General features: G+C 48.0%; 1 protein-coding gene across 1 annotated transcript; it reads left to right on the plus strand.

Annotated features, from left to right (window-relative positions):
* The first annotated feature begins 49,318 nt into the window (after nucleotides 1–49,318).
* Nucleotides 49,319–114,786, plus strand: LOC144170474 (adipokinetic hormone/corazonin-related peptide receptor variant I-like). Its single transcript, XM_077700302.1, has 4 exons — nucleotides 49,319–50,554; nucleotides 79,150–79,317; nucleotides 112,069–112,273; nucleotides 113,194–114,786. Exons 1-4 carry the CDS (start codon nucleotides 50,180–50,182, stop codon nucleotides 113,829–113,831), a joined length of 1,386 nt encoding a protein of 461 aa, XP_077556428.1. The 5' UTR covers nucleotides 49,319–50,179; the 3' UTR covers nucleotides 113,832–114,786.
* Nucleotides 114,787–144,179: the final 29,393 nt, after the last annotated feature.

Below are 144,179 nucleotides of genomic sequence, written 5' to 3' on the forward strand. Positions count from 1 at the left end.
CGCTTGGTACTGTGGTTTGGCAGCGGCAGCTGCGATGGAGATGTCTGCGTAACCGAGCGAGCGGGTGAATCACCGAAGGCAGAAAGAAAACGGAGGAGAAGCGCCTGGCTAAAATGTGAGGAGGAGGGTGGCACGCGATGTTCCAGCGTCAACTCCCAGCGCGCGTCTACGGCTCAGCATGTGTGACTGCACCCCCCCTCCCCCTTACACTGTCGCCATGCGTCACCGCCGGGGAGCTCCCCCTTCACACTTTCCCCAGCGCTGCTCCTGCGTTTGTCGCTCATCCAAACTAGAGGTACAAACACAACTTGCAACAACATGCTCGGTGGCGGCGACGCTCTGCGAGATAATGGCAGAGTAGCGCGCGGCGCCGTGCGTTCACTGATCACGACATCACTTCCTGACACGCAGCAGCTATGCGCCTGGTCCGAGAAGACTGCAGTTCGCGCTGCGCACACATTTGCATTAGGGAATATAGTAATTGTCAGCTACTTTTTAACGAGAAATTGTTACTTTACTGGGCTGGCGAAAGCGCGCACCAGGCCGGCGTTCACCGAACGCGCACCCACCCGGATATTGTCCGCAAGCAAGTGTCCACAGCTGCTAACCCTTTGCTAACGCGTTCCATGGTGTTCCACGCGTTTGATAGCGTGCGTACATCCGAAAGAATAAAACCCCCCCAAACCTCGGCGCGTTTTGTTCGTTTGCATGGGTCATAAAATATGAACAGGAAGGAGCACTTCGCGAGCACTGTTTCATTAAATGTATCAAACGATAAAAAAAAAAACCAGGGCGAACCACTCGACGCGTGGTCAATTTCTATTGGCTTACGGCGCACAGCACGAGTACAAAAGAAAAACGAGCATGCGACGTTCTAATAGGCACGCTCAAAACATTTGCCAGCTCTTCAAACGACTTATTATTGAAATAATGGTAAAATTGTTGAAATAAGGGTCTTGGACCAGTTTTCCACGGAAATATTAGCGTTGTTCTTAACTACCAGCTTGTTCTCCTGAATAGTAGGCACAACCTTTCCTGCTTTACTTTACGCTTTACTTCCTCTTTTCTCAGCTTTCAAACAGCCTGTTTTATTTTCCACTTATATAATACCATAGTATTCTTTGAGTTTTTTTTGGCACTGTGTTCGAATATACGACCACCAAAACGTTTCAATCCAAACAAAGGATGAAACTAAGGCGAGCGCATGGTATTATGGCGGCCCATGACGACACAGACGGCCCTGCTGTGAGTCGTATAGACACTAGCGCCAGATTCCTCTCTAGTTTTTTTCATTTTATTTATTCATACTGTCAGCATACAGCCAAGACAGGAGTTTACATCATGAAACAAGAAGAGTTACATCAAGCAATCAGATTTACAGGCAAAAGGGAAATGAAGAAGAGAAGCGCTTGAAGAAAATCTGAGAATAAGCACGCAATGAAACCACATCAGAAGAGCAGGCATGTGGGCATTGACTGGTTCGTGAATAATAACAAAGGAAACGAATACAATATTATTTACCAAGGTGCAGCAAGATTCTTAACGCAGCTTCAAAGTTTTTCACGTCACTGAGATTAACTACATCATTAGGTAGCGAGTTCCATTCGTCAATCACTTTGACGAAAAATGAATATTTTAAACAGTCGCTTCTATATTTCAGCGGCTTGATATGTTTCGTGTGTTTAGTGCGCGCAGGGGAAGTTTCCCACGTGATGTACTTGGTAATATCGAGCCTATAGTGACTATGCAATATTTGGAAAAAGAATTTCAGCCGGTTAATGCTCATTCTGTGGTGAACAGTCATCATTCCCGCCCTTTCCCGGAGTTGTGATATCGATTGCGTTCGACGATAACAGATAAACACGATCCTTAGAGCTTTATTCTAAATGCTTTCGCATTTCTTCATATTTTTTTCTGTGCACGGGTACCAGACGGGACTGGCGTAGTCAACTAGGGGCATTATGGTAGTTTTGTACGCTAGAAGCTTCACTTCTGTCGTCGCATCGTGCAGATTTCTTCGCAGCGCCCACAGTTTCTTTCGGGCTCTATCACAGATGTAGTCAGCGTGTGCTGTCCTGTTTAAAGTACGGGTAATATAAAGACCAAGATATTTGTACACTGGGACTTCCTTCAACGGCGTGTTATCAATTTGGTAGCAGAACTGAAACGGGGCCTTCTTCCGAGTCATGCGCATAAAAACGGTTTTTTCAGTATCGATGCTCATTTGCCACGTTTTGCACCAGGAACTGACGGATTTGAGGTAGTTGTCAAGTCTTGTTTGATCGTCTCGGGATTTTATTCTGGCGTAGATTATGGTGTCATCGGCATAGTGCTTCATAATTATATCAGGTGTGGATAGAGAACTCATGTCGCTAATATACAGGGAGAATAACAGGGGGCCTATCACGGATCCCTGAGGAACACCAGACCGCACATCTAGTTCAGTACGTGGGGAACCATTTAAAAAAACAAACTGTTTCCTCTGTGATAAATAAGACTCAATCGATTGTATTATCTGATCGTTTTGTAAAAGTATGCGAAGCTTAAATAATAATTTCTGGTGGGATATCTGGTCAAACGCTTTTCTGAAATCAACAAAAATAATGTCTACCTGGTCCTTCTCGTAAATGCACCGAGCGAGGTCATGCACGACATCGGTTAAAATAGTGACAGTAGAATAGCCTCGACGGAAACCATGTTGGTTGGGGCCCAAGAAATTGTTACTTTCTACGAACAGCGTCAAATGTTTAGTTAGCACGTGTTCTAGTGTCTTACAGCAAGTGCTGATAAGAGATATAGGTCTGTAGTTTGTAGGATCGTCCTTGGGGCCTTGTTTAAGAACAGGTTTCACTCTCGCACACTTCCAATCGGATGGTATTGTCCCGGTTAGGAGGGATTTGGTGAATATTTCAGCCAAATAGTACGAGCACCACTCAGCATACCTTTTAAGGAACATATTAGAAATACAGTCCGGCCCTGTAGCTTTTTTACCATCTAATTTAAGAAGCAGGTCAAACACTCCTTCTCTGCTAGAGGTTAAGTCCAGTAGACTTGCAGCTAAGGTGCGTCCACAATACTCTACAACTCTACCGTCATCACTCGTAAATATAGACTCAAAATATTCATTAAAAATACACGCCATTTCAAAGCTATCTGTTACTGTGGAATTTTGCATTTTCAAACATGATATCTCCGATTTTTGCTTCGAAATGATATCTCCGATTTTTGCTTCGAGGTACGTTGCCACAACTTTTCTGCTGCCTGTCGAAGAAAGTTTGCCAGTGTTTCGTTCATATAACGCTGCTTCGCTTGCGCAACTTCCTTCCTTAATTCTTTGGAGAGTGCTCTTAAAAGGTCGTGCATATTGGTCCTGTGGCGGTGGGCGCAGTTTGCTCGCAAGCGTTTCAGACGCCGTTTCATATGTCGAATTTTTCGAGAGATCCAAGGGTTATATTGGTTTACTTTTTTCTTGCGCATTGGAATATACTTTTCCATCAGCGTATGTAGCATTGTCTTAAACTTCTCCCATGCATTGTCTATAGACGTAGAGCCTAGGGACACAAAGTGGCTGAACCCTTCGAAGTCTGCATCCAGGAAGTCTAATAGTCCGACATCGTCTGCCCTTAAAAGTCAGGTATAGACAGTCTTCCTTGGGCGAGATTTACGAGATATTTTTGAAATTTTAGCAATGACAAGCATATGATCCGAAATTCCTCCCGAGAGTTCACAACAGAAATTCTGCTCTGACTTGGATTCATTTAGAAATATCAGATCAAGCAGCGATTCACCAGATGAGTGCACGCGGGTGGGCGCGTTAACGATCTGAGTAAGGTTTAAGGAGAACACCAAGTCTAATAGGGCTCGAGATGTTGGAGTTGAACTCTGTCCTTCGCTATAGTTTGCCCAGTCAATTTGTGGCAGATTAAAATCTCCGGCAATAATAAACTTTCTTTTAATAGTGCATATAGTAAGAAACTATATGGCCTCGAACTGCCTAAACGACACACTTTGAACTGACAGCTTTGCTTAAGACTTCGAGACAAATAGTAAATCAGGTGGCGGCTATTATAAAAAGCTACACAAGTTGCGCATTGTTCAGGGGCTAATAATGTGCGTTAATAGGTTTTGAGTGACCCGGGCTCCTTATGCTATGTTCTCGACTTTTCCATATTTTTCTTGAATGTGGGGTGTCGGAAGAGGCCAATAATACACAAATGATCGTAAGCGCTCAAAGGAGTCAGAAAGTATCCAAGTCGCCACACTAAAATTTCAGTCGCCACAAGCCTTCAAAAGTCAGCAGTTTGGCGAGAACGCCAAACCTGACAACTCTGTTTATTGCGTACAGCTGAGAAAACCCAGCAGGCATCCGACAAAGCCAATTTGTTTTCACCAGGTTCCGATCTGGGCTACGGGGCAGTTGCTCAGAAAGATATCCCGACAGTAACTGTGGTTCTCATCGCAAGCATTGACCGTGGACGGCTTCCGTACCTAACTTTGCCACTTGTCCGGCTTGTAAGCCACGCCAACGGAGCTCCTGCAAGCGTGGCGCTGCAGTTATGGTGAAAACGCCGCAGCCGCTGAAAATTTACCGTTGATTAGGGCTCCCTCAGCCGGAAAAACATCCCTGTTGGGGTGTTTATACAAATTCTGGCCTTCCTTCGGAACTTTTACGCGTGCATAGAGGAGCTCCACGTCAAAAGAAATCTCCTCGACGTAAAGTGAAAGTCGACAAAGCTTCCGCATTTTTAAATGAACGAAAATGCTCGAAAATAAAGAATGCCAGTTCAGCAGGCCAGTCCAGCAGGCTAGTCCAGCAGTGTGCTTTGCTTGTGTACGTTGCGTTTGCGTAGTTAGGAAACGGTTCCAGACTTAACCGTGAATTCTCACTACTGGTCGGTATTATAGGTAATGATCGTTATAATCGGCATGATTGGTACGATTGCCACTTTTTATGCGAGCAGTCGCAGACCACACATTGAGCGAAGCGAAGCTGGCGATTTCGGGGATTAAACTAAGCGCCACTTGACGGAGCGCGCCGTCCTTACACGGCAATTTTTTGGCCCACTGGCTCCCACTGTCGCCGGCTGCGATGGGCAGGGCGCTATCTGTAAAGCCGGTCGTGCTAGCAACTGACAAGTTTAATCATGAACACACACACGTATACAGGGTGTCCCAGCTATTATGCACCAAGATTTAAAAAAAGAGCAATGACGTTACTCGAAGAGAACCTAGTGCATAACGTTTGCAGTACTGTGGAGAAAGGGTGCCGAGTTTCAGGAGAAGACCAGAGGCGGTTTCGTTCCACTAAGGCAAGCTCCTTCGCAAGCGCTGCGGCCTTGTGCTTTGCGAAAATATTTCTTACATTTCGTAGCTGTAGGCCTCTGCGAGCTGCCACATCCACTTTCTCATTGCCGAGAATGCCGCATCTCCTGCCTTATATAGACTCCGGACTCAGAATGAGGCTACTAGAGCGGATTCAACGTAAGCTTGAAACTCTTTACCACCGGTTGCGTCTCAACGCAGATCACAACTCTTACCAACATCACCTCGGTCTAACTGCAAATCCCTATTGTGATAATTGTGGATTGCCGGATAGTAGAGCACGTCCTTCTACAGTGTCCGGCATACATCCAGGAAAAAAATCAACTCGCACAAAAGATTGAGTGCCTCAACTACGGATCTATATCTTTGAAAGGTCTCCTTGCTTGAACCGTGGCCCTCTGCCTCATCTCAGAGAAAAGTGGTGGTTGCCTTATTTGACCTTTTACACGAAATCAGTGTTGCAGAGTTAATCTAGAACTTTACTTGTGATATCGTGTGGACTTTTACGTCACCACGTAAAGCTTCATGTTCACTTTTTCTTTTAACCTCTCCTTTTTCTCCCTCGCTTCTGCCCTACTTCTTTTATGGCCTTTACTCCTCTCTCCCAATCCCCGCAGAGTAGCATGGAGGCGGGAACCTGCCTGCAAAGCTCTCTGCTTTCATCTAATAAAGAGCTGTCTCTCTCTCTCTCTCTCTCTCTCTCTCTCTCTCTCTCTCTCTCTCTCTACTGTGGAGAAGCGGACAGTAATATTTTCGTTAATGATGCTTGAATAATTAATTGTAATTAATTATATAACTCAAGAACTACTGTCCTAATCATTACACTGTCAATGAGGCACTTGTAGGTAACCACGACAGGCATCTAACTGCGGTATTTTCAGCGACGAACTGATTGCTCACTGATTTATTCTGACTGATAAAGAAACCCCGCGAAATATGAAAACTACCACGTGACGGTGCTTCCGCCCGCCTTCATCTTCAGAAGGGCAGCTTCAGAAAGCAGGGCTTCCATAAGAGGCAGAGGAGCCGCCTTTTCGAGGGCATCAATACGGGTATGACGCGGCAATCCAGTTATATTGTTCAGAGCGTGGCCCTGTGCAGTACTGCTAATTGCTTCTAAGGGCTGTTTGAGAAGGTATATGTACAGGGGCGCCGTAGAGAAGGCGGCCTACAACCACTGCTCGTGCTAGGGTAATGCAAGCCGCTTGCTAGGTTCCTCCGCACATATATCACATTCTAGAGATTATATGAAGCATTGGCGTACATGTGCCTAGAAGTTGCTTTATCCAACAATGTGATCTGTGAGTGGTTAAAGGGATACCCAGCAGTCTAATTTTGCCGCACATGAACCTAATAGGTGTGCAAGATAGATAGACGATGTGGTGCATATCGAGAGGTATGTTATGCTGCCTGTGCACCTCCAAGAACTCTGTTTTTTCAGGAGCCAGTCATAGCTCCAACGCCCGAATGTTCGGAGTAAGACTGTGAGCAGCTGGCAACTCAGTTGTTGTGATTCCGGAATAAATGCTCATTGAGAAGGCTGGAGGCGCTGTAACAAAGAATTTTCATGAGGTCACTGAAAAGGCCTTGTCGTTAAGCCCCACGCTCTTGAGTTGCTTGGCGATTTAAATTTGTGCTGATAAAAGGGCCCTGCAACACTTTCGATAAGCGCTTTCACTCTTTCCTTCGCGTCTGGAAGCACTGCGAAAGCTACAGTTATCGTCATTACGGAGTGGCACTGCGTGATTTGCTCGTCGCACCAGATACAACTACCGTTTTTGCTTTGTTTTTGTGGCTTTATTTTTAAAGTTGGCATACAAAAGCGTTCATTGCTGGAACTGAAGGAAAACCGGCCAACAGCCGCTACATGGCCTCAGTGACGTAATTCGGGCCTTCGAAGAACGCCAAGACCGTGACAGAGAGGAAAATCTTTTGAGCGAGTTTCCAAGTTATCAGATGGGCATACAGCAGTAATTTTTGGCTGAAGTACTTTGTGACCCCCTAATCTAAGTACTGAATGTGTTGGGTGACTACGTTTTGCAAGCATTTAAGACTTCAAAAAAAGTTGAAAAAAGTGTTGCAGGGTCTCTTCCCTGTAATGCCATCGGTGAAGAATGAAAAGGGCCTTCTTTTAGAGGATTTTTCACTGTAAGAACCCACAAGCCAGAGCTCCTGTTCCACACCATTGTTTCGGAAAGACGTTCTTGGCCGCACCTGGTGTCCGGGAATTTACAGAAGCATTTGGAATCGCTTCGGCTTTGTGATCCGTATTTTATTCCTAACTCCATTGAAGTTGTAGAGTAATTGAGGACCGATGGTGTGGAGGTTTGGGACGCTTTTGGCATTGATGTAGTTGATCTGTGTTACTCTATTCCACATGCTTCTGTGCTACGAAGTGTAAAGGACTGCATAATCCTCTCAGATAATAATGAAGTGACGTTTCGTAATGCCAGTGGTGTCTTGGTCGAAGGTTTTTTGGAGTTGCTTGCACTCTATTTGAAGTCTACTCTGGTGGCTGGGGTAAAAAAGTGTACGCACAGGAAGCAGGAATTTGTATTGGGTCTCGCGTTGCCCCGGTATTTTTCAACATGTTGCTAAGCAAAGTTAAATAGAACTGTTGACAATGAGCTGGTTGTTATGAATCTCAAGTTGTTTAGGTATGTAGAGGACTACTTTGTTTTAGTAACAAACACTCAACGCTACAGTACGCTTCGGTCTTGAGTGCACGTTTGAGGCACCCAAGCAACGTGAAATCCAGTTTTTGGATGTTTCTGGCACCGACAAGTGCTGGATGTACCACCCTAGCTATGAATCGGCCCATTCGAAGCTGGCGAAGAACAGTGTGACCTTTTTATTCCATAAAATGAGCGTTGAACAAATCCTGCGAACATTTTGTAGAACCAAGTGTCTCCGCCCAGGTAGGCGGGACAAGATTAGCCGGGAACACAGATGAAGCGGTTCGCTTGGCTTGTGACAAGAATCGTCGAGAGATTATCAAGACTAGAATCACCACTCGGGGCAGGGAAAAAGGGGTAGGATTTGATGTCGATAAGACAGCGATCCTTCCATATCTACAAAGTATTTCACATCGCCTGAAGAAAGTGGCATTAGGATATGGGGGTGCGCGTCGTGTTTGTAGACCAGAACAAATTGGCCAAGGTTTGCCTAGCGGTGCAGAGTGTAATGAAGCGGAAAAAAAAAGAAACGGGAAGTTGAAGAGCAAAAAAACGGTATAAAATTTATAGTGAAGCAAAGATATCGTATACAGCAGTCCTTTCAAGTGTGGAAAGAAATACATAGGCGAGACTGGTCGCTGTCTTAACGTTCGCCTTCGCGAACATCAGACTCGTTGAAAGGAGTACCATGTTATTATTTACATTGCAAGGAGTACACGGGCCGTCCGGAGTTGCCACACACGCTCATTGATGACAAACACAAACACAACCACGAGGAGTGCACGCGTCGTCTGGAGTTGCGACACTCACTCGTTCTTGACGAGCGCAGAAAGCGGGCCACAAGGGAGATAACTGAAGATTTCCGCATCAAGAAATAAGTAAATACACGCGTCAACCAACTGCCTGTGATGTTATCAGACGCTGAGTTCGCTTTTTGGGAAAATGCTGATGGAGTGCGCACTGTCATTTTTCCTGAGCTTGTACACGTGTGGTGTGATTATATGCCGTGGTTTGTTTTATTCTTTCCCCGTTGTGCTGGTCGGGTCGTAGATCGTAATGTACAGTAATCATATATGTATCTGTGTTCGCGATTGAACTTTTTTGTTGCTAGCACGAGCGGCTTTACAGATAGCGGCCTGCCCATCGCAGCCGGCGACTGTGGGAGCCAGTGGGCAAAAAAAAAATTGCCGTGTAGGGACGACGCGCTCCGTCATGTGGGACTTAGTTTAACCCGAGAATTCGCCAGCTTCGCTTCTCTTGATTTGTGGCCTGCGACTGCTCACATAAAAAGTAGCGTCGTACCAAACAATTCCCATTGTGCCGATCAACACCTCTAATACCAACCACTATCGAGAATTCACGGCAAAGTCTAGAACCGTTTTCTAACTATGCAAACGCCAATGTACACAAGTAAAACACACTGCTGAACTAGCCTGCTGGACTAGCATTCTTTATTTTCAAACATTTTCGTTCATTTAAACATGCGGAAACTTTCTCGACTTTCACTTTCAAGAAGATTTCTTTTGACGTGAAGCTCATCCATGCACGTGCGAAAGTTCACAGGGAAGGTTCGAGTTTGTATTAATGTCCCAACAGGGCCAATCTGCGCGTTGAAGCGCCAGCATTCTTGCTGGAAAACATACTGTTTTTCCAGCGAAGGAATCAGTAATTGAGGGCAGCTTTTTCTGCGGATGCGACGTTTTCCCCATAAATGCAGCTCCAAGTTTGTAGGAGCTCAGTTTGGGTTGCTTACAAGCCCAACAAACGGCAGAGTTGGGCATGGCAGCCGCACCAGGTCAATGGTTGCGCTGAGAACCACAGTTATCTTCGGGATATCTTTTTGAGCCACTGCCCCCGCACCGAAGCAATTAGAACCTGGTGAAAACAAATTGCTTTTACCGTGCGCCTACCGGGCTATCTCAGTTACGCAACAAATGCCGTCGCGTACGATATTTTCCCTGAAAGTACGATGAAAAAATATTGCCGGATCTTTCAGAATATTCTTTCGGGAAAGCGTTTCTTTTGGCTAGGCTTGTTGCCCAGCCACCCGCCTAAGTCGACTAAAACCTACAACCTCGGCATTAGACTCACTGGAGCTACTTTTTCAATAATCGCTATTTATGCTGCTGCTATCCTGCCTCCACAGAAGATGAAGAGCAACCAATAATGCGCGGGAAAGTCATGACGCATGCTCGTTTTTTTTATTTTTTTATACTCGTGTTGTGCATAGTAAGCCAATAGGAATTGACCTCGCGGCGACTGTTTCTCCCTGTTCTTTTTTTTTTCTTTTGGTGCATGATACGAAACAGTGCTCGCGAAGTGCTCCTCCCTGTTCATTTTTTCTGACCCATGCTAACAAGCAAAACGCGCTGAATATTTTTGGGCGTTTTATTCTTTCGGGTTTACGCGTGCATTCTAACGCGTGGAACGCCATGGAACGCGTTAGCAAAGGGTTAGCAGCTGTGGACACTTGCTCGCGGACGATATGCGGGCGGGTGCGCGTTCGGTGGATGGCCTTCGGTGGACGCAGGCCGGGTGCGCGTTTTCGCCACCTTAGTCAACTAACAATTTCGCGTTAAAAAATTATTTGAGCACACCGTCCAATCCAAAAAAGAAAATCCAAAATACGAATCCAAAATACGAATCCAAAAAAGAAAAAAAAAAAACACCCGGGCCATGTACACTAACGTGAAACCGGGGGAGGTTCGAAGCATGCGGTGTATAAGTGTACTGAAAGATTTTATGTGTCTCCCTTGCCACACGGCGTGCCCTGATTGGGCGCCGGCGAAGTGCCGGTGGGAGGAGAAACCGCAGGTTTGCTGAGGCGGACTCGGTTAACCAAGCTACAAGCTAGAAGGCTTCCTGTTCCCCACGGGACCGGACGCCATTAGATCCCCAGCACCTACTCAACTTCCTGTTTGCGACAAGCCTAGCGCAGCGTTTGTAGCCGTCGAGCCATGGACGAGACGAACGCGACATAGACTGTCCCCTCTCTCCTCTTTCTTCCCTCTCTTCCTGTCCTTTGAAACCCGAACTCTCCTTCCCTGGACTGGGTTGTATGAGGTTAGCAACCCGTTGAGTTCAACAATATCCCCAGTTCTTTTATCTTCCCTCGTTTTTTTTAATAAATCCTTACCACCATCACCGGTGGCGCCCTTTTTGTCGTTGAACCGGATTTAAGCAATTTCGATGCCTCATCTGTCCCAGTTTGGGGTAATGGCAGGGTCAACGCGAACGCAGTGCAATGCCCGCGCCTCGCCCTGGGGGCTCGTCGAAAAGAGAATTTATTAAATCTAGTTACAGCTAGGACCCGCTGTAGTTAGCTACTACACGGGTCGGCAAGGCGCAGGATAGATGCAGTGTGCTACAGAGGAAAGAAGTAAAGATCACACAAGTTCACAAAAAAAAGGTCCACCGCACCGAAGGCCCTTTACAATAATGTCCACGGCACAAGGTCCAAACACGAGAGTTCCTGCGTGTGAGTCAACATTAAAGCAACAACAGATCACACACATAAGTTCTACTCTGTACTTATGTCTATGTCCGTATACGAACATATATAAATAGAGGCATGCTCAGCCAGGCTGCCTTAATGCGCCTTGGCCTCTGAACATACAACTTCCTTCCCTAAACAACACGCAAGTGTTACACCTAATTAATAAGGCACGATACACTATTGCACGGTGTTATTAGCGACCTTGATGAAGCGAGTCGACCGACGCTTGAGGAGAGACTCTTCACCCAGCGCCACCAGCTCATGCTGCATGCGCGCCACAACAGGGGATACATGGCTCGCTACGGTCGTGCCTGCAAGGCGGCTGCACCTCGCTGGCGCCCCACAACAAAGGCACCCGCACACAGCAGAAAGCTGACGAATGGATCATAACAACTGGGATTAGCGCTTTAAAGAACAGGACACACGTAAGAGAAAAAGGACAGGACTGGCGCTTCCTGTCAGTGGTGTTAGCGCCAGTGTTAGCGCCAGTCCTGTCCTTTTTCTCTTACGTGTGTCCTGTTCTTTAAAGCGTTAATCCCAGTTGTTATGATCATGAACCAACTAGCCCAGCAACAAGTTTTACTAAGACGAATGGATGTTTCGATTTCGTGTGGGCTCCCAGCCTAAGCTCAAACATTCTGCTGAGTAAAACCCAGAATGTGGCGGCCACACGACACTCAAAAAGAGCATGCTTTAGTCTCAGTGCGTCCGCATTGCGGGCACCGGCAGATCGTATCACACCAAATGCTGCATGGCGGTCACACGTCGGAAGGGCTCGCTCCAGCCACGCAGCCACCCGAAATCACGAACGTCTGCAGGAAGCACCGCTGACGTTAACTGTTGCCAGCGGGCCCCGCGAGACTTCTCTTTTTATCGAACATCCAATTGCCGAATAGTCAATTTCTCGCATATATCAGTCGCAGATGAAGCTCTAATATCTAAACCTGGGTTGTCCGGCTGAAAGCCTCTAAGTGTTTTAGCAACGTACCTATTGAAAGCCGGCGGCTGCACGGCTGTAGGTCTGGTAATGGGCTCATCATAAAACAATAAGCCAGCCGTACCCAAGAAGTAGAGAAGCAGCGCCTGCCTCGAGCACTAATCATCGTCTAGCAGTTCCCACTCACCGTGTAACGCTAGAACACTTGACATCGTGATCAGGAATGGCAGGCTAATGGCCCCCATGCTGCGGGGCAGACGCAGCAGAGCACGCGCAACTGACTCGGTCTTGCCAGCTCAGAAAAAGGACCCGAATTTGGTGGCCAGCCGGCGGGTTATGTCGCGAGGTGGGCGAGCCACCCTCGCAACGTAAAAGAACGCCGCTGAAACGCACGACTTCATGATAAATCCCCTCTCAGAGAGAGACAGCCTGAAAGTTGACGTTATGAGTATGCGTTTGTCAGCCGTGTCTAACAAACCCTTCCACGTCTCACGAGCAACTTCTCCAGAGCCATGGAAGACTACGCCTAGCACCCGGACTTTCCTCACCCACTCTACGTCTCCAGCAAGGTCACTGGAAAGCGACCCAAATTGTAGCGCTCTGCTTTTGCCTTGTTCATCCAGGATCCAGACAGCTCACCATACTAAAAAAAAAGCCGTATAAACGCTGGGTAGCTGTCCAGCGCTCATCCCGGAGAAAAAGGGACACATCGTCCACATATGCAGAGACCTTGATCTGGGCTCGGCCGGGAAGCGGGAAGCCGCGGATGGAAGGGCACGCTGCCACGCGACGCAGAAGGGGGTCCACGCATAGGGCAAAGAGCGAGGGGAACCAGGGACAACCCTGCCTGATCCCGCGCGTAACTGTGAAGCGCTCACTGAGGCAGTCATTAACAAGTAACCAGACGGTCACGTTCGAGTAAGCTAGCCGAAGGCAAGATAAATACTCTGATGGGAAGCCGTAGGGACCTAAGGAACCGCCCATGTACCGCTGCTTCACTCCAACGAAGGCTTTCGCCTGATCGACCGATATGACGCAATCGGAAATGCCGGTTCTCCACGCGAAGTCAAGTAGGCCGCGGGTCACGGTTAAGGATGAAAAAATTGACCGGCCCAGCACGCTACATGTTTGCGCGCTGCTTAGGATGTACGGGAGTATGTGTCTCATTCGGCGGGCTAAAATGGACGCGGCAATCTTATGATCAGTGTTGAGGAGCCTGATTGGCCTGTACGCACCTGGTTCCGAAGGTCTCCCTCCCGGCTTCGTTATCAGGACCCCACGACCTTCGCGAAAGGATTCCGGCCTCTCTCCATGAAGAAGAAAGCCGTTCACCATTGCGAGAAGCGCGCCCCCAACAACGGGAAAAAAAGCCTTGTAGAACCTTGCAGGGATGGCGTCAGGGCCCGGCGCTGATGCGCCGTTTAGGAGCGTCTGACGCAATCATGCAGCTCCTCTGTCGAAACCGCCGCACATAGCCTGCTCGCCATGTCATTGGGTACCTGGGGCAGCGCCCCACAAAAAGTCGCTAGGCGTTCTTTAAAGAATTCATCCCGCAACGTATTCTCTGGGGTGAGGAGGCGAGAACAATATGGCGTGAACAGCTCACAAATGTCGTCTCTCTTAGCGCTTTTTGAGCTGACCGGCAACATAACCTCTGGCACTTGAGCCAATCCTGGTCCGTCAAGCGAGCCTGCTTTGACGTATCGTAACACGGATTTGTCTGAAGCCGGCCGGCCTAAAAACTGGGCACGACTAGCAGCGCGAGAGGACTGCCGTGACAGGTGCTCATATCGCGCTTTCAATACATTGACGTAGTCACGCAGAGGCGAGAACAATATGGCGTGAACAGCTCACAAATGTCGTCGCTCTTAGCGCTTTTTGAGCTGACCGGCAACATAACCTCTGGCACTTGAGCCAATCCTGGTCCGTCAAGCGAGCCTGCTTTGACGTATCGTAACACGGATTTGTCTGAAGCCGGCCGGCCTAAAAACTGGGCACGACTAGCAGCGCGAGAGGACTGCCGTGACAGGTGCTCATATCGCGCTTTCAATACATTGACGTAGTCACGCATCCTTGATGATCAACGAGGCGCCGGCAACAGGAAAGTATGACTTTTCTTGCTTCGACCGACCACACGACCCGGTTAGGGCAAGCCTGTGGGTGTTTGGGTGTAACAAAAATTATAACCCGTGTACAAACAGCTTCTGCTTGTGCTTGACTATTGTTTAAGCGGATAGGGAGCATTATACACTTTTTTTAGTACGCGTTACGTGCTAGCACGAATCGCTTGAAAAGGAGTGTCCCGGTATTTTTGTACCGCGACTACATGAGACGACGACAGGAAACCCCAACAGTCCGAGCCCCTGAGGGGTTTCGCCCCTGAAAAACGGAATAACAACAATGGCAGACCGAACAAACGCGTGTACAGCGGAGAAGTAGGAATCAAATGCAGCGCAAGCCGGTGCAGTGGCGTCGGAAAGAGCTAAAGAAAGCCAAGCAAGCAATAAATTCGCCACGCGAAATCGGTGAGCATGGGCAGGTTTCTATCCATAAAGCCGGTCGTGGTTGCCAGTAGCGCTCCGTACTGTGTGCCTCCTTGCCCAAGTTTTGTTTACGCTTTATCCATGATGAAACAAAAAGGCCGTATTTCACGGAGTACCACTGGATTGAGACTGTTGTAACTTGTGTAGTCAATCCAAACATGTCTGAAGTAGTAGTAGTACAAACTTTATTTGTTGCCAGCAAGGCTAGTTAAGGGGGGAGGGGGGGGGGGAGTTGACCGGAGGCCCGAGCCTGCCGGTGATCAGATTAGCTCTGCTAATGGTGGTTTCCTGGACCGCACGGCCTGAGCTGTGCAACGCCATTGCCCGACGCTCTCCGTCCGTGAAAGGGAGAAGTAGATTTAAGAGGCCTTGTCACCTGCTGTGCCCCTGGTGCTCCTGGGCGTCCATGACACCGAAGGTCTGACACAGAGGCGAGGGATATGAAGAGGGATAGAGAGGGATAGAGAAGGATTAAGACGGCGCCTGCACGGAAGAGTGTGTCTTAATGAGACGCCAGTGGTGGCCTTGAGCCCTTTTCAAGAGAGTTCCGGCAGGTATCAACCGGAAACATTGTGAGTGCAGTGTCAATGTTCTTTTTTTGTACTGTCTTTTTTTATCTTAGAAATTTAAATTAAACGGAGGAGTTCCCGAGCGTAAAAAAAATCGTGCACATTTATCTCTTACCATATGGCCGTCGAGTGACGCCGACCGTCATCTGACCGCAGAATCACCGTAGTTCATATGGCCAATCATAGGGAGGGTATTCTGGATGCGCCCTGAGATCATTCATCCTCTCCTGTTGAGATGCGGAGCCACAACCGCTCCCCTATTTCAGAAAAAGGGTCGTGTGACCTACTCCTCGCCAATTTAACGCGGAGGGCATAATGGGAAATAACGCGCGACTTAGATACACTGACAAGCGCGGGAACGGGAGCAGCCATTGTCTAATGTCCTCTATCGTGTTAGTTTCTATAAGTTATGCTTCATTCTTCATTATCTATATGAATCAAATATCTCGCCTGTTTATTCTAGAAATTTACTAACAAATCATCTGTTGCATATTTTGTTGTCGTGCGAGCCCACGACGATGTTTGCGAGAGATCCCGCTCAAAGTGAGACTAACGGTTGAAACTTTGGAGTGACAGCAGGTCGAGCGGAAGTCGCAGAGATGATCCTTCCAACCGCATTAGATTTCACAAAAGAGCAGAAAATTCGATTACCAAACTAGTTTATAGAGACCAATCAGCCCGTTTCTTCCTGCTTTGTTAGTTTTGCGCCCGGCTGGAGTGTCTGGAGTGTGTAATGCAAGCCTTGAACATACAAATGGCTCGGTCTGAGGCCCTCCCTCCTACCTTCCCTTCCCTTCCCCCGGACTCCACAAAACCCGTCCTTCCGCTCCACCGGCCTGAAATTATTAGTGCCCGTGAAGAGCTGTTTTCCTTCATGCTTAAAAATTTTCCGCCGCCTATATCTAGATGCACTTTTTTTTTAGTCTTTCGTCCCAGTTACGCAACCGAGGATCACGACCAACCTTGGTGAGGCTTAACCTTTTTTTATTTTTATGAACCTCTTATTGCTTCTTCGTTAACATATGAGAGCTTCACCCTATAAAAAAAATCATTGAGTGGCGTCCGCCCAATGCACAGAACGTAGTTTCAGTACCAGCATTATTTTTTCTCTCGGCTTTGCGGCCGGATCTGTGTGCGGATGGCCTATTCGACGAAGGCGACGACTTTACGCGATCCGCCGTGCTACCGTTGCTACCCTGGGTTTCGCAGCGCGTTTTCTTGTTAGTGCAGCATTTTTTTCGTTCGTGACCATTATTGAGCGGCATATTACACTCCGACCGGGCGACGCTGCCCAGCAACGCCTTTTCTTGGCTGCCGTCGATGCATGCCAGTGGCTTGTAACAGCGGCGCAGTAATTTCCCGACGGAACCCGTCCCTGGTAGGCAGGCCTCATATATGCGTGACACGAGTCTTCGAGGTGAGGGTGTATAACAAGGGGCACGCTTAAAAAACAAGGCTTCCCAGTGTTGTCAGTGCTGCCCGGCTTATATTCCATCATCTTTCGTCTTCTCCTTTTCTATCTCCTTTTCTATCTGCCCCTGCTCCCTGAGTCAGTCTTGATTGAGGTGCCCTTATCCCGAGAGACAATTATTGGCTGGGCCTTTTTCCTGTTCTCTCTTTAATTAAAGCAACACTCTGCAACGCTGTTCGTACTACAGCGCCTTGAGAGAATCTGGTCACCTCGCTCCGGTCCAATCCTCATGGGTTACCCGTGCAGGAAGGAAAAAAAAAAGAAAATTTGTGAAACTGCTGTTACACCGGTCACATGACCCACGGCACAATTGCTGATAACTGTGGCTCATCGATCGATATAGCATTTTGAGGTGCGGCGTAGTAGACGAACACACGAGAAACGGAACGAAACAGGACGACGCTGAACTCACAACTAATGCTGTTGAAAACGCAAGACATACATAAGTGCAAAGAACAAACCAACGTGTCCTCATATCGCGACGCCATACTTTGATTAGAAACACGCCCGAAATTGGGCACTGCGTGCAACAATATTTGTGAGTGCAGCGTCGTCCTGCCTTCGTCCTTAATTACGCTGCCCCTCAAAACAGTAAACCGCTACCAACTCGCTAACATGTCGATTCTTTTTCAGCATGCCGACTTGTGGTTTTGGTCGCTTACTTTGTGTCGAGTCCACTCAGGGTGGTCTCCTACTTTCCTGTGTATGCTCATTTGCGTGGAAACACCTCGACGTACCAAGCTGAGGCTCGTGAAAATAAGACAGAGCTCCGTTATTTCAAATGCCTCTAGCTAATATTCACGGCGAGTACCTTTACAGCTTGTGAAAAAATTGTCCACACCGTGAGCAATGTTAGGGAGGATTTACTGTAATTTTCTTTGAAGCTGTCTGTGGCTGCGATCCAGGATGTCGAGCGTCGACCAACAATTTTCAGCGTACGGAAGAAACTCCATAGAGAAATACGAAAAGGTCCTAGGGCCTCCATATTTCGATACTTATACTGCCCCCGGAAACATTTCTTCTTATCAATGCATTTGTGTTCAAAGGTTAAGCTGACTTTAATGGGATGGGCGTAGACTTGGTCTTTGTGAGCTGGCTTTCCCAAATTGTGCGTTGCTCAGTGAAGCGTCGCCATCTACGAAGGAAGTATAGTAACATCCCCACGTCGTACTGCTATCCTCCGCTGCGGTCTCTTTCCGTAGTCGGGTATAGGTGGTATTCATTGAAAAGTTTAGCTGTCAATTTCTTCGCTCGGCAATACCGGAAACGGCTACGGACATGACCGATGCACCACGGACATGGCGCGGTTTGTGCCACTGCGCCCGCATGCCGAAGAAAAAAAAAAACACTGGCGTGCGTCGTCTGCTTCGTTTCAACCCGATTCTCAACGGTGGTGTCAACAGAGATGTACTTAATCGCGCTCCCATTGGACTCGAGGTATTACTTTGCGATTAGTGGGGCAGAGTTCACAACCTCCAACACAAATCGCGTGCTTAGCACGGACAAGTACCGCCATCCCGCGGAGCCCTACGTAACCAGTGACGGCGCACTCACATGATTGCCTGCATGCGTGCCTCGCCAGTGAATACAAGCTATACTCTCCACCACGCGCGACGTCTATCTGCCCCCTGACACTGTGCAATGCCGCGCGCAGCTACCTGTGCGGTACACTAGAGACGTCACAGTGTCTACCCACCAATCGTGAGTGTCCTTTGTCTGTGACACAAAAATAGCGCCACTGTCCATTTAAATCAACACAGCAGATGTATATATTGCCAAACCCCAACATTGCAAATTCCGCCAAGACGCCAGCTTCGCTCGACTCTCTTCTTCGCAGGGTGAAGACGCCATGATTTTTTCTAAACTTCGTTTCTAGAGCAGAAGAACTAATAAACACCCTGAATTGATTATTATGAATCCTTTGCTTTTTCCGCTAATAAATTTATCAATCAAATATGACCACCGTAAAAATTCTTTACGAGTCTACGCGACACATTGTCGCTGAGAATCATATTTCAGGGGTGAGGTTGTGCGACAAAAAAGCTTTTAGTGACGGTGCTATCGCGGTAAGAATCTATGCCTTTTGCTAATACAGATGGCAAAACAATTTTTTATCAAAATAACAAAACGGGATTCAGAATGTAAAATATTTTTCAAGAACGGGTCTGGCCCCATACAAAGCCTGGCAGCTGAGCTGGCATTTTGCGATAAAATATACTTAAAACAGTGAATTACGAAGGCTGTACGCGGAATGTCGCCATTTTTTCACGCCTAATAATTTAATTAAGCAAATACCGTTACAAATGAGTAATTAAAAAACAAAACAGGGAGTTAATATGAAGTAGATATCGCCTACTTGGCGACATTCGTTTACTTAATCGATAGAGAAATAAAGATTTATTGGAGAGTTTAGCTCCAACCCAAACAGGAGCTGGCTACTCCAGGCATTGTAGTATACAAAATGTACAATACTTGTCTTAAGAAACCCCAAGGTTAGAATACGTACATTGAAACAGCAGCGGCTGAAAGATCGCATGCACACTCAGTAACTACTTTGCAGGTATAGTAGACACACACACACACACACACACACACACATATATATATATATATATATATATATATATATATATATATATATATAGCAGAACAGAAAGATACATTGCCAGTGCTATTCGGCTTTTTTCGAAATATTTAATAGGGCCGAATGACGTGTGCTTGTCACGTTTCTTTGATACATTGATAAATAAACGAAAATATAAGTCGAGAAAAAATCCGCCTTTTTTTTCCGGGAGCGGGACTCGAACCCACATCTCCGCATAACCGGTGCGGTGCGTTCGCCATTACGCTATCCCGCAGCGGCCTCTCTCTCGACTTTAAAGCGGGGGTTTATATTTACAAGAGCTCTGAGGCCGGTCAACTAGCGCCGCCCCTCGACTACCGCGGGAGACGTAGAACGTCTTCTTTCCCAGCGGCCGCCACGTAGACCGTGGTGGGAGGTAGGGGTTAGCAATAGGCCTATCCGAACTGCTGAAGCCAGTGCCTCGTAATGCATGTAATACCTGAGCAAGACACCATCAAACACATACTCAAGGGAATAGATGAGGACGCGTTTCAGATGCTTCTGGCGAAAAACCCTCAGAGCGTCCGAGACGTCATCAGCTTGTTGCAGAGTTATGACGAGTTGCGCAGGCAGCGTCGCCTCACTCGTCGCCGCCCTGTGGAGCGTGAGGAGCCGCTCTGTGGGCTGGCACTCGACGAAAACCCGTCGCTACTGAACCGCATCAAGGAGCTTGTTCGTGAAGAGGTGGCTCGGCAGATCTATCTCCTGCCTTGTACATCTCTGCCATCGTCGCCGGTACCAGATCCTTGCTTGTCGTCGCCACTACGTCGAATGATTAGGGAAGAAGTCGCTGAAGTCTTACCGACAACGCCAGCTGTCCCCCAGACGTTGCCTGTAGCGGCGCCTCTATACGCTGAAGTGGCGGCACGGCAGGCTCCGCCCACCGCTTACGTGCCTTTACGCCGCCCGCAGCCGCCGCCTCACCTTCCTCCAGCTTCCTCGGCACCGCTTCACAGCAACCCATGGCGCACGCCCGATAACCGGCCGATTTATTATTACTGTGGAGTTCCTGGTCACGTAGCGCGCTATTGCCGCCGTCGAGTCACGCCGTGCGGAGACGCTTACCGAAGACCAGTCTTTGCTGCTAGCGTGTATACTCCTCCACGTTCGTCCAGCAATGCCGCTGCTGAGCCGCCATATCTCTCGCCTCTTCGCGAAGCACCCGATACCCGTCGGTCGTCCTCCCCTCGTCGCCGTTGCATTTCGCCGCTGCGCCGTCGTCCGAATGCCCAGGAGGAAAACTGATCGCCGCAGTTGCGGAGGCAAGAACTGCGGCGCCGTCGAAATACCAAAGCCCTGGCCTGTCTGTTACGAACGTGATTGAAGTAGTTATCGATGGAATCACCACATACGCCCTTGTAGACACGGGAGCAGCCATCTCTGTTATATCCGACAAACGTTGCCGCAAATTACGAAAAGTGACGCCTCAATATCCGGTTTCCGTCTCCGCACAGCTACGGCGCATCACGTCGAGCCTTCAGCCGTTTGCACAAGCCGTGTCTTTGTGCAAAACGCGATGTATGTAATCGAGTTCGTCGTTCTTTCCTCGTGCTCCCACGACATTATCTTGGGGTGGGACTTCCTGTCGCGTCACCACGCTGTTATTGACTGTGCCCGCGCCGAGATCTCCTTATTTCCGCTGTGTGGAATTGAAGTGCACAAGGTAACCACTACATTCAAGCTGTGCGCCGCAGAAGACTCCACAATCCCTCGAGCCTCTGCAGTTATCGTGCCGGTAATCTGTGATACGCCATTCTTGAAATCGAAAATGGCGCTAGCATGATCTCCATCTGCAATACTTCCTCTTCACCCTTAACCGTGCATCGTGGCGAGTCCCTTGGACGCGTCGAAGCTATTGACGCTCGCCTCATAAACGACTTCCCGGATGCATCCCACGTTCTGTCGCTCAGCTCGCTAAGCTCGCCTCTTCCCCGTGCATCTGATTCGGCCGCCTTCGTTCCCTCCGTAGACGACAACCTCGACCCTGCCTAGCGCAACCACCTGCTTACCCTCCTTCACCGTTTCCGATCTACCTTCGACTGCCAGCAAACTTCCTTGGGCCGCACGCAGACCGTCACACATCGCATTGACACCGGCTCTCATCCACCTTTGAGGCAGCGACCATACCGCGTTTCAGCCAAATAGCGATCCGTGATCGAAACGCACGTTGATGAAATGCTTCAGCGTGGTGTCATAGGCCTTCTAACAGCCCGTGGGCTTCACCGGTCGTTCTTGTTGGCAAGAAAGATGGGTCTGTTCGTTTTTGTGTCGATTATCGACGACTGAACAAGATCACCCGGAAAGACGTTTACCCGTTGCCACGCATCGACGACGCATTAGATTATCTGCAAGGCGCCGAGTTCTTCTCTTCCTTAGACCTCCGCTCGGGTTACTGGCAGGTGCCGATGGCAGACGACGACCGCCCCAAACCGCGTTCGTGACCCCCGACGGGTTATACGAATTCAACGTGATGCCGTTCGGGTTATGTAATGCGCCTGCCACTTTTGAGCGCATGATGGACGACATTCTGCGTGGCCTCAAGTGGAAAACTTGCTTATGCTACTTGGATGACATCGTGGTATTTGCGCCCGATTTTGACACCCACCTCAGTCGCCTGGAACAAGTTCTGCAGTGCCTTACCGACGCTGGGCTACAGCTGAATGTTAAAAAGTGTCATTTTGCTGCCCGCAAACTGACAATTTTAGGTCATGTTGTTTCAAAGGACGGCATTCTTCCCGACCCTGCTAAACTTCGAGCTGTTGCCGCCTTCCCGAAACCGACTACCGTGAAAGCCCTGCGCAGTTTTGTCGGACTCTGCTCCTACTTCCGACGCTTCGTGCCCAACTTTGCGTCCGTCATTGCGCCTCTAACGAAGTTACTGAGCGGAAGTCATGACCTGTCTACCTGGTCACCTGCTTGCGATGAAGCCTTTGTAACCCTACGCCGCTTACTTACGTCACCTCCCATTTTGCGTCATTTTGATCCCTCCGCGCCCACCGAGATCCATACCGACGCCAGCGGCTTAGGTCTGGGAGCTGTGCTTGCGCAAAGGACGGCGGGATTCGACGAGTACGTCGTCGCATACGCGAGCCGCACTCTTACAAAGGCGGAATGTAACTACTCTGTTACAGAGAAAGAGTGTTTGGCCATCGTGTGGGCTATTTCAAAGTTCCGGCCTTACCTTTACGGTCGAACTTTTGATGTAGTCACAGATCACCATGCCCTTTGTTGGCTATCGTCGCTGAAGGATCCCTCCGGTCGCCTTGCACGCTGGTCCCTTCGCCTTCAGGAATATGACATCCGAGTGATATATCGGTCTGGACGCAAGCACAGGGACGCAGATGCTTTCTCTCGCTCACCTTTATCCACTGATTCGTCCGAAATTACGGCCATTGATTGCATACAGGCATCTGAGCCACTTGAGGACATGGCAGGGCAGCAACGCAAGGACCCTTGGATATCTTCCATTTTTGACCTGATTTCGAACCCTACGGAACGTAGTGCCTCGCGGGCACTGCGACGTCAGGCCGCGCATTTTTCCATTCGTGACGAGCTTCTGTATCGCAGGAATTACCTCCCCGAAGGCCGTAAGTGGTTGTTGGTGATCCCTCGCCACCTACGCTCTACATTTGTGCTAACTTCCACACGAATGCGCAATTCGCCCATGCAGGAGTCTTTAAGACGTACCAGCGGTTGCGGCTGCGCTACTTTTGGCGAGGAATGTATTCCTTTGTAACGAAGTTCATCAAATCATGCCGAGAATGCCAACGTCGCAAGTCTCCGCCGCAGTCACAAACCGCCCCGTTACAGCCTTTGCCCTGCCCCGCGCGCCCTTTCGACCGAGTCGGGATAGACTTATACGGCCCTCTGCCCCTGACTGCGGCCGGCAACCGGTGGGTTATCGTCGCCGTGGATCACCTTACGCGATACGCTGAGACCGCTGCCCTACCGGCTGCCACAGCGCGCGAAGTTGCTACCTTCATTTTGCACCATTTCATCCTGCGTCATGGAGCACCACGAGAACTTCTAAGTGACCGGGGCCATGTCTTTTTGTCAGAAGTGGTCGAGGCTCTCCTGAAAGAATGCAACGTCACCCACCGCAGCACTACAGCCTACCATCCCCAGACTAATGGATTGACGGAGAGATTTAACCGCACCCTCGGCGACATGCTCGCTAAGTGCGTGTCTTCGGACCACTCCGATTGGGACGCGATTCTCCCTTTGTGACTTACGCGTACAACACTGCGACGCAGACTACTACAGGGTTCTCGTCGTACTTCCTCCTCTATGGCCGTGAAGCATCCTGCCCTCTCGACACCATTCTACCCTACCGACCCGACGCATCCGAATACACGCCTGTTTCTCAGCTCTGCAGCCACGCTGAGGAGTGCCGTCAGCTTGCTCGCAATTTTACTTCCGAGGACCAATTCCACCAAAAACATCGGCGTGACGGTGACAACCCACAAGTGGTTTTTTCTCCCGGCTCTCTCGTATGGCTTTGGGTACCAGCCACTACCCCTGGACTTTCTAGCAAGCTCCTTTCCAAGTTCCATGGGCCGTACCGCGTACTCGAACGAACCTCCGCCGTTAATTACGTTGTGGAGCCGCTCACACCATCGTCTGATCTACGCTGCCGCGGCCGCGAAACGGTACACGTGCATCGCCTCAAGCCGTACTACGACCCTTCCGTTGTGACGTGCCCTTAGGTCGCCAGGGTGGCTCCCTTCCCGGTGAGGGGTAATTGTAGTGCGAAAGACGAGCAAGTGGCGCGCAGCCACCATGCGAGCACTACCGAGCAACTGATAAGCTACGCGGCCACAACAACCGTCAGCAATGTCATTGTGATTGGCGTACGCCACTCAGGAGATTGACCACTTGAATTGTGCAGATGACGACGAGGCAGCACGGTGAGCCACCACAGCGGCATCGTCATCGGCGTGAAGCTCGTGAAGTGCTCGAGATATACTGCTGGCTGGAACACTTATCCGCTTGCCACTTCTGAGTGCCTCTCCTACTCTCCGCTTCCGCTTTCAAGGCAATAAACCCGCACTACAATATATATATATATATCAGAAATAAGAATTGGCAGTCAAGAAGACCTCGGAAAGCAAAGGGGAGGATGTAGTAGTAGCTCAAGATAAAGAATTTTGAAAATAAGAAAGTGGAGAAAAAATGCCCGCCAGGTGGGATCCGAACCCACGACCTCCAGAATACCGGTCTGGTGCGATAACCCCTTACGCTACCGGCGGGGCTACTTTAGCCTCCACTTTCTGGGGTATTTATGTTCAGGTGTTTTTGTTTCCTGCGCTTGGGATTTTCCAAATTCTTTATCTTGAGCTACTACATCCTCCTCTTTGCTTTGCGAGGTCTTTTTGGCTGCCAATTCTTATTTCTGTCTTATTTTCAACGAGCCCCTCATTTCCTATTCTGATTCGCTACACACACACACACACACACACACACACACACACACACACACACACACACACACACACACACACACACACACACACACACACACACACACACACACACACACACACACACACACACACACACACACACACACACACACACACACACACACACACACACACACACACACACACACACACACACACACACACACACACACACACACACACACACACACACACACACACACACACACATATATATATATATATATTGTAACGTGGCGGCAGATGACACGAACCATGAGGCGACAAAGCGATGTATTTGCACGACTATATACAGGCAGCCATTCCGAGCCAGGGCTCGCTGCGCCCCGCACCCATCTTCTTCCTTGTCGTCATAGTGGTGGGCCATGCCGGCGCGGGTATTTTCCCGTCCCGTGACAATATATATATATATATATATATATATATATATATATATATATATATATATATATATATATATATATTTATATATATGTTTTGTTACAGCAGGGAATATAGTCCAAAAAACCTATACACATCTACACACAAACAATACAAAATGGCCACGATGCGACACAGAGACACAGATACTTTCGCTAATATACATAACACCCTTGTGTGTTTCCACACCCATTTAGAGGAATGATACAACGCGTCCCGTGGAATCAAAGTCAACAGCTGTGCACCATTCGTGACACGAGCGAAAAACTGAAAACAAAGACCCGAAATGAAAGGGAGTAGGGGCTGGGTTTCGAAGGGAAGTTACTAAGTGCTGTCAAAATAAACAAACTATTTTAGAGATACAGAGCCACGGACAGCTAACCTCGAGCTTCCTTGTTTGGCGACGTGGAAAGCGTCCACTATGTTCATTGGTAACTACTCCGGAAGAGCACGTTGTGTCGGCGAAGTTCGGCACATGACCGGAATGGTTGCGGTGGATCGATATGCATGCCCACGTATCCCCTTTCAGAGAGTAGCTGTGCCTTGCCCGATTTATCCAACACCCGTCGGACACCGGCAAACAGCACGCAAACCTCTTTCGGCGTGCGACAAACCAGGAAGCGGGCTTATCTGGGCCAGAGATATTTCAAGTAACTCTGTAACTGGGCATGGGACCCCTTTTGTCGTGACCCTAGCGCGACAGTTTCGTGGGCGCCGAACAAGCAACATCTGATGCAGTGCGTTTGCTCGCGTTCTTTTGACTCACGAGGCACGTGCTGTAAATCAGGAGCAAACACAGCCGGCCGCTCGCATGCGGGTTAGCCACTGACGCTTTGTTAAAGACGTAAATGAAACAACAATGAAGGCCGCCGTAAAGTATTTCCAGAGCTTGACTGTTTTATCGAATATTTGATTAGCAGTGAAACTGTGTTTGCTGGAAGTTATATCGAGCACTTAGGGCCAACAGAGCTCCGGAAACGCTCTGATGAAAGTATTAAAAATTCAATGTGTTGACTCGCTGCCTTGATCAGAAAGAGGGGTTAAAAAGGTCGAAGGGCACCTCTCATGCGGAAGTTGAGTTAGTGGGCAAACACCCAGAGGGTGACCGAGGTCTGCCTGATGTTTCCGGTGTTCCTCAATAGGCTCCAGTTTTGAAAATTACGGACGCTTTGGTTGACGTGATGGCTCGTTTGAACCGGTGTATTCTCACGGAAAATGGTATACACCGATGGTCTTGCGCCCGCGGCACTTATTTTGCCATATTTATACTGGGGATAGTTTACAACGCGTGGATATTACGTACTTCTTACGTACTTTTTACGTACTTTTTATTGCGCAGAAATCGTTTGATTGGTGCAGAATTTTTTATTACAGGAGAAAAGAAAACGAAGAAATGAATTCAAAACTTGGGGCGATTACGCGCTGAAGCTACACCTGGGGCTACATGGCACGCCGTAGTTGGGGGTTACGGAATAATTTAGCCAACCTGTGGATATATAAGGTGCACAGAAATTTCGACACACTCGCGTTTTCGTTTTCCGCTTCGATCAGAAACACGGCCGCAGTGGCCGCACTGTAAAAATGGTTTACACCCTTAAGGGCCATTTTCACCATCCATAACTAACACCCCTCCACCCTAGAATGAATATACCTTTTTAATGGGTGTATAGTATAACTAGCACACTTACCCATTAGCAAAAACACAAGAAAGCACCATTTCGATGGTGTTTTGTCGCTTATAACACCCTTTAAAATGGCGTTTTCTTGTATCCTTGCTTGGGTGTAAGGGTATTAGTTATAGACTATGAAAATTACCCTTAAAGGTGTAAACAATTTTACACTGCCGCGGGGTCGAACCCGCATCTCTGAGCTCAGAAGCGCAACGCCTTGGCCTCTGACTCACGGCATAGGTTTGATAGGGGAAAAATGGGTTGAAGTATAGGGTTAGTGCGGGAAAAATATTCATGAGTAGCTAATTGTTCAAAAAGGAATGAAGCCTATTCATGCAGTTTTCAAGCGTAGTTTCTGTGTTTTATTTTTGTGCGTACCTTGCGACCTTCTGTGGCAGTGGGGGTTCTATTTTTTCATGACAGAGCGAGTTATTTTTTTATTTAATAACTTCGGAGTTCCTCGAAGGTGCCTCTGTTTAAATAAGATAGTTTTTTGGGGGCTGCTTGAACGCGGAAATAATGGTCTGTCTGTCTGTCTGTCTGTCTGTCTGTCTGTCTGTCTGTCTGTCTGTCTGTCTGTCTGTCTGTCTGTCTGTCTGTCTGTCTGTCTGTCTGTCTGTCTGTCTGTCTGTCTGTCTGTCTGTCTGTCTGTCTGTCTGTCTCTTGATTCAGCCACCCGGGCAAAGTTATTATAGAGGTTGAACGATACGTTTATATACCCACAGCCATATCTAAACATCCAAGTCCGGTGGAAATGTTCATAATTGTGAAAATTGTTGAGCAAAAACAAAACATTACGCATATCTGAGGCAGGGCATCAATACATGTGACATTTGCAGGGTTCCTTTATTAAGAATACAGTAGAATCTCGATAAACAGAAATCGATTAAACGGAATTGCCGCTTAAACGGAACAGTTGCCTGGAATTTGGTTGGTTTTGTATTCAGATAACGTAAAAAAACTCTCGGTAATCGGAACTAAAATTTCCGCATCACCGTGTAAACGGAACCAGAAATGGAACTTCTTGTGTAATCCACTGGCATGAGAATCAATTTTTTACGGTTCCGGCTGTTTCATTCTTGTTTTTTTTTTTCTTCCTCCATGCTTTTTTAGCCTTGTTGGCCTCGTAAGCCTCGTCTCGTAAGTGGTTAGCCGTGTTAGCGCAACGAATGACATCGCAGTTCTTAAGTTCCAGTCGTTCGGTCTCGATTCTAGACGCCGAGGCTACAGGGCTCACCCCCTGTCACCTCGTTCGTGCCATCGTTGTGCTATTCGTCCTTCATTACCACGTTGCCGTCTTCTAAATTCAGTGGCTCGTAAGCACTCGCGAAGTTGAGGCCTCTAGCCTCCGTGAAGATGCAGTTGCAAGGACTCAAACAAAAATAATTGACGCATTTTGTAGTGCACAGCGACTCATTGTTGCCAAATCAACTTTCTGAATGTTGTGCCTACGCTTCTTGTAGTTTTCTTGCTTTCTGAAAACTATCAGCTACAGTCACTTTCTAGTGGTTAGAGTTCCATGAAATGCACTTAGAAGTGTGTACGCACATAAATTTGCACCTTAGAACATCTCTCTCAGTGAACGGAACTCCTGTTAAACGGAACTAATTTTTCCGGTCCCTTGAAGTTCCGTTTATCGAGAGTCTACTGTACATGGATGCTTGATTAACGAAAAGTACGCCCAGAAAAATACAAAAGCGGCCGACCGCGGCACAAGCAGTAACGAAAAGTTCCAATAGAGGGAGCGTGGAACGCGCGTGGAGTCCTAACGCAAAGCACAGAGGTATCAATGGCTCAAAAGCGACTATTATGGATATCATTTATGGATATAAAGGGAGCCTACGGCAATGTCGATAGAGAACTTCTCGGGAGCTTTCTAGAGCGGCAGGGATTAGACAAGGACTTTATACAGCTACTGCAGGGAATTTACAATGAGAACGAGGTACAGATTACCCGAAGGGCCTAAAGTGCACCCAACCGGTACTTACTAAAAGAGGTTCAAAGCAGGGAAGAATCGAAGGGCAGCACAAGACGAGGGACAGAAACACAGAAGACAACACGCAGAGCACTCTGTGTGTCGTCTTCTGTGTTTCTGTCCTCGTCTTGTGCTGCGCTTCGATTCTTCGCTCTGTACCAACTCGCCCAAACCAGCACTCTGTTCAAAGCAGGGTGCTGTACATGGCAAGGCTCGAAAGGAAGCTTGAGAACAGTAAAATAGGTTTCAATATATGTAGCCGCAAAGGACAGAAATTGGAACAACATACCCAGGGACTGATATACACCATTTTGCATAAGCAGCCGGGAAAAGAGAAAAATACTCGCGAACCAGGCATCTCGGCGGCCCGTGCGCCTTCCGCTTCCGGCGGACCAGCGTTGCCTGTGCGCGTTGGGCTGTTAACATCGCTTGGCGCGGTGTGCTCCGCTGCGTAGTACAAGAGTGCTTGTCACCGTGTGCTTAGTTATTACAGAACTTTCAACTTTTTTAGCCTATGCTGCGATGCCATTCAAGGCGAAATTGCTTGGGCAGCGCTGTGCGGTGGTGGGTTAAAAAGGGACAGACGACTGATTTTTGTCGAGTATATATTCTCTGTCCCGAATGAAAGGGAATCACTTAAAGCAGCTTAACGAGAAACGGTTTGGCTGATAACGCCCTAGAACTTTTTAAATCGAAAATTTTAGGTCTATGAGCCGTATGTGTGCTCCCAAAAATAATGCTGGAAACCATGACCAACAGTAGCACGACAACATACTTTGTCTGTATGCGAAATGAAAAACGATATTTAAAAACTTGTCCCCAGCTAAAAAAGTGGGTATCGCAGGCTTTCTTATTACTTTATGTGTTTTTTTAATTCAACACTCTATTTTGCACGAAGGCGCCATCTGTGGGGATAGACGATATGTAGAATCTGGCTTCACGTTGTGGAGGTCGGAAGTTCGATTCTCCCCGGCCGCGACCTTTTTTTTTAATCTGCCGTTGGCGTATTTGGAAACTGAAATCAAATATTTTGGCTGAACAAAGGCCCCTGACTCAGGCAGAATCGTCAAAGCTCCTTCACTGGGTCTGTTTACTGAACGCTGCCGTTGATACTGGGCATGGAGGCTCAGTTAGCCACACTGAGAGCAACCCAGTGACGGCGGGCGGCGCGTCTTAAAAATTTTCAAAATAATGTTTAAAAATACATATACAATTTAAACTCATACAAATACTTGTGTTAAAAGGTTTTCAATAAGTAAATAAACGTTTCAGCAGTTACAGTAGCTGCTAGATTTGCAGGTCATGTGACTAGGACACATATTGTAGTGTCAAGTTTGATTGATTGATTGTGGGGTTTAACGCGCCGACGCAACGCAGGCGATGAGGCGCGCCGTAGTGGAGGGCTCCGGATTAATTTTGACCACCTGGGGATCTTTATCGTGCGCCGAAATCTCGTACACACGGGCGTTTTTGCTTTTCGCCTCCACCAGAAAAGCGGCCGCCGCGGCCGGGAATCGAACCCGCGACCTCGTGCTCAGCAGCGCAACGCCTTAGCCACTGAGCCACCGCGGCGGGTTAGTGTCAAGTTTCGACACTACGAACCGCCACCCTTCCGATTTCGGAACATTTGCTGCCAAATTAAAATTATTGCCACTAGTTTGTTTACAAATTGCTTGTGGTTACCGGACTATATAAAACGCTGGCTTTGATATGAGCTAGAGAACATATACGCGACAAAAATCGGTTGTCCGTCCCTTTAAGGAACAACCACAGAAAACTAGAAAAAGTCCCCGACAGCACATAAGCACGACACGGCGCGGCGAAAGTGCAGTCCGGTTTGGACGTGTTTAAAGACGTTAGTCTTTGTTGGGCAACTTAAACGCAGAAATTTTGGTCTGTCTGTCTGTCTGTTTGTCTGTCTGTCTGTCTGTCTGTCTGTCTGTCTGTCTGTCTGTCTGTCTGTCTGTCTGTCTGTCTGTCTGTCTGTCTGTCTGTCTGTCTGTCTGACTCGATTCAGCCTCCCGGCCAAAGGGAAACGAAGGCTGCGCAATAGTCTTATATACTCACAAATCTAAACGTCCAAGTCCGGTGTCAGTGATCATACTTGTCAACATTATTGAACAAGAACAAGAAATTGCGAAAATATAAGGCAGCAAATCAATACATGAGTGATATTTTCAGTTCTCCTGTATTAAAAAAATCATGGATGCCTGTTTTTTTGCGATAGCAAATGAAATACTACATCAACGGCAGAAAACTGTCGCCTGCTGTTGGCAGTGCTACCTCCTGTCGGCATTTAAGTTATCAAACGGCAATAGCAACGAAAGGTTCCACTAGATGGCATCCACGTTCCGCTTCGAACGCTCGTGAAGTAGGGCAACGTGGTTCTAAAACGTTTTAGTAGGGTGCCTCAATTCACGCGCGTCTCCGCCGTACGGCATGCAGCGCTGGAATTGAGACACCCGACTTGGAGCAGTGGAATGAGGTAAATTTAAATTAACTTGAGCAAACCTCTAGCGTGTTATCTTTGGAGGAACGAGATGGGAGAGGAACAGCATGAGAGGTGAGCGGGAAACAGAAGGAAGGCCCTTACTTGGCAGGGGCGCCAGTCGACTATCGTCTTTCGGTGACATTTGCAACTAAAGGACGAGATACGCGGCCATTTTGTCTGCATCACTTCCCAGCGGGCACCGAGTTCATGCATCAATAAACACCGTTGATAATCCGCAAACACTTTGTACCAAGCACCAACTCACGTGTCGGCTTGGCGCACTTCTTGAAAGGAAAGCAGATGGAGCAATGGTCACATGCAAAGCAGTGACAAGGGCGTCAGAACGGAATCATCTTAATTGTTAGACGTAACTTTATCCTTTACGATATAATATCATAATCCCTTCCGGTTTCTTGTAATCAATTTAAAGTAACGCACATTGTTCGGTCATTACAACCAGGTGGTATTAAACAATCCCATTTTCATTTAATTTGAATTTAAAAATCACGGCGCTTCGTTTACTTTCTTTTTTCAGGCAAACTGCTTGCACTGCCAAACGATATGCAAGGATAACTTTCTCCATCGTACATTGTTGGCCGATGGCAGGATAAGCAGGCAGCACAATATGAAAACGCAGCTTGACATACGCGAATGGTTCATTTAGAAAATAGCTCAATCTAGACCGAACGCGTTTAATGGAAAAGGTTGTTATCCTTTGCGTTGTCACGGAATGTAAAGAGCTACAATTACAAAACAACAATTTCTGATCGCTTAAAGCATTCATGGTAGACGCGGGGAGTCCATACAGATCGGCTCCGAACGACAGTGCGCATACGTTGCGCGGAATAAGGCCAATCGGGATCACAACCTTGAAATAGTAGTTTGACTGGTTGTGCGGTTGTGTTGTTTTTCTTCCCAGTGAATTCGTACTCGTCAGCAACCGTCATAAGTCTAGTTCAGAGGGATCATATTGCGATGACAATAGCGTAATAATCGCCTTGTCGAAAGTCCATCCCGAACGCGGGTGAGCGAGACCCACACTCACACTGGGGCTCTTCGATCTACGGTCCTAGACTCACCACGGATAGTCCGCAGTTGGTCCGAGGATTGCCCGAAGCCACAGGGATACATGGGAAAATCGAATGCCGGACTGCTTCTCGGGGAGTCCTCAGTGAGTTCGAGACTGTAAAAAGAAGAGCGTCACTGCGCTCACTCGTCATTGTACTTACGCGTTTCCGTGGACATAACTAATCGATGAACATAACAGGCAAGGTGGAATAGAAAACATTTATTCAATTCCCGAAATTGATTGTTATGTCAGTTGGTGCCATACCGGCAGCGTTGGCATCTCGGAGCTGCGGAGTGCCACGCACACCACCGCCACTGCTACTGCTGCTTGCAACAGACGGGGTCGCCCTCGCCCACGCTAACAGAGAATTAGGACTAAATCCGCTGATTTGTTCTTCCGCAGGGATAAAAACAGAACACACACGCACACACAAGAATGCAACCGCTAACTTAACGCCAAACCACTGCGGTTCGTTGGGCAACGCACGGACACTGAACAGAGCCACGGAAAGAACTGAGCACATAACGGCCAAGCATGGCGGTTGCGGTGTTCGCTGCATAGACGGCGCTGGCGCGTCTGGTAGAAAAAGAAAAATGGCAGCGCCCACGTCTAGAAAAGAAAATGGTACATAGCGGCGCCGTGAGCGCCGCCTTGTTAGCCGGAATGACGTCGTTCGGCATGGCTGGCCTTTTCGAACTATAGCACTCGCTGGTGCCCGTGCGCATGAGCGAGCGCCGGCGCGGCTCGACGCGCGTATTTCACAATTTGTTTCGAGGGTTGCTATGCATGGGGGCTTGTTCTCCAACTAAGTAAGGTGTGCTAACGTTCCGAGACTACTTTGTCACAAAAAATCCCCCATAAAAGTGGTTAGAGCGCTGTTTTGATTGGCGTTCGTTGCTAGCTGTTCAAATGTTTCGTCCAAATAAAGCTGTCCGGCGGATTTCGTTTTTTTTTTCAATTTCTACCTATTATCTTGGAGTAATAAAATTAAAGCGTAAGGGCTATAACAGTGCAATAAAGCAAAATTCTGGATGTATTAATAATGCTCTCAAACTTGTTTGAAAGCTTTCCTTTCCGGCCTACGCTAAAATGGTGCGCCGTGGACCCACTACATTATGAATATGAAGGGTTGTAAAACAAAATAATCCTGTATGTGTGCGGTATTACTCTTTTACCGCTTTTTCCTGTCTCGACGTGCGATGAAAAGCTGCAGCGCTCAGCGTTATAATTTTTATCTGACTTACAGCTGACGCGGTTTGCGTTGTATACCTGCTCCGCATTATCAGCTGTTGCCTGTTCGGTATGCAATAACTTGGGGCTATGGAAACACGCATGCTGAAACTTCCATATGGCGCATACGGTGGGCGGGAAAAATAACATAAGCGTGGTTATTAACGTTAGGCGCGCTCGCGCGAAAATCGCCATGTAATATCTTATCTAGCGCGTACAGTGAAGTGTATAAACGCTCATATCGAGTGATCGAGATTCGTTAACACATACAAATATTTTCCGAGCAGGCACATAAGGCTGCGAATGTGAGAAGGTTTTGTATTTTTTATATTATGCATTACATAACTGGTTTGTTACAGTATATGAGACATCACAATTTTTCAATATGACCTTAGTTCTTATTTTTGATTAGGCATTCGTGCATTAGTATTTTTTTTCAGGTTTGATTCAGCAAGTTTTATTTATTCGTGACTTAATGGCTTTACTGCGAAAACCACACATACGATTTAATTACAGAGAGTTGAAATGGCGAACTTTCATTTTGTGCAGCCTTGTGCTCTGGATCGGAGTGCGCTGAAAATGTACCGTCAAAATAATCCACTTCGACGAATTGCTCCGCGAAATGTATCGCTCAAGATTTCAGATACTGGTGTCCTCAAGAGCGCCCTTAGAAAGGTACAGTCGTCCACAGGCTTAGCTGGAACAACGATTTACTTACCCATTTATCGTTTCCTCCTAGTTTGGTGTAAGGTAATACAGTCGCAATTGCTGCATTTCTTTCAAGTTTAAGGGGTCCCAACAATCTCCAGATTCGTTTGAACGGTTTTTGTGAGAAACTTTTGAGATATTTCACGCTAAAATCAAATGCGATGCTCAAGCTAAGCCTGTGGACGACTGTAAGTGTTGCTCGCTGAGGGAGCACACGGAACATACGTTCCCAGCCACAGCTGTAATTGATAACGCCCTTTTCTATGCTTTTCAACACTTCGTCTGATCTACCTGTCGTATCGCCATAAGCGCGACACATCGGGCCTATGGGGAAAACCTGAACTGTTGGGAGCGAATGACTGCATCCCGTTTGGTGGTGCCGCGCCGCAGACTTCACATGCTTCCGTACATGGGAGTGCTTCCGCGAACGTTCTCTTCCACTTCGCGACGACCAAGATGAGCTTCGACTGCGTCGACAATATTAAATTATGACTTGTTTCCTGTCGTCGTCGTCTCATGTAGTCACGGTACTAAAACACTGGGGCAATCGTTTTCCAACTCCTCGCGCTAGAATGTTACGCGCACGAAAGGAATAGTGCATAACGAATAAAACCAGTTCAAAATAAACTAACATGATTAAAAGATTTGTGGAATGCTCCCTGTCGGCTTCAGCAATAGTCAAGCAGAAGTAGAAGCTGTTTGTAGACGGGTTATAATTTGTGTTGCACTCAAATACCCACGGGCTCTAGACGCTAGGCTTGACTGGGTCGGATGGTCGGTCGAAGCAAGAAAAGGCACACATCCCTGGTGCTGGGGCCTCGTCGATCACCGAGAGCGCGAGCCGCGGCATTGGACTGCGCTCGCTTTGACCCCTGCCTGAAACTGCGCCAGCGAGACTTCTGTTCTTTTAGGTGCGGAGTACCTTAGGACCGCACAATGTCCGTCCGCGTCCGTGAGCATAGCATTTACAATCACAAAAAAACACACGGGCACCGGCAGGACTCGAGCCTGTGTCTGATAGACCAGTCAGTGTTAGCGTCAGTCGTCTTACCCATTGGGCTACGACCATGAGTTAGTACCCGAGAGTCAAACGGCTTACTCCCTCGCCTGTAACGGTGCGGAGTGCATTAGGACCCAATGCCCGTCCGCATCGATCCGTCCGCACACCACCATCAAGCGAAAATCTGTGCGGGAACTGCCTAAAAGGGTACAAGAACACTCCAAAACACTCGAAAACAGGCACATACATAACCTAGCAACGAGAAAACGCGCAAAAACACCGGTGTAGTCAGGTTGTGATTAAGTTGTAACACACAGTGACTGCATCGAACTACGCTAGATGGCGCCACGCGTAAACACGAGATGGCGCCGCGGTGCACCACGTATATAAGCGGGTTCCGGAAATCACACACCTTCTTCCCACCATGGACGGAAACGAACATAAGAAGCATTGTGCAGCTGCTCAACGTCTACGAAGACAACAAGCTTCCCCGAATACTAAAGCGCGGCAAGTGGAGGCAAAGCGACTGAAATCGAATGACGATAGGGGCGCAAATACGAGGTCACTCGGGGAGCAACTAGGATGTCAATTCGAGTCCCCGTATTCCGCACCCTCGCCATCATCCACGGAGTGGGTATGCTGCCATTTTTTCTTCATGCCTACCCCATTTTGTTAGCCACGCACTTCGAGCGGACGATAGGAGTGTACGGCGAAACCGAAACTCAAAAGGCCAGTAGTGGTTAGCGCGGTGCTGCCGCCATCCGGCTAAGGCGGGCCTAAGTTCTCGCTGTAAACGGCCTATATGCAGATGACATAGTACAACCAGCAAATAGCGAGCAGTGTCTGCAACAGCTCGATGATATATGTGCGGGGAAGAAGCCACTGAACTAGGGTTAGAGTTTAGCACAGCAAACTCGGGAGCTCAGGTTTTTAATGACGATGCTCGTAACGAATCGTATTCATTCAGCAAGCAACAATACCGCGGGTAACGAATATCTGGTCATATAGGTAAGCGAAGGCCCGGCCTTTCTAAAAACGCGTGAGGAGCGTTTAAGAATGAAAGGAAAAAAGCAGGGAGACGGAGGTACTTTCTTCGTCAGCCTTACCCTAATAGCTGAAGAGGTGCCGGAGCTCCCTGCCTGGTAAACAGACTGGGAGCCTATCCGCCGGAGCTTGACCTGGGCTCCGACGGCCACCGTTCGTGGTTTCTACCCTTCACCATTCAACACATCGCCACGGTTGGTTCCAGCTTATGTCACCACCAAGATTACTCAAGGTGCCCCGTGCGGGGTCATGCAGTTTATTATTTGGTATTGTATTTCATGGACATTCTTTCCAGTTATTTTAGAATTGAGAGATCATTTTACAAAGTTTATATAACTCACCAATGACTATTGCTCTCCGAAGAAAATAAAAAAGACCTATTCTAATGTTCCTGATCAATTCGGCAGAACATTTGAGGGTCCTTCCTGTCTCTAAAAATACTTCATAAAAATTACACCATCTTCCCGTAGTGGAACCCTGAGTAGTATGCGAAGCAGCCGACTGAAGTTCCCATTAGTTTTCAGTTCGTCGTTTCCGTTGACGTTCAGCTTTGCGTGCCTTCGTTGTATCAGTAGCTTCTTGACGTAGTTTGAATGAGTGAAGGACATAAGGAGCGTTCATAGCACATGCTCCCGGCTCGGTTTGTAGCGCAGTGGGAAGAGCGCCACGTACCTCCCGTTGCGACCAGAGAGTCGTGGGATCGAAACCGGGCGCCACCTAACTATTCCTTTTTATAGTGGACTGCGCTGACGTCAGCCCAAACACTGACGAGGCTGAAGAGACGCGCATGCGCAGTAGAGTGCGGACGGCGGACAACGACAACGAGGGAGGGAGGGAGGGACACAGCCCCGAGCATGAGATGCTTCGCATCTAAAACTGTGGTTGATTCCCCTGTCATAGGAATCAGTAAAACACGAAAGTGAAATGTGCAGCGAAATCTGCAGCTGAGCAAGCTTTGCGGGTCGGCGGCTGTCTTGTAGGTCTGCTTGGCGAGTGACGTCCTGCTTGCGGGTCGCTTCGGCAAAGGTGTACTGGCGTCATTTCCGTGACAGATATGACGTCTGTGAAATCTTGGTGCAACCCGGCATAAAACACCTTCGTGTTAAAATGTCAAACACGAAAACGAAGAGCCCTAATTATAACGTACTCTTAAGTGCTAAAGGTTGCTTACCTGAAAGAGGACCCTGTGTGCAGGGGTGCACCTTTTACAGGCCGCTTGCTTCGTTGTACTGACGCCACTTCCGTGAAGAATATGACGTCAGCGAAATCTTCGTGTGTCCGGGAATAAAACACTTTCGTGTTAAAAATCGGTTGCCATCCGACCCTGTGAAAGTGGATGACCAGCAAAGTTGCTGTAAAACAAATAGTGATGGAGGAGGGTATGAAATGTTTCCCCGCCGTCTCGGCGGGCTTGTCACTTGCCTTGGGATAGTGTCACTAGGTAAGGGTACAGAGTATCGGCACTCTTTTCTCTTATCGAATAATTGGTGAATTCGCATTACGTGACATTTGTTTACACTGCGACGGTTCGTGAGCGCTGCCATTTTGTAGTTAATGCATTTTAGTCGGTCAGCTCTGGTATGGGCTTAGCTTGTCCTCTCTGTTCTGCGGCTGCGTGCGACTGACGTCGTTCCGATTGCGGATCAAAGATAACGCGCTTAACAGCATTTCAGCAGCAGGAGTGTGTCCAAAGATGGCATTTTGCTGCACCTTCAGTAGTGTTGTTAACAAATGACCCGGTCTAAGTTAATGGCGAGGCCGTAGATGCGGCAATCTCGCAACCCTGATAAACGCCAAAATGGCCGCCGTTGCTGACTTGCGTGCCTCAGTGGCGGTACTCTAATACCTTATCTACTGACCCTACGCTCGGCTTCTCTGGCGAGGTATACAGCTTGCTGTAAAAGTCTCGTGTCTTTGAAGCATGAAGCATACTAGCGCGAGCCGTTGGAAAACGAGTGTCTCGGCGTGTTCTTTCTTCTAGTACGCGTTTTTGCCCACGGAGATGATTTTTACCCACTCAGATAAAACCGCTTGGGGGTAGAAGTACACAGCTTTGCTGTAAAAGAAACGCCCCTTTCGTGAAGCACAGAGCACTATGGGGTTGTAATAAATATGAAGTAGTGGGGGGAATCTGGAAGGGTGTACTGGTACGGGCGCTCCCTTTTTCAAACGCAGAAGTGTGTGTCAAATCAGAGATTCAGTCAGGGCTAGAAGTGAATCCGAGGGCGGCAGGTCGATTGACATTAGGAGCCCACAGGAAAACCGCAAATGAGGCGGTGCAGGGAGGCATCATATGGGCCTCTTTTGAATTGAAAGAAGCGCAGAGCAAAATACGTTTTTAGGAACTACTTCGAACTGTTTATGATCAGAGCTGAGCGTGTTACGGTATCTTTACAAAAAAAGTGTGGACACGCAGTGGAGAAAAAGAACCGGAATGCTTCAGACACGGTATATGAAACCTAGAAGCGCAGGGAAGCGACCAAGGCAATAGATATGAAGTGAAAGAATCGGCGACAACTAATTGAGAAAAAAGGATCGACGCAAAGAAGTCCTTAGATATCTACAGAATCGGGAAGCGGGAGATCACAAGGGAAATGTTCTTTTATAATGCCAAAGGGAGTGCATTGCTTTTGAATCCCGGCCGGGTTACTTGCGAACAAAAACGCTTATCCGCGTGAAGGTAGAAGAACTGTGCGCAGCTGGTGGCAGGGAGCCAGAGACCATGCGACACGTTGTAACTGAGCGCAAACGTATCCATCCAGTCCTCGGTGAGGGAGACATCCAGCTTTCGAAAGCCCTTGGAAAGGGGAATTGGAAAGCAGTAGAGGTTAGCAAAAGAAGGTAAGAATGTTAGTGGGAACAGAGCAGATAAAAAGCTGAGAAGACATCGGAACGAAGAAGCCAGACTAGCACAAAAATATCACACAGGGTAATTTTTGTAGCGTGAGCTACACTGGCCGAGGTTGAGCAGTTTTGCATGGCTCCTGGAGAGCCGTGCTGCGCAAGCGCGGAACGTGGCGGCCCGGTTCACTTGATGATCATGCGAGGGGTGGCCGGGTGTGCAACCGATGGCTCGTGCGTAGCAGCAACAACGTGCTGCGCAAGCGCGGCACGTGACGGTCCGGTCCACTTGATGATCATGCGAGGGGTGGCCGGGTGTGGAACCGATGGCTCGTGCGTCGCAGCAACACCGTGCTGCGCAAGCGCGGCACGTGGTGGCCCGGTTCACTTGATGATCATGCGAGGGGTGGCCGGGTGTGGAACCGATGGCTCGCGCGTCGCAGCAACACCGTGCTGCGCAAGCGCGGCACGTGACGGTCCGGTCCACTTGATGATCATGCGAGGGGTGGCCGGTTGTGGGACCGATGGCTCGTGCGTCACAGCAACACCGTGCTGCGCAAGCGCGGCACCTGACGGTCCGGTCCACTTGATGATCATGCGAGGGGTGGCCGGGTGTGGGACCGATGGCTCGTGCGTCACAGCAACACCGTGCTGCGCAAGCGCGGCAGGTGACGGTCCGGTCCACTTGATGATCATGCGAGGGGTGGCCGGTTGTGGGACCGATGGCTCGTGCGTCACAGCAACACCGTGCTGCGCAAGCGCGGCACGTGACGGTCCGGTCCACTTGATGATCATGCGAGGGGTGGCCGGTTGTGGGACCGATGGCTCGTGCGTCACAGCAACACCGTGCTGCGCAAGCGCGGCACCTGACGGTCCGGTCAACTTGATGATCATGCGAGGGGTGGCCGGGTGTGGGACCGTTGGCTCGTGCGTCACAGCAACACCGTGCTGCGCAAGCGCGGCACGTGACGGTCCGGTCCACTTGATGATCATGCGAGGGGTGGCCGGTTGTGGGACCGATGGCTCGTGCGTCACAGCAACACCGTGCTGCGCAAGCGCGGCACCTGACGGTCCGGTCCACTTGATGATCATGCGAGGGGTGGCCGGGTGTGGGACCGATGGCTCGTGCGTCACAGCAACACCGTGCTGCGCAAGCGCGGCACGTGACGGTCCGGTCCACTTGATGATCATGCGAGGGGTGGCCGGTTGTGGGACCGATGGCTCGTGCGTCACAGCAACACCGTGCTGCGCAAGCGCGGCACGTGACGGTCCGGTCCACTTGATGATCATGCGAGGGGTGGCCGGTTGTGGGACCGATGGCTCGTGCGTCACAGCAACACCGTGCTGCGCAAGCGCGGCACCTGACGGTCCGGTCAACTTGATGATCATGCGAGGGGTGGCCGGTTGTGGGACCGATGGCTCGTGCGTCACAGCAACACCGTGCTGCGCAAGCGCGGCACCTGACGGTCCGGTCCACTTGATGATCATGCGAGGGGTGGCCGGGTGTGGGACCGATGGCTCGTGCGTCACAGCAACACCGTGCTGCGCAAGCGCGGCACGTGACGGTCCGGTCCACTTGATGATCATGCGAGGGGTGGCCGGTTGTGGGACCGATGGCTCGTGCGTCACAGCAACACCGTGCTGCGCAAGCGCGGCACCTGACGGTCCGGTCCACTTGATGATCATGCGAGGGGTGGCCGGGTGTGGGACCGATGGCTTGTGCGTCACAGCAACACCGTGCTGCGCAAGCGCGGCACGTGACGGTCCGGTCCACTTGATGATCATGCGAGGGGTGGCCGGTTGTGGGACCGATGGCTCGTGCGTCACAGCAACACCGTGCTGCGCAGGCGCGGCACGTGACGGTCCGGTCCACTTGATGATCATGCGAGGGGTGGCCGGTTGTGGGACCGATGGCTCGTGCGTCACAGCAACACCGTGCTGCGCAAGCGCGGCACCTGACGGTCCGGTCAACTTGATGATCATGCGAGGGGTGGCCGGGTGTGGGACCGATGGCTCGTGCGTCACAGCAACACCGTGCTGCGCAAGCGCGGCACGTGACGGTCCGGTCCACTTGATGATCATGCGAGGGCTGGCCGGGTGTGGAACCGATGGCTCGCGCGTCGCAGCAACACCGTGCTGCGCAAGCGCGGCACGTGACGGTCCGGTCCACTTGATGATCATGCGAGGGGTGGCCGGGTGTGGGACCGATGGCTCGTGCGTCACAGCAACACCGTGCTGCGCAAGCGCGGCACCTGACGGTCCGGTCCACTTGATGATCATGCGAGGGGTGGCCGGGTGTGGAACCGATGGCTCGCGCGTCGCAGCAACACCGTGCTGCGCAAGCGCGGCACGTGACGGTCCGGTCCACTTGATGATCATGCGAGGGGTGGCCGGTTGTGGGACCGATGGCTCGTGGGTCACAGCAACACCGTGCTGCGCAAGCGCGGCACCTGACGGTCCGGTCCACTTGATGATCATGCGAGGGGTGGCCGGGTGTGGGACCGATGGCTCGTGCGTCACAGCAACACCGTGCTGCGCAAGCGCGGCACGTGGTGGCCCGGTCCACTTGATGTCATGCGAGGGCTGGCCGGGTGTGGAACCGATGGCTCGCGCGTCGCAGCAACACCGTGCTGCGCAAGCGCGGCACGTGACGGTCCGGTCCACTTGATGATCATGCGAGGGGTGGCCGGGTGTGGGACCGACGGCTCGTGCGTCACAGCAACACCGTGCTGCGCAAGCGCGGCACGTGACGGTCCGGTCCACTTGATGATCATGCGAGGGGTGGCCGGGTGTGGGACCGATGGCTCGTGCGTCACAGCAACACCGTGCTGCGCAAGCGCGGCACGTGGTGGCCCGGTCCACTTGATGATCATGCGAGGGGTGGCCGGTTGTGGGACCGATGGTTCGTGCTTCACAGCAACACCGTGCTGCGCAAGCGCGGCACGTGGTGGCCCGGTCCACTTGATGATCATGCGAGGGGTGGCCGGGTGTGGAACCGATGGCTCGCGCGTCGCAGCAACACCGTGCTGCGCAAGCGCGGCACGTGACGGTCTGGTCCACTTGATGATCATGCGAGGGGTGGCCGGTTGTGGGACCGATGGCTCGTGCGTCGCAGCAACACCGTGCTGCGCATGCGCGGAACGTGTCGGCCCGGTCCACTTGATGATCATGCGAGGGGGGCCGGGTGTGGAACCGATGGCTCGTACGTCGCAGCAACACCATGCTGCGCAAGCGCGGCACGTGGTGGCCCGGTCCACTTGATTATCATGCGAGGGCTGGGCGGGTGTGGAACCGATGGCTCGCGCGTCGCAGCAACACCGTGCTGCGCAAGCGCGGCACGTGACGGTCCGGTCCACTTGATGTCATGCGAGGGGTGGCCGGTTGTGGGACCGATGGCTCGTGCGTCACAGCAACACCGTGCTGCGGAAGCGCGGCACGTGGTGGCCCGGTCCACTTGATGATCATGCGAGGGCTGGCCGGGTGTGGAACCGATGGCTCGCGCGTCGCAGCAACACCGTGCTGCGCAAGCGCGGCACGTGATGGTCCGGTCCACTTGATGATCATGCGAGGGGTGGCCGGTTGTGGGACCGATGGCTCGTGCGTCACAGCAACACCGTGCTGCGCAAGCGCGGAACGTGACGGTCCGGTCCACTTGATGATCATGCGAGGGGTGGCCGGTTGTGGGACCGATGGCTCGTGCGTCGCAGCAACACCGGCGTGCGTCCTTGGAACCAGCTTAGCTCTGGGGTGATTGGTGACGCTGCGCCGGAGCCGCTTGATAAATATACATGTGTCACATAATGCGTATACCACGTGTGTCATTGAAGCAGCAGTAAGCATGATAATCAAGCTAATCTTAGACAACCAGGAAAGCTAAGAATAACCGGCTGGACCTTAACTCACGCTACGTATATCCTGGCATAGCCGACCTAAGCCACTGGTAATTTTTTTTTCGTCGCGAGGTGATTGTACAGTGGATATGGTGAAGATCATTCCAGTTCACTATAATAGTGGCGTTACGGCTAAGGTCGCTGTGCAACACCACCCCGTTGCAAAGCGGAACCCTCTAAGCATCATCATCATCCTCAAGTAGCGTGGAGACGGTGCCTCGATGCACGCGCGTCTCTGTCGTACGGCGGCGCTGGCATAGAGGCTCCCAGCGTGGAGCAGTTGAACGCGGTAAATTTAAATTAACTTGATCGAGCCACTAGCGTGTTCATCTTGGGAGAAGCGAGACGTGAGAAGAACACCATGAGAGGTGAGCGTAAAAGAGAAGGGAACCAATTACTTGGCAGGGGCGCCAGACGACTATCGTATTTCGGCGACGTTGGCAAAGAAGTGAGCAGATACGCAGCCAATTTTCGCATTGTGCCCATATATAGTGCCCATATAGTGTGTGGAGTTAGCAGTCTGGAGTTAGCAGTGTGGAGTTAGCAGAAACAAAACTCAGCAGCTTGAACAAATTTTATTGGATTATTTTTTGCAGGCAAAAGCTGCAGTGGGCATGCCTGTGGCGAGCTTCGGTCTTTGAAGCGTACTTTATATGCCTCGCTTGCTGTCTGCTACGTAGCCAGATTTTTTTCTCCCTGTTTAACTTGATACTGCGCTGCGCAACCGGGGTGTTTCCTTTCCCGTCTTTTTACCCGTATTTACATACGAGATTGCCGATTCTCCTATCATGTTCCCTGTGCCTGCTGCCCGAAGATATGGAAACTAGAATTTTTTTCCTTTTTCCCGGCCGAGTGCCTCTTCTTCAAAAGTGTATTTTGGCTCTTAGCCCTGTTTGCTTCCTTTTCCATGTGTTGGTAGGTGGAACACGTGTTTTAAAAAGGCTTAAAATTTCAATGAGGCTCGGTATAGTGCGTCTGCGCATTTTTTAAAAGTAGGTGTCCGACAGGTCGGTAAGTGGCCCGGTTTAAGTCACTGAGGACGCTAATGCAAGAGACACTAATGGATTCCGGATTATGTTGCACTGTCCCGTATTTCCTGAGTTTATATAGCACGAAGTACATGATTCTAGCGACGAGTGAGATGTTAACTGACAGGAAGTACTCATAATAATGGTATGGGCATAACAGCGCTGGAGAGAGCGGGTTTCAACACATCATTAGAACTAAAATTTCTGATTTAAAATTGAAAAAAAAGAACGCCTCAAGGCTTCGTATGTTATGTTTTGGCTAGGGTCTCAGGAGCATCCATATAGATATCAGACGGGGCAATGTGCGGTTTTCTTGTACGGAGGAGAAACAAGCGCGCACACGCACGCACACGCACGCACGCACGCACGCACACGCATACACACTCACGCACGCACGCACGCGCACACGCATACACACACGCACACCACACACACACACGCGCACGCCCACCCGCCCGCCTGCACGCGCAAAGATACAGGTAGCCTGTTGCGGTCGGCGACGGCAAAATAGGATTCAGGAGGTTGGAAAGGTCAACTTCCTCCCTTGAAAACAGCTGCGTCCTTTGAGCGTCGGCGGTGAGACAACACATAAGGTAAAGACGTGAGCACTACGGCGGGAATAGTACGTGGAAAGTGGCCAGGGGAAAAAAATCAAAAACAGCAAAAACCTTTAGTGCAAATAGTATAAAGTGCTTCAGGTTGACGATTCGTCGGAGGGATTTCGATCTGAGTGATACGAAAAAGTATGACACGTGTGGAGGCTGCGAAAAACACAAATACTAGTGAGAGGCCTCCATGCGTTAAGTCCTTCATCACAGATCGCAAAGCCATTTTAAAAATATCGTAACACGCCACCGACCCCTTTCCAACAGGAGGCAGTGGCACTCCTCGGGGGGCTGGCTGTACTGACCCCCTTCATCTTTAACATTGCTCTCATACGACTCCCTTCACTGCTTAATACAATTCAGGGAAAAAACCATGGCCTGGCGTCTACGGGGATGACATTGCCATCTTGTGCCCCACAGGTTCGCTGAGAGAAGTTATGGAGGAGCGTCTACAGAAAGCAGCGGACGCAGTAAATGGCTACGCAAAGTCATGCAGACTGAACTGCACCCCTCAAAAATATGAACTATTACTCGTGTCTCTAACTAAGAAGCAGCCGTCCAGGACCATCACCATCAACCTAAATATGTAGAGGCACATTATCACCCCTGCTGGAAGCATCAAGATACTGGGCGTCACCTTTCAGGCAGATACGAAAAACGCCACCACCGTTAACAATACCAAGGTCATCACAGAGAAAGCCACACAAAGGCTCAAACGCATAACAACAAATACAAGGGGCATGGGCGAATACGATACAATTAGACTCATACAGGGTTTCGTGATCTCCTCTGCTCTCACCAACAGAACTAAAGAAACTGGACACCATCATAAGAAAAGCCTACAAGAAGGCCCAGCGCCTACCAGTCAGCACCCCGACAGGCAAGTTGCTTCGTCTCGGAGTCAACAGCACGACTGATGAGCTCATTGAGGCCGTCTCTGTTACCAAAGAGCAAGATTTGGCACTACAGGAACCCGAAGAGATACCATTATATAGCTCCAACCCTGCATCCTGCTATGTGCCGAGTTTGTGGGAAATCCAGGACACTTTTTTGTATGGTCGGTGGCTGTGCACAAAGTCCAGTTGATTCACCTAATCCCTTTCACACTTATGAGCTTTGGGGGAATTCCTTGGTCGGCTCTTACCTCGACGTCCAGCACAAGCTGGTTGAAAGGGCAGAAGAAGTGGCTCGTGCCAATGGATTTCTTGAATGAGGGGCCACACTTAAGACTTTCTTCTAGAAAGCGATAAATATGCTTACACTCTCTCCTGCAGTGAACATGAATTGGCTGGTGGTAATGACGGCAGTGATGACGACGACGGCGGCGCTGATGATAATGATGTAGCATTTTGTGTCTGTCCGGTTAACAGCTGTCCCCGTAAGTGATGACCGGGGTTAACTCCGGAGTGCAGTGAGGGAAAGAAGAAATAGAAGGGGGCAATTGGGAAGGAAGAAGGACTATATCGACCATATGGCCCAACAAAGCAAATCCAGACGTCGGTACGCAATTTAGTATTAATAAATTATTACAAAGTGCGTGGTGCGGATATGATGCAACTACGTTGCATTGCATCATATCCGCATTTGCTGAACAGCATTGTGGCTAACGTCTTAGGTACGTGGTACAATTGCCCGTAAAGCCATTTGCTGACATTTTTTTATTGCATGAGCAATAGATGGGCATATCGGCAAAAAATTAGCCGTATTTTAAGCCCAGAGCGATGTAACGGAGAATGAAAGAACGCGTGGCGGTGGTGGCCCAGCCTTCGCTCCGCTGCCGTCGTTGATAAGAGCAAGTCTTTCTTCTCCTATGCTAAAAGACTTTCAAGTCGAGGCGCGGCGCACACCCTACCTTTGCAGATGCGTCAGGCGCCCATCGCCGCAACGGGTTCCGTTACTCACGATGCCGCTTGCACGCGCTGTAAAATGGCGTGTGCAGCCAGTGCGGGGCGGAAGAGGAGGAAGGAACGGGTATGACGGCGACGAAATTCCCATACTGGTGGACAGCAAAAGGAGCGGCAGTCAACCAATGGCGCTGCTAAAGCGAGCAAGGGGACCACTGAGACGGTTAGAGCGCTAAGCATGGTTGCCACGGTGCACGAGGAGCTTGCAAGAAACGCTTTGTTGAGAACTTCTAACACCGGAGCAAGGCGTCTGCAGTCAGACTGAGCCTCAAGCTGTCGAAGAAGACGAACTAGACGCTCTCGAACTGCTTTAGATTCACCAATAGACCTTCAATTACTCTTTTTAAACTGCTTACACCCCTACGGGGCTTCACAGTCATTTTCTTTATCTGGAGGGGGAATGCTCAACAGTCGTGAAGTCCCCATCTTCCTTACTTTGAACACTAAAGGAACCATGCAACACTTTTTCAACGGTTTTTGAAGTCTTAAATGCTTGCAGAACGTAGTCACCGAACACACCCAGTACTTAGATTAGGGGGTCGCAAAGTATCACAGACAAAAATTACTGCTATATGCCCATCAGACAACTTGTAAACTCGCTCAAAAGATTTTGCTCTTTTTCCCGGTCTTGACGTTCTTCGACGGCTCGAATTACGTCACTGAGTCCATTTAGAGGCTGCTGGCCGGTTTTCGTTCATTTACAGCAATGAACGCTTTTAGATAGCAACTTAAAAAAAGGCCACAAAAACAAAGCAGAAATGGAAGGCATGTCTGGTGCGACGAGCAAATCAGGTAGTGCCGCTTTGTGCTGGTGATAACTATAGCTTTCGCAGTGGTTCCAGACGTGGAGGAAAGAGTGAGCTCACTTGTCGAAAGCGTTGCAGGGTCCCTTTACGTACTGCAACAACTTTCGTATCTCTGTAGACAACGACATGATACCCAGCACATGTACCACTTCTGTGACGATGGTTATGAATGAGGACTGATTAAGCTTTATCTACAAGGCGGGCTTGTGCCCAGGTACGATGCGCTGCTCGTAGACTCATAGCTGGACCTTCGTTTCCCTCCTTTTCCACCCGTAGCGCATCTGGCCTTCTTCTTCCTTGCCTGCCAGTTGTTTGCCGATGCCTGATGTCAGTGTCAAGCCAAGGCGCAAGTTGAAACAGAGATACGAAGGTTGTTGCAGTATGTTGCTACCTTCTTCGTTATCTTTAAATAATAAAAAGGAAGAAATGCGATTCTAAATCTAGGAAAAAAAGGTTAAATTGTGTCAGAGCTGTTCGAATCTTGAATTGATTGATTGATTGCGGGGTTTAACGCGCCGACGCAACGCAGGTGATGAGGCGCGCCGTAGTGGAGGGCTCCGGATTAATTTTGACCACCTGGGGATCTTTAACGTGCGCCGAAATCTCGTACACACGGGCGTTTTTGCTTTTCGCCTCCATCAGAAAAGCGGCCGCCGCGGCCGGGAATCGAACCCGCGACCTCGTGCTCAGCAGCGCAACGCCTTAGCCACTGAGCCACCGCGGCGGGTGAATCTTGAATACACCAACTGTTTTGACGATGTGAACTCAGATATATCTTTGAAAGAGATTCATGGCTTAATGCTTAATTTGCGCCTTAATGCTTAATTTTCGCCTTCTTTAACACAAGCATCGAATATGCCTGTGTAATTGTTTCCTACGTATGCCCGCAGGTATTTACCGCAAGGTTTCTTTATCAGCACATTAATAGATAAGGTAAGGTATGCATGCATCTTTTAATTCATTTACATTCCTGAAGAATACAAGTTATTTTTTAGTACATTGACAGTATAGGCAGGTGACCTCCACGATGGTGTATTTTACAGCCGTTTTATTTTGTAACTGCAAAAGATTGCAATCTCTGGCCCTCCAATTAGGTAATTTTAGTTCCTGTTTGTGGTTTTCCGAATTGACCGAAAAGTATTCGGCAGAGCATTTGCAATAGTGGAGTGCTACCTCAGGGAGAAATGCTTCCCAGATGCAGAAACTTGGCACTTGCGAATGGACTGAGAGTAAACAAGAAGCGAGAGAAAGCACTGTGCCTGAGTTGTGTACTCGTCACTTTCCGAACACCGCATTTATGCTCTGTTCAGATGTTATTGAGCATCACCAAGTTTCAAATTTCAGTGATTTTTTAAATATCTGCCCTATATTAGCAAAATACTACTGCCGGTAGTTCAAACTTTACCGCGTCGCGTTGTTATTGGCTGCGCGCACTGCGCATGCGCCGTATCGATCGGCCCAAGTGAATCCCCTCCCCTTTTCCGCGTGTTCAAAGTGCTTCCCAGGTTGGCGCTCATCCGAGTTTGACAGTGCGTGCTAGCGCGGTCGTGCGCAGAGTTGTCCCGAAGTTGAGGCAGTGCCGGAGCGTGACTTTCGGGGTGTGCGGAGAGCAGAAGCGACAGGAACCTGCCACGAACGCGTGTGTGATTGCTTCGACTTTATTTGACCGCGCTGTGCGCGTGTGTACATTAACGCTGTGCGCGCGTGTTTGCGGACGTTAACAGTTGTAATCCAATTAGGCAAACGTCAAGCCAATGCTGTGAATAGCACTAGCGTTTGACAAGGAAGGAAACCATCATCAACGGAGTGTATTCGATTGGGAATACTGCATAGATCCTTCATTCAAACTGTGTAAAATTTTGTTAAGCGCGAGGAAGAGAGAACTGTCCCTCACCTGCAGTGAGGGACAGTTGAGGAGCTATTGCCCAAGTTTAAATTTCATGCACAGGACAACACCCAACGATGTGAAACTTTTGGGTCAGTAATGTGCACAAAAATGGGTTGCAGTACAGATGGAAGTCTTCATTTTTGTGTATCATGCCCCTTTGTGTCCGAGCCCTGAATTCGGACCCTAATGTCGCAAACAGTCGTCGCTCTTATGGAGCGCGGATACCACGCTCATCGGGAGCGCTAAGTTGAACTATAACCAGCCGCTCATTCGTTACGTTTCTCTTGAAGCGAGTATAGGCTATCATGTTGAGTATAATCCACGGCGTCTCGAAAGCTTGCCTCGCTAGGAACGCGAGTGTGAGTTTTCTTTAGCTGTCAGCACTGCCGGGTGACGGACAAAACAAAGCTACGGGAGCGTCGACGCTTGGACGGCTCTGGTAGAAACCCTATTTTCGTCTTCTTCCATGTCTGCTGGCCTCAACGTTTTTAACGAAAGCGGATGCCATTGTGATGGGTTCACCTCCCGAACTCTCGCCATTTTTTGTGGTCTTGAACGACTCTTCGGTGACGTCGGCGGCTGTCGTGGACCAGGAGACCTCCGCCGTAGTCCCGTCATCGACGCCGCCGGAGGAGTTCACGTTCACGCGCAAGTCCCTCGTGCAGGTGATTGTGTACACGCTGCTGTTTGCGGCGGCTGCGGCCGGCAACGTCCCCGTCCTCCTGAGCCTTGTGGGGAAGCGTGCGCGCAAGTCGCGCATCAAGCTCATGATGATGCACCTCGCCATCGCCGACCTCATCGTCACCTTCGTCATGATTCCGCTCGAGGTGGCCTGGCGCCTCACCGTCCACTGGGCTGGAGGCAATGCCATGTGCAAGATCATGCAGGTCAGTCGAGCCGAGTTTATGGACAGCCTTGCTTAATTAATGAGTCCAATACGTTGTTCCCGATTTTTTTTTGCACTCAAGTAGAATATAACGTTTATCGCACATCGCAGACATTTCATTGTAGAACAAGAAAAACAAGGACTAAAGCTAAGGCACACAGGACGAGCACTGACTTCCAACTTAATTTTTATTGCAGAAATATATTCTCTACAGTAGACGCGATAATTCAAACTCGAAGGGACTTCAGGTTTTTATTGGAATTATAAGAAATTTGAATTATCCGAAGTTCTCATAAATATTACTCGGGGCAGCATACCAACTTGTGTTGAAATTAAGCATTCGCATAAACTTAATAATACAACATTCGCACCCTATACGGAAGCACTATTCACACTTTGAAAAAGAAATGCCGAATGGATCACGCGCCTGCCCCTCCTGCCGTTTTATTTTTTTCTCTGAATACACATGGGGTTGTTGGCGCTCGCAGCTTCGATTTGACACGTGTATGCAGGTAACCGGCTTTGTTTGTGACTCTTACTGATATAAGGATTTCAATGTGCAGCTAGAACCGGCAAATGCCGCAGATATTTTCCGGCAAGGACAAGACAAAATTACGAATTAACCGAATTCGCGCAACGAGGCAGTTTGAATTAAGCGTCTCTAAAATGCGTTGGAAACATTGGGGGCCAGCCAATATTTTGAAATTTGTTTGAATTACCCGAATGTTTGAAATATCTCAGTTTCAATTATCGCGAGTCCATTCTATATAAACGCGCATACACGCACTTACTATGAAAGACATTCCACCCGATATGTAATGGATAACAACTGCGCAAAACACCCCGAGATACAAAATCAAAACGCAAAATGCTCACCCCCCTCGCACTATGCACTTGTGTCTTTTTATATGGCTAGCTAGGTAACGTCGCTTCGCCCGCCTAAATAATCAAGTTCCTTGCTGGGCAGGGCTATAGAAGGAACGCTGACGCATTCTTCGCCTAGCCTTGCGATTTCCGCAGCACCCACGATTTCCCTTGTCAACTGGGTACAATGACACTGAATGACTTGGCACTCGCTGAATGTCAGAATGCACTTTCCGGCAGTGTATGCCTAAGTGTTCTTTCACACTTTTGTGAACGTTGTTGTTACGTCCTCTGAACCTTGTGTTTAGACACCCGGCACTTTTTGCCGCATGACAACGGAATCTTGAAGACTACCGACGTTGTGTACACGACAAGCTTCGTTTTTTGCTGAATGGAGAACTTGTGGGGTTCCTTATAGGCACGTTGCACCGCACAAAGGCCGCTGTGAGCGCAGCACTTTTCCTGCTAAAGTTGTCTGCAGCGCATGCTAGAGCATCGATAAAGAAGCGGGTTACCACCCACTGCCTGCAGCATGCCGTGCCAACAATCTATGAGGTTGACACTGAGACACGGTGTAAAGAAAGACGGCCGGGATGGATGCATTGGTTCCTCCCTTCCATTTGCATTATCTGCAATCTGACTGGTCGGCTACAATAGCAGCGACTGACGTATTTTCGCCTGCGGCACTTGAGCTGTTCGTTCTTCTCGGCCTTGTTATCATGACGTTACCTTAGATGCGTTCTTTGTGTGGGCGCCCGTTCGTGGCTCGTTATACGCCTCGAGCTTCGCGATCGCTGCGCCGCCTGCCGCCGCTTCTCCGCGGCGTTGACGGGATGTGCGCTGCGTGGCTGATAGGGGTTCGTGCAGTGTTTTAGTTCTGTTCCGCTTCTTTTCGCCTCTCCGCGCCCTAAAAAAACCTTGTTATGATGACGTCTATAAGCAAAGAGTACGTTTAGGTCACTTAAAAAGCAGCTGCGTCTTCGTAGAGCACGCGATCGCCTGCAAGAGCCACCCGCGGGAACGCGGTTCTGCGCGCATCGTCGCCGCTCTTCCGGGCGTCGGCGACGGTAGCAGCATATCACCCCTGTCACCACCAAATACGTCAGGCACAAATGAATTCTACTGCCGCCTCGTTTAGACCTGATACTGGCACAGGGAGAGGTTGGCTTCATTTTGCACTGTGGACAACGAATGCGGCTTCGCTTCGAATATATACGTCGCAGAAAAATATGTATCGGGGATGTGATTAACCAATCCCGGACAATAACTTATGCCTTTTAAAGAATATAAACCATGCGAAAATGTTAAGTATATTCCAAGCCTGTACGTCGTTAAATATGTGCCCACACACGCCTTATAGCAAGAACCAAGGCAATCTAGAATGCAACCACGGAAAAATACATGGTGTGCAAGTGCGGAAGAAACATAATAGCTCTAACGGAAATGAAAAAAAAAAAAAAAAACACACTGCAGCTTCTGACATGTTGACGACGTTCGTCGAAACTTAAGCCAGGTAGGGCTCACCAGACCAACTATACGCGAAATGCACTGCCATTTCGCGAGACATAGGGGGGGGGGGGGGGTAGGGGAGGGGTACGCTGTGTACAAATGCAGATCGGAATCAAGCAATGAACGTTTTTGTAATCACACACACAAATATCGCGTTCACGCGTTTTGTTTTTCGACTTCAATGAACAGCTGCTCGTTCGGCGGACGCATTTGGAAGTATACAAGGTAGGAACAAGCGATGAAAGGTGTCGTTGAAGGAGTGTGGTATGTGATAAGGCCCTCTGATTTCAGTTTCTCCTGTATGCTGCAGGCTCCCTGTGCCATGTGACGATATTTCGAAGAAGCGCTTAGTCGCGGACGCCGATTATATTCTAAGCCCGTTTGCGCGCTGCTCGCAGAGGGTATACGTAGCAGATGGATGTTTGCGGGCCCTCACCTCACGGCAAGACGACTCTTTGTCGTGTGCTGATCCCCGAGTATAATTCTGCATTATTCGTCGTACTTACGTTCAATATTCCCGAAATTAACACGCACTGGCTTGTAAATGGTGGTGATCAATATATGAAGTATGATATTGGCAAACGTAACTGTCGTGCCGTCAGGTATCAGTGTTTCGCTGAATATGTAAGCGCACAAAACTAGCGCGCTAGTTTTGTAGCGCGCTAGTAAGCGTAGTGTATACCCGTAGCATGAACATCTGAGGAACCGGTGGTTACGGAGACGCTGCTAGTAAATTCAGGGTGGTGTAACTACAATCAGGTCCATGCATACGCCGGTTCCGCGATGCTGGCCTGCGACACACCTGGCGCTTATACAGACCGAATATACCACACTAAGATCGCGTCAGAAACATTTACACTCTCGTAAACACACCCCATTTGCGAACACAGTGACTGCTCCCCATAAACACGGATTTCCAACGCCCGCAAACAATAAATCTCAGTCGCGAACATGCCGCAAAAGCAGCGGCGACAGTGGGGAGCGGGACGGAGACTCCCGCGCCTGCTTTCGAAACGGGCCGCTAGGGGGATTTCAGTGGCGCCCCTACAGGCCGCGCTCGAGGCGTATAATCCAGGCTGTTGGTGCTTGGGAGAGAGCGCCGACACTTGCGTAATATGAAGGCTACGAAGCGAACACGTGATATGCGTGGCATATTTCACAACAGAAATGACCCCCCGAACCACCATGATATAGGCTCCGTGCGCTGGTGTTTCGAGCGCGACCGCAGCGCCGCCGAGCAGCGGCGCCGTCAGAAATCGGATGTTGGTCAGCCCGAAGGAGCGGCTGTACCGGGCGGAGATTCCGCAGTCGTTGTGAAAAAGTCGAGCTAGTAGTGCGTATTTCTGTATGTATTGCTGGGTCTACGGCTCCCGCAACATTTTAAAAAGGTCGCGAGGAGGCTGACGAAAAAATAGTTTATCTCGGTTCCCTTGAAATGAAGCGGAAAGGCGATAGCGATGAACCCGCGCAGTGCGACGAGCAATGTAAACAACGCCGATCGACTTCTGGCCATAAGCGTTCGTTTTGCTGTTTTGTGTGAATGTGGTTTATGCTCCGGGATCTTGTTTATGTGCACGCCCGTTATCAGCTTCGCAGGGGACCTGCGACAGCCGGCGAAACTTGCATAGGCAACGCGAGCTTCATGGGGAACAATTCAGTGCGCCGGCATACACCCCAGCAATCTTACCTGAGTGCTACAGAATATGACGCAGCACGCAGCGTAACGGTCGACACAAAACTGCTGTGATCCCACAGGCAACCACCGCAGCTAAACGAATGGGCCATTAATATGTCCGTCAATCATCTTGAAGCAGTGACGGTGTCGGTCGTTTTATTTATTTTTTTTTGTCGCTGAGCTTATGCCTCCCCGGCATTTTAGCATTACGTGTTGCTTATGCTTTAGCAATCTGTATCGTTTATTCCTCTTCAGTATACGCGCAGAGCATCTGCCCGTGCGGCCTCGGCCGCTGCTTTAACGCAGATATCGCGGCCAACTCCATATGACTAACATTTCGCTAATTCGGATATAGCTGGAACACCGGCGTTGATACCGGCGCTAAAATTTGGCAATAGCTGCCTGGTGCTCACCGTTATGAGTTGACGAACATAGCAACTGCATCAGCATGTTTACGCGAGCCGTGGCACCCGGCCTTGCGCGTGCAGCTTCCGCGCGTACCTCGCTTAGACTCACTGAACTCATAATAAAGTGCAGAGATGCGTGAGCCGCGTGTTTACCACAGAGCTCATAACCATTCACTGTACCCGCCTTTAAGTAGAAGTCGCAGCCCAGGGTAGCGCCTGTTATGTGCCCAACGCCACTGCGGGAAACATCCGACGGGTCCCTTGCGTTCGCTAGCTCCTCCCGGACGCAGTAAACATCGTTTGCGGCGTGTAGCTCGCGACCGCGTTTGGAGGTTTTCTGAGACAAAAAAGAAAACGAGCCAATATCTCCCAGCTAGCTCTCTAAAACCGTTAAAGGGGTCCTGAAAGGCATTTTGAGCACACTAAATGAAGTAGCGCAATCGTTAGATTGGGTCGTCAAGGTCATCTGGGCCAAGTATTTCTCTTTTACGCGCAGCGGAAAGCTCACACTTTTGTTGCAAAGTTTGTCGCTTTTTTCTCACCCTTTCCTTCGTGTTTTTGGACGCCGCCATCTTCACATGTCTACATCATCGATTCCCAGATGTTCGTCATGAGCTAGACATCCTGCTATTGGGCGGCTTTTTCACGCACTTCCGGCAAAGAGATGAGTCGTCTGCTCAGCGTCGACTCGCCGGCTGATCTGCCAGCGTAGTGCCGGAGTGCTTGGACATTTTACGACAAACGAAACAAGTGTAAACAAACGCTTAACCGTTCGTATTGAATGCAACATGGCCATAACACGACATGGATATTCTCTTACCGGAGTACGTTCCATAAAGAAAGCGTTGAAGCCCCGTGGCACTTCTTTCGTGCAATCGCAGAGAACGCCCTGAGCCGAATGCCCGGGTTTGACGGATACATTTTTTTCCACTTCAAAACAATCCAGAGATGCGTTTCGAACGAACACAACGTCACAACATGCGTTGCAAGTCTGAACCGCGATTGACAGACGATGGGTTGCCTCCTCCTGCCCGTCGTAAATTCGGCACTCACCTCGCGCGCGGTTTGCGGGAACGAACAGCAAGTCACTTCACTCTGGCGCGCAAGCCGAGATGGCTTTTAGCCACGCACACTGCACATACCCCATGCGAGGTTGAGTCGTACGTCGCTCGAGAAAGATAATCCAGACGATGGGAAGCACTATCCACCCGCAGAAGCACAACGTCGCATTTCATCGCGAAACAAAGGCGTCCACAACACACACACCATCGCCTCCTGTAATGCCAAACGCATCTCACACTTCCTAATGAGAGTGAGTGGTACGTCTGCAGTGCCCACATGTCGCGAGGTGGGGCCCCGAGCTGAACCGAGATCACGCAACCGTAACTGACCTCTGGGGCGGTTTGTGCCTTGTTGCCAAGGCAACCGATGTGTGAGATCGTCAAAGAAAGGCGCTCGCTCCAGCGCTAGAAAGCTCAGAGCCGCGCCGGAGCATGTTTTGCCAACGTTGCCGCTCTCCACAACGCGTCGCCCCAAGCTGAACTGGTCACATGATTGAAGCGTTTTGTGCACGGATTCTGTATCGGTTTAAAATGTCTTTTTCGCATGGCGCCGGCAGGAATTACCACCATCGCAAAATAAGACCCGGCATCAGCGGGGCCACATCTGATACGGCGCTTTTTGGATAAACAGTGCGCGGTGCATGAAAGGGACCGAGCGCAAGGTCCTCCCCAGCGGCTGCGAGTTCGCCGCCGATTAAAAGTCACGTGCTGCACTGCAGCAACGCACACCGCGAAAGGGCAAGGCCAGGCCACCGCACACATGCGGCCAGATTTTTCGTTCGCTTATTCATCCTTGAGCGGAGTGCGGAATTCATGGTGTCAACAAAACTTGCCCGTAGCAGACGGCAGTCGGAGGAGCGTAATGCGGAAGTACGTCACCGCTGACTAGCGCAGCATCATGGGAGGGAGTGCTCGCGCGCCGTCAACAGTTGAAAAGAGGAGGAAACGCGGCGCGACGATAATGCGCGGTTTTTGATTTACGATTTGTCAGCTAATACTCATCGCTTTAACAAAATTCTTGCGGGAGGAGATTGCTAATACATTGTCTTATTTGGTTACATGTACATCCATGCATCGGCGGAAGGTATTTCAGGACCCCTTTAAAACGAGAGCGCTGGTTTGAGCAATCAGTCATCGGAGCGTAGCACGGGCGTACGGGGAAGGGCGCAAGCGGCGACCACAACATCCGGTAAATGCCTCCAGTGGCCGTAGATGGCGCTGGTTGTTCAGGCGCTTGTGTCGCCACCATACCAGCGCACGGAGCCTATAGAAAACGGCGCTGCTGCTTGCGAGGCAAGCATCCGCGCAACGTGCCTATTCTGGAGGTACGTCTTCTTGCAAAGGAAACCCACAAGCGCTCCATTGAACGCAAAACGAAGTTTGTCGCATGCACGACGTCGGTAGTCTACAAGATTCCGTTGTCATGCGGCGAAAAGTAGGGGGTCCAGACGGGCAAGTGTCTCAAAAATCCCAAGTTAGACAGAATTCCTCGTCCGTCTTATGAGCAGTAGGAGAGCGTGTTGTCAAGTTCCAGTCCGGAAGACCAGCTTCGGTTGGTTGAAAGGGCTGTCGCAGCTGCACCACGAATGGGGTCCTGAAGTGAGGACACCGCTCCACATTTTTTTTGCTAATAAAGAAGTTTATTCTCTCTCCCTCAGAGAACGTTACCACAACGTCAACAAAAGTGTGAAAGGACACTGAGGTGTGAACTGCCGAGATTGCAAGGGCACCGCCGGAAAGTGCATTCCAAAATTCAACGAATGCCAAGTCGTTCAGCGTCATTGTGACCAGTTGACAAGGGAAATCGGGGAGGTTGCGGAAATCGCAAGGCTAAGCGAAGAATGCGTCAGCGTTCCTTCTATAGCCCTCTCGAGCAAGGAACTTGATTATTTGCATTAAGTAGCGTTAAATAGCCAGCCATATAAAAAGACACAACGCGTGCGTAGTGGGAGGGGGGCATTCATTTTGTGTTTTGTTTTTGTATCTCGGGGTTTTTGGTACAGTTGCTATCCATTTCTTATCGGGTCGAATGTTTTTCATCGTAAGTGTGTGTCCGCGTGTTTATAAATATGATATGTTTCTACAATAAAAGTTCAGTTGAAGTGGGCGCTCGTCCTTTGTGCCTTAGCTTTAGTCCCTGTTTTTGGTGCGATGTATTACTACGATGGATTACCAACTTACCCAATACTGCACCCTGCCTCTGACGAATTGCTGTGTTTTCCTGCCATGGTCCATGAAATAATTGCTTGCCAATTGGCTGCTCACATGCCTACGTTGACTGCTCGTATCCTCAGAAAATACGGCTTTCATAGTGACGTCAAAGTTATAAAGAGTCGAGAGGGGGTCGTCCGGTGCAGTTTTTGTAGTACAGTGTTACCATTCAATACTTTCGACCAGGGATGAAGTGCTCTTAGCAGTGCGCTATCCATCTTAGAATTCTAATTCTCGTGTCATTGCGTGGACACTTTCAGCGAATATATAAACAAAATCAAAGAGGCACCCAAGAGGGCTTATGTCTGGGAATGCGAGAGCATCACGTTTTGCTTTAAGCTATACGGTCGTTTATGTCTAATAATGGGTCTGCCGTGTTACGTCATCGTCTGTAGCGACAATGCCTTCGTAATGGCGTGTGATCTTCGCGTCGTAAGTTGCGGTAGTGTCAGCTGTTGATGGTTTTAGCTATACTACGAGCGCCTGCCTCCTTGTCACCATGCGGCTTTTTTTTTTTTTTTTTTGCGCCTACTCCTACGTCGGACTGTGTTTCGCGGATGCCGCTGAAATACATTTACGCATTAGAGGCCATCACAGTAGAGACAGCAAACAAGTGCGAAAACGTGCCCAGTAATGGGATTGTGTCCCCTCACAACCACCATCATGATCCTTTTTTCATTTGTGTCGTTTGCTTCTACCCTGGCTTACTATACGACTGCAAGGCTTGGGCAATCGCCCTTTCGTAGCCCTACATATACGCTATTCAGAAGAACGTGCTTTGCAATTAGCATGCTCAAATTACTCATGTAGTAAGTAAGTAAGTAAGTATTGTTGAATAAGGCGGACTTAGCCTTGCATAGCTGCCGGCAATTGCTCCGCCTAATCGTCCCCAATACCATATCAAATCTCTCAAAGTCATAACACATCACTTAGTCCTCAAATAACAGACACGCAATGTCACCACACCTCACTTAGTCCTGTGGACTGCAAGAATCCGAGTAGGAGATGAGACACATATCTTCGCACAATCTAGTGGTCCCAAGGAAAAATTGGTGCGACTGTGTCCTCTAATTACTATAGCCATAATCCTTTTTCCCTTTGCGCCGTTTTTTTTTCCTTCTCTCTTATGTTCTTCTCCGTCTCCCTTGTAGGCCCTCCATAAACGCTGTAGTTGTAAACATTCTGTGCCACTTCTGTGCTTAGCAGGCTCAAATTACTCCTGTAAGCCTCAGTGCATGACTGTAATACGCGTTTCTAAGTTGAAGACCACAGTGCATTCGCAAGGCCCGACGACATTAACACACTCGTGTTTTGGCGCTCTTTGGTCTAGAAGCCCTTGCGCCATTAAAAACAATCATCATCATCAGCATTCGCAAGGCCCACCTTCAGTTAGCCAGGGCTAAGAATAGGTCGTATTGCTGAATAACTTGTTCCGGCTGCCAATGGATCGCCAACCATACTTGGATGCTATGGATGACACTACTTTATCCCGTGTCAGGCATATGTGTATTCAGCGTGCCGCGACGGCATTCTTATTTATATTGCACACGCCAACACTTCCCATTAAAATGTGTAAAGTTCAATTTGTGCCGTGGTCTGTGTGAGAGAGAGAACCACTTTTATTCACAGCCGCGGTAACTGTCCATTGTGTAACCAGCCTGAAACTGCGGACTGTTGGCTTGGGCTGAATAGAGAAGCTGTGCTCTGCCGGGGCATCCTGCAGCGGACACTGAAGAAAGGTATAGACATTACGCCACAGGTAATTGGATTTCTTCGGGTGAAAAAGAAAAAGAACTGTACAGTCACATAGGATATCCTCCTCCTTATGTAGTTGTTCCTTTTGTGGAATTTCCACATGGCTGACCGGCATGCAGAACTTCTCCGTTCAACGAAATCACTTTTTCGGGAACAATGTGTGTGGATGCGTAGCTTGGACGCTGCCCAAAGGGAGCTCCCAGATTGGCTTCACCTGTTTGATGCGCGCGTGCCTTCCGGACTTTTAGTACGCTCTTTTAAGGGGTGCGAATTTTCCTGCAATTTTAGTGCGAACTTTTGCGGCGTTGAAATGTTAACATTTTAAACATGAATTCAGATTGCCTATAGTGAATGCCGGTTTTCTTTTTCATGTAATGAGATAGGTCGTCGTGTAGAAGATGCTCGTTCTACTCGCGTATCGTATACAAACCCCGGGTTCGAAATCCAGAATCAAATTCTCCAAATTTTATTGTTTTTAAATCTTATTCTCTTCGCGCAGTGGACCTTTTTTGAAGCCATCACTTTATCAGGCCGACGCCGAATGCCAAATTTCCACGTAATGGGCATTTATGGCTTCCATATTAATGCAAATCTCATTACTCAGTACTGCGACCGGAAGCAAGGAACTACTGCTTCAAACTGGGGTTCATAAGCACACACCCTCTTTTTTTTTTCATGGAATAGTACCTTCCGAAACAATAAAAATCATCCGCTATCTGCAGTAAAAACACGTTCACTGACGCCCACCTTTAACGTAAGTGAGACCCGCCTACGCTCCAAGGAGATGCAAACAGTCCGGCGGACGAAATCCCACGCACCCCGGAAGTGCTCACCCGCTTGCTTTCTTGCGTCCTTGCGTTCTTGTTTCAAAGCAGGGCGCCCAACACTTTCTACGAGCTGGCGCATATAAACATGCCTGCCCCACTTCCGAAATATGCTGCTGATTTTCCCTTATCACTCCTGCAATACTGAAATATGCTGACATCTATCCTCGAAGCCGTTGCAACTACTCTTTCTCAATGCAACAACCGCAACAACAACAAAAACTCGCTTTATTTGCTGGTGAGGTACAGTAGCTTTGGCTTACATTGTTTTCTTGTTTTCAAAAATACCTCGGTGGAATACTGGAAGCTGTCTCCGGTAAAAAAAAAATGCATTCCAGTGCATACGATGCATCTTGTAATTCGAGCCGTCTTCAGAAGAAATGTGTCTGTTTTTTCTGGTGGTTTTCACAGAAATTTTTTTTTTTTGCAGTTGCATTCGCGGAGCTCGCGAGGCATTAGCAAAGTGTACATTAAGCAAGGATATGAAAATTCCGGGAAAAGAATAGATCCAGATAACGCACAATGCGAGTGGTTCGATGTCTGTGGGCACAATGTTGATGATGGTGGTGGTAGGGCATAAAAAGAATAAAATAAATGGGCCTTCTTCATGCACTATAGCCGCCCTTAGTACCGCATTTACATCTTTAAAACATGGCCGGTTGTGTCATAACTTTCATGCATAATTAGCTACAACGTGCGCGTAACGGTACGCATCTTTTTCACCGCTTACCACGCAACTGAGCGCTGATAGTAACGCTGCTAATTACGCAAGTTTTCTTTGTTCAATTATATTTGTCAGATCAAAACCTTTCACCGATTTTTCAACCATCACGCGTTTTAACCAACATTGAAAAAGCAAAAACTAGCTGACTATACAAAAAGAGCTTACAGAAACACGGTATTGGTTGTAAACAAGCCGTAGTGATACAGATTCAAGTCTTTGTCATTAAAAAGCCTTTCAAAATAAAAACTAAATGTACACTTAAAAGTGAAACACATTGCAGTTTTCTCTCTCGATTACATAGACTAGTGCAGAGAAATAATCCAGTAAAAAATTCGTTCCCTCTTGCTCAACAGCAAATCCAGCAATGCCATATATCTCACATTGAACAACAGTTTAAATCTATTATCCCAGTGATCCCACGGCATTGGGGAGTGCGCGTATTGTCTATTTTCCAGCTTGATGGAGAATTACTTAAATGCAGGAGATCCTATTCTACTCGTCCGCGTGACAGTCCCGCCCGGTTTTTTTTTTAATTTGGTACTAAGCCCTATTATTTGAATTTGACAAACACGTGTTAATTTACTTTACAACCATTGTGGCCATTCACTTGGTGGATATCGCGGTACTTAGATACACCGCAAAAGTGGCACGAATACAATGAGAGGCTTTTTTTTTCAAGAAAATAATATTGCCAGCAATGAACTTGATACAACCGTAAATGAGTGCACTTCGAAGAATTTTGACTATTCACGTTGGCGGTCGACTACGTCAGACGTTCTTGGTCTTAGCTCGTGTTCGCGTGTTCGACTATGCGTGAATTTTGCATACGGTAGTATGCGAAATGCAGAAACATCTTCGTGTTCGACATTAGGGCCAACGTTGAAGCAAACTCAACCGATTGAAAGTATTTCGTGACCCTCCAGTACGACGTACTGGGGAGGTGGGGCCCTCAAAAGTGTTTCTTTTCAAAAGGTCTTAGGCTTGCACGGCGTGTAAAGCAAATTACGAAGATTACTACCAGAGCTTGTCATTTACTACACCGTTAAATAATGACGTTAAATTTCTCAAAACTCTGCGAACTGAATGCGGCACGTGTCAAGCCAATGCTTTTGCCCTATTAGTCGGCGTTCTCTTCGTGATTCCTTCACTTATTCTTAATAGGACTGTGAAAGCAAATGGCCCTATATCAGTAGATTAGAATGTTGTGAATGCGAATATACCCTCGCAGCGGCAGCAGTTGCTTATTAACGGATAAAATTCGGAAAGCGTGGAAGCAGGTACCTTCTCCCCTTTCCCGCACAATACGATTCGTGACACCACGAATAGGAAATTGTGATACGTGATTGGGTTGGTTTCTGTAAGCATTCCAAACACTCAGGCGGGTAAACGCAAACGTAAAATAAACGCACTGCGTAGTACGTGCATTAAGAAGTTACAAAACTAAGTTAGCAAACATATAAAATATGATGCTTTAACACAGGCGACAGGCTTTGTTTTAGTCTCAGCTTTGTTGAAATGTTTCGCCTTGCCGGTACAAGCGCAAGCCGATAGGTGCACGCGGGTAGGCTCGACAGCCTACCAGGCGCACCTACAACTTTTGCACATATACATACAAGAGCCAACGGCAAAAAGAAGGCGTTGTTGGCGCTATCGTCTACGATGCCGGGACGCTAGAGCCGTAATTGTCATTGAAAGTCAATCGTGAGTGTATTTTCTACAGCTTCTTCCAGGTGGCAGCACATCGCAGTAAAGTTTCGCTACAGGCACCATAGAAAGGCGGAGCTCGACGGCCGACGTTGCCTGTGTGGCGCCTTACCAAGATGGTGTCAAAACGACCCTCATTTTTTTTATCGGCTTCCAACCATATCGACAAAAGGGAAAACCGGTGAGAACACGTTGTTAGGAAGATGGCAACAATCAGGTGCTATAAAGAATCGGGTACCGGCTCTCCTTGGGCGTTTTACGACGTACTCTTTTACGTCACAAAAAACAGGGGGGAAGAAGGAGAAAATTTTCAGCTTTAATTATGCACTTCTCAGCAAACAAAGCATCTTTTGCCGTGAAACAAAAGCCCAGAGAGTGACGAACCGCATGATCGTTCAGTTGAAACAAACTGTTATTGAGCCTTTTGTGTCCCTCGCGCGTTTGTTCGCGCTTTGTTTAATCAAATGAATGTGTGTACCGTCAAGCTCAATTTCATATTCTCTTTCCCTTACCGCTGTTGTGTACGAAATTTTTGCCCAATGTTTGTCCAAACCAAGCTGCGTTTTGAGGCTCCCGCACAAGATTTTATCTCCGTTATACAGTTCTGGTTTACTGTCCACAATCACCCGGCTTTTTTTTTTTTTAATATTTGGTTTCTATTTCGAGCGCAAACAAAACGGCGTGCGATGATTAGTCTCCGCGCCACGTGTGCCTGTTGTGCGAATGTACCGTACTATCACGACTTTAATCCCCCCCCCTTCACACACACACACACACATCTCTTATTTCGAAATTCGTACGCGGAAAGTAAAGCAGGGCGTTTATTCAAACTGTTCTCTGTGAACTATCTTCTCTGAAATACGGTCGTCAGACGTTAGCGGTGCCTATAGAATAACCGGACGCACAATGCCAAAAAAATTCGGATGACGGCAAAGTTATCAATCAAAACGAGCGCAAAGAACGGAATCATCAGAACAAATACGATGACTCCGATAACGCTTGCCGCTGTTTTCGCCTCGCCTTGCCGCTGTTCTCAGGATGTTTCTCGCAGTTAACAATGGAGCCGCTCGTATGAGCGTAAACAAGCTTCGTTAATCAGGGCATTTGTTACAGTGCAGCGCAAAGCAAAACAAGGAACGGAAACGAGGCGCAGAGTAGCGGACATTGCGCAAGGTCACTGCTGCGTGCCGCAGTCCGGTTTTACTCCTCCTAGCATGCGTAAGGAGATATACGGCAGTGGCTGGAAAAACGGAAATCGTGTTAGCCGTGGACGAGATAGAATGAACGTGAGCCGTTTAAAGGCGTGCTGGGGCCATTGGTGAGGCCAACGTGAATAAACACGACGGTGAAATGAACTTTGAAAGGCCGGTTAAGGTTTAGTCACTAAGGGCCGTATTCTGAGTCCCTCCTCCACTCCATTTGCCCCCTCCAGGCGGCTGAAGGGGAGGATTCCCCAATGCTTATGCATGGGGAAATCGATTTCAAGGACCTCCTCCACTGGAGGTTCGAGCGGAGGAGGGACTGAGAATACCAGAGTAAATGTCGCTAATGTCATCAAGCCGACACGTGTGGGGTCAGTGGCATGGGAAAAGAGCACTACAGAAAGAGGGAGGGCTTTACACTGAAGTGTTGGTTACGTAGTGGAATCGTTCGAAGCAGCTTTCTTATAGTAGCATCCCTTGCTGCCGGGAGGAATTCTCAAACACTGGTGGTAGCGAACCGAGGAGATGGGATGATATGGGACTAGGCGTACAGAGAAAAGCTGATTTAATCGAAGTCTTGATCTCCTCAAGTTCGGTAGGTTAGCCGAATCGCTTGATCTGTGGATCAACTGTGTTTTTCCTTTTCGGACACGAGAAGTCCCATACAGACAATTGAGGGATGCAAGAGGAAGAAGAGCAAATGGCGGCAGTGGAACAAGATTTCTCGGGGATCAGGAAGGGATCGGTGGCAACGAGAACAAGAGAAAATACAGTCTTCAATTGATCAGCGCCTGCCCAACTTCCGAAACGGGATTGAGTCGCGGAGACTCAAGGACACGCTGACGGACGAAGGTCCGAGATTTAGCGTGCCTTTAGGAGCTTCCGATCGAGCCTAGTGAAGTTCCGTCTTCAAATAATAAAGCCAATGATGAATGGACAGATGCTTGCTCTTCTCCTGCTGCAATAAGGAAAAGGCTTAGCGACAAGGACGTTGCCTATGTTTTCCTGTTGAGAGTCAACGAAGCTTTATTACTGTTCTTCTTCACCTACCAATCATGTAGTTTTAAGGCGAAAGGATTAGGTGACCTGGTATACCGGCAACGTCGTCGTAACCGAGAGATTGCCGACAAAATGACCGATGGTGTGAAGAATATAAAAAAAAATTAGCAGTGGCTTACCTCGGCTATGCCAGGATATACGTAGCGTAAGCTAAGGTTCAGCTGGTTATCCTCATCTTTCCTGGTTGTCTAGGATTAGCTTGATTATCATGCTTACTGCTGCTTCAATGACCAACACACACACACGGTCTAAGCATTATGTGACACGTGTATATTTATCAAGCGGCTACGGCGCAGCGTCAGCAATCACCCCAGAGCTAAGCTTGTTCCACAGGCACACGCCGGTGTTGCTGCGACGCACGAGCCATCTGTTCCACACCCCGCCACCCCTCGCATGATCAAGTCGACTGGGCCGCCACGTGCGGAACGGAGGCCGGCGAAGACGCTGGGCGCGTGGGGTGTGTGAGAGACGCCGGGCAGCGAGCAACGTTCTGTGCCAACGTTACTAGAATGTTGTTCTGTGCATCGTGTGACGTCACTGCTCCTCGCGCATGCGGAGCACGGATCTCCAGGAGCCACGCGAAACTGCTCAACCTCGGCCAGTGTAGCTCACGCTACAAAACAGGTAGAAGAATGTTCGGATTGACGCCAAGTTTTGGGGGGAGGTACTGTAAACTGGGCAAACTAATTGAGGTGAAAAATTGCGTGAAATTGGGTCAGGCTGGCAATTGAGCATTCCTAATGCGAGGCGAGCTCGTATCACCAATGCCACGACGGCACAATGGCTCAAGCGGACTAAACGTGGACCCAGCAAAATGCGTTGTGGCCCTCGACTCAGAAACGTGCGTTACAGACATGTACTGAGGCCTGCATAAGTAATTTGAGCACACTATATATAATTATGGCGCTGTGAACGTCGGTAAGTGCCGGCCTGGCGTTAGGCCTAACGTTAAGCTTGCCGCTGCCGGCAGTTCTACGAACAGTGAGTCGTGTTGCCTGCGGCACGTTGTGAGGCTCAACATTACGCCCACCTGGCATTTAGGCTGCATACATTCCTATGACAGACCAGACTGGCCAACTTTCTTAAAATAATGTCGTGAATGTTGAAAAGTAAAACTTGATTTGATTTGATCTCATTTATTTGACATAGTAATGCGTAGAAAAGGAAAACGTCGCAAAAGAGAACGGACGATGGTGATATTAGGGAACGTGGTTTCAGCACGCGCAGGGACAAGTCCTCTTCGTATCACTGTCTGTCCCAAAATAAATACCACCACCACCACCGCTGCCTCAACCACTGGCGCAGCAGTCCCCAGAGGCGAGTCGGTTGTTGATAATCTATGCCCTGTTACAAAGAGAGAGCCTCTAATCATCATCATCATCATGCAGGCGGCTAGGGCAGAGCGATTGGAGACAAATTCCTCCACATTTACTACGCCATGAAGAGTGCTAGGCGTCCTTGCAATTTGGCGTCATTGCAAGAAGGAGAAGAAAAGCGAACGGAAAGGCCGAGAGTTTCGCCCGGCTTAAAGCCAGGATTGCTACTCGGCACTGGGTGAGGGGTGTTCAGGGGATGAAAGGGAGGGCAGGCGAAAAGTACGGGACAGGAGCGGGGGTGCGGGCACACTTTAATCTAAGCCTGTGTCCCTCGAACAACTTAGTGCACGAAAAGAAAATTCAGCTCTCCAGCACAATGAGGATTTTGAACAGGTTTGGTTCGATGCTGACTCGAGAGGTTAGCGTGAAAAACGGACGAACGGCAAAAAAAAAAAAATTCATTGGTGCAGCTTTGCGTCTCATCACAGTAATTTGAGGGCATGATTACTCGGGATTTCTTGAGTTTTGTGCAAAGTATTTAAGTATTTCCGCACTGCTGTGCTTTAAGGGGACAGCTTGCTTTTTGTGATATTTGCAGTTTTGGAGATTGTTCTGCCAGTTTCTCCAGACATCGAAGTTGTCAGCCGTATGGTCAGCAAAAGTACCTTTTTGCGATTGCTTCCTGCGCTATATTTCTGCATCGTTCCCGAGACATTGAAGTTGTCAGCTGTAACGCCATGGGAAGTAACTTTTGACGAGGAATTACAAAAACATTTTCCAGAGTTCTGCAAAGTTTATTTTCCGCGCTTGAAAGGAAAGCTACATTTTGCTTTAGGCGAAGTACCACTGTTCTGCAATGGTGTCACCAGGTTTCTTAACGATTGTTGGCGTTTTGGGTGCGCAGTTTCTCTAGACAAGTACATTCACAGGCGTCATTGTTTTTTGAGTCATTCGTTTCACTTTTCAGCGTGATGTTGCTAGGAGTGAAACCACCAAAATCCCCCAAACTTTGTTTTGAGCTTCAGAATGAAATATTTATGTTTCAGCCAGAAGTCCACGTCTCTAAACTGAAGTTTCTCAGGTTTATTATGGGAGTTTCCAAGCACGCTGCATATTAGGAGGAGCGAAATTTTTAAGTATCACAGACGTTGCTTTTACACATTTTATAGTAGTCCACAGGCTGCTAAAACGAATGTAATCTATTTGCAGGCCTGGTGAATATTTCAGGACTTGAGTGCTTTTACAATAAAAGGCCCTAAACTTCAACACCTAATAACGTAAAATTGTCACGTTTTAATGTTTTAGACACGAATATAACGCTAGATTTTAAAGAAGGCTAAGAAACAAGAAATAAGACTACCTTTCTTGACGGCAGAGCGGCACTAAAATTGAATAAAAAAGAAAAAGAGAAAGAGTTATCAGAGCGAAGCTTATATTATTTTTCGAACATGAAATCATTAAAGCACCCCACAAAAATGAACGTTTTGCTCTGTTCTTGTGTCAGAGATCTGTAAAACACCCCTCGCGTGTTCAACACGAGAGCTAGTTTGTCACGAGATCTGACGACATTTTCCCGTCAAAACAGTTCGGTGACAATGCTCATTCTACAGATCGCTTGGCCTAAAGGTGCTTGCACATAAATCGCGGCGCCCGCTCGCGAAGATTTCCGCTTACGTTTAGTGGCTGGCAGTGATTTCATACCAAAAAGTCTTCTTTCACTTCGCTTGTGTGAACGTGTGGTCGATTGAGAGAGAGACAAAAAGCAGAGCCGGTTTAGGTAAATGAAGGCGCGAATGTTCGTTGTTGAATATTTTATTTCGAAGGTTAAATAGTTTTGAGAAATATCTAATGAAACCTAGCTACTTGAAAGATAATCATGAGTCATTCCGCTCTGTGAAGATGGATGACGAGCGAAGCTCTTAGAGGTACACTTAACAAAAAACCGAGGTTGGTTTAAATAGATAGATTGGAATCCTTAGAAAACGAATATACCAGTGTCTGGAGCAGTATTTTGAAAATAATCTCGTAAATAATCAAAAAGTGAAGCTATCAGTCGCCCAGCAGAGATGACATAAACAACGGCTGACCGGGTGGGCTAAGAGTCACGTGGTGAACAACGGAACAAGAAGGGCGTACGCAACAGCTTTGCCAGATTGGAAAGAGTCTTCCATACCATCCCCTCATCGAAATTTCACCGGTTTTCACCAGCACTAAAATACGCCCGCTCTAATGTATTTTCTGTGCCTGTATAATTCCTGCGCATGCAATTCGCAAAAACGTAGCTTTGAAAATTGTGTTTTTGTTGATGATTACAAAACGCAGATGTTGACTTGAATACTTCTGTCGTTAATACAGCAAAATGAGTTTGAGAGAAATGAAATAATTTTAGATGCAAAGCAAATAAGTTTGAGAGAAATGAAATAATTTTATATGCAAAGCATCTCTTGCTCGGGGCTATGTCCGGCGTCCGCCCGTGGTCCGCACCTCTCCCCCTACACTATAAAAAAAGGAAATAGTTACCGGCACCCGGTTACGGTCTCACGACTCTCTAGCCGCAACGGGAGGTACACGGTGCTCTTCCCACTACGCTACAAAACCGGGACAGGAGCAAGTGCTACGAACGCGCCTTATGTCCTTGACTCATTCAAACTACGTCAGGAAGTTACTGATACAACGAAGGCACGCGAAGCTGAACGTCAACGGAAACGACGAACTGAAAACTTTAGAAGAGGATGTTGAATTTCCCGAGGGAAAGCTGTGGCGGGGAGCGCCACGCGCCTTGCAGCTCAACCAGCCGAGTCCGCAGCGCCTCTGATGCTGATTGTGGCAGGATGCCCATAGGGATTGGCCAACCAAACAATCCATCTCGAGATAGCTTCGCGTTGAACCACCGTCGTCATCTTCCCCAGAGGAACCGATGAAGAAGGAGAAGGAGAAGACAATGCTGCGAAGAGGAGGGCATGTACGTTGCTCTCAGCCGGTGCAACAACGTAAACAACCTTTACCTCAACAACGCTGACGGAGACTACCGATTCTACCACAGAGACAACAACATCGGCAAGAACATGATGGACGAGTTTCGGCGCCCCGAGAACCACCGCTTACTCACCGTAACACAACAGTACTTGCGTGTCTTTGCCACCGGTATGGATACGGACGCGGAATTCCTCCTGGCGCTAGTAAACACCAGATCACTCAACATAACGGCAACACAATGGAACCACACGGAACCGCCACGATGCTTCGCATCCTCATCAGGGTTCCCCACGGGAAGATGGTGTAATTTTTCTTATTCATATCCCTCACCATGTGTGTTGATAGAGCACTTACTTCATTTTCTATGGGCATGCTCGCACAGGAAGTTGCTGAGCTCGCTGTGCTTTTCGCCTATGTATGTGTAAGGTGCAACGTATCTTTCTCTCAAGTAATACGTGAGCATTTAACACTTGGTTATCGTTCATTCAACATTTCATACAAACCTTTTGTAGCTGTCACAAATTAGCCGGGAATTTATCTGAGAGGGAATGTCAGTGGTAAGTCCTGCATAAAATATTCCCAAGGTTGTTATTCAGTGTGATTTGTTTGAAATAGAAAGCGTCACATTGGAGTTTTTATCACTTTCAAGCAGGGGTGAAAACACAAAATGCGTACCGAGCACGCGAGAATATGCATACAGCCAAACAATCGGAGTGGCTCTATGTGTTTACGAACGGGAAGAGCTTTTATTCAGGTTAAGGAAACCGTGGTTTAAAACGGTCAAAAATTTTTTCACCACTTTTTACAAGGTATTATCGGGTGCAGCCGTATCGGTACCACAACACCAGCAACCCCAAAATTTCACCAGATTAAAATAAACCTTGGTTCACAAAAGAATTACACCGGCTCACACAACGAAAACAGAGGATTTATAAGCTTTTTAGGCACAGTCCATGCGCAGAAAATGCAGATAAGCTTAAAAGAATATCTAACCATGTCAAATCAGCCATAGCAGAAGCCAAGTCCCGATTTTTCGATTCTTTTGAATATAGGCTTAAACAGAACCCAAAAGAGCTTTGGAAATACATGAAAAGTAGTAAAAAAGACAGCATCTCGATTCCACCTCTAGTTGAAGGTGACAGTGTTACGGGGGAAGCTTTCGAAAAAGCGCAATGTTTCAATCGCTATTTTAGTTCTGTATTTCGATCGGCGTTATCGCCAACTCATCAACATAGCATAAGTACCCTTGTAGTTCAAAAACAAATGGAAGATATACTTTTTGACACACGCGGAATCGAAAAACTGCTGGAGAACTTAAATGTTTCAAAAGCAGCTGGCCCAGACCAATTACCAAATGCACTACTAAGGCCTTGAGCGTCTTCTGTTGCACCATATTTAAGAATAATTTTTGAAAAATCTTTCCAAGAGGGCGTCCTTCCACAAGAATGGAAAATAGCGAGTGTTACTCCAATTCACAAGACCGGCCCACGTTCTGTTGTATCAAATTACCGCCCCATCTCTTTAATTAGTGTGTGCTGCAAGGTCCTAGAACATATTTTGTATAGCAACATAGTAAAACACATTGAAAATAACGCTTTGTTTAACCCATCGCAGCATGGATTCCGGAAGGGTTTATCTTGCGTCACTCAACTCATACAGTTCACGCATGATATCGCACTAACACTTGATGGTCGTGAATCTGTTGATTGCATTTTCGTAGATTTTAGAAAAGCATTTGATGTAGTACCACATAAACTGTTATTGAAAAAACTGTCCTTCTATGGTATCACCCCTAAGACTTTGTCATGGCTTTCAGCGTACATTACCGGTAGACAACAATATGTAATCATCAATGGTGCAGCCTCTCATACCTCAGCTGTGTCGTCAGGGGTGCCCCAGGGATCGGTCTTGGGGCCTTTGTTGTTTCTGCTTTATATAAATGATATCAGTGATAACATTACATCATCCATGAGGCTCTTCGCTGACGATTGTGTGCTGTACAGGAAAATTTCTTGTGAAAGTGATACCCACGTAATTCAAAATGATCTGAACAAGATTAACACTTGATGCGAAAAATGGGGCATGTCATTAAACCTGGAAAAAACTGTCTTTATTAGGTTTACCAGAAAAGAAAAAGTCCACTACCCAACTTATAAAATAAGAGATTGCTCATTAAAGTGTGTAAGGGAATTTAAATACTTAGGAGTTTACTTTACATCAACACTGTGCTGGCACAGACACATCGATTATATTACCCGTAAGGCTTCAAGGACATTAGGTTTTCTGCGCCGCAACACAAGCACCTTTCCGCAAACTGCCAGAGAAATATTGTATAAAACAAACATACGGCCTATACTCGAATATGCTTGCACGGTATGGGACCCGCCAACCCTGCTTGATAAAGCTAAATTAGAAAAACTTCAAAGCCTCGCTACCAGGTATGTGTTAGGAAAATTGGCAAAAGATACAAGTTTTAGTAGAAATACCCGCTTGAACTTACTGAATTGGAAATCACTTGAGCATCGCAGAACTGTATTTCGCTTAAAATTATTTTATGAAGTTTATTTTTCACAGAATGGTATGCCGCGAGAATCGTATATTTTCCCGCCTCATCACATATCCGCCCGCATAGACCATATTTATAAAGTTCGTGAGATAGATTGCAAATCTAGTTTGTTCTTTCACTCATTTTTTCCTAAAACCATTCGTCAGTGGAACAGATTACCTTCTTCCGTGTTTGTACACCATTCTAGTAACACGTTCCTGTCCACAGTTACGTCACTCGAAGGCCTAAACTAACATTGTCATGTGTTTGCTACCGCGCAGGTTTTGCTGTTTCCTCAAATCACCTGTCCGCTCACTATTCTGTAATTGCTTCTTTTAATACATGAATTGCATTTTTTCAGCCTCGCCGAACGCACTGTTTTTTTTTTTTTTTCAATTATCGTACCAATGCCGTCTTTTCACGTCGTGTGTCTGAGGGCTATCGAAAATGTTATATGCCCTTTCCATTGCTTTGTCGTTTTTTGAACCTTCGATTCCCGCTTGTGTAAAGTACTTGTGAGTGCCTTTTTCTGAATTATTGTAATAATGCAGTATTTTTTCGTGGCATCTCTTCAGCTATTTGAAATGTATATATGCGTTCTCTTATAACTTGCTTTCTTGCTTGCTGATAAGTACTTCTTGTGACTGCCTTTTTGTACACCCCCCCCCCCCCCCACTGTAATGCCGCGAGGCGCTGTGGGTACTAAATAAATAAATAATAAATAAATCTGGTGCCGCATTTCACCATCTGGCAACCGTGGTACGTAAGCTCTCTCTCAAAAAAAAAAAACACGTAACATATTTCTTTGCAGATTAACTGCAGATTTCCTGCTGGACCACACCCCTGTCTCAGTCGTTTACAGTCGCTGTTTGCACCACGGGAAACGTCACGAAATGGAGCAAGAAAAATGAGGGGGAGAAACACGTTTTTCAATCGGTAATTCTTCCGGAACTAAAGCATCTTTCGCCACCGAATAAATGCTGACGGGGCTACGCTGCAGCTGAACTTTCGTCTGAACAAAACTTGAAAGTCGCCTTCAGTGTCCCTTTAGGCGCACGACACAGAGGTGGCATAGAATTCAGGTGAAAGGCATAATCAAAGTTTATTTGTCTTGGTCGTCGACGTTGGTCATCCCACAGAAAAACACATACACGCACAGACATTTATGCTGACTCTGCTTGTCTTGAAAATGGCACATATTGACAACTAAGCTACTCAAAATGCCCATCCAAGTGATGATACGTATTAGCTTGATGGCCTAATCTTTTTTTGAACTGCGTGCGTTTGTTTTCCAATGTATCGCGCTCTAGAACGCCTCGTGCTTCAGACACGTGGAGCCTCGGGAGTTTTAGTTCGCGAACATAAAAAATTCGCGAAACCCCAGCCATTTAAGCTTCGCTTAAAGAGTCATTGACGATTACGATGCTCTTTAATGCGAAACGCGAGCGGAGCTGTATAACTGTGAGTATTGCGGCTGGCACGGACAATGTTTAAGGCGGCACATTGCAAACTGAACGGAGTGCGGCGCTATTGCCTCGCTAATCGGAAATGGCGGGAAGGAGCGCATTGGTGATGCGCGGTACGTTTCACCGCAGTCGCTCGCCGAAGACAGAGCAAGAACATGCCGGACGTCTCGCGCTCATGAAATGGGCTCCGAAACGATGTGTGTTGTTTGGAGGTGTAGCACGTGCCTCTTTAATTGTCGGTGCTCATTTGCGGCCTCTTCTAATAGAATTTAAGGTGATGTGGGTGGGTGCTGCATGTGATGAAGTGGACAGCTTGTGCTCGTCTTCAGATCGTCGCGGCGCTAGTGTTCTTCGGGGGAAGATTTTCTGTAGCTGTACTGTGTATTGAAGACAGACTGCGTGAATTCGGAAATACGGATACTGCCTCTAGCAGCTGTGGGTTTTAGAGTTTAGGACCTCTTCAAACTGCACTGTTTTGCTGCTGGGCTCTTTTCGTGTTGTGATTTTCAGGTATTTTGTTGTTTTTATTATTTGGCTAATTGTTTTTTTTCTTCTGAAATTTACATTTTGGATGCTTGCCCTTATTCATCTATTGGCTGTAAACCTGCCGTAGCTTCGCTGGTGCGGGTGCTGTTCCCCACTTTTCTCTTGTTTTCTTTCGGAGGTGGGGACCCGGAAAGGAATTGGAATTGGCGCCATCCCTCAGAGGGACCCGCAGCTGTGGAACATGTTTCGTGCGGCAATTCCTTTTCTTCTTGCTTCCTTCGCCCTGCCATCCTTCTCCTCGAGACTACTACTCCTTCCTTCTTGCGCTCTCTTCTCCCTCCCATCTTTCATTGCCCGCTGAGCTTCGCGTTCTCTCTCTTTCACCCCGACCTCCACCTCCCGTTTGCTTCGTAACCCCCCTGCTCAAATACAAAAAGGGGCTCCAAAGAGCGCGCTCTAAAATGTGCGGCACGGACGAAGTATTGAGATAAGATGGATGAGAAACGCAAAGTGGTTCAAGAAAGGCAGTTCAAAGCAAAACAAATTGATTTCGGTGGTGCGGAAACAGCTATACCTGTCTGGTGAACGATCGTCCAGGATCGAAGCGGCGTTAGACATCAAGTATGCCTCCTTAAAAATCCCACCAAAACACGAGAGCTCAGTGCCGCGGGAGAAAATACGATAAGCAACTAAAACAGATTGCTCGCGGAAATGCGGAAAGTAAGGGGAGGAAGAGACCTCGCTCGAAATACAGAACACTCTGGAGGTGAAAAGGCAAAAATGGAGTTCGAAAGCCGACGGATGCAGAATAGGAAGCTGGTGTGGACCAGAATAGCTGGCAATAACGTTTCAGTCTTGCATGCAGTAACTGGAAAGTTAACTCCGTAGAAAAGGCGCATTGTGCTCATATATTGAACGGATTGAATATGTTCTTTCACAGATGTGACAAGTTTTATTTCCGTGTTTCCACACTATCGAAGGTTGGCTTATTTTGGATTGGGTGGGGAAAGTGGAGGCGAAGCGTTGAGTGTTTCTCGTGACAGCCCCGAAATTATTGCTTTTTTTTCTCTTTCAACATCTCAACAGCTGGATTCCACTGACAGCTGGATTCCATAGTTTCTCCTCGTCATTCGACACGGATACAGGGAGAAATCGAATATGAATTTAGACTTCAAATGTACCTTTTTGAGGAGTTATTCATATAACGCAAGGGAGAAAAAAGAAATAGTAAAATCAGATCATTAAGAATGCACTTTTGAGCCATGTATGTCTAAAGTTAAGCACTTACGCGTACAATAACTTTAAACGATGCAAGCTTTGCATGCTGCTAGCCAACTTTTAAATGCGAATGCATTTCTTAGTCGGGGGTTGTCGTGCTCCGTCGGCGTGCGCCTGCATTCCTCCAGCGCGAGCGCACGTGAGCGCGCGCCTTGTAGTTCTGCCTTCGTCGTCGTCGTCGTCGTCGTCGTAAATGCGAATGCATTTCTTAGTCGGGGGTTGTCGTGCTCCGTCGGCGTGCGCCCGCAGGTGTTATCTCTCCGTGCTCCTCCTCGCCCCTAGCAACAGCTGTGGCGCGCCTAGCAACCGGAGCAGGTGGTAGCTCGGGCGGGAGTAGCGGAGGGCAAGGGGAGAGGAGGAGCGCGCTCGGGCGTGTGAGGGCGCTCGCATCGCGGAGCTCGGGCGGAGTAGCGGAGAGTGAGTGGAGAGGAGGAGCGCGCTCGGGCGTGTGAGGGCGCTCGCATCGCGGAGCTCGGCGGGAGAGAGAGTTCGCGCGCGGGGCGGGCGTGTTGCGCGGGTCTCTCACTCCTCTCTGCGTACCCTCTCTCCGCTCACTGCGCTCGGAAAATGCATATAAATGCAGTGGAGCGCACGCCTCTCTCCGTTACTGCTTGCCGCAGCGCACTCATTGGTGCACCCAATGCATTCGCATTTCCGCACGATCCCCTTCGGGGAGGTGGGGGGAGTTTTTTTTCAGCTGCTTACCTTTGGACCGCTCCAACGTTATTATATTCTAACACACAGCGTGTACAGTATTGAGCTGAAGAAGAAGTCTGATCTCATGACTTTTTCCACTTACGCCGTTGCGAGATAGCTTTAGCTAAAGATAGAACCCAGGTACTAAAATATATAAAATTTATGTGCCAATAAAACGCGCGTACTACCCCAACTGAAATCAATGGGCTACAATTGGCATGGAACGCTTGCAGAACTACCTAAAAACTTCGCTCAACACCAGAGTTCAGTCCGGCGGTTTATAATATTTTTTTGTAATTACATTATGTTGGTATTCTTCAACGCCCGCCCTCCCTTCTTCCAAAAAAAAATTCCCCGCATTTCCCCGAGGGGAAGAATGTAAAAGTGCGGATGCACGAGTTGAATTTGCGCGGTTCGGTAATGTTCGCGAAAGAGTGATCACACACACACACACACAACTACAAAGAAAGAAAGATGCATTTATTCACAGACACCTATTTGTGTTGTCGTTGTACTTGATTGCTAGAGCGGATCTCAGCTTTGAAATTTCGTGTCAGTACTCCTTTAAGCAGGTGCATTAGCTCTTCTCACGCCCGATTCTTGGCCAATCCCCCACGTGGGTATGTGCCATGTCAGCGGCCAGGCAGCGCGCGCCCATCTCCCTCCGTTGCCAAGGAAGACGAGGAGATTTCTGGCCAATCCCCCACGTGGGTATGTGCCATGTCAGCGGCCAGGCTGCGCGCGCCCATCTCCACGTGCGCGGACATCGCCGGTGGACGCAGGTTCAGGGTCGCTTAAGAAGTGCATTCGCACTTAATATAGAGATACGCTTCAGACTGATCACGTGTGGGAATGCGAAAGCATTTTATTTTACTTCAAGCTATAGCTCGTATTCACTGGCGAGGCATGTATGCAGGCAACCATGTGAGTGCGCCGTTACTGGTTACGTCGGGCTCCGCGGGATGGCGGCACTTGTGCGTGCTAAGCATCTGATTTGTGTTGGACGTTGCAAACTCTACCCTCTAAACGCAAAGTAATGCCTATAATGCAATGGGAGCGCGGTTAATTGCATCTCTGTTTACACCACCGTTGAGAATCGGGTTGCAGCGGAGAAGACGACGCACGCCGGTGTTTTTTTTTTCTTCGGCGTGTGGGCGCAGTGGCACAAGCCGCGCCATGTCCGTGGCCGTTTCCAGTGTTGCCAAGCGAAGGAATTGACAGCTGAACTTTTCAATGAATACCACCCATACGATTCCCTGTGTCGCATGTTAGATCTGTCGTGATTATATTCTCTTCAGTGAGAACAATGCCTTCGTAAATACAGGGATACATAAGCTTCGCGTCGTAACGGTTAGAGGAGGTTCGAGCTGCAGCGAGCGCCAGCTTCTTTGCTCGCTGTTCGGAATCTTGTGTTTCCTTGCATCTCCTTCCAAGGCCTACTTTCGCAGGAGACCAGATTTCGCAGCTGTCGCTGAGGTAGGCGCTTCAGAGTCCATCGCAGTCGATGCTGCACTGGCAGCCGAAACACGCCCAGTGGTGTGATCGTCTTCTATAATTACAATCGTCATTATCTCATTATCATTTTCCATTTAGTGGTTTAATTCTTCTCTGTTGCTGTTTCTTCTTCTTCTTCTTCTTCTTCTTCTTCTTCTTCCTTTTCCTTTCTCTTTCTCTCTTTCTCTTTCTCTTTCTCTTTTTCTTTCTCTTTTTCTTTCTCTTTCTCTTTCTCTTTTTCTTTCTCTTTTTCTTTCTCTTTCTCTTTCTCTTTCTCTTTTTCTTTTTCTTTTCTTTTTCTTTTTCTTTTCCTTTTTCTCTTTCTCTTTCTCTCTTTTTCCCTTTTTCTTCTTTTTCTTCTTTTCCTTCTTTTTCTTCTTTTTCTTCTTCTTCGTCTCTTCTTCTTCTTCTTCTTCTTCTTCTTCTTCTTCTTCTTCTTCTTCTTCTTCTTCTTCTTCTTCTTTTTCTTTTTCTTTTTCTTCTTATTTTCCTTTTTCTTTTCTTTTTCTTTTTCTTTTTCTTTTTCTTTTCCTTTTTCTTTTTCTTTTTCTTTTGCTCCTCCTTCTTCTTCTTCTTCTTCTTCTCCTCCTCCTCTCTTTTTTGTCTTGCTAACCTTGCTAACCTTCTTCCTAACCTTATATACAAGCTAAAGGTGCAAACATGATTTGCGAAATTTGTAATTAGCATGCTTAAAAGCTCCTATAGGCTTCAGTAGATGTATTCCGCACGCGTTTGTAAGACCATATAGGTCCACCCTTAGTTAACTGGAGCCAATGATTGTGCAAGGTGCAGCGAATGCGTGTTACAATCACATTCCGTAGCCCCGGTTTCGATCCCGGACCCGAATTCCGCAAATTTTCTTTTCTGTACTTTTGTTCTCTTTTCTCCTTTGGCCCTTTCTGGGACCATCGCTCATGCCGCAATCGTATGCGCGAAAGCGACGAGAGCATGTTCTAATCTAAACTGAGGTCTGAGTTAGATATGAATATAAAGCCTCAAAGACGCCCTTTCGCACACCATGTCGTCGCTTCTGGGTTGCGGCCTCGCTAGGCATCCCAACAAAGCCGAACCGAGACTGACGAGCACGCTTTTTAGAATGTGAGGTGCTCTTCGTTTGCTGAGACCTTTTATGAGTGAACAAGCACTTCTGCTCCAAATTGAATGATCCTCGGAAAATTTGTTTCCCAGCCAGGAAAGTCGATGCCAGGTCTCAAACTCGTCACTTTCATCGGGACAGTGTGGCCTTGGAGACGCGAGTCCCGCTAGCCCTCACCGGCACTATTTAGTACACTGTAAACATGCTGCGGCAGAAACAGCGCAGGCTCGAGTCGGTTTTGTGTGCAGGTGCTTCGCGCCTTCGGCCCGTACCTGTCGTCCATGGTGCTGGTGTGCATCAGCGTGGACCGGTACTTCGCCGTCCTGCATCCCCTGCGCGTGCACGACGCGCGCCGCAGAAGCAAGTTCATGCTGGCCGCCGCCTGGTACATCAGCATCGCCTGCAGCCTGCCCCAGGTGATTGCTGCTCCTTTTCCCGGTCACGCATGTTGCAGGCTAGATTAATTATTTAATTAATTATTTAATTAGTTAATTAATTATTTATTTAATTAATTGATTAATTAATTATTTATTTAATTAAGTAATTAATTAATTAATTAATTAATAGGTACTTGTAGTAAAGCTAATAATTGTTTTAGTGAGACTATCGGCGATTAATTAATTAATAATTAACTTTAGTGAAGCTATTTGCAGTCAATCAATCAATCAATTAATTATTTAGTGATGCTATTTGCTATTGATTAATTGATTGATTGCAAATAGCTTCACTAAAAAGAGGGATGGAAGGAGGTGGCTATCCTAATTCCAGGATTGCACTGGCCTCCAACACCGCTGTGGCCCCCTCTACCAGCCATCGCTGGCACGCGAGGTCATCGCTGCGCAGGGTGGCCTCCCAATGCTACCTTGACGTGTTTGTGAAGTGCATAGTCGGTGTGTACAGGCGGGCCCATACCATGTGGTACGCGTTCGCCGTCTGCCGGCAGTGCGGGCAAAAAGGGGACTATAGCGGGGGTACCTAGGAGTGTAGTTCAGCCAGTGTGGGTGGTGGGTGTGTCTGCGGGTAGTTTCCCGGGCCTACTTTTCTTCTTTTGTGGGGATTTTGCCTGGTGGAGGATACGTTTTTTTTTTTTGTTCAGCGTGAATATGCTGTTTGTGGTTTGAGGAAAAGGAAAGGAAAGCCTAAATATTCGGCGAAGGTTACGATCGCATTGTCCAGGGACGGGGATTGGTATAAGCGCGCCGGGGTATACGAATACCTCGTTTGTTGCATCGGCGAATGCTGTGCGCGAATGCCGAGAATGGCGAGTTGTTCCAGCCAGCGGATTGCAATACCTTGATTTTGCAGTCATTTGTAGCTACTAACTAAAAAAAACGGCGCAACAACACGTCCTTAAATAGAAGGGAACTTTTGGTGCTATGGGCGGTATTCTCGCTTCCTCATTTGCAAGTTTTACCCGCCACATTGACTCAGAGGTCAAAACATCACGTAGCTGAGAGCGAAGTCGCGGATTAACAAGACTTGTTGAGCTAGCTTCTGTATAGCTACCGTAAAAATAATAGGGCGCTAAACAGCCGAGAACGAAGATAGGAACGAACAACATATACCGGCGTCAACCTCCACCTTGGGCCTCCAACTTGGAGTTGGAGGTTGGCGCCTGTATATGCCGGTTGTTTCTTTCTTCGCCCTCGTCTGTTCAGCACCCTATGGATTTTATGAAGTCATCGGTTCGATTTATGACCGCTGCGGCTGTTTTTCTGCCCAGGCGAAAAACGCGAATGCGGTGAGCAAAGATTTCGGCGCGCGTTAATTATGCCCCGACGACCCCATTAGTCCGTAGCCCTCAAATGATGTTCGCCTCTTATCCCATGTCTTGCTTCTGGGCTTAAGAGCCCGATTTGAACATAGTTTGCCGCTTATGCGTGCAATTACTGCTCACAGAAACGTATCATAGCACCGCATCGGGGTTAGCAAAGGCGTTTTGGAGTCGCATATTCACAGCCTGCGCTCCTAGCGTTACTAATTTAGCCCGCGTGCTCTGCAATAAGGCGCGGGAACACCTGTCACCCGTCGGCCGATTTAAGGGAGTATTAGCGTCAGACTATCCCTGAGCAGGCTTACTGCAGAAACAAAGGCTGCTGCGCTTACGCACACGGGCCGGAGAGGACGTGAATTACAAATCAGTTACAGTCCCTGCCGACGCCATAGCCAGCCACTAAATACTTTGGCCGCCGCCCTTTGCGTGCGCAAACGCTTTTCGCAACTTAATATTCGCTGACAACGCAACTCTATTGGAGTTCCAACTGAAATCCCAGAAGTGACAGCCAATGGATGTACCATTAGCGCATGTCATATGCCGGAAAGTTGAAGCTGCTGACTCAAACTACCTGCAATATTTATTTCGAAATCACCTCTGACTGCAGATCATCCCCGACCAGTTCAACAAAGCTCACTCGAACTCGGTCTCCCTGTCGCCGCGCTCATATTATCCCGTAGCCAAGGACGAGGTACTTTAAAGGGGCCATGCAGACAAAACACAAGTTTGGTTTATTCGAAAGACTGCCTCGTTAGAATCCTACTGACACCAGTATTAGCGCACACTTCGCTCAAATAAGCTATTTAATTAGAAAAAAAAGGCAGTGGCCATGCGACCCACTAGCTCATTTTCTGCAACAGAACCTATGATGTCATACGCGCCAGCTCTGCGATTGGCTGAGGCTGGCCAAAGCAAACGCAAATTAGGCCGAGCATATAAGCTTGCCGAACGAGCTGTTTGCGCTTAAATTTAGGGCACATTTTTTTATAGCAGTAAGAACGGTGGGACAAACAGTGGAAGTTACGAAAGCACACGTCAACATAGAAGTACCCATGCGTGCTGCTGTTGGCACTGCGCGCAATATGCTTGGTTTAGTTGCACGGGACTGCGGGGCTTTGGGGTTGTCTCAGAAGACACTGGCCGATTAGCGTAAGCGACGGCGTCTTACGGGACGATATTTGTGGAGCGAGCACCATGTTTCACGAAACGATTTTTCCCCTGAACAAAAACAACCCAGGTACAAATACGGTCAAAAACAAAGCAAAGGCACAAAACGGCCCGCTGCGCTATGGTGGCGCCATCTAGGCTGACTAACGGTAAACAAGTCTCCGCTTCATACGAAGTGTAGCCTGCAGACATATAAGAATGATGTCATTACAGACGTCGTTAAAACACACGATTCGGCGGGAGAATCAAAACTTCAACCTAAATTGATTAATTTCGCAGTGAATGAAGCATCGTTTGCTTCCGGACAAGCGCGGGGGCCACTATAGAACACGAAATCTTTCGAATAAAACAAAATTGTATTTTGTCTGCATGGCCCGTTTAAGGAACAAAGTGTATCGGTGCGTACTTGTGCTCCGAAATGAACTTGAAGAATACACCAGCGTTGTGGTTGACCCTTTGTGTGACTGACACAAGAACAATGCACACCAGTTGTTGTGGTTGGCGAGTTGAATAATGGCATTGTAAATTACGACCACTAGGGCCGGTTCCTTACCTTTGTTTTGGACAGCTTTGGGTTTTCATGCTACAACTACAATCAAACAACCGCACATTACATACCGTGTTTAGGTCCGGTCTTGGTTGGAACACAGTACTGTCACTACCATTACTCTAATCCACTAAAACTCTGTTACTTTTACCCTTATCAGCCGGCGTAGTGGTTTTGTATCAGCCTCACTGGACGCCCACTTCCGCATTGTCGGGATGTCGCATGGACGTTTTTTTTATCGCTTTCTTCTTAAGTGATTTTTTTAAAGTGACCTTTGTGTTCGCTCATACTGCGTATCTCGAAATTTCATGCCTTGTCTTCCCATTCCTGCGGTATAACTCATCTTGCTCCCGCCAAGTATCCTTGCTTTAATTCTGAAATACCCCTGCTCCAATTTTGCATTCCACCTATTGTCTGTAGACCTGACACACTCAATGTCCTTAGCAGCCCGCCAGGTTTTGTAAATAGCACTGCAGGGACTCACGCACCCACCCCTCCCGGCCTTCCCCCTATCGCACTTCGCTTCCTCCTCCGTTCCACACAGCCCGCTCCTTTTGTCCGCCACTTATCGAGCTCCTTTTGTCCGCCCTGTCCACGCCGTTGGCGACGCCTTTTCCCACCGTCCGATTGAACGTTTAGGAGCAGCCTGTGAATGACAGTTGCGCTGATAAACTGGTCGGTATTGCTTTTACCGAGCGTGGGTGGCGTTAGAGCTGCGAAAGTTCTAGCCCTCATGCCGGAATTCGAAGCCACTCCACCCTCCGCATCTCTGGACTCGCGCAGGCTTGTCTGAACGTTGACGGCCACGATAACCAATGGTTGAAGGATTGGGGAAGTGTTCAATCATAGTACTAAGTAATGAGACGCGTGAAAGTGTACTCCTCAAGGGAGATAAGTGTACACGTGGAATCATTTGAAGATGAACCTTTGACGGAACGGCGTGCTCCCTCTGAAGGTGGTGTTTTTGGCGATAAAAGTGGCTTTCTTCACCACTGCGGGAAGGAGGGATTCTTACAGTTCTTGACTGCCATTCCGGAGACACTATTCGTGAATGCTTCACTTGTGCGTTAAAAAAGGCAGTGGTATATGTCTTTGGTTTGCCTACTAATCCCTTCCCTTCACTATTTTGTGTAAAAATGTTTCACAATATTTTATTACAAGGTAAATGATAAATTATTTATAATTTATTTTACTTAGCATGTGCACCCTAATGTAAACCCACCTAACCCGGTTCTCTTGTGAAGATTAAGTCCCACTCCGTATTGAACAGAACAGTTCCTCCGCAGTCTTTACTCCTATTGTTTAACAGGCAGATATCTCGTTTATGTTTATTTTCCTACCTCTCTGTGTCGTTCTACATGTGGTTTGGCCAATATGAATTTTATGCACACGCAGTTGATCCGTTTTTTGCTAGTAATGCGGGATCTCGTTAAAAGAAACTGTTTTAACGAAGAGGAAACATTGACATACGAAACTAATTGACAAATGTAAGAACATGAAAGTGCCAAGTACGGCGGATCGGATTGAATAAGCCGAGCTGTTAAAACTGATTAGCAGAAGTAAAACAAACGACATTCGTGCATATAACATGGCAGTGATCGAGGAAACGCTGCAAATACGGGGAAGCTTGAAAGCAACTAAGAGAAACCTAACCATCGGCAAAGGCATGATTACGCACAACTTGGGCGCGATAGTAAAGGTAGCAGAACGATTCTACATCAGGGTGTATGGCAGTGACGTTAGATCAGAGGAAAGTACTGAGAGTGCAAACTCAAATTGCGTTGTCCCACTGGTAAGTAAAGAGGAAGTTGGGAAGGCTCTCAAAGGCATGCAAATAGGAAAAGCTGCAGAAGGCGACGGTATAAGCGTAGTTCTTTTGAAGAAGCGAGGAGATGTGTTACTGGAAAAGCTTGCTGGGCCATTTTCGGAATGCTGTGCTATTTTCAGAAAAAGTGCCCATATCCTGGAGAAACACCAACATTATTCGGATTCTTAAGAAGGGAGATCGCAAAGGCCCCAAGAATTACAGACCCATCAACCTACTCTCAGTTGTTTACAAGCTGTTTACAAAAGCTATTGTGAGCCGCATAGGTGGAAGCCTGGATTCCCATCAACCCAGACATCAGGCTGGGTTTAGGAGAGGGTATATGGATGACATCCATGTCGTTTACCAAGTGATAGAAAAATCCGCAGAGTACACTAAACCCCTTTACATGTCATTTATAGATTATGAGAAAGCGTTTGATTCCGTACTAACCGCAGCCGTGCTAGAAGCAATAAAATACCAGGGAATAGAGGAAACCTACTTAAGACTTCAAGAAGACATATAAGAACTGCACGGGCAGGATAAACCCCACAAGCAGAGCGATAGATTGCGATCCGAAAGGGAGATAGACAAGCAGGAAGACACCATCTCTCCAAAACTATTCACAGCATGTCTGGAGTGGGTATATAGAAAGCTTGACAGGGAAAACATAGGATTAAAGATAAACGGGAATACTTGAGCCATTTGAGGTTTGCGGACGACATAGTATCACTGAGTGAGGTCAGGACACCTGCAAACAATGCTTGAGGAACTACAATCAGAAAGCACGGCTGTGGGGCTGAAAATAACTATGAATAAATCTCAAGTAATGAGTTATAAGCATGCCAAAAACCTCCCCTTCAGCTTAGGAAACCAAAAGTTGCAAGAAGTAAAAGAATATAACTACCTCGGACAGATGTTTTGTGCTGACCTCAACCACAAGAGAGGAATATCCGGTGCAGAATAGGTATTGGTTGGGGAGCACTCTGCAAGCAGTCCCAACTAATCGGAAGTAAACTATCACTGTCACTTAAAAGAAAAATCTACCCATCTGGTTCTCTTTTGTCCATGTGATTTCTTTAAGATGAAAGCCTTAAGAACCGCATTCTGCAAAGCACTGTCATATTGTAGTAGTAGTTGCTGTTGCCAGGTCAGGAAAATGGATGCAGCTGTATGAAGTAAATTAAACTCGCATTTGTGATCTTACGTGATTTGAACCCGGGACTTTGTAGTACCTGCCCAACACGTCACCACTGATACATTTATACAAATTTGTTTCTTCATTGCATGGAATACTATGATCTAAAATACCCCCCCTATCTACGATGGTAGTACGTTCACTGACACCCTATCTACAAAGACAGAACGATCACTGACACATATTTTAAAAGTCAGTCAGGGAGAGACACACGCCTCAAGAAGATGCGAATAGTCCGGAAGCTGCAATTGTGCCGCATAGACATTGTACGCAGGTGCACACTGTCGGGGAAAAATTAACTTTGTTCCCCGAGGATCGTCCGCATTACGTTCAATAATGCGACACTTCCACAGTCTAAACAATCCGATGAGCACGAAAAGGCCGCACGGTGCCGCCAGCGGCCGAAGGAAAGCTGTCATTGTTCCTTTGTTTGTGGCACACACATTTGGGGGATTGGCCCGGAATCGGGAGCTATGGTCAGCAATGCGCCCGCTTCACAAAATTCACATAACTTCTAATTAAAAAACATAAATGTTGTAGAATAGTGCGTGCTCGTGACACCTGAGCGATATTACACGTGCGTAAAACAGGTGCACACCACCAGCTGTGCAGAAGCCTCATTCTAGGGAAGCTGTGGCTTGTGCCAGGCGGACTTTGGATTAAGCTGGCTGCTGACTTAAGGTGGATTGCTGACTAGGGACCCTGCAACACTCTTTAAACAGTGCAAGTAAACCTGCGCAACGTTTAGATTACACTGCCAGGAATACCTGAGCCAAATATTACACGTGCACGTGAAGCGGTGAGCGCGCAAATCGATGTGAAAGACGCGGAAAAACAAACCGCTCTCTCTTCAGTTGTCCTCATTATGCATGGCCCGAGGGACGTCACATAGGCCATGGCTGCCCGATCGGCTGTCACTGGTCAACTTCGCGGGTAGATTCTCCCATTTCCGTCGTCGTCATCGCTGTGTACGAACCTCTTCTATGCCTGATCCTGTAGGCAGAGTTTCGCCGTTTCTTTTGTGTTTTGAGTGCGCGCGGAGTTTGAGTGATGAGCTCAATACTTCCCTTTCAACGGGACCACTCGACTACAAACGTTTATTGCTTCAAAAACGCCCCACCAGCCCGAGCGCGCACTTGCGAGCAGGCACCCACACTCTTAGGCAAAAAGGACTAAAATAGGGACTAAAATACAGCCGTTAGTCTTCGCGGGCGACCGTTCATCTTCAAAGGGAGTATCTGCGGCAGAGTACGTGCCGTGTGCATAAATTCGGACTAACTGTTCGTCCCCGCCGATCTATAAGGAGTAACGGGAAGACGAAACGCATGCAGTTAGTCTCTTTGCTGCGTCGTTAATCCCCTAATGGCGTCGTCGTTGCCCTTTTGCGCATATGTCTGCGAACAGTTTTATATTTCCAAAACACAAGGCATTGCAGTCACTGGGTGCTTTAGATGGTGCCACGGTAGAAAATATTGATGTTAGTTATAAGAAAATCGCCTAGGGTTAGTAGAGCGGCGGGTAATGGCAAGGAGCGGCGAAGCGCGATTGTCATACGCTTCTCGGCGAGGTTATGTTGATACGCTGTGTTGCATTCGATTCGTGCGAGATAATAACGGCCAATGAAAGCTTTCAAGCGCCTTAACAGTAACTCAAAAATTAGTGACAGTAGCAAAAGTGGATTCCTGAGCGTAATGAATATGTATATGTTTAACAGACTAGAAAAAACACATGTTGCTGATGACAACTGCAAAACGAAAATGCTCGCTACAGGTAAGCGTCTCGAAGTTATCTTTTACACTCGGTACATAATTGCCTTGGGCACCAAAGCTATGACAATGCTGCAACTGCTGTAAAACCCGCTTGCATTGCGCAGTCGCAATCGTCTAGCGACGCGAATTTGAAGAATTCAGGCTAAGCAACACCAAATTCGCTTTCGCCGATGCAGGAAAATATGGCATGTTTCCTTATTCTGACACTCACACAGACGACACCTTTCACATACTACATAGAGCACTTAACATATGTATCGAACACTAAGAAAGCACTTAGCGTGCGCTAATTTGTGCGGAAACAAATGAGTCGTCCGATCGCCCAGCTACCGATCTCAACTAGGCGACGACGCGTTGATTGTTATTTACGAAAAAACTATGGTTGTGAGGCTCTACTTCGAATCGAACTGAGCAATAGTCCCTAAACCTAGCAAAGCGCTAAGCGCAAGGCGCAAAACGCGGTCACGTTCGCTTGCTCAGATAGAAATTCGGGCACCAGTTGCAATGGATCTGTTGCGTTATGCACAGAACTACACCCTGTACACTTGAATATTATCTGCCGCAGGAACCATCCGGTGGCGTGGTCTAGCGGATAGCGCGTCGGGTTCCTTGTGTATAATTCCGGGCGTCAGGGGTTCGATCCCTGCCGGTGCTGGCGTTTTTTTCTTTTTTATGCACTCTACGCAGTTCGTCCTTGGGGAGTATCGGAACGGACCATCCGGGTGGGGGACTAACCGTTCGTCCCCTCGCAGTTAGTCCCCAAAGGGACTAATGATTGTGGCAGAGGCCGTTAGTCCCCGAAAGGACGAACTTTTAGTCCTTTTTGCCTAAGAGTGCATGCCTGCTTTTTTGTGGCACCAGAACGGAAATAGGCCCCTCCGCGTTGCGGAGAAAAGGAGAAAACTACCCGGCATGGGATATATCGAAGGCCGCCGAAAAGAACGCCGCGAGCCACCCCCCTCTCCGGGAGAGACTGCGCAGCTTTCGTCGCGTTACCCGCGGTCGAGTTGAGAGGGAACGATTATGCGCGATTTCTCATCGCGCGTAGTTTCGTTAATTGTGAACGGATTTTCATAATTCTTGCGGGAGGAGATTTCTGGGACAATAGACTTTATCCCAAAATACATTACTAGTAGTCGATGGCAAGTGTTGCAGGGTCCCTTTAAAACTATTTTAAAAGATCTCGAGGGCACCTAAGCCCTTCTTATAAGTTGCGGATGCGAAGAAATTAAGGGCCGATTGAAGGACGCAGAGCTTGCTAGTGAATGCTGCGCTGCGCTGAGTGAGAGAAGTAGAATCTGTTCCATTGCGCAGCTAAGCGCTCCGTGTGCTGATATCAAAGCGGTTTAAGCAGAGGTACTCCCCGCTTTTACTCGTGGCTCTGCGCGTTCCTTGATGCTGCTTTTGTGTTTTATTTTTGAAGCGCGCCCTAAGGAACGCGCCACAGCCAATAAGAATGTTCTTTTTCGGTGTGTTCAAAATATAAAGCCAGTGTTGGGAAACCCATCGAAACCCAATGGGCACATTCAGTTTTTTCATGTTTTACTTACGAAGCACGTCCTGAGAACGCGACGCCGCCAATGGACGGGTTTCTTTTCTTTGTGTTTTATTTCTGAAGCGCATGTGGTTGAACGCATAGCAGCCAACGGGTGAGCTCCATTTCTTTGTGTTTTTTCTCCTAAGAATGTGGTATGGAACGCGTCGCAGCCAACAGTTATTAAGGATCCCCTACAGACGCCAACGCCAATGCCAGCTTCTTTGCTCAATAAGCCCTGGAACCCTTTCGCATTTAAATATTTTAAGAAAAATTAAGGCCGTTCCACTCAATGTGAAAACTGTCGGAACTGCGGAGCAGTGCTTCGCCATAATGGGCTGTACCGCCGTTATCCGTTCACTGTTACCACCCAATCAAAGTCAAATTTCCCGCCTCCGCAAAGCTCGTGCGCCCCCTACCGGAAACTGCCCCAGCGGGAGTTCTGTTCTTTTTGTGCTTGGTTTTCCTCCCACGCGTGCCGGCGTTACACTGCCACTTTTTTTCGCTTACTATCGTAAAAACCAGCCCAACGAGCGTCCCTAACTAAATGAACGCGGGCGCTGCCGGTTAGTTACGTATATTTTGCCTTAAAAGTACCTACAGTTTTCTTTGCGCTAAACAACAGGGAGATGTATGACTAGCGCCAGTGGTTCGCGAGTTTGAAACGCTTATGACTATATAAACCGCTTTGCTTTAGAAGCCACTGGGTTACTCCGCGACGACAGCGGCTACGACGGAACGTTCTGTGGCTCTGCTTGAGTTCAAAGAGCGAGCTACGACGACAAGGCGAGCGCCTAAAGTTCTCTGCACTTAAAAGTTCATGGACACCCACGCTCCTTCTGCGAAGAACGTCGGCAGGAATGCGCATCCGGTTCATGACCCACGCTTCTGTTTTGGCATTGAGGTTGCTGCGCTTAGTTTCTGGAACATGCCGCGGAATTAATAGCGGCATAAACTTGCAGAATGTGGGGCTGAAATAGGGGCATTAACTTAGCCTGGATAACGCCTTGTGCGGGCGGTTGTGTAATACATTATGCAGCAGTGACCTGAAAGAGCTCCTAAGATTACCGATACGTTAAAACTAGAACGCCGTTACGGAATTCCTCACGGCTATAAAGAACGGCGACACCAAGGGTAAAGCTTGTTGAGCCATGGGACCACTCTGACCCGACCTTGGTGTTATTATACATTCGGGGGAGAGTGTCATCCAAGGGAAGCATAAGATTGTAAATACGGGTGTAAAAAAGAAAAAAAAGAGAGAAAGCTTAAATTTAAGCCCCCATAGGTTTTCTGGCAACTGCCTCACTTTGAGATAGCATTGAGAAAAAAATAGCTGCACAACCCTCGCCAGTGGTGTGCAACCTTTCGAAAACTTCTATTATAGGATAAATAAAAACTAGGTATTTATAAGCATTAAAAACTTATTTTTAATGAAAAGTCATCCTGACGCTCTCGACGACACGTGCTTCGCCTGGTCGCTTCGAGGGTAAAGAAACCACCGAAAATCACCGTGGGCTAGCTCAATTGGTGCACTTTATTGCTTTGAATCGCCTAATCACTCATCAACTAATAATCTCTCATATACTTCACTCCTGATTCCTTCGGCTAAACAATTCCAACTATCACAACTCATGCAAAATGTTCGTAGGTTTGAAATGCACAAAAAGAAGGAAAGACACGGAATGACCTTAATAACATTTATTCTTTTCTTAGATCGTGAACACGAAAACAGTAGTACGAGTGCTGGAGCAGCCTGGATAGCGCGACAAACTTTGAAGGGGCCCTTAAGACAAAATGCAAGTTTGGTTCATTCAAAAGATTGCCTCATTAGAATCATGCCGACACCCCTTTTAACGTAAACTTGGCTCAAATAAGCTGTATGATTATGAAAAAAAAAAAAGAAATGACTATGCGAACCACCAGCTCCTTTGCCGCAACAAAACCTACGATGTGATATCAGCCAGCTCTGTGATTGGCGGAGACCGGAAAAAGCAAACGCAAATTCGGCACAACTTGTAAGCTTGCCGAACGAGCTATTACGGCACATTCTTTTTATATCAGTAAGAGTGGTGGGAGATAAACAGTGGAAGTTACGAAAGCACACGTAAGCATAGAAGTACTGATGCGTAGTGCTGTTGGTAGTGCGCGCACTATGCTCGTTTTAGCTGCACAGGACTGCGGGGCATTGGGGTTGTCTCAGACGACACTGGCCGATTGACGGAAGCGACGGTGTCTTACATGGCCATATTTGTCGAGCAAGCACCATGCTTCACAAGACGATTATTTTCTCCCAGAACAAGAATAGGCCAGATTTAAATACGGTCACAAACAAATCAAAGGCAGAAAACTGCTTGCCGCGGTGTGGTGCCGCCATCTAGGTTGACTAACAGTAAGAGTCTCCGCTCCACACGAAGTTTAGCTGAAAGACCTGTTCTTATGATGTCATTGCAAACGTCGTTCAAACACACGTTTTGGAGCGAGGATAAAAATTTTAGCTTAAATTGATTAATTTCGCAGTGAATAAAGGATTGTTTGCTTCCTGACAAGCGCTGGGGCAACATAGAACACGAAATCTTTCGAATAATGCAAACTTGTACTTTGTATTCATGGCCCCTTAAAACCGCGTTCCTGAAGTATTTGTATGTGCGCCTATGCACGGGAACGTTTCCTCTCTCTCTCTCTCTCTCTCTCTCTCTCTCTCTCTCTCTCTCTCTCTCTCTCTCTCTCTCTCTCTCTCTCTCTCTCTCTCTCTCTCTCTCTCTCTCTCTCTCTCTCTCTCTCTCTTCTCTCTCTCTCTCTCTCTCTCTCTCTGTCTATTACTTTTGTTTATTTTCCCCTCAACTTCCGCTCAACTTCACTATATTGTTACTTAAACGAAGTATCAAAGCTCGCCACTAGCGATGGTGACCGGTTCAGATTACTCTGAACAACCTCTACACCGCCCTGGACGACCTGAATGATGGATGGGATATGCACCTTATAAGCGCGAGTTTCGACTAACTCAAAAAACGCTATTAATAAATATGCAAGCAGTTTCGTTTCAAATTCGAAAGCAGCACGTTATCCCTTAGTATGCTCTATCTAACCTTGCAATGCCATTTCATATTTGCACCTCACTGGTTTTCTCTGAGAACAATAAGTCAAACTAATCCTTTGAAATATGACTTCCTTTTTAATTTTCGAAAAGTAATTTGAGTATGTCGGCTAGCAATTGGGCAACCTCTGCCTTTCAGTTATTCTCCCACCGAGAGCTTCGATGACAGAAAAAAAAATGTCAACTTTTGTCTTCGATGCTTTTTGTAGAGACTTCCGCTTTGCAACGAATGGACTTCAATAGTGCGACAAAAGGGGTGCTGAAATAACGCGCGGTGCTTAAAATGAGTTCACTTCGTGCAACAGATTCTATTACTCGCTTCCTTCAACCGTGAAGCAATCAGTTTTAAACTACGTCTAGCGCGAAACTGAAATAGGGCACACCCGTTTCTAAGGCTACCATGACTTTACCCTCCTATGTGCCACCGTGATTGGGCCATCTGACATATAGAACGCGCAAGGAACTATCCGGAAGTAACAGTCAGTGCACGTACGCGTTGACAGGGAAGACATATCGCCTCCTTTCGCACTGAGAACGGGCTTTTACCTAATATTGCACAAGATTCACTTGTAATCTGCACGCCAGATCGCCGTCGTTGTTATGCAGTCTTGCTCCGCCCACTCTTGGTTCGCTCTTCTCCCTCCCGTGACTCCTCGTTGTTTATCATGATAGTCTTTTTCCCGGAGAGGGCTGATTCTGGCGTACATGCTGTGCTGTCAAGCCCAGGACCATTTGCCGCAAGTCCTTAAGGACGTTAGCCCGTATACGCGTAGTCTCTTTTCTGCGCCAGCGGCACTACTGTAACGCCAAAATAAATCACGGCGAAAAAATGGCGCCACAGAAACTTCGTGAAGAAAGTTTGTTGTATTTCGCTTGGGGAGCACACGGCACACGAAACGGGTATATGTTTAAGATCATGTATAAATAATATATGGCACCCCTACACAAGATAATAAAACGAGAAATCGGAGACAGAATACCGATAGAGAGACTCATGCCTCGAAAACGTATATTTTGTAGATAGTGAAGCAGGTGTATGGAGAAATGCTGGTAAAGGTTATGCAATACTTTCGGAAACTGCCATTTGCCGACGTGAAGGCGCCGTTTTTGCTCTTACGGCCTCGTCCAAATGGAGGTGCCGTGGCTGGAAATGAAACTTGGGACCCCTGTAGATGCGGGCTCGGGGATTGATGTGGGCGCCTAGTGGCCCGTTCTGATCTCGGAGGCCGTCGAAGGCGTAGCAGCATCCACTTTGTGAGCGTTCCTGCTAGCGAAAATAGGTAAAACGAAAAGGGGCTACGCAGTTTGAACAGTTTCACTCTTGCTGTAACTTCTTTCTCAGTTTTCTTACTGTGACTCCTATACAGTAAAATCACGTACGGTAAACTTGCGAGCATTGAAAAACGATATTTCTGCTCAAACATAATTTTTGTCAACTGTCTCGAAGATGTTTTTTTTTTATTGCGCTATTTCGCCACAGGGGATCAAACGAATGGATGCCCTGTGCAGAGTGAAAACAACCAGGTTAAACATAACGAAGATTATTGCTATCCAGACAGGCGAAATCGAAACCGAAGTATCCAGACGAAAGGACCTGAAGTCGAGGTTGGGCGCTGCGTGTTTCGAACACTCAATTTTCTTTTTGAACAGGTGGAGGGTCCAAAAGGGGAAGAAAGTCAAAAGTGGCAGGTGAGAGGGTAAAATTGGGGGAGATGTGTTATGCGATACTGGTGCGTTGTAGAGAGTGCTGGTGTGGAGGCGGCGCCTAATGTGGGCGTCGTTCTTACCCAATTTCCGTTTTTGAAAGGGACCGTGCAATCTATTCTGTCGGTACTGGGGAAAGATATCGGTGTGCCATAAATCTGGGAATTGGGGCCCCGCAAACTGCACCCGTGGAAACAGTAGGTGTAGTAGAGCGCGGGGAGCGGGGGGGGGGGGGGGGGCAGCTTTAATCAATCCCCTTACGTGAGGAGTTTCCGGGGATCCATACTAGATGGATTTCAGGAAAACAGAAGGGGGAGGGGGAGGTTTAGATGCTAGAAAGAAATATTAGTATCCACCAAATGTTGAAGCGTCGTATTCAGATAGCCGGAAGATGCTGACAATAAATAATGATGATCAGATCCGTAATATGATCAGATCCGTACAATATTTAGATGCGTTTACGCTGGAAGCGATGCTTCCGGTTTCAAGAGCTGAACCAAAAAAAAATTGAAAAATTATCTTAACTTGGAAGTTCCCAGAAATCCATACGCAGTGCTTTGCGTCATCTTGGCCACACCCGTGTAAATGTTAAACTTTCTCGCTTTTCACGACCCTGATCAGTTTGCTGTTGTGCGCCCCCAGGCTGGTAGTTGATTAAAGTGTAAGCAGGCCGGGAGGGATGAAAACGTGTATTGGAGCCGCGAAAAATAAAATAAAAAGAAAGGTGGGTGACATTTTCAGCCGGAAGAGGAAAGATATTTTTAATTGAAAGTTTTATTGGGAAAGACGTGGGCGGAATGACGCAACAAACTTGTATTTCGTTGAAGGGTCGATAACAAGCTTTTGCAGCGGAAGTAATGTAATTTTATTGAGCAGTAAGCTCAGAACATTTAATGTAATTTTCCTCGCAGTAAGCTGAGAAGATTCAACACAACCCGCCTTCAAGTTTTTATCTGGAAGTGCTGACGGGCTGTTTAAATACTGCCATGTTTCAATTTCTGCCGAAAATTGCAGAAATGCTCAGTGCATACAAAAGAAACAAACACGGGGCTGAAATTTGTGCTTGACTTTACTTGTATGGAACTTTTTAGTGTTTTTCGCCAAACGACTGAAGGGTACTTGTTGTTTCGCATCATAGCTTCTGTGCTCGCGCCAAGACCAGCAAAAATGTAATAATTTTTCAGTGCACTGCTTTAGAACTTCACCTAAAACGCATCATATGAAGTAACTTGAGTGTTTACTAAACATGCTTTCCTAAATAAGGAAAGCGTGAACTTTAAAGTAAACAGCCTTTTTGCTGTTTATCTCCACGCAAAATTGTATGAGACCGTAAATAAAAATGAAGACCATGACAGGCAAGCTTATGGTCTCGATTTTCAGATCCAAAATCTCGGCGCCTTCATTACCCGTTACCAGCGTAAAAGAAAGTTATGGTTCCTGAATACGCCGTATCAAATTGCTCTCACAGCATTCAGAGCAGCTTTTGTTAAAGTTTCGTTCCCATTTATTAGGGTCGCTTATGCATTTCGTAATGCCACCAAACATCTTTTACGAGTGGCTGATATATGAGACACGCAACATTGAAACTCGGCGTATATCGACTGAACAAACTTTTATTAAAACGAGCTTTACGCGCTGATGGTTGAGTGGCCGACTTTGGCAGCCAGCTGCTCGTTGGTTAATTGGGGGAGAATGTGGATTAAGGGATGGGGTTTGCTGACACTGTCATAACTTGTTGTACAGGGCCCTAGGTATGGGTGCAGAAATTATGGTTAGCCGAGTGGGTGGGATACATGGGCTGCAGTGGCGTTCCGTTGGAATAGGAGTTTGTTTGGTCGCAGGTCGTCTTGGCTCTGGATAGGTGTGGACGCTGTGCTGGGAACCGTCGTTGTTTAGGTGGTGTTGGGCGACAATTTCAGGGACAAATTCAGGCTCGGTTAAACTATCAGTAGTTGTAGCAGCCGACCTGCACATGCGTGAACAGTAACAAAGGATAGAAAAGAAAACGAAGATATTGTGATTGTGACGTTTAGCCAATTGTGCAAGTGGCATCGTCGATGCTTGTTTTTTAAGCCTAGTTTTGTGTTTAAGAGACAGCCAACCAATTTTTTTTAGTTTATTCTCTCTATCTCAAATAAAAGGGCTTCACTTAAAGGGGCCATGCAGACAAAATGCAAGTGAAGCTGATTCGAAAGATTGCTTCGTTAGAATAACGCTGACACCAGTTCTAACGCAAGCTTCACTCAAATAGGCTAGATAATTAGGGGGAAAGACAGAATGGTGGCGGCCGCTTTTCTGATGGAGGTGAAAAGCAAAAACGCCCGTGTGTACGAGATTTCGGCGCACGTTAAAGATCCCCAGGTGGTCAAAATTAATCCGGAGCCCTCCACTACGGCGCGCCTCATCGCCTGCGTTGCGTCGGCGCGTTAAACCCCCACAATCAATCAATCAATCGAAAGACAGAATGGTCATGCGACCCACTAGCGAATTTCCCGCACTAGAACATATGACTTATGGCCAGCTGTGTGATTGGCTTTGGCCGGCAAGAGCAAACGCAAGGTACACAGGGTTTATAAGCTTGCAGAATGAGCTATTTTCGCTTAATAAATGTAATGCATATTCATTTAATAGGAGTAAGAATGGTGGGATAAACAACGGTAGTTACGAAAGTACACGTAAGCATAGAAGCACCAGTGCGTACTATACTGCTTGTACTGCGCGCGCTACGCTTGTTACAGCTTGATTGATTGATTGTAGGATTTACGCGCCGATGCAACGCAGGCGATGAGGCGCACCGTAGTGGAGGGCTCCGGATTAATTTGGACCACCGGTTGATCTTTAACTTGCGCTGAAATCTCGTACGCACGGGCGTTTTTGCTTTTCGCCTCCATCAGAAAAGCGGCCGCCGCGGCCGGGAATCGAACCCGCGACCTAGTGCACAGCAGCGCAACGCCTTAGCCACTGAGTCACCGCAGCGGGTCCTTGTTACAGTTGCACAGCAGTCCAGCGCTTCGGGGTTGTCTCACGCGACACTGGCCGACTGGCATAAGCGACATTGTTTCACGTGACCTTGTTCGTCGAGCATACCCTGTTTCCAGAAACGGTTACTACCAACTGCAACAACAACAAAAAAGCCAGGTGCAAATACGGTCAGAAACAAAGCGAGTGCGGACAGCGGCCGTGACGGTATGGTGACGCCGTCTAGAAGGACTGACGGTAAAAAGTCGTTTTGCAGTTTGCTGCTGCAGACTAAACAGCGCGCTGACGTTCGCTTGTACACCTGCTCTAGATACGTCATCACAGACGTCACGAAACAGACGATTCAGCGCTAGAATCAAAATTTTGACCTAAATTGTTTAATTTCTTAGTGAATAAAGCATCGTTTGCTGCGGGAAAGCGCTGGGGCACTGTAAAGCACCAAATATTCCGTATAAAACCAACTTTTATTTTGTCTGCATTCCCTACTTGAAACACCATGAACCGGAAAGGTTTTCTTGGCAGGGCTCAAGAAGATTTGAAAGCGGAGTTTTTACATATGTTCACCTTACACATGCTACCAAAACGAATGCTGGCATCTGTGACAATAAACCGCGGGGCAGCATACTTTTACCTGTGCGTGGGATGAAAAGAGGTAATTAAAAACTTGTTTCGGTAAAAGAATAATAAAATGTATTCCTTTATGCGGTTTTTGAATCAAGCAATGAAACCGACGGAGTTGCTTGTATACGAACGGTAATTTCACTTTCAGTCACTACATGGGCCTACCTTTCAGATATCAGAAAGTTTAGGGGAAGGTTCTCAATTTAGTGCTCAATCCTTTTTAACAGGAGAACTGTTTAAGCGATGGTTGCACCATCCATACACATAAAAATACCAAGAAAATGTCCAGCGTACGTACCCACGTGGGGGATTCGCCAGGAATCTAATGCGCCCGCTACACAAAACTGTAAATGAGAAACTTCAGCATTTGAGTAAAGAAAGGGAATATAATCACAAGACAGAATGAATGAATAAAAGGTTGGAAAAAAGAAATGACTTGTACAGGACAGGAATAAAAGGTAACAGGTCGGGCACCCATTCTCAGATATGTATCCGGGCTGTCGCGTAGGTTTGCATTACGTGAAGGACACGCAAAAAGAAAACAATGCGCACCTTGGTGGATGGGCCAGAAAACGACTGTCGTCTGCTCCTGACGTCACTCGCTCGGCGTTGCTAGGGGCAACCACCGGTGCTCATACAACTCCAAACCGCCGCGGTGGCAGCGGCAGAGCACTCTCCAACTATGTGCCGCCAACATGGGAGACGGGGCAACCAAAGAAGATCCGGACGCCCGAAGAAGAAACGGTTTATGAGGAAGCGCGCCGCCCTGCCAGGGAGAATGCAATCGCGCTTAGAAGAAGAAGAAGAAGAAGAAGAAGAAGACGTATGGCAGGTCTTCAACGTCGAGAGAACAGCCGACGAAGACTTTGCGGCGGCGGACGATGAAGTATACGAAGACCGAAGTGGGCACTGTACAAATAAAGCATTTATATACTTTACTTCGCGTTTAATTTGGTCTTTTGCTGACTTGTGTCATATATACACACAGAGTAAATGGTTCTCAGTTACTTATGCGGTGCTCATCGAATGTAGCTTAGTGAGACGAACACAGCCAAGCTGTGATATCAGGCTTGCACCGCTGTGCACGCTGCCTTTGATTTTTTGATGAATTACTAAGAAAAGCTCTGAACATCCTTCAAGTGTTCGATGCCATAGGTGCTATGAAAACTGAAAAGGTTTGATTTGCAATCTACCCTTCTACAGTGCAACATGAGAATTTTTGAATGTGCTAAGTAAAGCATTTCTGAGTTCTTCAAATTTAACTAATACGCTTAAATAAATCTCAGCGCGAAGTAACTTGGCTTTATGGAGAGTATTATGCATGGAGGCTACCACTTTTCCCAACTTTGTTATTTTCCTGTTTGTGCTGCTTTAGCTACTCAGTTCATCCACGTGCACGAGCCATTACGTTTTCTCGGATCAAATAACGTTATGCTGGCTGGGTGTCTTCCAAAGAGTATCTGTCTAGCCCTATTTCAAATTTCGGGATTGTTTATGTGCGTGTGCAAGTGTTTGTTAGTTTTTGTCATTCGCTTTAGTTTTCTGGGTAACTGTAAAGGAATATTTTCGGTGTTTCTCTGTTTCAGGAGATGTTAATGGCCCTTCGTGGCTACTGTGCCTGAAGTTATTGATTTCACGAGCAATACTGTTGTTCATTTCGTGTTCAGGTGACTTGTTCACTGGCTTCAGCAAAAATCCGTTTAAGCGCTCTCTCACGAGTTCGAAATATCCCTCAGTGCCATTGAAGGCTTTTAAATCAACGATGCCCATGCCAATTTCCGTAGACTAAACTATTATAATTGCGTTAGTGACACCATTATAGCGCGTGTTAAGCGTTTATTTGATTTTATATTTTCTTTTTAGTGTTGCAAAGTGATGATTTCCTCGCTCGGCCGTACCGCGTGCGGCAAGAAGCAAATTCAGGCTGTTTCAACCAGCTGGGTAATCTGGGCTATGATTTGCAAACCCTTTGTAGGCTTCTTGTCTGAGTCCCGGACGTGTTCCCAACGTCAACAACGACGGGAGTAAAATAATTTAGTCACCCGCCGCGGTGGCTCAGTGGCTAAGGCGTTGCGCTGCTGAGCACAAGGTCGTGGGTTCGATTCCCGGCCGCGGCGGCCGCTTTTCTGATGGAGGCGAAAAGCAAAAACGCCCGTGTGTACGAGATTTCGGCGCACGATAAAGATCCCCAGGTGGTCAAAATTAATCCGGAGCCCTCCACTACGGCGCGCCTCATCGCCTGCGTCGCGTCGGCGCGTTAAACCCCACAATCAATCAATCAAAAAAATTTAGTCTGATTTCATTCATACTTAGATATTGCAGGAGCAGCTTCTAATTCTCCGGCGCCAATGCTTTGTTAATTCCCGTAAGAAGCCAAGGTTCCGGCAAATTAAAAAGAATTATCATCCCTTCCTAAAGAAAGTTGAAAGAAGCACGAAAGCTTTTTTTTACATCAAAACGGCTTCAAAAGTGCGTCAAAACCTTCACTAAAAGTGCATCTAATCTTCGCTAAAAGTGCGTCTAACCTTCGCTGAATGTACATTCAATCGATCGTCAAACGTTCGAAGCCCCAAATCGCAAATGAAAAACGAACCCATGAGACGATTTTTCGCGCACGCGTCTACGAACGATATAAATGTATACCGATACGTTGTTTGTGAGATAAAGGTATACCATTTTACTTCTTCTCCGTGATCAATGCGTCTATTGCCTTATCTAGAACTGCTTCTTTTTCGCGATTCTCAAGTAACCGTTCTGGCACAGCGGAAGCCCGGTTTCACGCATGCGCCGTGCGTCCAGAGATCTTATCAGAGCTTTACGGTGGACCAACGGGTCTATGGGGAAATGCATTAGTTTTTAGATGCAGAGCATCTTATAGCGGGGGCCTGTTATGCGTCGAACGTGCGTCCGTCCGCACCGCTCCTCTTCACGCCAGCTGTGCGATAACGCGCGCTCGTACCCTCCTCTCCCCTCCTCCTCTCCACGCCGTCTGTGCGCTGTCGCGCTCCTCCCTCCGCGGCTCCACCCCCACCAGCTGTGATAAGCGCGCATGCGCGCCCTCTCTCATCCTCCTCTCCACTCCAGCTGCTAGCGCGCTCTCACACCTCCTCTCCCCTCCTCCTCTTCGCGTCGTCTTCGGGTTGGCGCGCTTCTGCCTCCGGGTGCGCGCTCTCTTAGTCGCTCTCTTAGGCGCTCTCTTAGGCGCACTCTTAGTCTCATACATTCAAAGTATTCAAGCAATGTGTGATGATGATGGTAACCATTCGCAATTTAATACGGAATAACAACGTAACAACACCCAACACCGTAATACCGTAATTAACAACGCAATTAACGCCGGTATCGCAACAAAGATGCTCTGCATACTCACGATCCCCCTCGGGGAGGTGCGGGTAATTTTTTTGACAGCACGCCATCGGTCCCTCTAAGAACGCTATCGCTTAAAAATTAGCAGTGGCTTAGCTCGGCTATGCCAGGATATACGTAGCGTGAGCTGAGGTTCAGCTAGTTATTCCTTAGGTTTCCTGGTTGTCTAGGATTAGCTGATTATCATGCTTAGTGCTTCTAAAATAATTTCCAATCCGATCCAATCCCGTCCAATCCAATCCAGCCCAGTCCAGTCTCGGCGGCGGCTGCTCCGGCGCGCCAGCTGTGCGCGTGAGACGGACTGCTCCTCGCTCATGCGCAGCACGGTTCTCCAAGAGCCACGCAAAACTACTCAACCTCGGCCAGTGTAACTCACGCTACAAAAAAAAAAAAAAAAAGAAGAAAACAACGCTTACGGTATCTTACGTTCTTGCGACAGCTTTGCGAATCTGAGCCCTGTTGTTTCTCAGCGACTGTTTTGAATAGTATAACCGACAGTCGATCTGTTTTCCATGCTCTCTCAAAGTCTTCCTCGCCATTTAAATCTCTAAGTGGCCAATCGCTTGTGCGGAGACCGACGCGTTTTCTCACGCGCAACGCGCATGGAAGCTACAGGACCGGCTTTCTATAGAGAAGAAACGCGCGCGGAGAAGCGTCCCTCTCCGCCCGCCCCCTTCACGCTACCAAAAAAGTCCACTTTTGGCGATGTTTACCTTGTGGCAAGCAAGCTCACCACTTAGCAACAAGGTAGTTTACGTTCTGACTTGGCGAAATCCCTACGCCCGTTCAGCATGCACTGATTCCAGAGCACTGCATGGAATTGACGACACGTTTCCAGGGGAAGCCGATAGGCGGATTAGCCGCCCGTAAGCTCGCTCCAAGGCCGCCCGCAGCGGCAATTTATCGTCACTATGGGGGCCAGATTATCTCCACTCGCCCGACGCACGGTCACACAAACACCGGAAAAGACGGGTGGGCGCAAGCGCGCGTACGACTCAGTGACGGCCAATGGCTAGCTAGCCTTAGCTGGGACGTTAAAGGGACCCTGCAACACTTTTTTCAACTTTTGTTTGAAATCTTGAATGCTTTCAGAACGTAGTCACCCAACACAACCAGTACTTAGATTAGGGGGTCGTTAAGTAGCTCAACCAAAAATTACTGCTCTAAGCTCATCAGATTACTTGCAAACTCGCTCAAAAGATTTTGCTCCCTTTCCCGGTCTTGGCGTTCTTCGACGGCTCGAATTGCATCACTAAAGACATGTAGCGGCCCTTGGCCGGTGTTCCTCGAGTTGCAACAATGAACGCTTTTCGATAGCAACTTTTTAAAAAAGCCACGAAAACAAAGCGGAAATGGAAGGCGCATCAGGTGCGACGAGCAAATCACGAAGTGCCGCTCCGTGCTGGCGATAACTATACCGTTCGCAGTAGTTGCAGACGCGAAGGAAATAGTGAAAGCGCTTATCGAAAGTGTTGCAGGGTCCCGTTAAGAGCGCTCTGAACACGGCGCGTGAAGCGGAAGAGAAAGCGGCGATATTAATCGGGGCGCGAATTTCAGAGCCAACCAGAGAGACATAGTGTCAACTATAATCTGCTACACTGTAGTGTAGCCCTGTTTATCGAATTACGACACGAGCTCAGAGCCTTTTCATCGGTTTCGGTTAAAACCCCATTCGCCTTAGCTCCCCAGCGACAATTCCGGGGCACGCTATCGTACCACTGCGTGTTCATTAAGACTCCAGTCTCTGTTGCCGCTGCATTATTTTTTATCAGTGGCCTACACGTCTTTTATTCCGGTAGTTTTGGGTGGTAGTTATTTTTGCCTGTGTCATCGACAGTGTTTCGAAACCTGGCACTGTAGCCGTGGAATAGGAAAAGGCTCCATTTTCTGTCACCTTGCGCCTAGGTTGCTTGTTTAATACCGCCTCGCCAGGGATTTAATCTCGGAAGCTGGCATCTACAAAGTAGATTGCCCCTCGTTTCACGGCATTCCCTGTCAGGTTCCTGAAAAATGGCATTTCCTGTGCCAATCTATCCTCGTTATTGTAGACATCCAGTCGCTTGGGCGGTAAGGTAAACGTGATGTTTATTCCGTGCGTAAGCTTTTAGTTAGAAACTTTTCCTAGCACCGGTTCTCCACTGCCGGCAGTACTTTGCCTTGTAGTGGCTACAATCTGTCCACTTTGACCCGTGGGCATCAGTCTACTTTGTTGGTTAGGGACGTGCACTGCAACTATTTCGCATTTCGTCTGGAGTGTTATGTATCTCCAAGAGAAGATGAGACTTGGAGGTCCAACCGCCAACAGAAGGCGGTGCTTAGCCTTCGCCTTTATTTGCACAAAGCGCGTCCATAGAATTTGCCTAGATTTTCGTACTTCGCGCTCTTAACTGGTTTTAAAGGGCAGTGACAGCGTGCGTTGACCGTTACAAGAAAGGACGTCTTTAGAAACCAAGCAAGCACACTGCACTCGGCTCGGAATGCTCCTTGTGAAAGCCAAGTATTTGCTGTCGTTGTCGCTGTTGCTGTTGTTACGCACTCGCGGACGTTTTCAACGCAGGAGTTAGAACAAATCTCAAGAGACGTCAGACTCGGTATTCAAACTCTTGGCTCCTCGGTTTTCGAGGGCGGAATTCTGTTTCGTGGCCTGTGGGGCGAAATTTTTCGCCGGCTTGAAAAGAAGAAGTGGGTGCAGAGATACTTGATACAATAAAGAAGGTTCATATTGCGCAAGGACATGCTAGGCGTCTCGCTGGGCTGTAACGCTGCGTAGCGAGCTCCGGCCGGCCGAGGTTCGCGGCTGAGGCATTGCCCCATCTGCCTTGTGCGCAGCAGATGTGATGCGACTCCGGCCGAAATTTTAATGAGGGTGACAGATGACACCTAATGGTTGAACGTAAGAAGCTAGCAGGCACTTTTTCTTGCTTATGCTTTTGTTACCAAATGTGGAGAACAGTGCGTTTCTCTTTTTTTTTGTCACCTTTATTATTTTATTTCCTTTCTTATTCTGACGTCTACTTTATTCGTTATCGTTCCCTCCCTCCCTCCATCCATTTATTTCGTAATTGATTCCTTACTTACAGTAGAATTACCATGATTAAACTTTTCACCGTATCATGCTTCGCTTTTGTAGCGCACGCCCCGTCAGTGAGAGGGAAAATTATTTGCGCAGAGTGCTACGCAATTGTTAGTGAGACGTGAAAGGATATCGGGACGTGCTCTGCTGCGTGTCGCGGCTTGTCATTCCGCGTTTGGCCTCGCATGACTTTATTCGCTCGTTGTTACGCGTTCGCGTTCGCACAGACGCCCAGGACCCAGCTCATGCAGTCTCCGCCGCGTGAAGAAAATACGCTAGGTGTTTTGTTACGATATGTGCCCCGGGCATCTTTGATTTTCCGCCTCGCGTGTAGAAAGACCGTGGCTCGAATCCCGGTGCTGAACAATCTGGACAATCCCCCCCCCCAAAAAAAAAAAAAAAAATCGCAATTATGGAATTGCAGTTGGGGCTTGGGGTGCGGCCTGACCCCGGCGACTATTGCCGGTAACGCATTCCCTCACCAGAGCAGGATTGGCCACCCTGATGTAGTAACGGCCACAACCTCCCATGAATACGCCAACTAACCCACGGCCCTCAGTCCCCAGCGGCTGCGAAGCAACTGACCACGGCGGCGGTCAGACCTGTGACGCAGCAGGGGGTGCTAAGAATACCTGGACCCGGACAGGCCGCCATTGGAATCTGAACCTGGCAACGTTTAACACGAGGACCTTATCTAGTGAAGCGAGTCTAGAGGTGTTGTTCGAGGAATTAAAAGGCATCAAATGGGATGTCATAGGGCTTAGTGAGGTTAGGAGAACAGGTGAAGCCTTTACGGTGCTGAAAAATGGACATGTTCTATGTTACCGTGGTCTAGAGGACAGAAGAGAACTGGGCGTGGCATTTCTAGTCAATAAAAACATAGCTGGCAACAAAGAAGAATACTATAGTATTAACGAAAGGGCAGCAGGTCTTGTAATTAGGCTCAATAAGAGGTACAAGCTCAAGGTGGTGCAAGGCTATGCCCCCACATCCAGCCATGACGACGAGGTAGTGGAACGCTTCTATGAAGATGTGGAATCGGCAATGGCTAAAGTAAAAACACAGTATACCGTAGTTATGGGAGATTTCAATGCTCAAGTAGGCAAGCATCAGGCTGGAGACAAGGTAGTTGGGAACTATGGTCTGGGGTGTAGAAATAGCAAGGGGGACCTACTAGTTGAGTTTGCAGAACGGAATAACCTACGCATAATGAATACCTCCTTCTGTAAACGGGAGAGCTGGAAGTGGACGTGGAGGAGCCCGAATGGGGACCGTAAAAATGAAATAGACTTCATATTATGCGATAACCCTGGCGTTGTGAAGGATGTGGAAGTGCTCGGAAGGGTAAGGAGTAGTGACCATCGTAAGGTAAGATCTCGAATTAGGCTAGATTTGAGGAGGGACCGTAACAAGCTAATACGAAAGAAGCTCATTAATGAGCTAACAGTAAGGTGTAAAGTAGAAGAATTCAGGATCGCGCTGCAGAACCGATACTGAGCTCTTACCGAGGAAGCCGAGCTTACGACACAGGAAGCCAGCGACAACCTTACACGCTTTATCACGGAGTGTGCAGTAGAAGTCGGGGGCACGATGGCTAGGCAGGATACTGGTAAACTTTCCCAGGAGACGAAAGATCTAATTTGGAAACGGCAAACCATGGCAATCTCCACCCCAGCTGACAGAATAGAACTAGCGGAGCTTTCGAAGTTAATCAATAAGTATAAGACAGCTGACATACGGAAGTATAATATGGAGAGGATCGAATACGCTGTAAAGAACGGAGGTAGCCTGAAAGCAGTAAAGAGGCGTCTTGGCGTGGGGAAAAATCAGATGTATGCAATTAAAGACAAGCAAGGCAATGTCATCACTAATAGGGATAACATAGTCACAGTGGCCGAGGAGTTCTATAGGGATCTGTACAGTAGCCCGGACATCCAGGATAATGCCGAACGAGAAAGTAGTTCAGAGGAGATAGACATCCCACCAGCAACGACCGAAGAAGTAAGGAAGGCTTTGAAAGAAATGAAAGAGGGCAAAGCACCTGGTGAGGATCAGATAACAGGAGACCTCTTGAAAAATGGAGGAGAAATTGTACTTGAAAAACTGGCAAACCTGTATACGCAATGCCTAATTACCGCAAGCGTACCGGAATCTCGGAAGAACGCGAACATCATCCTAATCCATAAGAAAGGCGACATGAAGGACTTGAAAAATTACCGACCGATCAGCTTACTGTCAGTCGTCTACAAGGTATTTACCAAGGTAATCGCTAACCGAATTTCTGCAACCTTAGATTTCAGTCAACCTAAAGAACAAGCAGGGTTCCGTGAAGGTTATTCAACAATAGACCATATTCACACGATCAATCAGGTGATAGAGAAGTGCCCTGAGTATTCTGAACCCCTATATATAGCCATCATATATTATGAGAAATCATTCGACTTGGTCGAAACCATAGCAGTTATTCAGGCATTACGGAACCAGGGAGTAGATGAGCATTATGTAAAAATACTAGAGAATATCTAAAATGGGTCCACAGCTCCATCATCCTCCATAAGGAGAGCAGTAAAATACCTATAAGGAAGGGCGTCAGACAAGGATACACAATTTCTCAAATGTTATTCACAGCATGTTTACAAGAAGTATTCACAACGTTGGATTAGGAACAGGTGGGAGCAAGGGTTAAAGGAGAATACCTCAGTAACCTCAGATTTGCTGATGACGTTGCCTTGCTTAGTAACTCGGGGGACGAATTGAAAAGCATGCTTTCCGCACTAGACGAACGGAGTAGAACTGTGGGCCTGAAAATTAATATGCAGAAAACTAAAGTAATGATCAATAACCTCGGGACAGCACAACAGTTTGGGATAGGGGGTGAGGTAGTGGAAGTGGTAAAAGAATATATCTACTTAGGCCAAGTTGTGACCCAGGATCCCAACCATGAGGCAGAGATAATTAGAAGGATCAGAATGGGGTGGAGTGCATACGGCAGACATTCTCAGATAATGAATGACAGCCTGCCATTGTCCCTGAAGAAGAAAGTGTATAACAGCTGCATCTTACCGGTACTCACCTACGGGGCAGAAACTTGGAGGCTCACTAAGAGGGTTCAACTTAAATTGAGAACGACTAAGAGGGCAATGGAGCGGAAAATGATAGGTGTAACATTAAGGGACAAGAAGAGAGCGGAGTGGGTCAGGGAGCAAACTGGTGTTAAAGACATATTAGTAGAAATTAAGAAGAAGAAATGGACGTGGGCAGGGCATGTAATGCGAAGGCAAGATAACCGCTGGTCATTAAGGGTAACAGAGTGGATCCCTAGAGAAGGCAAGCGTTGCAGGGGGCGGCAGAAAGTTAGATGGGCAGATGAGATCAAGAAGTTCGCGGGGATAAATTGGTCACAATTGGCACAGGACCGAGGTAATTGGATAATAATGGGAGAGGCCTTTGCCCTGCAGTGGGCGTAGATTGGCTGGTGATGATGATGATGTTACGCATCAGCGTTGGGCTTAAGAACGTTTCGCGTTTCAGTCATTTACGCTTAGCAATTTGCGCGACAATCTTTCGTCTCCACGAAATCCAAAGACCAGGTCTCATCTCTTTATCCCGTTCTACCCTCTTCAGTAGTTGCCGCTTCGCTGCTCGCGCGATGTCGGCTTATCCTCAAACAAATTGTCCGACCGCTCGCGCTACGAAGCGCAAACACCGGCGAGCCCGTACTTAAGTGGCCCACAGCAGCCGCCGCAGGAGCCCGGGACTGAGAGCTTCCCCCGCTCTTGAGCGCGAACCTCCTCTCAAGAGAAATCAATGTTTAAGCACCACCACTACCCCCCTCGCTTCTGCAAAGACCCCGGAACCTAGACGATAGATAGATAGATAGATAGATAGATAGATAGATAGATAGATAGATAGATAGATAGATAGATAGATAGATAGATAGATAGATAGATAGAGAGATAGATAGAGAGAGAGAGAGAGAGAGAGAGAGAGAGAGAGAGAGAGAGAGAGAGAGAGAGAGAGAGAGAGAGAGAGAGATCCTTATTGAAAGCTGGAGAGGTCAGCCCCAGTAACGGTAGGGCTTGCTACTCCAGACGAGGGTGAATACAGTAAGATGAAAGGGGGGAAATAGAGAGAGAAAGAAAGAAAATAAACAAAAAGTGGGGGGAGGGTAGGTATAGATATATATAAAACGTATGTGTTCAGAGGGTTCACAGCCCCTTTTTTACCCCACTCCCGCAAAAAAAAAAAAAAAAAAGAAGCAGAGTTCTTCTCCCAGCACTGCCTCGTCATGATTTCGCCAGGGTCCAAGGAAGGGCGAAAGTTCTGGAGCCCTTCCACGTCAAAGTCGCACAAGTGCCTTCGGTGCTGATGCCCGTTGACTAGCATATCGCGGGCGGCGGCTTAAAATGTGCCTGATGTTTTCAGTAGTAGAGCACACTGGGCACAATGGCGATGCTACCGAGCCAAGCTTAATTAAACGAGAAGCTTCGGGTGTAGGCAACCTTAAGTCGCAGCCAGTGTCGCACGCCTTCAGTGCGCTTGGGCAGACCCCGCAAATGCCGGAAATCGCACTTAGGGTCCATCACATGGAGAGGCGCTTACCCTCTCAGAGGATCCTTCCAAGCCGGCAGCTGGAGTTTCCATCCTAGGTAAAATGCAGCTGCTTTGCTATCCTCGTTGGAAAACGGGATTACAATGGTATAGTTTAGATAGAGGAGTTAATCCCTTAATGGACTCGGGATTAACGAGGCGCATGCGAGGCTCACGTCCCGTAACGGAGAGAAAGAGTGACCACGTGACGCTCCCGGCTTGTCATCGGCGCCCAGCATGGCCGATGAGTTCATAATTATAACACCACGCGGCAGAATGGCTTGTCATCGGCGCCCAGTATGCCGATGAGTTCATAATTATAACACCACGCGGCAGAATGGCTCAGTAGAAAGAGTTAGCGCCGTGTTATTTCAATGTTAATTCTTCCGGTCCGTCAGTCTCAGTTTTGAAGACGGACAGGGGGATCTCGCAGGTAAAGTTCTGCAGAAATTCAGACAATTATCTACTAATGCGTAGCATTCTTATGCCGCCTGTCTTGAGTGTGAGTTTTCTGCATCCTAATTTTTTTTTCTATATCCTGTCCGACCAATTATCTCCAATCACACTATTATAATGATTTCAGGTGAAACTTTTGAAAATCTTCATTATTGTGGAAATGTAGGGTGTTACACGGTTCGCCATTTTCCGTAATTATTTTATGTTTTTTTATTATATTTAGTTTTTCAGAATTTCGTCCGACCAATTATCTCCATTTACGTTATTACAACGATTACATTTGGAAATTTCCCGAAATCTGCATTATTGCGGAAATGCAGGGCGTTACACGGTTCGCCATTTTCTCGTAATTATATTATATATTTCTTATTTTCTTGTTTTTCAAGATTTCGTTCGACCAATTATGTCCATTTACGCTTTTCTAACGATTACAAGTGGAACTTTCCCGAAATATGCATTATTGTAGAAATGAAATGCGGTATACGTTTTGATACTTTCCCTAATTTCCTATTTTTTAGTTTAGTTTGGGAAAGCATTTTATGCCCCAAGGGAGAAAAGCCCGGCATTGGGAGATGCGGATGAGCTCAACATTCCACGCACCCGCACTAAAATAAATCCCTTAGGGCACCTACGTATGCGTACGGGCTTTGTACACCCTTCGTCAAAATTTTGTGGGCCAGTCCTAAGCCTTCTCGACCACAAAGGATTCAAATAATCGGCTTTACCTTTAAATGTAGCAAAAACATTATAAGGCAGCAAGAATGAAAGGCGTTTTCCCTAGCTTTCCTGCATAAAAAGTTTCAGCCTCGCTCGGTACGTAAGCTTGTGCATTGAAATTTTTGCAGCGTGCGCGTTTCCGGCTTGGCCCACAACATTTTGACAAAGGCTGCACGTACAAGCAGTATGGCTTTCCCTTGCAAAACTTATGAAAGACGTTCCTGCTACCAAGTCTGCTGGCTCCTTCTCTTTCATTTCTGCGTTTTCATCGGTTACCAGACCGCATACCATTGGGCTCAGAAGCAAGGAATCTGCATTATGGCAGCTTCATGAAATCAGATGGCGCGTATACCCCATGTAGCAGTAAAGTATCGCCAGGCGGAGCCACAATGCTTTTTCATGTACAGCACGTCAGCAGAATCGGGTGACCTGAGGAATTATTCCCCCTTTTGTGCCAGTACAATATCACAGGACTTGAAGGGCTACGAAAGTCACGTGGTTTAGGTTCAGGACGTCCCTTTATTGACCATATTGACACCAGTGTTCAATCTCAGGCTGTTCTTTGTGGTACGTACAAGGTAAATATAACTGGTAGCGAAGCTTCCATAGAAGCCCATACGTTCAGAAAATGGCGGCTCTTAAGCTGCTCATGGGGCTTAGCGCCATCTGTGTGAGGAGGGAACACTTCCGGCGGAACAAAAAATAAACAGGATGTGACGCAAGATCCGGTCAGAAAGTGACGTCATTTTGGTGGCATTAGCGGGAAAATTTGACTTCAAAATAGCCTTAGCAGGACTGTGGTCGCTGAGGGCTCATGTCATTGCCATCTGACGCAAGTTGGCGAGCCCTTGGCGTGTGTGCTTCAAGTCAACGCCAGCTTATACTCGTGACTAGAGAAACGCACTTTAGCATAGTGTCGTATGATTCGCCTCGGGGTTTATAAAAGCATCTTGCATCTCCTCTGAACCTTTATTCTCTATTCATGCCTTCCACTGCTGTATAAAGGCTATCAGTTGTTTATTTTGATTGCAGCGGGTGGCAAACGTACACCCCCCCCGACCGGAATTTTTTTTCTGCCTTGGGATGCAGAGCCCAAAATGACACTTGACCACTCTCCCCGGCCCCCCTTTTATATAAAAAACGTGCCCACTCCTTACCCCGATACCAATTTCTACCAACGCCACTGCTAAGTTTAATTGCGTCGCACATACGCAGGTACGCGTGCGTGCCTTAAGTATAGATCAAGGTTATATAATGCGTGCTCAGTTTGTGTTCTTCTGTTCTAAGAGAAGAAATAACGCAAATTCATGCTATAGTCAAGACATTTGAATTTTATTCCAGGATGAACATAAAACAAATTTACCACACTGCACGAAATGAGCACGTATACAATAAGTACAAAATGTTCGTGGGCACTACATGCATTATGATTTTCCTTACGCGCCGAAAAATTGACTTCACCCGTAACACATAGCATTATGAGCAATGAAAGCGTCAACAGCAGAACTACTTCGAAACAAGAGAAAAGAACTAGGCACTGCATCTTCACGCAGAAAACCGGGCCGCAGGAATGCCAATTCACGAAAGTGCAGCGAGCACACCGCAGCTGTCCCGGCGTCTTATCAAGTAGACAAGGGTTTCTACAGAAGTTCACTCAGCATTCACGCCTGCAATTTCCTGGTTGCATTATTAGGCATGTGTGGCAACAGATAAGTAAAAAGAGGAAAAATGGATCAATGCAAACGAAAGCGACGGCAGTATGTAAAAGCACATAGCAGGAAAGATCTGGCAGCAGCGCAGCACGGAGCAGCACAACACAGTACTGCGATGGAAATAATGCTTGTGCATACAAGTGCGGGAAGCAACGAGCACTACAAGCGTTGTAATGCAATAGAGAAGACACTGAGATAGACAATTAAAGCGACTCGTTTAAATTCGAGTGGTACTACGCCGAGAAGTCCTAGAGTAATTGACACAACTTGCTCTGAGCCAGCCTGAGGTGAAATCAAGAGATAACTGTAACATAAGCTTTAGACCTATTTTTTTCGAAGCACCACCACGTCCCCTTACACAACCCCGTGCACATATTAACAGTACAATAGTTTCGCGTTACCTGTGGAAATGAGAGGAAAATGGTGCAGTAAAACGCCAGGTGTACGGGAGTTGCTGTTGCAACTTGTACAGCACATCGTTTCTGTAGGTACCGACGAAAGCGCTCCGCTCCAACCGTTGGCAGCATCGTCCCGTAGTTCACCGTGCCTGCCGGGCACGGTACTACACGTGTTCACCGACGATACAACGCACCTCGCAACTCCGCGCACAGCAAAAATTAAGTGCACACCAAATTAACAAGGAAAAACGAATGCAAATGCGCACCACCAAAACACGCGAGGGGCGTTTCCTAGCAGACGAACTTTAGGAGCGCCTTTCCGATCACTACAAGGACTGCATCACAAAGCAATGACATGTGCCATTCTTCAGAGGGCGCTACAAAAAAGATTTTTGAGAATGAACGGCATTTTCATAAATTATTTATACACTGTGCCTAAATAAATGTGATTCAGAAATAAATATAGTTCGTAAAATATAATTGTTGTTTTATTGTTGAACAAAACTTGGTTTTTTGTTACTAGTGTTTGTTCCCTCCTCACCTAGTCGCGCTTCAATCGCCACTCCCATAAGCCCCCATGTTGATGTCGCTGGCAATACGTTCTGAACCGCTTTTTGCCCGAACCTTCGCTACCATTTATATTTACCTTGGTACGTATTTGCAGGCAGTCATCTTTCATGTCATGGAGCATCCCGAGGTGCCGGGATTCAACCAGTGCGTGACGTTTTCTTCGTTCCCGTCACGTGTGCACGAGACGCTGTACAACCTGTTCTGTCTGCTGGTGCTCTACGGCTTCCCGCTGTCCGCCATCATCCTGTCCTACGGGCGTATACTCTGCGAGATTCACCGACAGGCCAAAGATTCAGACGGTAAATCACGTTCGTCTCATCCTCCTTTACTTATCTGCCCCACCAGACGCCGAATGGGTGTTTCTCGTTCGGATAACATATATTTGGCAAGTTATAAAGACAAGCAGCTATACACAACAGTCAGCCGACACTGTTATCAGCATACCAACTATTTTAGCCGAAGCTAGTTCCAATAGGAATCGATACGAAAAACAATTGCCCGCTTGTGCCTGAGGCAGTCCGCGGGAAGTCGGGGATTGACGACCGATGAGGCTCATGGCACCTTAGCAAGCAATGCGTTCAGCGGCAGCTGAGGGTATGTTCCCGTGTTAGAAGAAAAGAACACTGAGGGAACCCCTCACTGTTCCTTGGATCGACAGTGGTAATTTCTTGTGGAGCTGAAACAGAACAGCTCTAATGTAATGCGCATCAAGTCAACGTAATGAACTTCCAAAATGACTAATTTATTCAGGGCCTCCAAACCACGCTGCGCCTGTTATTGCTGGCGCATTAAGCACCGAATGTGAAAGCACAATTACATTTATAAAGGTATCAGATACACAACTATTTAAGATTCCTGCCGTATTGTTACAGTGGTCTCAGAAATAGCACCGCGAATTTATGCGCGGAAACAGGACAGGGATTCAATCATCAACAACGCAAGCTTGTCCTTCCATAGTTCATAAAGCAACTGAGCGCATGCAATATGCAGCACAGGCGGCAAAAATAGTTCGTGATAGCACGTGAAAGTTAGTTCGTCTTGGAAATGTGACTAAACTGTGCTTTAAGCTGTCAGCGATATACAATGGAACGTATAGAAGTAGGGGCAGGGGTGCATGAAACATCAATCTTCTTATTCGGTTTCTTACTAACCAAAGTAGAGCTGCAAATTTCTACGCCTGCAGCGCTGTGCCCTTATTGCTCCCTCCATATCCGCGCAGCCCAGGACGGCGGTGGGAACGAGTACGCGCGAAGCACGCGCCTTCGGTGCTCGGACATGCGGCGCATGCAGCGCGCCCAGTACCGCACCCTGCGGCTCACCGTGGTCATCGTGCTGGCCTTCTTCCTCTGCTGGACGCCGTACGTGGTGATGGTGCTGTGGTACCAGCTGGACGCCGCCAGCGCCAAGGACGTGGACGACTACCTGCAGTCGTCGCTCTTCATGTTCGCCGTGTCCAACTCGTGCGTCAACCCGCTCGTCTACGGCAGCTACACGGGCCGCTTCAAGCTGCCGTGCTGCCAGCCCGGCTGCTTCCCGCCAGAAAGGGTGCGCCCCCAGCCGACGTTCAAGGACAACGACGGCCGCTACTACTCGTCGCTCAGGCGCATCTCGAGGCGCACGCTTCACTCGTGGATCCCCAAGACGGTCGTCGCTGCCGTGGCCACCGTCGGAGCCAAGCAGGAGCGCGCGGCCTTGCCCAGAGACTGCGGCCCGCTGTGCATCGTAGAGATGAGGGACATGTGCGCGTTCACGGCGGACGGAGGCTGCATGCCCTCCCCGATGGAGCCCCGCTCGGCGCAAGTCAACAGAGCGGCACACTGCGCTGCGCTCTCGCCGAAAAAGAACCACAGCCTGTGAAGCGGGTGCGACACTCGGTGATTGGACGTTGATAAGAGGTTGTACAGCAGCGGATACAGGGTTACTCGTTGTCATCGTTTGTAAGCTATGTAGGAAGCTTCCAGGAGGTCCAGTCATTCGAACAGCACATCCCAAAAACAGACGATCTCAGTTGTGGATGGACGTGAATACGAGCCTGGTGACTGGAAAGGTCGGGCTTTTGATTAAAGAATGGCTACGTTGTTCACGTCCGTGTTGTCTTGTTAGAAGCGGACGCATTGCGCCACGAAAGGTGCCACCAGGCATAGCGCTTGCCTATTATGAATTGTTCTCACACGTTCTCAAAATTGTTCTCACATTCTGCTCTGGATATGGAGTTTTGAAAAAAGGCACTGTTTCTTACAGGTAATTACATAATTTGCCTATGCTTGTGCTATACGGCCGTTTCAAAGGCCTTCCGAAGGCCCTCGAACCAATTGTATATCGAGTGCCCCATTTTAAATGCACAGGACGAACTTGTGAGGGAGCGTTCCACTGTCAATCGAAATTTTCCGCGTTGCACAGGCATCAGACGTGTTAAACAATGAAGCTACAATTGATTTAAATTCTTGGCTGTTAGAACGACATCAGAATGTGAAGAAACAAAATATCTCAACAAAACCGGTTAACCATTTGTATGCAGAATTGGGACTGGCGAGGAAGTTGACGGAATAGCGCCAACAGGTCCCAGCACTCCAAAAAGGCTTTGATCAAGTCCCGCGGTAGCATGTCGAATGAAATTTAGTTTGCCTTCTTGCTGTCGAAAGCTTCGAAAGCACAGACTCTGCGTGCGGTTGTTTCTCAAATTAACAACCAAACAGCTGCATTATTAAAACAGAATGTGTTACCCGTCCCGCATGGAGATTTTGGGTGAATGTAACTCGAAGGTGTTTCCCGAAAATAAAAATAAGCCATGTTGAATACTGGTGACAGCGCTTCCGGCCTGCATATATTTCTGTTCCTAATAAATGCAGTTTATTCTTGCCAAAGAACCTTTCCCTTCAGGGTACACGTTGCGTGGTGAAATCGTCTTTAATCATGCGAAAGCATTATGTTGTGCGCGCTAGCCGGCCCCAAATTTCACGCGCTTTCGACCGAAAGGAAAAAAAATCCGTAACCGGAACAAGCGGTGTTTACATGTGAAAACATTAAGCGCTCCATGAGGCGAAAAACAAGGTCTTGTGAGCAGCAGATGGCCCCAAAATTTCCCGTGCCTTCAACTAGAAAAAAAAAGTTCCTTGGGGCACTTAAAGGGAACCCGAAAAGCTTTGTGAAGGTGGCAATCAAATGCATTCAGGTAGTAGAACACGTAACCGGGGATTTTTGAGCCAAGTGTGAGCCCCATACGTTGTACGGATAATTTGTAAACAATTTTTGAAGATCGCCTTTTTCAGCCGATGGGCGCGACGCCGCAGCGAGCCGACCGCGGCTGACGCAACGGTGATCGCGGCTGACGCAACGGCAAAGGCGCCCCCTGATTTGCCCAATCGCCGGCGAGGTCGGCCGCCGGCGACGTCGGCCGCCGGCGGCGTCACTGCCATTGGCTTCCGGCTGCTCTTCCTCCTTCCTGCGCGATCCCGAGGCAAAGGCGGCAAAGGCGGGTCCGCAGCTATTGACGCGTGCCTAGGCGCAGGAATGTAGCTAGCTCAGAACGGAAGTCGAGCGTCGCGATATCACATGGCTATTCCCAGTGTTTCCAGCTGCTTTGAAGGAAGCAGAGAGGGAGGAGGAGTCGATCGGCAAGTGGGGAGAGGTGCATTTAATTGCTTCTGGCGCAGCTAATACTGAATGTAGATCAATAATTCCAACGGCATTGCATCGCTATATTGGTGCTACGCGACAATACAGGCCTTTTGTAAATTTTACAGAAGGCTTTTCTGGGTCCCTTTAAGTTTCCTTACGAGCTCTGGGGTGCTATTCCAGAAGGCCCGGGTTTGAGCGAAACTCGGGCAAGGCGGAGCGGAATATTAAGCTCATGATAATATTTCGGGGCAGGGTTAAAACGCTTTAAAAATGCAATTCATGCTAGTTGCTGATTATTGAGGTGACATAATCGGTCCAGGACAGCGCGCTCCAAGGATGCGCGACTAGGTCGTGGCGCAGCTTTCAGTGCTTTCTCTCGTTCCACTGCTGCACTGGTGGCTACTGGGGGCAAGCAAATCCAAAGACTTTATTTCATTGTACTTTTACTTTATTAATCTGTATTTCACTACAAATTTCATTTTATTTTTTATTCCAGGCGTTCAAATGAGCTTTTTGTTTGAAAATTTTCGTCCTAAGGAGTAGCTTCTGCCGTCCGTGGCCAACAGAACAATCACGTAACTATGGCCGACTGGCAAAAAAAGAAAGCGGGTGATAGAAGCGCGCCACATTCAAAACAGTTGCTGCTCGTGTTACGTTATTGAAACCCTCCGCTTTTCGACACAAAATTTCCTCGGCTCCGTCCAGTCTGCCTACGTGCTTTTAAGGCGAAAACCTGGCGATACGTATTAGCAACTTCTTTTCAATACATTGCACTTGCGGTTTTAGATGCGACGCATCTCTTTCACTCGCCTTGTCTCTCCGGCGTCGTCCGGGGTAGTCCGCATCCCTCCCCCATACTCCTCGCCGTGCCAGCTGCGCGCTAGCGCCGCTCTCACCGCAGCGCCATCTGCGTGTTAGCGCTCGCCAGTGCTCGCTCCGTCGCCATGCCAGCTGTGCGTGGGTGCAGGTTAGCGCGCAGCTTGCGCACAACTTGCGCTCGGTTAACACATGCGCATGCGCTGCTATGCGCTGCTCTCTCTCATTCCGCTGCATATAAACGCGGTAACTGCGCCGCTCCGGTTAGTCGTTCCACCGCCACTCCGCCGATGACATCCTCCGATGATCACCGATGATTTGAATTGGGACTAACAGACCTGATATCGCGATGGTCGGCGCAGCCGTAACAAGCACTGGCCACCCCGATAAAAATTTACACCATCTTCCCGCGAGGGGAACCATGGGGTGGATGCGACGCATCGGGAGTGAACATGCTGCGTCAAATATGGACACACAACAACAATGGACACGCTAACCCAACGAAAACGCAACGGAAACCCCCGATGCGTCGCATCTACCCCATGGTTCCCCTCGCGGGAAGATGGTGTAAATTCTTTCCTTGCTTTCGTTTCTTTGCCTTTTGGAACGAATTAATTTAAACGGCTTCTTTTCTGCTATTATGTGTTTGCGTCAGTTTCTTCTATTTCGTTTGTTTGACTTAGTGTGCAAGCAGACTTGAACACGCCACAGCCTCCCTAGAATCGGGGTTTTGCAAGGGTGGTGCGCACCTGTCCTACTCCAGTGACATCACGTCCAGGCTTCCCTCTGCACGCACTATTTTACAACTGTTACTTTTCAAATTCACAGTGTTATGAATTTTGCGAACCGGGCATGTTATTTCTTCAAAGCTCCGAACTTCGGGCCAATCCCCCAAGTGGCCATGTGTTACGAAGGAAGGAATAGCAACAAGGACAACTTTTCAGATTTGTTTGCTTTATTTTATTTTGCTCTTAACCGCTTTTGTTCGAAAAAAGCTCCCCATAGTGTTTTTTTTTTTTTTTTTTCATGGAGCTCAACCCGTCATAATCTTCTCTTCTTTCACGCCCTTTCCATTCCGGCTTACCCTCTTTCTGGCGTCACGCGGTTACTTTAATCCTTAGCTCTCCCTTTAATCGCTTTCGATGCTCTGCTTCCTGCCGTACAGCGTTGACGTTGAACAAAAGCCGTTGAAATGTGTAAAGATCGCCTCTGACAATATAGGCACGCGCCGTTGATTCTACTGTAGCGAGGATAGTGAACAGATGCAACAGGCCGTCAAGCTATCGGGGTATGCTCCATACCAGCATCAACTATGTGGAAGAGGAAGGTAGGATTATGTCCAATCCATACGCGGGGATATGAGTTAAAGACGTGTCAGGGGAAGAAGACGAACCCCATAAGGTGCATGCGCGAGAAACGAGCTAGGTTATCTCAACGCTCAGACCCGCGTTTCTATCGGCTTCACTCTGCGAATAAACCACCTCAACCGGCTATCGGTGCTTTGACTGTCTCCTTGACAGTATATGTAATACGTATACGCTGTCCTGCCAGCTACCTTTTCACGAGAAATGCGCGTCACGCAAACCGGAACTGGCTGCACTGGTGCACGCAGTGCAGCATATGTTCATTTTTTTACTAATTGATGTCCCCAGTAGCACTTTCCACTGGTCTACACAACACTGCACTAATCTGCACCAGTTCAGGTAAAAAAAAATGCCCCTACTGTTTTGCGAGAAGACGATAACAGAAGCGCACGCTCCGGCTGCAGACGGATAGACGCACGGCAAAAACCTGCGGAAGCCATGTCCGCCAAACCACCTAAAAGAAAGGCGAGGTATGGGAAACACGTCTTCACAGATCATATTGCGCACGCACCGGTTGACGGTCGACTGGTGACGGTCGATGGTGCAGTCTCCACCAACGCTTCGGTAGAACTTGCCCGCCGCGTAAAATCGCAGCGCACACTACACTTGCTCCTCGACGGTCATGTAGCGAAAGCCGCCCCAAAGTTGTCGCAAACGGCGGTCTGTCGCCAGCCGACTGCACAACCAGTGCACAGCACTTTTCGCGAGCTAAAAACGAGCTCGAAATTCAACTCCTTCGTTTAAAAGACCTGTCGGGGTAGAAATATGCCTGCTACGGTGGCCATTAAAAAAAAAAAAATACGCCACAGCAGCGGCCACCACGGACGTCCCGAGTTCAACTAGGCCAGGCGAAACCATGCCCGAGCTTCCTCCAAGTTCTAATGTCAATCAAACACACCCAGCCCATCCGTGCGCGCGGCGTAACAACCGAAGCCACACCCACTCATCGCGTCCACTTTGTGTGGGCGTAGCGCCGCATCCACGAAGTCGTCCTTTGATGCCCGCTAGCAGCGAGAAGAACTTAGCACAGCACGAAAATGAAGTCCTCAGGCCACCTTCAGCCAATGGTGCCACAGTCGCGGGTGTGTTCGGTCCGAACTGGACTTCCCTATATGGTACGAGCTGATAGGAGAGGCCAAGACGACACGATTTTACCACGGGAGCCTTCTTCCTACACTGTGAAAACACAGTCGATGACAAATGATACAACTTCAACGTTTAGAACGCACTCACCAATGCCAAAACACGCTCTTGACACGGGAAGATTTCTGATTATCGCCCGCCGTGCACACTCAAGCAGGCCGTAAACAAAAGCCATATTTGATGGTCGGGAGCAGGGCGCGCTCCGTTCGCTACAGTGGACCCCTTGATTACTTGGTTTGTGCTTGCGCAAAGCTGCACTGGGACTGCCCTCAAGCCAAGTAGCAAGTCAGTGGAGGAACAGAACACCGAAAAAAACGGACCCCCCGCGACGGGCGTGGCCAACAGCCAGGCTGGGGATTTCAAAGTAGCAGTGGATTTATCTAGTTTATGCTATAGGGTATGAGTATTGCAGTTCAATTTCAGATGGTGCTGCATGCGGAAGATAGCACAAGCTGTGCTTTAGCAACGTAAGTGGCCCCAGTACAGCACGCTGATATGCGATTCCGGCGGTTTCGCTCGAGGTGTATCGAATGCACCACTATCTCTCTTTCATAACCCAAGCAGCTAGAAACTCGGGAGTAGGCGGAACTCGGGCCTTCTGGAATAGCGCCCCTGAAGGCGAAAGCAGTGTGTCTTTCCTTGGCGATACTTATCAATTACTTTTTGACAGCGCAGCTATTGAGCAAATCGTTTGTGTATGTTTTACGCAGTTACAAATGCCAAGAAAATGCCGAACGCTTGTGCACGCGTGCCTTGAACGCACATTCGTAAAGCCAAGCATGCCCACTTAGAACTCTTGGAACTCTTCCAAACGTGCCGCTCGTGCAACGAAAGCCTTATTGGCATACTTAAAAGACACAAGTCTTTATCAGACTTCGTAATTATTTAAAATCATATGTATTCCTCTTCATCATTATAATCATCATCGTCATCGCATTCATCTGGCGTAGCAAGCCAGGCATCTTAGCTGGGCTGACATCGCCAGTTTTCATTAAAGATCGTTCTCTCTCTCTCTCTCTCTCTCTCTCTCTCTCTCTCTCTCTCTCTCTCTCTCTCTCTCTCTCTCTCTCTCTCTCTCTTTGCACGGCCGACGGTAAGGCCGCGTTTGGAGAGGCTCAGCGGGCAGAGCATCCGCTAGAGACGATAAGTCGCGCTTGCAGAGTGGCGTACGAAAACGTCGACGAAAACGACGAGCTCACTTGCTCAACTTAAAGGGACACTGAAATGAATTTGTCAAGCTCCCGTTTTTGCTTGCACTGCGTAGACTGGCTCAAATTAGCACACTTTTAATCGTTTATTCGGTTGACAAATCGGTAATTATTTTACAAAGCACGAAAGAAGAAAAACTACCATGCGCGGTTTGCGGCGGCCGCTCCAACTAAGCTGTGACGTTGGGAGGAGGGGGCACCGTGATTGGACGATGCCCAAGGTTAGCAATCAAACAAGTTTCGGCTTCAGTTTCGGTTCTGTAAAACACAACCGATGGCGTTGTTGGATGGGCATTCTCAATATCTCAGTAATCATCGTACCGCGCTTCTGCCATGTTGTCGGCTGTAAAATGGATAAGATAAGCCTCCCAGGACGGCTTGGAATCGTAGCATTCTCTAGCCGAGGCCTACGCAGTGCATGAACGCCCTCCGCGTCCCCGCAGACGCACAAATGCATGCGCTTTTTGGAGCTTGCCTCACTCATGCCTGTATCGTAAAAAGCGTGTTCGCACCAGGCCAAGAGTCTGTTGATTCTGGCCTGTGCCCACTGCCCGCAAGCAGTCGGTGCTTATGGCAACAGCACGCCAACGAGAACTCGCTAGCGCGCCAGTGCCAGGCTGCGCGAGTTTTGCGAACTAGTTCGTGGAGCAGTTAACGTTGCGGCCCAAAAAAGGTGAACTCAGTATAGAAAACATCGGCGAAAAACAAAAAAGTTAACTTATAAAAAAAAAAAGCTTGTACCCGCGGGGATTCGAACTTGTGACGGGCGAAACACTTGCGATGATACCCCTAGAGCTCTAGACCACGCGGCCACGGGCGAGAGTTTTTTTTTTTCTTTAATGCATGGAAATTTTATAAAACTCCAAAAGAGAAGACACTTAACACACAATATAAACACTAACACACAGCAAAGGGCAAGGACATCAGTCGAACAAAGATCAAAACTCAGGCAAGCAAACGCACGCATCCAAAAGAGGCAGCCACTCTGGTGGATCACTCTGCGCAGCATAAACGCTCCGCACCAACGCCGCCTGTTCTAGAAAGATGCACTTGGTCGGCCTAGGGGGTTCTGCATGCCGATCAGTCATGCGGCACTTCCACAAGCTAAACAATCCTAGGAGAACGAAAACGTCATATAGCACCCGATTAACATCTTCAAATGGCAGGAAGCGAAAGCGCTGCTGACAATCGAAATATGAGGTATATAATGTATAACCAGTTTACGCTTTTATTTAGTTTTAGTATTTCAAGCAGCTTAGGTGACTATTTGTTGTAATTCGCTCGTGCAGTAAGCGTCCCCCGAGTTTCCACAATAGCTCACGTCTAGCAATTGCATTTCTTAGACGGAAAAGCGTTCGCAGATGCGTAGTCATGCTGCTGACCGCTGTGCTTGTTCGCACAGCGCAAAAAAGTGCTTCCCGCCCCCTAGTTTACGCTGTACGGTAAAAATATCAGTTGATTTTATACCCTTAGTACCTATATTGACTTCGCTGACTCTTCTACCCCTTCGAGAGGCCTTATATTTTCCTACTGGCGTACCAGTCAGCGAAGCGTCGCATGTGCGCTTGTGCAGGGCTTGTGTGAAGCGACCTTGACTTGGAGCTAGATGCAGAGTACAAACTAACGAAGTAAAGAAAGGTACATTCTTCCATTCACAAACGTGTTGTGGCCTAATTTCAACTGATCGAGCTAATTGCCATGACCCGTCGGCGGCCGGCGGACTAAACGTTGGGCCGACTGACTCGGTCGCGGAAGGTCGGCGAGCCGTGCAATAGCGCAGCCAATTGCCAGCTCCTCTCCTGCTGACGTCACACGAACACGCCAAAGAAAATGGGCGAAAGTGCAAAGAGGAGGACAGAATTTCTGAATTGATTTTTGTACTAAATAAATTCGCGTAAACGCGCTCAGAGTGGTCGAAACAGGGCCTAGGGACTCTGGACTACAATTTGCGCTCGTAATCCCGCATTGTTTACAAATAACTTCAGTGTCCCTTTAAGGTCATTAAAATGCCATACCGCCGACGCCAACCACACTACAGTGATACTAAAACTCAACTTTGTGTCCGTCAATGATCACCAACAACAGCTTCGAGTGCAAGCTTCCCCGAAAATTTTTACTGCTGAATCTTGGTTGCGGCTCTTCGCTTTTATTTATTCGACATGATTGGTTACCGGACCGAAAACCACTGGTAAGTCCGTACCCGCCGCGGTGGCTCAGTGGCTATGGTGTTGTGCTGCTGAGCCCAATGTAGTGGTTTAGATTCCCGGACGCGGCTGCCGCTTTTCTCATGGAGGCCAAAAGAAAAAACTTCCTTGTGTCGAGATTCATTCGCATGTTAAAAACCCCAAGGTGCTCAAAATTAATCCAGAGCCCTCCACTACGGCGCGCCTCACAGCCCAGGTGTATCTTCCATGCGTTAAACACCACAAATCACCACTGGTAAATCCGTACTCCGAAGCTACAAATCTCTTATGGGGAGCTTCACGGAACCAGAGTGACACACACGCAATGTAGCTGTAGAGTACCGGCAGGCGAAGCCACAATTATTTTACGGCGAAGCAGTATATGTCTAACCCCCCCCCCCCCCCCCTTTTTTTTTTTTCATTCCGGTGAAGCCGTTTTATTCGGCACCGCTCCGGGCCTCCTCCTCGCCACCGCTGACCCTTATTTCACAACATTTATACATTTATTGGCCTCGCCACCGCTGATGCCTCTTTCACATCTTGAGCAATCGGCTGATAAAGGCGGAAGCGTCATTATCAGATGATTGTGGGGAATCAACCGAAGCGCGAATGGGCGTAAAAATGAGGAGAAGCCGCTAGCGCCGAACGTGTAGCCACCGCCGTTGCAGCCTCAAATTCCACCTCGTCATGTAGCTGCGAATAGAAAGAAATTTTTATTTCCCTTCTTTCCCTTCCGGATGAAGAGCAACTTGCCAGCGTGGAACGCCTACGTGAGTCCATAATTCTTCTTCTGCTTGAAAGGTTTTCCGAGCGACTTTTCCGCCGGTGTATCCACGCGTAAGCACGCGCCCATCACCAGTTGCCGGTATATGCGTGCACGGGTTGGTGCTGGAAGGAAGGAGGCGTGCGCGCGCAGCTAGGCTTCATGCCTGTACCAATTACATGTCCGTTGTGCTTGTGGGAGATTTAATCTTGCGGTTCTTACGGCTCAATGCAACCGTCAGTTGTCCTCCGGGGTCGAGCGGTATGGGTTTGGGTTGGCGGGTTACATAGACAGAAAGATGCGTACACTAGGCGGGAGGGCAACGGACAGCCTCATATTTGTCCGCTCGAGTCCTTGCAGGTTTCATTCGGCTAATTGGATAGAAAGTATTCTCAACCGCAAATTACAAACAAACGTGCTTTGTTTCGTGCACTCCTTGGACAGCGTCCAGCTTCGCAGGTCATCCTTTTTCATGAGTGGAAGGGCACTTATTTTTCATTTACAGGACGTAAGCAGCATTCAGTACTCCGAAGAATTTTTTTTTTCTGCTCTATTGTATGTGGAAAATGGGCTGGGCGAAATTCTGGGCTGACAAATTCTGATGGAAGAAATTAGTGCACTACACAACAGAAGTCACAGTTCGGTGTGATTTGAACAGACAGAGTCGGGGAAACCTTGTGATGGCGGTTATAATTAAGCGTGCCAAAGCTTCCAGTGGCGCCGCGTTTACCCCCGCTAGCGACTATACTGTGATGCCATTGCTGTAGTCATCACCCCACCCTTCATTACGCAACAATCAGAGGCTGCATAAAACGGTCCGCGCCTCTGACCAGAGGCCCGCAACCCTTTCGCTGCGCGCCTCGATGTTGATTCTGCGCCGGGACACCGCTCCCAGTTGACGAGCCAATCTGAGGTGGATGTGGCTGGCACTTATTGGCGGTGAGCGCGAACACAGGCGGCGCTGCGAAGCGCGTCTCCGTGACGTCAGCTTAGGGATTCTCGTATTTGTCGTCTGCTTCACTCAGGATCGCTCTCCCTTCTGTTTCTTTGCTCTCGGTCAACGTCTGATGCTTGTTCGCACCAGAATTGGCGTGTGGGTAGCTTTTTAACATAATAATAGGCTTAAAATCGCATACACTAGCTCATGGTGTCAATTAAAGTATAGTTTTGGATACCGCTACGGGAGAAACATTGCCGACGCCACCCCATTCCTTGCGAAGCCGGTCCTGTGCGGAGTGCGAAGAGTCGGAGCTAGGCGTCAGCTTCTCATGTAAGCATTCGAACAAAAGGAACAGTCAGCTGCTAATAACCGACAACAGCGAAAATGGAAGACCAAAACAAATTCTAGGCCTTCAGGGCTGTCGGCTTTGGCAGAAGGCATCACGATTCCCGGTAATTATCTGCAAGGTAAAACAGTTTTTGCAACCTTGCCGAACGCTCAAACGCGTTTTGTCACATCACTTTACGTTGTCAAGACATGAAAGTTTGCCGACATGCACTATAGACTGCAAAAACTGTAGGTTGAGTTCCAAATAACCCAGTGTGTATATACGCGCGTGCTGATTCTATACCAGGCATCTAACCAGTATGGAGGTTTATTGAGCAAAACGAGTGACGTCTTCGTTAAATTTATAGTAACACATATATGTTTGTTAAGACCTGGAGGGATATTTCGGAAAATTTTGCACAGCCATAACTTCCCGATATTCGGATACGCGTTATAGAAAAACTGCACTCAAGAGGAGGAGGAGGAGTAACGAGAGGAGGGGAAAACTTTGTCTAACAATTAAATCGATCTGGTTAGTGGGCCGGGTCCTCAGTCCAGGACAAGAGAGTAAAAGTAATTTTCTTCAAATCACAGAACGCCACCCCGAGTAGAATAGGATTTGTTCTTCGCGCCTGGAAGGGTTGAAAAGCAATAAAGAGCTACTTAGAATTCTTCGGTTTCGAGTCTTGTTTTGTATGCAGGTATACTATTTATTACGTTAGTTAGCGAGTATATCATGCCTTCAACACCGTAATAATGGCATCATTGTTCGAGTTAAGAGTCAGCTCGTTATGATAACGATATAATTACGATAGAAATTCGGAGCACAAAAGCCGCCTTCGAGTACTGTGGACCACGTTGTTTAGGGCGCGATCGCGGTGGCGTAGAACAAACCTTCTCATCGTATTTGCATGTGAATAAACAAAGCACGCTGCGGATATGCACCTTCTTGCACGCAGCCGTAAAGAAAGCCAATTTGTGAAGAAGGGAATGTATGCCATACAAAATGAAGGAAATATCCACACGACCTTTGTGAGGCTCCCAAACATCCCGAAACCTCCTACTAAGAAGTTGGTGACGGCGCAGAAAAATTGATGCGTTGGGCAGAAAAAAAAAGCAAGAAACATTAATCCGATACAAGACAACAACGAAAGAAACAGAAGAAAGCCGCTTTATTTCGATGAGCGTGTAGAGGCCGGTGCTTGGTACGTAGCATTAGACTGTTGAGTCTTCATAGGAGCATCTCAAAAATACTGCAGGGAAGCCTACGCATTCTAAATACTTATCGAGAAGCTCTGATCGCTGATCCTCGCGAATAAGCAAGAAAGGACGAGTTACACACGATCTTCTGACCGATACTCTGAAGAAAGTTGTTCTCTATCTCTTCGTGTGTTGCAAACTTGTGGGGGATACAGCTTCAAATTATTCAGATGCGTCAGAAGCTGGCAAAATAAGTGAGTCGCTAGAAATACGCTTTTTAACGCACTACAGCAACGAAGCGGGCGATTTCCAGCCCAGGCACTGTTGCCCCTAACAAGCGGAGTGTAGCAGATGACAGCGGCGCGAATCCCTAAGCCGACGTCAGAGCCAGGGGGCGCCACTCAAAGATCTCACCGCTAATTGCGCCCGAAATGAGGCTACAAAGCCGATTATTGAACCCACTTCGCCATTTAGTGAGTATGAGATCGTGGGCGTGCGGCTAATAAACGCCCTCCTTATACGAGGCCATGATTAGGTTTTTCTGCTCGTCATGTCCGCCAACCTACACTTGGGAAAGTTGATACTGTAGTGTTTTGCAACAACATCGTAGATGAAAGGGTGAAGATTTTGGGAACCAATTAGTGGTAGCGCGGTATGGGAGCCTATCGCTTACAGCGATAGCTTTCAGCATAACATTAACCCAGCAGGGCACTGCTAATGGTGGTGTTTTTATCGCCTAGTGACGGTCGTGGTATGCCCATCGCTGTGAGCGCGGCACATGAAAAATGAAGTACCTCTCAGCTGCCCTCAGAAAATGCCTCAGTTGAAGAGAGAGCCAGAAATTTGACTGCTTTGACAGCGTTATAATGTGTTTTTTTTTTTTTTTAAATAGAGGGATGAAACTTCCTCCCATGCAGGGGGACGATTGCTTGCTCGATGCCGGGAATGTCGCTCAGAAGTTTTCTTAAGCCCCTTCAAGAGCTTATTTCGGGCCATCGTTCACAGTTATTACTCCTCTCCTTAATGTTACATATTAAATTGCCCAAAAAAGTTTTTACTCCTGAAACTCGGGAAAATAAAGTTTACTTACTTACTCACTCATACCTCAGAGACTCCTTGTGGTATTTCGCTTGTCTGTTTTTTTTAATCTACTGCTGCCTGAGTATGCTCTAACGAGGCTTCACCCGTGATTAATTTTTATAAGCCGACCATAGCGACTAGATCATGTATACCATGGTGACAAGGCTGCTGGTGGAAATGACGATGTTGTTCCCATAATCCAAACAGGGTTGCGAATGTTTGCCATGCACTTCGAGCCCAAATTCACTAATTTAGATGATCAGCCGGAAAGCGCTCAAAGTTCTTCGCTTTTTAAAAAAAAAACATTCTATGCAACAAATTCCGTGGCGTCTCCATGTTGTAATATGCGTCGATGGGTTCCCGCGATCTACTTTTAAAAAATTAAGAGCGGATATTAAACTTGCTTTCACAAGGCTCTAGGCAAGAAAAAATAGGGGACATATTAAAAACACGGATTCCAAATTTTTCACCACGCGTATAGATTTCCGCTCTAGAAACACACACACACACACACACACGCACACACACGCACACACACACACACACACACACACACACACACACACACACACACACTCGACGCAGTCAGCGTTGTAGCGATGTTGCCTTGCTCCGTCCGCTATCGACGCGGCGCAGAGCAGAGCGCTGAAATTCTCGAGCCGACGGAAAGTTGAACCAACATTTATATAGAGTGTGTACACGGGTATACAACGGCGTTACATGTCTCGCACAAAGGCGACAGCACCTCTCCACTTGGTGCCTCAGAAAAGTGCCGCGCTCGCTTTTCCCTGGGAGTCTCCGTTGCATATCCCCGGGAGTCTCCGTTGCAGCCGCAAGCGGTTTGAATTGCTCCAATCAGGACTCTCGCTAGCCAAAGTTTGAATCCGACGAATGGAGGCAAAGCGATTGCGTCAGCCGAGCCACCCAGATGGGGAAAGGGAAGCCATGCCGCTGCGCGTCTGCCACGGGCCGGTCGTCCGAGGCATGATTTGGCCCAGCCGTTGAGAAAAGAAGAGGACAGGCGATTGTGCGGCGCGGCAAGTTAGCGCACGTCTGCCGCGGGCGGTTTGACAGAGGCGCGAATCAGCTCCGCCGTCGTCCGTCGTCAGATGAAGCGAATTTGGGATGGGCGCTCTGGCACACGCACACACACGCACACACATGCACACTCATGCGTGCGCACACACACACACACGCTCCCACACACACGCATGCACGCACACACGCGCAAACGCATGCACGCACGCACACGCATGCACAAGCACTACACACACACACACGTGCGCACACACACACACACGCACGCACACACGCGCGCACGCCAGTGCGCATACGCCCGCACGCACACGCACGTACACACACACTCACGCACGCATGCGCACACACGCGCACACACCCCCACACACACGCGCACACACGGGCACGCACGCACACGCGCACACACACGCACACAAGCACAGACGCGCACACACACACACACACGCACGCACACACGCACACACGCAAACACATGCACGCACGCACGCGCGCACACGCACACACACACACACACACACACACACACACACACACACACACACACACACACACACACACACACACACACACACACACACACACACTCACTCACCTGGTGGCGGGGCGCTGGCAGGTTGGTCTTGGGTCGTGCCGGAAAGTTCTCCTTGTCCAGTGGCGGAGTCGAAGTGATCGAGTTTTTCGTGGAAGTGTGATCAGAAGTGCAGGTTGGGGTCTGATGGGGGGACGTGAACGTTGTGGACAGTCCTTGTTGGCAGTTGGATGGGGACCATCGCATAGTTTTCATTTCGGTACACAATCTTCAGTAGCAGAGGGGTTCACAGTTCCACAGTGTCCACAGATGGCCTGAGGGTGTGAGGAGCACACATCTCCTCTGTGTCCATGGTATCTCCACAGTTGGTACAGAGTTGCGTCCTCTGGCGATAAGGACGACACCTGACGAGGTCACATCCGAGTATGACGTAGTATGGGACATGATCACCGCCAAATGTAAGCAGAACCGACTTCATCTGGCCGATAAAGTGGGCGTAGACCAGGTAGGATTCATTGGGGGCGAGGAGTTCTTGAAGAGTCGACAAGTCAATTTCCTCCGAGACGCCATTGATAACGCCTCGCGAGGTGCCTGGTGAGGGGGGAGGGGGTGGGTCTTCCTGCAGTCACAAACTTTGTATGTGGCGGAGAGGATGGTAAAGGCTGTATTTCGGGGTATGCGGTCGATAAGATCGCTGTTCTTGGGTCCTATGACTACCAGGTTCGTCGTGTCTTGATTTATGATAGTTACCTGGCGTATGAAGTATGAAGTCTGCGCTAGCGAAGCCGGTGGTGGTTCAAGGATGTTGGTGATTTCAGGTTTGGCCCAGTTTTGGACGCACACGTTGCCAGTCGGTCGTATTACCGTGACAAACTAGTCGGCCATATGTATATATATATATATATATATATATATATATACAGAAAGAAATTCCGGCAGTCTACAACGCCAAAGAAGGCATAGGGGAATGGTTAGATTATTTTTTACCGTCAGCGACGTTACAGTATTTTTTTATTATTATTAATTACGTGAGCAAGAAAGAAAAAAAAACACCGCCAGGGTGGGGACCGAACCCACGCCTTTCGATTAGATCTCGAATGCCTTACCAATTCGGCAATCTGGGCGACTGTGTTCTCCTTCACTTTCTGGGGTATTTATATTTACTACAACTGTATCTGACGCTTAAGGGTGTTAGCCAGCGCCACTCAGACTACACGGGGAGAAGGAGACCTTCTTTTCAACCCCCGAGGGCTTCCCGCCAGTTACCCGCTCATGACAGGCAGTAGACGTTGGAGTCACGCCCCGGGGGTTGAAAAGAAGGTCCCCTTCTCCCCGTGTAGTCAGAGTGGCGCTGGCTACCACCCTCAAGTGTCAGATACACTATAGTAAATATAAATAGACCAGAAAGTGAAGGAGAACACAGTCGCCCAGATAGCCGAATTGGTAAGGCATTCGACATGTAATTGAAAGGCGTGGGTTCGGTCCCCACTCTGGGCGCGTGTTTTTCTTTCTTTCTCCTGTATAATAAAAAAAATGTTCACTTCATTAACCGTAGTAAAAAAGAAAAGAGACTAACCACACCCCTATGCCTCCTTTGGCGTCGTAGACTGCTGACCTATCTTTCTGTATTTCCTCAACGAGCCCCTCATTTCCTTACTATATATATATATATATATATATATATATATATATATATATATATATATATATAATATAATAGAGGGCTTTCAGGCGTTATTCTTCACCCGCACCAGCAGCAGCAGTAGCACTGAAGCACCAAGTCGCGCTGTCCAGCAAGTCGAGACGGAGGGCCAACGAGACGAGACTTCTTCGTCCCAGCGATGGCGATGCGACATCCACGAGTTGGTGCCTCTTCCCTGTGTGGCTTCTGTGTCACATACCCACGTATTGCGAATGACGAGTGCTATCCACGCTCCTACATTATTTAAACGAGTATGGTGTTGGCGACGGTCTTCCTTACAATATATATATAGACAGAAATAAGAGTTGGCAGTCAAGAAAACATCGGAAAGCAAAGGGGGAGGATGTGGTAGGTTATTGAAACAGACAAATAATTTGGAAAGAAAGAAAGTGGAGAAAAAAATGCCCGCCAGGGGGGATTCGCACCCACGACCTCCAGAATACCGGTCTGGTCCGATAACCACTACGCTACAGGCGGGACGATTTTCCCCTCCACTTTCTGGGGTATTTATGTTAAGGTATTTTGGTATTTTTTGTTTCCTCTGCTTGGGGGTGGTAGCCAGCGCCACTCGGACTACTCGGGGTAAAGGGGACCTTCTTTTTAGCCCCCGGGCCATGACTCGAGTGTCTGCGACATGTCAAGAGTGGTCGACCAGCTTTGAACCCTCTTAAACTCCTTATGGCACCAAGACTGCCAGAACAGAGGCATCGCTATGTATGTAGCGGATCAGAATGAGTATTATAATATATTTATATATATATATATATAAATATATATATATATATATATATATATATATATATATATATATATATATATATATATATATATATAAAAATCAGAGTGTCCAATCGTAACTGACCCGGTATTTTTACCAGAGCTGAGCCCAAACCCGAACCATTAATTTTTGAGCACGCTGAACCCCAACCGGAACTGAACCGAAAAACGAAATAACGGTTACCGGTTCATGCCGAAACGGTTCGACCCTCCGTTGTTGATATTGCGCAGTCAATGCAATTCAGGCCCTTTTTCTGTCACGTACCATCAACTTCCTTTCTGCTCGCGCACTTTCACCTCCAGACAATGGAACACTATCACGCTCTATGTAACAACAGGGGAAATGAATGAGCACCAATGTAGCAATGGTCTGTTGTTGCTGGAAGCGCGAGCGTAGTGCATGCTGGCCAAACGAAATGGCATTCTCGGCAGCTTGCACGGGATATAAAACGACTGTGCCCTTCTGCGACTTCATTGGAGCAATCAGGATGCATGAGTGCTCCACTGCGCAACAGCGAAAGCCCGCATCCGATGTTTAAAATTTGTTTAAAAGGTCTAAATTGTTTAATTGTCTACTTTGTTTAAAAGGTCCGACACCTGCAAATTGTTAATACTTGACCAGTGTGACCGCAGGAGCTGCTCAGTGGCTAAGCCGCTTGCTGTTGACCACAAGTGGCCTCGATCTCCCTTCCCTACGACCGTTTTTCTGAAATACATGGAAATCGAAAACGTCGGTGAATCAAGATTTTGATCCACGTTTAATATCACTAGCTGGTTAAAGTAAGTTTGCCGGCCTGCAACATAAGCGGCCCCTTCGAGCAGACATATAGCACGGGGCATCAAATGCACCAGTTTTCTTTAAATGTTTTTACACGGAAAACAACAAAAAAAGGCGAATCACGTTGTTTTAAAATATTACGCAAAAAGTAAGTAAAACCGAGTAAGCAAAAAAATTACCCCACCTGCGAGGGGAACCCTGTGGAGATGCTACGCATGTTGGGGGTTCACTTGGTGTTTCCGTTGGGTTGATTCTCTAATTGCATGAAACGTGTGAGTAACGCGTATGATGTATTCTTTATTTAACACGCGGCGTAACGTTAACGATGACGCCCTTGTGGCTTCACACTGACGAAGTTCAGCATCGGCCGCTCGCTTCTCGCGTACGGCAGAGGCTTCACGTTGACGAAGTGCAGCATCGGCTGCTCGCTTCAACCGTTTGCGTTCGGTATCACGTTTACGAAGTTCGGAATCGGCTGCTCGCTTCAATCGTTTGCGTTCAGCATCACGTTCACGCCGCTTCCCAGCCTTGTCTTCAGTGGTGCTAGCATTCCTGTTATCACAGTGATCGGTGCTTGTTACGGTTGCGCGGGCGATAGCAGAATTGTTAGGCTCCATTCAACGCATCGATGGAAATCGGAACGCCGGTGCTGGAACGACCGCGGCTATGACGCAACGTGGCGCGGCTATGACGCAACACAATCTAACACACACAATCCACTTTAATCCAATCCAATCCAAATCCAAATCCAATCCAATCCAAGCCAAGCCAAGCCAACCCAATCGAATCTAATCCAATGCCCCTCGCGGAAGAGTGTTCGCTATCGGAGAGGAGAGGGGGTAAGCGGCGGAGAGCGCAGCTCGCGCGGCGAGGAGAATGGGGGAGGGATGTGGACAGACAACAACAACGCCGTATGGAGGGACAAGGCGAGTGAATGAGATGCAGTCGCATCTAAAAAACCCGAACTTTTCTCTCGTGCACATCATTGTTGTCTTTTGGCGGCATATCAATTCTTCCCCCTTAGATGAAACAACTTGAAACGAAGCCTCCATAGCGGTCTGGAGGTCGCCTAGCTTCATGTGGCCGCAGTTGCCGGGCAGCTCGGACCCAGGGGTCCAGATACTTCTGGTCACCCGTGCTTTCAACGTCGCTGCCGGCCTCAAAACGGCAGCCACACCGCTTCCGTAAACCAGCCTATGGCTCAATAATGTGATTCCTCCTCCTCCTCCGGGTAGTCCTTGCTTGAGACGTCGAGCTCGATGGTTGGAAGGAAACGTCTTGACTATCCAGCGAGTCCGGTAGTAGTGGAACAGCAGAACTCGTTGGCGTTTCTTGCGTTGTGTCAGCAAAATCGTCTGCTGTGCTCCAGACCGTTGGCGTCCTACTCTGGCTCGCTTTCCTGGTGTGGTTGAGATGACGGCGAAGCTTTCCAAGGGCACTTTTTACCAGCCAGGATCGTGGTCTGACGCGGCGCAGAAGTTCGCCTTCAATCCAACTGGCTTTCTCAAGAACTGTCGGATGAGCACCCTTTCCCCTCCTGCGAAACTAAGTATTTGTTTAAGTGACTGCTGGGGATCAGAGATGTGTGTTTTCTTCTCTGGCTTGAGCAGAAAGAGGGGACAGGAAAGCTCGCGGCCAAACATCGCTCTCGCAGGTGTTATTGCTGTAGCTGTGCGCACCACGGTGTGCTGTCGACAGAGGAACATTGCAAGTCGGCACTGTATAAAACAGTGTTTATCCATTAGGAGTGCTCTCTTCAGTTCGGCCACGTATGGTTCTGCTTGCCCGTTTGTTGCAGGGTGACATGCTGGTGACGTCGTAGCTTATATGCCAAGCGATGCGTAAAAATGCATTTATCTCGCTTGAAATAGTCTTTTCTGCTGTGCGAGAGGACTTTTCGTTGAATGCCGAACGTAGCGAAGAGACTCCAGAGCATGCCAATGACAACTGTGGATGTTTTCTGGGTGACGTGACAGACTTCCACGCACTTGGTGTACGCGTCCACAACAACCAAGTAAAAGCGCCCGAGTAGTGGTCCCGCGAAGTCAGCATGCAGTGTGTGCCATGGTGTCTGGGGATGGTCCCACGTGGGAATCGGAGCTTTTCGTGGGCTATTCTGCGTTGATTGACATTCAGAGCACTGTCGCACCGTTTCGTCAATCATCTTGTCGATTCCGGGCCACCGTACGAAACTCCTTGCACACGTCTTCATGGCTACCACGCCCCGATGACCAGCATGCGAAAGTGCCAGAACGTGAGATCGTGCTGAGCTTGGTATGATGACCCGTGATCCGAGTGCGAGACACTCGTGATGAAATGCCATTGCGGCCGCTCTTCGCTGGTATGGAGCTAACTAATCTCCAATAAGTTTCTTCCACTGTGACATCCTGCACTGACTTGTACAGCCTTCGCAAGATGTCTTGATGCGTCACATGGGCTATCTCTGTAGCAGTAAATGGAGGTCACCGACAACGCTTCGTACGATAACCCGTCGCCTGGACGCCATGGTTCATCGATGCGTTCTGGCAGTGGTAGTCGGCTCAACACGCCTGCGTTTTGGTGGTTCTTGCCATGCCTGTACACAATATCGTAGTCATATGCTGGTAACTTGATGCACCATCTGGTCAGCGCTGCTTCGTTTTGGAAGATACAGGTTCACGGACTAGTCTAACTTGCTGCTCTAATGCTCCTGCTACTCATTCTCAAAGAGGGAGGGGGGCGGTACTGCTGTCGACAAATTAAAGAAAGTCTTACCCAAAGAGTTCTGTCTCGTTGTTCACGTGTCCTATCACCCTTTCAATTTGTAATTGCGTACTCTATTATAAGATTGCGAAATGTAGCGGAGGGAACGAGGGCGGTGGTCACGAGGAACGGAGCCGTATTAGCGTAATGGCTGTCTAAAAATGTATTACAGTGATCAGAGCAATGTAAAGTTGCTGAGCATTAATCACAGCGCCCATTTAACAAAATTTGGCTCACACTCTCGAACAGGTGACAGCTAACAATCTATCCTAGGCGGCCAAACAATGGAATTCATAGGTAGCATTTACGTGGTCACTGTAGGAATTTTTTTCTTATGCCACAAATGATGAAACACCGTACCCCACTGTTACTATAACACGTCCCCTGCTAATGTACGAAAGTGGCTCGTCGGTACACAGGCCTAACTCTAGGCATTTAACGTTGAGGGGGATGGGCGATTACAGAGAGAAAATTGCGATTTGAACAACAACAAAAAAGAAGCGGGAGAAAGGATATTCTACCGAGAACATGACCCTTGGTGGTTATTTTAAGTAGTCCCTAGGACAATATAAATGTTTCGTGGGAAAGCAGCTGGTAAATGATCACTACTTAATCTGTTTTCCATAATATCTGGCCTAATTGCAGGCCGTTGTCTTTAGAATTTCTCAACTTTTATTAGGAAAAGAAGTATTTCGAATGCACCAAACTGTATTTGGTTTTTATACTGGCTTTAAACCAGAAACATTTTTTTCGAACTTCGGTGATAATTTCTCACCGAACGGGTTCGTCAACCGGTTTAAGTTTCCGTACGGGTTTGTGATTTAGTTGAACCGGAACTCCCCAACCCGAACCGTAACCGAACCGATATTTTTATCGGTTCGACACGCTGATATATATATATATATATATATATATATATATATATATATATATATATATATATATATATATATATATATATATATATATATATATATATATATATATATATATATATATATATAGCCAATAAGAATACAAAATGAGGGGCTGGTTAAAATAAGACAAAACTAAGGGTTGGCAGTCAAGACAACCACGGAAAGCAAAGGGGAGGATGTGGTAGGTCATTGAAACAGATGAAGAATTTGGACAGACAGAAAGGAAGTGGAGAAAAAATGCCCGCTGGGTTGGATCCGAACCCACGCTCTGGAGGTCGTGGGTTCGTATCCCACCCGGCGGGCATTTTTTCACCACTTTCTTTCTTTCTTTCTTTCTTTCCAAATTCTTTATCAGTTGCAATGACCTACCACATCCTCCCCTTTGCTTTCGGAGGTTTTCTTGACTGCCAACCCTTGGGATTACCGGCGTCGAAGCGCGCCCGGCGAGAAACCCTTGCTAAAGCGCCCCCGCCGGCGCAGGGCACTGTCGCCGTCTTTCGCTTTCACCCCGCGGGGTCGCCCGCCCCTGCTGGTCTGCGAGCGTGCCGTTGACCCGAAGATGACGGCGCCTCATTGAATATTCCGTGGCGTGCTGAGTGACAGCTGTCTACGTGAATTTGGGCACTCCCATACGCGTGTAAGAACGCTACAGGGGCGTTCCCGAGAGAGGGCGATCTCGAGGTTTTATAAGGCCGAACTTGGCCGTTTGAAATCGTTCTTGTCTGAGCGCTGAGCTGGCAGTTCCCGGCGGGACAAGGAGTCTCGACCGTTAAAGCTAGGTTGGGATTTGTGAGCCCCCTAGTCGAGGTTAAGATCGCGTCGCAGGTTAAGGGTACAGCGCCGTACCGGGCAACTAGACAGATCTTGCGGCGAGACAAGGTCTCGGCCGTGGTTTCTCGAGCGGTTTGTGTACGCTCCGAGAATAGGAGGGTTAGACGAAGTCGAGGAGCTCGAGTGATTTGTGCGCACTCGGAGCTAGCTTCTAGCCGAAGTTCTTCCTTTATTATTCATGTACCCAGTTTTCCTACTGTAAATAGCTGTATATAAACCCTTCGTTTCATTTAATCAACCCCAACGCCTCGAGTTCGTCAATTCGACCGCCATCTCCAAGAACTTCAACACCATCGCCCTGCCAGCCTCCTGCCAAATCAACCGGAGCCCGGGCGATTGGGTTCCTGATCGACACCGGACTTCGGGGAAATGATCTTTACGGAAGGATACATGACATGCAGTAGAGTGCCGTGATGATAGGACTTGGCTTGTAACCGGGGAAAGGCGGTTGTATCAGCTGTGGACGGGGCTGTGTGCAATGGAAGGAACTGCCGTCTTTCGTAACGGTTTCTGCAAAGGAGTGGGCTTGAGGGTTCCCGGGGTCTGCGTGTGCTCGCTATTCTAAAGAAGCCATGAATACAAAACACAAGTATAGTTTATTAAAAACTTTAAACAAATACTCTCAATACTAAGAAAAATAGATGAAATAGTGGTGACTTTGCAGTCACTTTCTGGAAAGGTCTCTGTGACGTCAGGTATCTTGTTTGCGTGATCGTAGCCCGCTGACCCGAGCCACGGCCAAGAAACATGGCCGGGCGATTGTGGCGGAAGTGATGTGGGGCCTGTAGTTCCGTCGTTTGATCCTATCACTTGAATGCTAACATTGATAACTATGTTTTAGTGTTCCCTCCATTGAGTGAAGCTGGGTGTCGGGGTAGTTGATATAGCATAGTTGAGGGGTTAATTGCGCTGGGGCTTATTGCGGCGACACACACACACACACACACAAACCTTAGGTTCGACATGACGACATCACCGTCTTCATGTCAAAGGGAAAAACTTTTTGAACTGTCAGAGCGAAGCCGTAATCTTTTACATTATGGCTTGAAATCCCAGAATGCTGGTTTGCGGAAATTTCTTTCTTGCGTGTGTTTTTAATTTTAAACTTTGACTCAACTGAAGCCCGTCAGATTATTTATCATAGTTCATTGCGCTGCTGATATGTAGCCCTGAGTAAATTAAAAAAAGAAATTGCGGGGTGCACCATTTCATTCACGAGGAATGACGGCTAGAAAAAGGCACAAATTTGAAGCATTAAAACGAAAGCAATTTTGAATTTTTTTCAAGGATTAAAAACACGTACGCAGGATTAAAATGTCCTCCCTAACATGGGGAGCCGAAGCAATATATTTTTACTCTGTAAAAAAACAATTTTTGTCCCAAGGGCGTCGTCATAACTTAGGCGGCACGAGATATCTAAGAAGATATAGTACAGCTGCTTCACACGTTTCTTTGAAGATAAATTTCATGTAAATAAACTTTGTTCTGCTGAAGTGTATTTGCACTGAGGGAAATTCAATTTCCACCGGGTATGTTCAGACAGTTCGTTTATCTTACATTGTTCGTTCAAGTGAATGTCGTCCAAATGGAATTTCAGTTTATATGCTTTATGTTCTTAAGCCTCAGTGTCGAGAGCATAAATTTAATCACATGTCCTCTTTCTGAAGCTTCCAGAACCACGTTGCTGTATGGCCCAAGCTATTCAATGGTGTTCCAACTTGAGAAAGTAGATTCGGCAGCACCAAGCAAAAACAAAATAAAATGCAACATTCCCGCTGACTTCATTTGGTGGATGCAGGCAACGCGACGATTTTTTTAGAATAAAAAAGCTTTTCTGCAATGAAAGTACAGAGTTGCGTGGTGTGACGCGCTGTTTTTATTATTTCGCACACTCCAAATAAAAATGAAGGAAACAACAAAAAACGTGGCCCTGCCACGGCATGAGGGCAAGTTCTCGGTGGCCTTGCAATACCATGTTTTCGACTAAAAAAAAAGAAACAAGGAATGTTATCAGAAGAGTGCAAAAGAAGGGAGAATACCACGGACGTGAAATGGAAATTGGAAAACAGGAGCATAGTCGTTTTCTTTTTTTGATGGTGCTCTTCTTGATTTAGGGAGAGGAAATCCGTAAAGGTATAATGTGAGGGTATCCATCCAAATCTACATGAAGGGAATACTGGGCTTTCAGAAGCCCTAGGATTTAAGGGCATTACAGAGGAAGTTAACTTCAAGGCTGTCGAGGGGACGAAAAGAAGATTAAAATGCTGGTGGACGAAAAGCAGAGAGGGGAATATTGCCTAGGACAGTTACCACCTGTAACAGAAAAAAAAAATATATTTTGTGCCTAATAAGCTTTTTGTGCCTGCCCCAAGCAGCGCTAGTATTGAACCAAAAGTGTGAAACATAGGTATATTAGTCCTTTTTGGTCAGATGACATGTCATCACCCCGATACAAAGGGGAAACCAATAGAAATCATCATCATCATCATCAGGATGACTGTCTCCTTGCTACGCACGGATAACGGGGCAGCGTTGTAGGCTTCGCGTAGGCTATACAAAACTGCGAAAGGCGCGGCGGACTTTACGTCCTGTACGACGGGTGTCATGCTGAAGGGGTAAGCTTCAAAAAAAAAAAAGATTAAAGCCGTTTCTCTCAGTGTGCAATCTGTCGGAAGTGCACAGCAGTGATTCACCATAATGGGCTGTGGCGCCGTTATCCGCTCGCTACTACCACCCCTCACGCTCTTCGCCTTCCTGTCTCACTCCTTTCTTGATGAATTAAACGAAGGTTCGTCCAATGCAATTCAAATTTTCCCGCAGAAAACCGCCGCGTGCTGTTGCCCGCGCCACCTCTTCGCGGCATATGAGAAATCACGCGGCAACAGCAACGAAAGGTTCCACTAGCTAGGTTCCACGTTCTGCTTGGAACGAACTTGGAGCACGGCAACGCGGTTCTATAAACCTTGAAGTCGGCCGCCTCGATTCACGTGCGCCTCCGCCGTACTTCAGCGCTGGCATCGAGGAACCCGGCCTGTAGCAGTGGAACGCGGTTAATTCATATCGCCTTGAGCAAACCCTTAGTGTGTTTACCTTGGGATGAGCGCGACAGAACCGGAACAGCATGAGAGGTGAGCGGGGAAGCAAAGGGGGGCATTTCCTTGGCAAATGTCTACAAAAACTGTCGTCTGTTGACGACATTTGCAACGAAAGTTACAGATACGCGGCAAATTTTTGTGCTTGCTTTCATCGCGCACGGGCCGGCGCCTTACTGCGCAGTTTCGAACGCGTTGTTTTTGGCGGTTACTTTTTTCGCTTACTATCGTAAAAACCAACCCAACGGGCGTTCCTAACTAAATGGACTCGGGAGCTGCCGGGGACTGCATATATTATACACACAATTTGCCTCAAATGTACCTGCAGTTTTCTTTGCGCTAAACGATGGGGAGATGTAGGGAAAGCGCGATTACTTCTGGAGTTTCGAATGGTTATGGCTATATAAACCACTTGTTTTTCGAAGCCTCTGTTTGGGTCCGTTACGTCGTAACGCCGTGAGGCTTTACTTCTGTCCGTTATCTCACTGCGCCTCCTGATTTTGGCAGTCGTTAGACATTGTGACAGCGAACGAGCTACGACGACAGGGTAAGCTCCTAAGGCGGTCTGCACTTATAAAAAAAGGGAGGAAGCTATATATTCTTTTTCTCTAAGAAAGATTAACTTCTAAACAGAAATAGCGAGGGCAAGAGGCTGGGATGGGGAACCGATCCTGGTTCCTGATTTTGGGCCAAGCGCAGTAATTGTTTCGTCTTGAGCAAGTTGATGGCTCGCTCGCTGGGAGGAGGTTCTGCTGCGGAGGCTTCGAGTTGCGGTGGCTTTATCCCCAGCAGTGACCGACGCTTGGCCTGCCCGCTATCACGCACCGTTTGCGGACACCTGTCCCTTTTGTGCGGTCCCTGCGTCCGAAGCCGACACGAGCCACCTTCTATGGACCTGGTATACCCTGCCCTTCAGACCTCTCGCCTGCATCACCTCCGGGGCACAGGGCTCCATCCTGGGAGACCCCCTGATCTACAGCGGTGGATATGAGGCCCTCAGTACCGGTCTCAGCTGACGTTTCTGCGTGAAACAAATGTGATGATGTACATATAACTATTAGGCCGAAAGGCAAACTCTCGCAAAAAAAAAAGTTGATGGCGATCCAATTAAGTGTCTTTGCTGAACACACGCCGCTTCGTCTTCAACGCCAGCACTGTCGGTGATACGAACGTCCTTATCTTCATTGCCCAATTAATTGTGCCGTGGCTATGGCGCTGTGCTTGTTAGCCTAAGGGCGCGGGTTTGATACCGGTCGCAGTGACCCCTTTTCCGATGGAGGCGAAAAACGCAAACGCCCGTACATCGCGGTTTCCGCACGTATTAAAGATCTGCGGGCGGTCATGATTTGTCGATGCATCAATTTGGGCAAGTTATCTACCAGAGCCACGAAATATATTGAAACAGCGCGCTAAAGACGAGGCTTAAAGAAGAGAACACACACAGGGCGGGTGCTGGAGAGCAACTGGTCTTTTTCACTCACAAGCTTCGCCGGTTGAGCTGGTGGAAGTCTAGAATGCTAAGGATGACTTTGCATCCACCACTGGCCGCAAAGAAGACGACAACCTCTCGAAGAATATGACGACGATTACTAGCACCGCAACTATACAAATAAACAATGATACTGAAACTTAATTATGTGTCCGGCAATGGTCACCTACAACAACTTCGCCATTCAAGTCTTGCGCGTGAGTGCAAGCTTCCCTATTTTTTTCTTCTTGTGTCTGCTCTGTGAAGACGAACGAACTGATTTAGACATCACCTCTATAAGCCGTACCGGCCTCCGATCCCGGTCTTCTGCAGGAAAGAAAATCTATCCTCTTAGCGACGTCCTATTCGCAGGCCCCATGACGTTTTCTCAATCCAATCCAATCCTAAACTGCCTGGGAAGCCGAGTTGTGAAAAAATAAAGGTGAAGAGCTAAAGTGAGGAAAATTAGAAAGCGCGAACTGTACGTCGGCCTTTAACGAGTGCGGCTATTGGATAGTTTTCTGTAAAAAAAGGCAGCAACTGTAATGGTATTTGCTGTTACAGTTACCCCGTAAAAAAGTAACAATGTTGCAGTTGCAAGTTCGTCTGACTGAAAAGTAAATAGTTACAGTTACACGTTGCTGAAAAAAGTAACTAGTTAGCGGTAACGCGTACTAGTAACTGGGTACTGCCGAAGACAAGCAACGGTCAGCTATAAGCATGACCCTGTCGAAAAAGAAAATAGATTATATGAATGCACAATTCCCACGTGCGCAAACTAAGCTTCCTTACTCAGCCATAACATTCCTCATTATTTCTCTCGTGTTTGCACCTGCGCTGTTTCTGTGTCTTTCTGTTTGTGAGTGAAAAATACCAGTTCATGTCACACGCCCGTGCTGTGTGTTCTCTTCCTTAAGTTCCGTGGTTAACGCAGTGTTTTAATGTTTCAATGTTCTAAGTAATTCGTAGCCCTTCCCTACGATGCACCTCATTGCCAAGGTATAGCTTCGGCACGTAAACTCTCTCCCGCCTCCTCCCCAAATAAGCGGGAATATATGAATATGCTTGTTTGGTGGTTGGGCGTATACAAATTTTGTAACGGATTCTAGAGGCTCTCACTGACATGGCCTTCTTTATTTGCTGCATCTACTTCAGCAATTTGCTTAGGAAAAGCCTCAGATATACCTGAGCCCTCGGTGAAAGTGTGTTGTCTTCGCTGAACACATCTTGCTTAACGTGGTGGTGGTGGTGGTTGTGTGGGATCATGCGGGGTTAGCCTGGCTGGATATGCCGGCAATTGCTCCGCCCAAGGTCCCCCTAATTATTCAATATTAGGGTCCTTTCACCACGAGTTTGCCAGTTCCGTCTCCTGAAGGAAGCTTAGTACAAGGCGCGACACGCCTATGCGCAGCATCCAATGTCCCCTTGGGAAGAGATGTGGTCCAGAGTGTTGTGTGGGGCTGCCAACTTTCGAATCGCTGAGAGCACTGCAGTCCGCTCGACATCATGCTCTGGGAAACACACTACATAGTGGTGCACATCGCCTGTCATTGCACATGTCGAACACAGAGGCGATCGCACGAGGCCCCCCTTGAATAGCCATGCTGTGGTCTTCGCTGAGCCCGTTCGGATGCGGTACAGCAATGTTGCCTCCGATCTCGTAAGTCCCTTTGTGACGCAAGGTTTATGATAGGGATCTCCCAAGGACTTAAAATGTTCGACGACTGTTCGCCTGAAGTCATTCCAGTGATCGGCGGAAACTTTAACAGTCGGTGCAAATTGCAGCGCATTCTGTACCATCTGGTCAGCGGTCTCATTGCCCTTGACGCCAACATGGGATGGAATCCATTGAAACCGCACATTAAAATCGTTGCTGCTGAGTTCTTGCACAAGCCGTAAGGATCGCTGACAGACCCTTTTCGTGGGGATCCTGCGCTACAAAAGTTGTAGTTCTGCTTTTGAATCAATCAGAATTACAACTTCATGCGGCTTATATGACTTAGATTTGCTCAAAGCAGGCGCGATGGCAATGTACTCGGATGCGGTAGAGGACACCACATGATCCAGACGTGCTGCTCAGGAAACCTGGGCATCAGGAATGACATATTCGCCGCTGCACTAACTCCTCTGTGCGGATTGACCGAGCCATCCGTCAATCAAGTTGCCAACAGAGAGTTTTAGTACAGCGTTTGTTGCCTTTTGTACGCCAAACGCTAAATTTTTGCATGCCGCTACGTAAACACCGCGAGGGGAGTTTTAGTAAAGCGTCTTATCAGTTTTGCGTAGCGACAGGGACCTTAACACGCTAATGCATACGGCGCCATCTGTCGAATGTTTTGCGAAATGACTCGCCGGGTGATCTGCTAGCGGGGTGCCGGAATGCTTGGACATTTTACGACTATCCAAACAAGTGCAAACAAACGCTTTCCCGCTAGTATTGAATGCAACACGGCCACAGCACGACATGAATATTCTCTTACCTGAGTATGTTCCATAAAGAAGCCGTATTCTTTTCGTTTGTTTGTTTTTCTTTACAATCCTTGTCTATTTATTCAACGCGTTTTATGCTCCCTCTACCCACTCAGTGGCGGGCTAGCAGGCGCACCTGCGTAAGGGTCTCTACCTTTCTGCCTAGCCGTGCACGCCACTGGGTGGGCACACTGACTTTGCAAATAAAATTATTATTATTATTATTATTGAAGTCCCGCGGAAATTCCTTCGTGCAATCGCACAAAACGCCTTGAACCGAATGCCCGGGTTTGTCGCATACATTTTATTCAACTTCAAAACAATCCAGAGATGCAAACGAACACGATGTCACGACATGCGTTGCAAGTATGAACCGCGATTGACCGGCGATCGGTTGCCTCCTCCTGCCCGACGTGAATTCGGCACCCACCTTGCGCGCGGTTTGCGGGGTCGAACAGCTAGTCACTTACCCCCGGCGCGCAAGCCGAGAAGGCTTTTAGCCACGCACAGTGTACATACCCGATGCGAGGTTGAGTCATACGTCGTTCGAGAAAGATAATCCAGAGCATGGGAAGCACTGGCCACCTGCAGAAGCACAACGTCGCATTTCACCGCGAACGCGCCCGCAACACCCCCCCACCCACACCCACACCCACCCCCACGACCACACCCACACCCACACATACGCACGCACGCACTCGCGCGCACGCATGCACGCACGCACGCACGCACACGCACGCACACGCGCACACGCACGCACGCACACCGCTTCGGTCGCTGGCCTAGCTACAAAGCTTTGTTCGGACAGTCAGCGATGTCGCGACGATACAGAGCTACTCGAGGGCGATGTGCTAAGCACTCGACGTATTTAAAGGAGCCATGAAGAGAAAACACAAGTTTGGTTCATTCGAAAGATTGCCTCGTTAGATCCATACTGATACCACTTTGAACGCAAACTTCGCTCAAATAAGCTATATAATTAGGAAAAAAAGGAATGACCATGCGACCCACTAGCTCATTTCCCGCAACAGAACCTGTAATGTCATATATACCAGAATGCTCTGAGATTGGCGGAGGCCGACAAAAGCAAACGCAAGTTAGGCAGGGATTACCAGTTTGCATAGTGAGCTATATCCCCGTGGAACATACTGCACATTCGTTTTATGACACTAAGAACGATGGACTAAACGGTTGAGGTTCAGAACTAACACGCAAACATG

This window comes from Haemaphysalis longicornis, unplaced genomic scaffold (genome assembly GCF_048455015.1).
Source record: "Haemaphysalis longicornis isolate Haplotype H1 unplaced genomic scaffold, Haemaphysalis longicornis Haplotype H1 scaffold_2, whole genome shotgun sequence".
In the NCBI taxonomy this organism is placed as follows: Eukaryota; Metazoa; Arthropoda; class Arachnida; order Ixodida; family Ixodidae; genus Haemaphysalis; species Haemaphysalis longicornis.

What these genes read in the sequence shown, in the direction of transcription:
- LOC144170474 (XM_077700302.1), top strand. Translation starts at nt 50,180, where the DNA reads ATGGGTTCACCTCCCGAACTCTCGCCATTTTTTGTGGTCTTGAACGAC. An exon ending in TCGCCTGCAGCCTGCCCCAG is followed by an intron (nt 79,318 to 112,068) that starts GTGATTGCTGCT and finishes ACGTATTTGCAG; the next exon opens with GCAGTCATCTTTCATGTCAT. An exon ending in ACAGGCCAAAGATTCAGACG is followed by an intron (nt 112,274 to 113,193) that starts GTAAATCACGTT and finishes ATATCCGCGCAG; the next exon opens with CCCAGGACGGCGGTGGGAAC.